A 144,179-nucleotide genomic window follows, 5' to 3' on the forward strand; every position below is an offset into this window, starting at 1 on the left:
ATTGAGGGTGACGAGACGCCCATACACATCCTGTGTGAATGGGACGTCCTGGGTCACACAAAACAAGCAGCATCTAATTTGTCCCAAGAAAAAGTGAAGCCATTTAACATCAAATACTCGTATTTGGGAACCAAATATTTCAATAACCTCTCTACAGATATTAAAAAATAAGATTTTAAAATTCTTAAAAATAAATTAAATGCCTTTTATACACGTTATTTGAAAAAAAAATATAAGAAAAAACTGTTTATCATTAATAAACATTGAGTGTAAGTCCCTCTCCAACCACAATAGCTTTGTCTTTTTTTGGAAAGGCACAGCGAAAATACATAGTAAAGATATGTTAAAAGTAGAAATTTTTAGTTAATTTATTAAATTAGAGTAGTTTTTTAAACTTTATTAAATAAATAGTAAACAAACAAATCCTCATAAATAAAATCTTCAGTACAGAACTCAATTTCAGATGAGTAGATGAGGATTTTTTATTAAATCCTATAAGCGAGAATATGTTTTAAATTGTAGCTTTTATAAAATAGTATATAAATTTTTTTTAGAACAAAATAATATGTTAAAAATTCTAGTAGTCGACGGAGAGAGAGAATTCGGACTTACCAATTTTATGGAACATTTACAACCTCAAAAGTTTTCAGTTTTTCAGGTTTTTCATATTCTACTCTACTAATACTCATATTAATAGGATGTGAGAGGATTTGAATAAAATAAAAGCAGTTTTCTTTCATCATTACCAACGATTTTATATTTTTTGAATGGCTGTACTACTCGTTTATGATTATAAAGTTATTATATCGATTTTAAAGCATTAAAATTATTTATATTAGGTTTTAGATTGTGAAAAATATCGACAAAATGAAATACATCTCTTCATTAAAGTCGCAGGTATTGAATACCCTGTGAATTGCTTTAGATTTCATTGCAAAAAGTTTTAATTGAATTGGGTAACTAAACCCTGAAACCCATTCTGAATGAATTGAAACCCAGTTGTAAAAATTTACGCGTTCTAATTTACAGAATGGCGGATTCTGAAAATTCATGAAGAGGGATTTATTTTAAAAGGCCGAAAGTGCATTCGCGGAATAATAGACCTTTTGGAGATCTGATTCAAAAACAGTGTGGACCTGAAATTATGCTTTTACTAAGCTGTCTGCAGCAGTTTTTTTTGTAGTTTTTTAACGAATCCGGGATTTAGATTTCGTTTTTTATGTAGTTTTTAAATATAATATGATATTTTGTTTACGAAAAGATCTTTAACCTTCCTTTACATATAAATATATGTATATATATATATATATATATATATATATATATATATATATATATATATATATATATATATATATATATATATATATATATATATATATATATATATATATAAATACATAAATATATAAATATATAAATATTTATATATATTGCATCACATGCAATGTTAATTTCACCGTTCATTATATAGAAGCAAGGTGATCGGTCTTCAGGTACAAGTCCAGGGTTGCCAGGGTAATATTACATAAATATTATAGTGAAAAAGCACTCATTCGTATATTTATTTTGTCTCCCTGGGAATCGACCTCCCAGGACTTCCAGCATGATAGCCAAATACACTACATTATATCCACTTATATCTTACATATAAATATAAGACAATATTATAATACATACATTCGATAAAATAAATACTTTTATATAATATATTTTGTATAAGAAGATGCAAAAGTACCGCTTTGATCTGCGAACGACAAACGATGTATTCGCAGGACCTTTTTTGTTCGTAGTCCAATGCTTGACGACCGATATGGCCAATGTTTTGGTTAACCTGTACGCATAAAATACACGTAAAATCGCCACAATAAATAATCACATTAGTGTATTTCGGCGACTCTAATCTTTATTAATTATTCGGCAATTCGCGGGGCAGGAACATAATGTATTCCATTGGAAAATGTCCACTTACAAACTAATTTATCATTCGGAGAGTTAACGATGAATACATAGGAATATTTATGGCCTAATCCGATAATCGTGTATTAATTATTCCCGGCGCAATGTTCAGAGTCAATAGAAAGTAATCTGATATATTTTGTTAATAATTTCGTAATAATACTGCAAATAAAACTGTGCATTCATCGCATTGTATGCGCTCGCGGAAACTAATTGCAAATAAATCGATTTGAACTGAACAATTCAATACAATTATGTATCGAAATTCAAACAAAATTTTGTATGTTATAATATCATATAAAATGAAATGAAATTTCGTCACTCGTATTTTAAGAGATATCACAACGTAACTACGTTGAAAATACTTTTTCACATATATTTTACCTGTACCATATTTTTTTCATCCGCCTCCGTGGTGTAATGGTCAGCACGCTCGGCTACCGTACTGGAAGTTCCGGGTTCGATTCCTAGGGGGGGGTCTAATAAATATAAGTAATTTTTTTACTCTATTATTTATTCAATATTACCCTGGGCTGGTACATGAAGCAGAGGGCTGATCACCGTTACTTATCTATGTTAACGATTAAGATAACACTGCGTCAATACGATGCAGTGCCCTATGCACCATAGGGTATGGATAAAGGTTAGAAGAAGATATTTTTCAACATACAAATGATTCAATAATTTTTAAAAGTAAAATTATTGGCGTGCCATTGTTTATTTCGAAGGTCTTCAAACTCATATAATTCATCGGTAAACAAAACAGCTAAATAGGGGTGTCTCTCCAACGTAATCGAGAATTAAGCGTATTATAAATACAGTAAACACTCCTATAACATACACTCATATAAGGTTTTCCCCTATAACGTTTGCAGCAGTTTTTTCTATAGCGGTGTTCCAAATGTGGGTGGTTCTTCTTCTTCTTATTATTATTATTATAGGCCTTGTGGCCTGTTTTTAAGAGGGATTAGCCTCGTGCGACGTCGCTTCCCAGCTATCGACCCATCTCTTTGGTGGTCTGCCCGGGAGTCGTCTACCATGGTTGTGGTTATGTAGGTGGTTAAAAAGTAAAAATTCAATTAAAAAACATTTGCACCTAGCGTTTCCTACACGGTCTCTCCGATAACGCAGAACCTATCTCTGCGTTATAGGGGTGTTTACTGTACTATAACATACCTTATATGTATTATGGTTTTGTGGACAAAAATGTATGCATATGATATTCAGAGGCCGCAATGAGATTTTCGATAATATATCATGGAATAATAAATAATAGTTGATTGCACAACTATTCCGGAGTCCCGTAAAAAGCAATTGACGGCAAACCTATTGGGTTCACCGCAGACCCGAAATACTAATTTACGATGACACTTCTCCCTCAAATTTCCATAAATTCCTTGCTTACAACCACCGTACCGCTAAAATAATACATTAATGATAATTTATTAATTCGGATTGTTAGAATTGTGTCTACGGATGAACCCAAGCACAATAAGGTATTTGTGTCCATTTAGTAAGTAAAAAGAGTTAAAATAAGCCCAATATACGTTAAATAGCAACTTAATTTTCTCTAAACCCAGGTGACATTTCGTTCACTCCTTTCAAGAACGTCATAAATCAAAAAACTTGATTTTTCAGGAGAACGTTTTTAAAGTTTAAAAATATAATACAATGTATGAAAAATAAATATCAAGCAACTTATTGAACTTTTTACTGTGCAACAGATCTTTTTAGGTAAAACCTGAAGGTCTTTTCTCCATTTGAAAAATATTTAGTATATTTATAAAAATAATTCAACAATACCTTTTCTTCAAAATGCAAAAACAACACTTTCTGCCCTGTAGCGGGTAAATATTAAGTTAAAAATATGCCTCTTTTGCTGGGATATAGTACATTTTCTGGGCATTCCGAAAACATGCACAACTGAAAATTTACGATTTTTGATTTATGACGTTCTTGAAAGGAGTGAGCGATTTGACGTTATAGATTTTTTTTTCAAACACTGTTTTTGTGTTGAAAAAATGAGTTTTTCTTTCAAATAAATACATGGTTGAGAGAAAAAAAGAGTTATTGAAAAGTAAGGAGTTAAAAATAAATACAAATAATATTTTTCAATCTCTTTTCTAAAAAAAGTTTAATTATTATATGTATATATTCTAAAAAGAAAATTAAGCGTGAACACACGTCAAGTCCTTAGCACAACCGAACGCGTTGTAATTGAACGCCCGAGATCTAGGCCTTAAGATCAATAAATAATAGAACTCAAATCAGGGTCATTTACGTGACAAAGATGTTTTTGTTTAGTCTTCTGTATTTGAGAAAATCAAGCAAATATAATAAACACCGGTTCATGAACACGAGGGTAGAATTTCGATATTCGTACGTGGTTCGTTCTACGAAGCTATCTGAATTACAAATTGAACATATCATCACATAACTTTAAAAAAAAAACTGGTTTCTGCTTTATTTTTAAGCATGGACACGTGACATTGTTGTATGATAAAAATGCACATAAAATCAATAAAACATATTCTTTGCCATAAAAAAATGCATCTTGATTTTTTTGGTCTTATTTTTTACATGTGCTAAATAACATTAAGTGAAAAGTAAAAAAATGTTCATAAATAAATAGGGGTTCAAATTTTATCATACTAACCATCACACCGCTTCTCCGCAGGGGTAGGCAGAGAGAATAGAGCACCACACCAATCTATCACCTGGGGCACACAATCTTCACCTCTTCCACATTCATTCATTTTCTCATACATTTCCAATTATTCCGATTCTTGACTAGACCTCTTTCAAGTATTTGAAATACTGGATCATGCCAAGTTTTTCTCGGTCTACCTCGGCTTTTATCATAACCAACCATATTCGTCTCAAAATTTTGTTATACAATCCTTTCTTCACTCATTCGATTCACATGCCCAAACCATCTCAAACCCTTTCTTAATTTTATCGATAATGCTTATCTCAGCCTCGCATTGTTTCCCTATATCACTTTTCGAACATCCATCATTCAACGTTTTGACGCACATTCGTCTGAGAGAATGCATTTTGACTGCATTCAGTCTACTTTCATCCTTCTTTTGCCAACATACATACATTAGTAAATTAAATTTTATCTTATGTTCATAAACAATGATTATTATATCGGTCCAGTCTGAAATTGAACACGAAATTCCATACACGCTAGTGCTTTGCATGCTGTCGTATGCCATTATGTTATTAATATGCAACTTTGTAAAGTTTGTATCACAGTTTGTCTAGCTAACTCCCTCTCTAAACGCCAACTATATCGCTCACTCCTTTCAAGAACGTCATAAAACAAAAATCGTCAATTTTCAGTTGTGCATGTTTTCGGAATGCCCAGAAAATGTACTATATCCCAGCAAAAACGGCATATTTTTAACTTAATATTTACCCGCCACAGTGTAAAAAGTATGGTTTTTGCATTTTTAAGAAAAGGTATTGTTTAATTATTTTTTTAAATACACTAAATATTTTTCAAATGGAGAAAAAACCTTCAGGTTTTACCTTAAAATATCTGTTGTATAGTAAAAAGTTCAATAAATGGCTTGATATTTATTTTTAATATATTGTATTATATTTTTAAAATTTAAAAACGTTCTCCTGAAAAATTAAGTTTTTTTTATTTATGACGTTCTTGAAAGGAGTGAGCGATATGCTCTCCTACAGAGGAAACTCTTTGGAAAAATATTTTAATTTGGTTTATGCAAGATATAAATATTAAAGTTATTCCATCTGATTAAGGCCCAGCATTCGTTAAGTCGCAACTTAATTTTCTCTAAATCCAAGTATCATTTTACGTAATGAATTTTTTTCTTAAAACACCGTTTTTGCATTGAAAAAATAAGTTTTTCTTCGAAACAATTATATGGTTTTGAGAAGAAAACAGGTGTTGAAAGGTAAGGAGTTAAAATGTATAAAAATAATTTTCTATATATCGTAGTCATACAGGAGAAAGTGCATTTTTTACAAAAACGTGATTATTGACTATTTGATATCTTACTAGCTTAATATTACTCTGAAAAAAATCCCAAAACGATACTAAACTTGGAAGTATAATATATTGACTTGTTGAAAATGACTAACTGCATTGATGTTTATTCTCTTGCCAAGCTAAAGTGACTTGAATAACCCTCCTGAATATTTTACGTTTTGTTAGTTGGTCACTTGCTCCTGTACGACTGCGATATATTCTAAAAAATATCCAATACACTTTTTTTTAAATCGGGCGTGAACAGACATGTAGCCCTCCGGTGGTCTCTGGTGGAATGAATTCTGTGTTAGCGAATATCTCCTTAAAGATTGATTTTTAAAATAAAGGTTTAATACTGGATTTAAATTCCCAGGTGTGTACGTTTTTCCATCTTTTAGATTTCAATGTAAATTTATTCACCAAAGCACTAGCTTTTACATGGTATACATATATCAAAAATTCTTCGCCATCGTCTAGTCGTAAACACATTTGGTTACGACTAGACGATGAGGTTTCGGGTTCAATTACAGATTAGGTCAATAAGACAAAATTATATATTTTAATAAACGTAATTTGAAATGGTTATGTACCCTAAGTGTGGCATTGATATACGTGATCTAGTTATTTTCATGTAGTTAAAACAAAAAATAATGCAGTACTGCTAGACGCCAGAAAAAATAAGGCAATTATTGTACAAATCATTTAACTGTTTAAAAATCGATACAAATTTATTGTACCCATTAAAATTTGACAATACGAGAAATTTTTGCAAAAAAACTGCCATCTATCTGAATGGTGTCCAAACACTTCAATAAGGAGGCAGTATACCCAATATTTTCTATAAATAATATGATGAAAATGGTATTTCAAATTGTCTTAATAAAACATAATAAACATAAAATAAGCGTCAAAACAAACCAAAATAATTACATCCTTCAAAAAATGCTTATGGCAGAACGGTAAAAAAAATAACACCTTAACACGACAACGTGACAATGACAAGTTGCAAACAAAGATGTATAGACAAATAAAATACAACTCTTTTCACATAGATAGAAGAAGAAAACATGTACGCTCTCGTTTGAGCTTGTCGCAAGCCAACATCAAATCTAATTGCAATTTTTTTATTAGAATATATAGAGACATCTCTATTAGGAGATCAAGAAAAACTAAAATATTACAATTTACCGATATTATCAAAGTTACAGTCATCTTTCTAAAAGCTTTGACATTTTTGCTGAAAAAAATCACGGCCTGCTGGATACGGCCATATTAGTACCTTCCGGCATTGAAAGGGTTGAAAGAATCGCTAAATTAAAATGTTTTATCAAAATTAGAGTGATATCTATTATTCATTAGCAGAACTATTTTATAGATCAACCTCTTATATCTGGCCCAGAGATGGCAGTAATGAATTTGTAAAACGAAATGGAATGACGCCAACTGACAAAAATTAATTTAATTAATTGATTCGGCAGTCACTTTGTGGTAAAATATATTTATTTTTAATTTAAATTTTACATAGTAAATATCAATATTTCTTAAAATCCGTTGTGAAAATGATGCAGAATGCATCAAACACATGTTACAATGAATTTTAAGAAAAAGTGGTATTCACTAAGTAAAATTTAAATTAAAAATGACAAAATTTAGTAATTACAAATTACTGAAGAGAAAATGCTCCGTTTACATTAAACTATTGCATTTATTTCTTCATGGAACTTGTGTTGGGTATCATTTAAATTGTACTGAATGAAAGTGTGTATGATGATTCTTAAAGTTGAATTTGAAGTTACAAAATTTCTCACTAAAGGTATTGAGCCAAAACAAAAACTAGGGTACATAACAGCAGTAAAGACTTTTGGAACCGGTTTTATCCCTTAAAAATGTCAAGCAATATATTAAAGATGACTCTCAGATATGGTAAACTATGGAAATAACTTTTTGTAAGTCAAATAAGTAGAATTAAGCCCAACCATAATAAAAACCATATAAACCATATTAAATTAATTTGGTAGAATTAAGATGTCTTTAATATCATTTAATATGGGCATCGTAGAACAATCACGGACAGTATTTATAAAACTAGGTTTATTAAAAAAAAATCTTCTAACCCTTACCCGCACTCAATGGTGCATAGGCACTGCATCACATTGACATAGTGTTATCTTGATCATTACTTACATGAAGGCAAGGTGATCACTCTTGTGCTTCAGGGACCAGTCCAGGGTCATATTAAATCAATATTAGTGTACAATCACTCATATTTATTTCACCCCCCCCCCCCTGGGAATCGAACCCAGGACTTCCAGCATGGTAGCTAAACACGATAACCATAATGCCACGGCAGCAGTAAAAAAAAATTAACTACGATATATTGCAGAGTTCAATTTCTTTTATGAACAGTGTGTCCATCCTTCTTGCCATTTAATTGATTCAATTATATATACTAAGTATTGAATCATATTAAAGAATAATGTATAATACAAACTGTATTTTCACCTGTTGATGAGATCTTTAGTTCTCAAAAGTGGTCGTGTTTACATTAATAAACTCAAATGTGTTTAAATTTTTCTTTTTAATATATAAATCATGTTATTCCACTAAATTAATGCCAAATCAATCAATATGTATTGCACCCTTCGCTTAGTCAAGTTGGAATACATATCGCTCACTCCTTTCAAGAACGTCATAAATCAAAATACTTGATTTCTCAGGAGAACAATTTTAAAGTTTAAAAATATAACACAATGTATTAAAAATAAATATCAAGCCACTTATTGAACTTTTTACTGTGCAACAAATCTTTTTAGGTAAAACCTGAATGTTTTTTCTACATTTGAAAAATATTTAATTTATTTATAAAAATAATTAAACATTACATTTTCTTCAAAATGCAAAAACAACATTTTCTGCCCTGTAGCGGGTAAATATTAAGTTAAAAATATGCCTCTTTTGCTGGGATATAGTACATTTTCTGGGCATTCTGAAAACATGCACAACTGAAAATTGACGATTTTTGATTTATGACGTTCTTGAAAGGAGTGAGCGATATATTACAGTGGAATCCGGGAAATTCAAAAAAGACTTTTCAAAAAAGAAAATCGTTTATAGGAAAACATTTAAAAACTCACAAAGACTGAAGAACATTTTTCATTACATAAAATTATTATTTATATATAAACTATCGAAAAGTTAATAAAATACATACACAGTTACGGCTGTCCAAACTCAAAACACAGTAAGGGACTTTTTTTTAAAGACGATTTTTGTGTTTTTAGACTAAGTAGATTCTACTAGGTCCAAAAACGTTATCAAAAAAATGTCCCTTAAGGCGATTGTCCACTACACGGAATTACATGGAATATTACCGTCCGGCACGTCAGTAAGCGTTATAAAAGGACGATTGGCTTGGATTGCCATGTGCTTTTGTCCATATTTTTTCGGATTGGTGCTCTTAATCGGTGCGTGAACACATTGCGCGTAAATTCGATCACGCTAAACTGTCATAGTCGTTTTCATTTTTCAAAACCGGACTGCCGGACGGTGAAATCATGTGTATTGGACAAACGCCCTTTCTGTGTTTAAGTTTGGACAGCCGAGTAGTGTACCTGTATTGCTACTCACATACTGTAATATTAGATTGAAAAGTAAAAAGTAGAAAATAATGTGCATATACCTTAAAAGAAAGAACATCGTATAGTACTTCATTATACATACTGTAAAGTATTATGTACTGTATTACAAATTTCTGGGCTAATCTGAACTTTTCCAAATCCAAACAGGCACTATTAGTTCGGATTTCTGGGGTTCCACTGTATTAATTATTTCTTAGTGGAAAAATCATATCACATAAACATGCAAAAACCATTGAATCTGTTTTTTACAAGAACAATATTTTATTGTTACTTTTCTGATCCTCATTCACACCTAATGGTGCATGGGGCACTATTACCTTGATGATTAAGTTCTTAATGGCAAACATCACTCGGGGTTACATCAGGAAGGGTAGAAAAATAAAAGAGGTAGTTAAAAAAATGATGTATTTATTTTTGACAGGTGTAACTACACAATTTTTCTTACCATATTATATGGCAACATAAGAATATAAAAATAGGCCAACTAAATTATTATATTTGTGTGTTAGTTATGCAGCCATGCTGGAGTTAAAAAAACTCTATACAATTGTTAAGTTTCATTAAATATTTGGGTTATGGTATTGCACGGATTGAGCAACACTGAGAAACAGGTTTACCGCTGTTATCCAACACGTACAAGTACTAGACTAGATGTCGAATGAACTCGTGATACAAGCGATGATTCTGTCTCGAGACGCATAAAGCGGTGAAGATGATACCAAAACTGGCAGCACCGAGTCCGCTCGGTCGCTTCCAGTAATATGGAATGTACAGGCACTAAGCAATTTACATTTTTGACGATAAAAAGGAGTATGAAAAATATAATAACACGCATTTTCTTATCTCTTACACTTGCCTTAAACTCAACTCGCAATTTACGGGTTTAAATTTTCCCTCTTAGCAACCTCGTCTCGATCTGGTAAAAAAATAATCCTAAATACAAAATGGACCGGCAATCAACTATTTACATGAGAGTCACACGAACCCAACATAAACAGCATCAAATCATAAGTAATTTAGTAACACAAATCGTTAATATCAGTAACATTATGTAACAACTAATATATTGTATATAATGACACCAAGATGGGAAAATAAATAGCGGTAATATTGAGAAATTTTAAGTAAATAAATATAAGATAAAACATTATGATATAATCTTCGTGTTATTGTGAATCGACATTTATAACACATACACAAATCTCAGATTTTAATACTAAAATTAGCTAATTATTCTCATCGTAATACCTAAGAAAGATTCAAGAAAAAAACTAAAGATTAGCAGAAATAATATTTATCAGCTATATCATTCGTCCTTCGGTTCAGAAGTGTGATCAGCCATATAGCAGTCGACCACTTTGAGTGGTTTAAGAAAACAATAATATAATTTACATAAAAATATATAACATCCATACGGTGGCAATTTGTCAGGATAGTGTTTCAAAATCTCACTGAGTTTATATATCAAATACACTTGATCGGGATGTATTAGAACCACGTAATCCTAGCAAAAATATTTCCAATAAATATTATCAATAATAAATTGATTCTGCGACAGAATATATATATTTTTGATAACGATTGTCTTTTGTCACATGGGATTCGCACTATCTTCAAAATGGTCGGGTTTTACTTAAGCAAAACACCATCGCGAAGATGTTTAGCCGACCTTTTGGATCAAGTCGTCGCAAATAGCCGTCAAGTCCTCGATGTCCTTGACCTTCTGCGAGTAGGATTCCTGAAGCGACGCCACTTGGATGTCGGCTTTCTTAAGCATAGCTTGCAGCTTGATGATTTCCGACTGGCTCGATCTCTTCACCGAGTCAATCTCCTGGTTGGCTCTGAAACAGAATAATGTCCCCATTTTTCAAAACAGAAAGAATGATTAAAATTAGTCTTAAAGAGATGAAGATGCAGCAGACTCTAAACAGTTCATGTGCTTTACCGAGTAAAACCAAATGTATGATCATTTGTACCGTACCATTTAATATTATTATAATTTTTTTGCTGTTTTGCCGAGTAAAACTAAATGTATGATCATTTGTACTGTACCATTTATTATTATTATAATTTTAAAAATATATATATTATTAGATGCTAATAAAAATTCTCCCTGCCTATTATGTTCAAGGATTTGTAGCATATTCAGTTTATATATCTGAAAAATTATAGTAAATGTGTATAGAATATAATAAATTAATAAGGTCAATCCTTAAAAACAACACAATAGACACAATGGATTCAATATCTTATATCAATTAAGATTTATCACATAGTTCATTTTTTTGTCTTATTCATCCTGTCATATTTTCTAAATAAGACACCACCAAATCTAATAGATCTTTATGCCCTACTGCCTCATAATTTTTTGTCAACTGCATATCTTCTTTCGCACATTCTGTTTCCAATTAGTACTGTACCATTGCTTAGTGGAGGGAACGTTGCGTCAATACAATATATAAAGCACCATTTGCACCATTGGGCGCAGTTAGAAAGAAAAGAAAAACCCTTCACTTACATTTCAAGTTGACTCATGGCGTGCTGACGGAACTGTTCGTATCTTTCCAATTGCTTTTTGGACGCTTCTTCACTCAAACGGACAGTTTCTTTAAGGACCTCTTCATTGGTCTTGTATCCCTGGACCATGGTTTTACAACGCTCATATTTACTGCAAAATACATTAAGAGTTTATAGACAATCGACTCAGATCGGGAAATTTGTGCATACTGGAGAAAATTCTTATTATATATTTATCGGTACATACGCCAGAAAGGCTTTTACATGCACAATATAAGGAAATAATTTAAAATGGATCCATAGAAGGGTAAAAATAGTAAGCATAGCATAATAAAATTAATACAAAAAATGTGTTGAAAAAATTTCACACAAAGCTATCGTAAGAATATTATATTCACATGTCGTTTAAATTTAGATACATTAGGCATTGCTGTTTGAAATGAGTGAAGTTAGTGTTGAATATATCCATATGATTTTTAGTACTGTTTGCAAGAAATTGAATTCCACACATGGGTATCTACCCATCTTTGCATCTGCAAGCCATAGTTTGTTTTAGTTTGACAACAATAAAACAGTGAGTTGTTCTATAAGTTACTCGAATGTTTATAAGTTGCAGCAGTTGAGAACAATTTATCATAGAATTTAATACTGGAGAAATAGAATTCAGAGATTTGCAGTTTTTTGTTCATAAATGAATTTAAAATGTAACAAATCATTAATAAAGAGAGAGCTTAACGTAATTTTACAATACTTACGCATGAATGTCATTGAAGGAGTATTCCATATTGGCGAGATGAGAATTAGCCTCGTCCCTCTCTCTGATGAGAGCCGCCTTCTCTTCCACCCACTGTCTCTTCTCCGACTCCCTCTCTCCGATAAATTGCGACATGGTACGCTCATACTCTTCCATTACCATACTAGAAGAAAAGAAATAAAAATTAATCAACTAAATAACTATGAGCTTACTACGTTTTGTTGTTAAGGTGGAGACTGACCGGAGCATTTCGTGCATTCAGGCAGTCAGTACACCGAGCCGAGCGCTCCATCCATAGTTTCGGATGCTCGGAGATGCTCGCCGCGAGTGATGTTACGACGCTTTGTTACAACGAAATGCTCCGGTCAGTCTTCACCTTTACATTATTTGTATTCTTCTTTTTCTTGGCCATGTGGCCTGTTTTTGAGGGATTAGCCTCCTGCGATGTCGATTCCCAGCTGTCAATCCATCTCTTTGGTGGCATGCCCGGGAGTCGTCTACATTGGGGTTGGACGTGCAACGCCATGTCCACACATTTCCCCCCCGAGTCTAGATAATTCCACTCTCCTCATATGCACGCGCATACCATTGTTTTCTTTGTTGCCTTCCCCTAACGACATCTTCGATATCGCATATTTCTGTTATGTTATGTATCAATGAAATATTTTTTAGTGATTTCCACACCAGTAACAATTTTATTTTTATATTTAAATGGTTGTCTCATCATATATGTTCAATAATGGGCACAATAGTGAATGCTACACAAGTGTAAAACGTGATCACTTAAGCCATCCAAATTCGTGGGATGCTGAGACTTCGATCTTCTCTCATGTACATGATAGATGTTTCATCATCTCAAGTTGAGACACCTATAATATTATTTATAGATTTGACGTTTAATTTATAGAACTCTATTTTAATTTATATATTAAATATTTAAATCATACACCAAGTTTTAGAGTGTACTAAATTGTATTTTATTATTAAAAAACACATAATAATAAAATTCGTGACAATGATTAATTTGAAAATGCCATAAGGAAGCGAATCAATTGTCATTAATTTAATTTTTATGTGTTTTTAATAATAAAATACAATTTAGTAGACTATAAAAATCAGTATTTAATATTAATATTTAATATATATTAACCTATAATATTGATGTATCATCCGTAGGGTGAATAGTCCAGTGTCTGATAGAATCAATAATAAATGGCAAATATTTTCTTAGTAATGGTTCGGCCTCCTTTATAGGGATCATTTCCAGGATTAAGACTTCAAGGATAACATAGGAACAAACTAATGCAGTGACCATCAGGGTAAGACCAGCATCAAGAAGAACAAATGGAGTTTGTATATTCCAATTAAAACTCACTCCATTTGTCTGTGATCTCTGTTCTTCTCATTGACCCTATCGATGAGGGACTGCTCTCTGGCGACTGCGTCGTTGAGCTGCTTCTGCAGGGAGGACGCCCTCTCCTCCGACTGCCGGAGCTCCTCCTCCTGGCGGCTGAGGAGTTCCCGCACGGACTGGAGCTCCGCTACCAGACGGGGGTCCATGTCTGGCTCCTGAAACAGACATGCATTTAGAAATGAAAATAATGATAAGTCCGAACATTACTATCGGGCTACGATTCTGTGACAATGCATGTGAAAATTCTGTTCCGCGTGATTCCAGCTGAATTTACAAAAAAAAACTGTATTGAAATACAGTGAAACCCGAATTTTACATCCCCGAATTTAACATTTTCTCGCAAATTACGTGCAATAATTTCAGTCCCAATATATATTTTCGTACATTTATTATTACATGCATTTACCCTTTTTGTTTACGCTCAAAATATCCTGTCATTCAATTTTTGGCTCGATTTGTGACCCTTATTCACGATCATTGCTTACGTTTTTCGTTCATTTTATTGGTCATAACAATTGAAATAAAAAAATATATTTATTTATACATTCCCTCCATTTAGTATGAAAAAAATCTCATGATAATAATATTTAAAAAAAAAAAAAATTCAATACCTCCTAGGTATTGATTTTCCGAAAAAATAAATAAAATGTATATCCCCACATTTACATTTTTCCTTCATCCAAGTTTTTTTTTCAGGCCCTTAAAAATGTAAAACAGGGGTTTCACTGTATTACTTTCTCATAATTAAAATGGTATTACTTTGTGAGTGTAAAATCATCTTGTGCATAGATATTTGGCTACTGCTAACACAAGCTATTTGCCTTTGCATTTTCTGCCTTCGATTGACTATCGACAGAAATACCGATGCCCTGGTAATGTTGGCAAAATACGATGTAATAATACTTTTGTCAAAATACCACGTAAGTAGGATTTTTTTTGGTTATCAGCAACTGCTGACAGAGATCATACACAGTATTTTAAGAAAAATATTACTTTGAATTGTGGAGCAAAACCAGTGTACTAATACATATGTTGAAATTTAATCTCTTACTTAGTTATAACAATAACATTAACATGATAACATTTATTAATTAAATAACAACAATAAAAAATTAAATATATAAAAGCACATGCAATTATTGGGACTAAAATAAAGGCAGAAACAGAAGCTTTACAATGAAAATACATTTTTACATCAAATAAATAAGGTCTTTCTCCACTCTTGCCATGTGACATTTGAATGAGTGAGGGAGAGATTACCTATTATTCATTTGTGCTATGGATATACTTAACATACAGACATCAATGTTTTAAGTACATCTTTCGAAAAACTCCACATGTTTACTGTTGATAAATGATATATGAAATAGGAAACAATGTAAAAAAAAAAGTGATTTTGATAAAATCATTAAACCTTTTTTGTGTACTGTTATTAATATTTTGATGAGTTGGATTTTAATTTTTTTTTTGATAAAAACGTCAGCAAAATATACTTTAGAAAAAGGAAAAAAAAAAGGCTTGAAATGGCACGTAGCCTTTTTTGAAAATTCAAAACTATTGTAGAATTAGTAACTTGAATTTCATTAAAAAGTTCAAAATTAATAGACTTGTACTGTATTATCAAAACATCCTATATGTACATAATCCTTAAAGAATGATGATTGATGACATGATTTTTGAATATTCATTCCATTGTGTGCAACATGTGATGAATACAGCATGCATACCACGTATAAATGAATAATATAGTAAGCTCAAACCGTATGGATATAAAAAGCAGAAGCAATCAGCGGAAAATACATACATACCACTTAAATATAATACATTTAAACCAATTTAGTAAGCACCTTGAATGTATCCACAAACCAGAAAATGTATTCACATGAGAATTTGATATATTTACATTCATATATACAAAAATGTTGCCAACATAGCTAATGAAATGGTCTGGACATGAGTCATGACAAAAAATAACTAATGAAATTTTTAAACAAATGTATAAAGTAGAGATAATTAACGAAAATATCAATTGAGCGAGATAATAGACTGCAATATAAAAGTTACAATAAAAGATAAGATAATTTATTTATTGATTTGCCATTTACTTTATGTAATATAACATGATGAATAAATTATACGTAAATGATAATAATGTACATGTATTTGATTTATATTTGATATTTATTTGATTTATATTCTCAATGACATCAACCAGTGATTATTATCAAAAGAAATTGGGACCAAAGTGATAACAATAAGCAATAAGAGGATTCCACAGTACAATGTGTCAAAATAAATTTCGTAAACATGCATCACATTGTTTTGAAATTTGAAGTAATTAAATATAAAAATGTCTCTTTTGATTACTTTTAAGAATTACTTTAAAAAAAAAGTTTTCACGATTATATATGTAAACCATAATTAACACACTTCGGAAGGGAAAGGTATTTCTACCCATTCAGTTGATTGATGTTTAAGGACGGGAATTTTTAAAATCTGCGCTCATTTCAAGCCAGAAAAGAAGGAAATGCATATTTAATGTTTTTATGTGAATATTATTTACCAATCTCATTGTTAAGGTGTTAACTATATGTACATAATTATCAAATCCCATTACTAGCGGTCCGCAGGCGTAAAACACCCATCCGAAATGTGTTTTTGAAACTTTAAACTAATTATATAAATATATAAATGAAGAAAAGTTAAATACTGTATAAATAAAGGTAACAAAATTTTAATTACATTACCAACAAGCATAAAATTATACAGGTTTGTCTGCGTCTATGCTTGACTGACTGGCGGTAAAGAAACAATATTCAACAACAAACAAGTAAATGATAAGAAACAACTAATGGACTGCAAACAATTTCATCAAGGCCTTTATTATTTTTAGGCTAGTAGCATTTAATTTGTTAGTGTGAGAATTCTATATAAATTATATGACGATACTATAAAATTTCGATTTATGAGGCTTATAACTAGAAAAGCTAACAATTACAATAATGTTTAATAAAACCCTTATCCGCACCCCAATGGTGCATAGGGCACTGCGTCATATAAATGCAGTGTTATCTTGATCGTTTACACATGAAGGAAAGGTGATCAGCCCTCCGCTTCAGGTACCAGTCCAGGGTAATATTGAATAAATATTACAATGAAAAAATCACTAATATTTATTTGACCCCCCTGGGAATCGAACCCGGGACCTCCAGAACGGTAGCCGAGCGTGCTGACCATTACACTACGGAGGCGGCCAAAATAATGACACAATAATGTTTACTACCCTATAGTGATATTTCTCTCTCACATTAAAAAGTTGGATTATTCTACGTTAGATATATCAAATTTGATCATATTTAGTAATTTATATTGAAAATATATATATTTAATAAAATTAACTATGGTTTGTTAAAATAATTGTGTCATCAATCAATTCATTTGTTACTTAGACTTGTAACATATTTAATATATCTCAACAGATACACGAAAATTCTTACAGAGGAAAGATATCTCTTTGAGTGATCTCTTGATTGATAATATCACCCACCATTCAGCTCATTAATGGGAATTCAATATATGTATCTTTGACCATTTAAACATGAGATCAAACATTTATTTAAATCAACTTTGAACCGATATTACTGCAACTTCCATCAAAATTAAAATAAAACTTGTATGCTTATGTTGAGATATCAATATTATAATAAAAATCTAATATTAGCATCTTATGAAGATTTGGATATATTTAAAATTTCAGACTTAGTTTACAACTAAGGATATTAGTGTATTTTGTTGAGTTGAATAACTATATTGTAATAAAAATCTTGTATTAGCATACTATAACAATTTGGATACTCAAAATTTACAAAGTGTCAGTAGATAAGGATATTAAAGTGTATTTTGCTGAGATATCTATATCGTAATAAAGATCTAGTATAAGCATACTAAAAAGATTTGGATACTCAAAATTTCTAATGTGTAAGTAGGCTAAATCGAGAAACTCGGATATTATAATGTGTTTTTGTTTGCCGATTGATCATTAGAGTGCTTTAGTTGTTGAAAATGGTTTCTTTGGCCATGGCGACTGCGCCGATACGAGCAACACGGAATAAAGTGGATAGCTAGCCAGAGGCACACGGCGGGGTACAAGCTGCAAGCGAGATGGCCTCTCGTGTGTAAGTTACCTTGGGTTGGACAACGACTGGCGGAGGCGGGGGCGTTGCGCCCAAGCTGATGAGGCGGTCAATCGCTGCCAATGCCGACGTTACCGACTGAAATAGAGTTCATAACATACAAGCACCTTCACAGGGTAGTGCATCATGTAACCGGGCCTGTGTATACAAGGGGTATCTGTACAGTAGTAGGCGTGAGGTTGTTCAGTGTGTGTGTGTCGCGGTGTCCTTATCATTCACCGATACAATTTTAATAACTTGTCATTTAAACATTTTATTTCCTACAGTCCCGCAATTATTAAGGCTACCTCCAAATATCTTTAACATATGTTGTATTTTTACATACGTACAAAAAGATAAGATAAATAATTTTTACTCTTAAATTTTACTATATTACTGTCAAGATTTAAAACATATTATATCAATTTTTAAAAACATATTATGGCATAGCAAAACATACTTTTGTAGAATTACAAATGGTGTTGAGATTTTTATTAAAAACTATTATTTTGGCAGGTATTTGATCTTTCATTGACATAAAATGATTGATTTTAATACAATTTTGTGGGTTATCGTAATATTATCTCAAATGAATCTTTAAAAAATGCAATAGCATCAAATCTTACTTGAGTATTGTATTTGCTTTGTGCAGTTTCTTCCCAAATTGGGAATAAAGAAAATTAAAAATTATTATTTTGTAAAAATATAAATAACGATGATGACAGTGATTTAAGGAGCTTTATATTTTTAATTACATAAAAAAAACAACATTGAAAGTATAATATATTTGGAGGTAGGTATAATATTATAAATTGTCACCAGGATATGTGTGTTACTATAAAAATAAACACAAATGTCTTTACTCTTTCATTAAATATGAATCTGAAAATCGCAAAACAAAACAACCATGTTAAGTTAGAAGAAATTAAATTTTTACTACTGTAATTATTCAAAAGGTTAATGAAACCACACATTTGTTTTGTTAATAAAATTATTATCAATGACTGGTCAGTGAATTATTATCGTTTTTTTGTGAAGAGATCAAAAAAGGCAATTGGAATTAAAAGCAAAATAAACTTTAAAAATTAACTACTTTCAACGACTGAAGAAAGATTATTAAATTAAGTATTTCAAGGATTCGATGCATTACCTAACATTGCACTAAATAAGGACAGAGTCTAATGTTAATTATGTAATCAAAAAGGTCTACGGCTATTACTCATTTGTGAATGTCATAATAAAAAATTATATACAAAAGTTGAAGGTCGTTTGTATACCTTTGCTGGCGTTGCGGCGTTCTTGGATGAAAGCGGAGTGGATGGATATTGCTGTCTTGTACTTATAGCGGGGGTCACCACCTGAAACAACCATACGTGTTGTCATTAAATATAACATATTGTCACCGTTTATGCAAGTCACTAGAAAATTTCATTATCTAAATGATTTGTTACTTGCTTACATATCTGTCATACTGATAGAATGTCTAAAATTACCGCCATCATGGAATTCGAGGTGTTGGGAGTCACCAGAGACAACAAGTAGACCAGGATCACCCCCCTTCCATCTGCAGCTGGCCATCCACAATGACGAACAGTTCAATAAGCTGCTCTCTAGCGTGACCACCGCTAAGGGAGGCGTCGTACCCAACATCTTGGCTATGTTCCAGCCCAAGAAGACCGAGAAGGGGCAATAATACGCTAACTCCACTTCCCTAGACTCGTTTTTTTTATCTATCATTATCATTTTCCTAACACAATCCATGTTTTTGTAAGTGCCCTTGAGGTAGTATTTTACGAAAATAGCACCATATAAATTATCCAAAAAATATTACTAATGAAAATGTCATAATCCGGCCATCCTGACACAAATCTTAGAACTAATTTGAAATATACTAAACCTGTCAATTCCAAAATCATTGGTCAAAATATTTAACCATTATTATTTTATTATTGTTATAAATTCAACGATAAACTACAATCCGGAAGGTTCAAAATATAAAAGAATGATGTTATTTATTTCTGTGTTTTAGAGGGTATGTACCTGGGTAGGTTTCTCAGTTGGCTGGCTGATGACATTAACAACGCTGGTGGCGACACTGTGAGGCGGCGTACTGCAGTTGGCAGCGCTGTGCTGCTGTGCTCCCTGCGATTGCAAGGAAAGAGCGCCCAGGCTCTGTTCGATGGATGACATTGTACTGGAAAATTTAACAATAATGAAAAATGCAGATTTCACCAATTTATTTATTTGAAATGTATGGATGTATCTGAGAATTTAGCATCTATGAACATTTTAGTAAAGACAATAGCTAAATTCTTTAAAAGCTTAAGTTTTAGTAAAGATGATAGCTAAATTCTTAGAGAGCTAAAGTTTTCGTAATCACATTTTAAAAATACTGTTTTAACATATTGTTTGCATACTGTTGGTAGAGAGCAGGATACGTTTATGAGCATTCTATTTGCTTCCTTTTGGTAAAGCGCAGGATATGCTTATAATCATTCTATTTGCTCCCTTTTGGTAAAGCGCGGGACACGCCAAAAAACATTGTACATATCGGAATTGGGTTTACAGTTACATGTGATTAGTATACTGAGGGTCAGGCGGCAGACTGTCTCAATATTATTAGGGTCGGGTTGATGAAAAGATCGCCTGACAACAATGTATTTATGTTTAATACCTTAGTAAATTTATATGACAAATTATATACAATCATAATATCACAACATTTTGGGTGTCCAAATTGTTGCTCACAAATCTGGGTTTCTCCCTTTGGTGTTATTTTTACTCTGATCTTGCATAATTTTTTTTTAAAAGCGTCTCTGCTGTGAAAAAGGCCATTTCAAAACAAAATATTGAGAGACTAATCAATTAACTAGATTTAATTTTGAATTACCCTTATTAATCAGTATAAACTCAATCTAATATTTTTTTGTATTTCAGAATCATTACTTTTGTTTCAATTTTGAATGGGTAGCAAATACATAAAAGAATTATTTAAAAAATGCATATCATGTGGATTTGGGTGTTGTCTTGTACAACAAAGATAAGCCTTTTTGTGTATTGGTAACTTAATTTATGTGTAAAATAAAATGCAATAAATGAAGAATAAAACACATATCACTCTTTTGTTTTCACGATAAATATTTTCAATTTGCTTTATCAAGCTTTCAATAACACACAGCGGTCAAATAAAACAGATAAATTGGCTCCTGGCTCATCATGCTCAGACCAATCAATTGTTATAGCATTGGGTTGAAGCTCGACTGCAAAACTGGCGTCGCGGGTTCGATTCCTGCCAATTACAAAATGAATTCAAGAAAGATTTATTTTCAATTGGTCTGGGTGTTTGTGATGTATTTTTCATATTTACCCTTCTATTCTGACTATCCTACATGCAAACAAGCATCTAAAATAGCCGCTTTGCAGGTTTTAAAAAAAAGAGAGAAAAAACAGTAAAAAATTTATTGTTTTTTACTGTTTTTTTCTCTTTTTTTAAAATAATTAAATTTAATTAAAAAATGTAAAAATAGCATACCCCAATATCTTAGCTGGCTCCGCGTTACTGGTACATAGACTGGAATCTGAACTGCAACTTTCTGCTAGGCCACTAGCAGTACTTGCATCTTCTGAAATAGCATTAATAAATATTAAGTACAAAACAAGATCGAGGGTATAAATGATTGGTCGAGAATTACAAACACTCCGTGTATCTTCTTGGGATACGCAATCGTATTAATAGAAATACATCGAGCCTTTTAAATGGACAAAATTTTTACAGAGATAGGATATATTATCGGGCAGCATTTTTTTTAACCCTTGGCAAATGTTTTTAGAACTCAACTTAATTTAACTCTATCTGACAGTACCTTACAACTAATGATGCATACTTAAAAACAATTATATGAAATATCACCAAATAATGGATGGTAAAAAAAAGTTACCAATAGTTTTAGCCGATCGTAAATCAAAGTTGTGTGGGATGGCAGACACCTTAACGATGTCAAAATGCATCCTATTAACTATTTTGCATCAACACTTGTCATCATTTGTGTTTGAAGGGAGAATTTGTAAATAAAAACCACCCAAATGAAGAAGCTTCGTCAGCCATCTTACAAACGAATCGAGTGATAGTAATTCAAAAAATAATGATTTCAAACAATGATCAATAAGGTAGTTTTTAAATAGTGAAAAATTATTAAGAAAAAACTGGTTGAGCATATTATGGTAATTAAGCCAGTGTTTCTAAAATAATTCAATCAGTAATACATATTTTGATAATAATTATTAAAGTGTTGAGATAGCTTGTGCATGTGGAACGAATGTGTGAGGAGAGAGCTGTAAAACAAAATTTATGAGGCAAATTCAATTGGAAACATTAGCAGAGACAAACTTGGCATGATCAAGTTTGTCAAATACTTTAAAGCTGCCATTTGGAATGATTGGTGCAGATACATGAATGTGGAAGAGGTGAAGAATGTTCGCAAAGACAGAGTGGTGTGAGGTTTTATTCTCTCTGCCTACCCCTGAGGTGAAGCGGCGTGATGGTAAGTTAGATTATATATTTAGTTAGTTATAAATGTTGGAAAAAAGATAGACTTCAGTTTTTATTTATCATCCTCGCAATAAGGGGTACATAAGTTTGAGGTCTTTCTTGAAGCGGTATGCAGGAAAAAACTGATTGGGAACCACTGAATTAGTACAGACAAAACCTCATATGACGAAGTGACTGAATGAAAAAAAATACTAAACATTTGAGAAATAGGACAATTGCTCAATATTTATTTCAATAACTGCCACTTTGCATTAATAGATATTAATTAGGTGTGTTGTGTAAATCACATTCATATTCAATTTTAATGGACAAATAAATTCATCACTTAACAGAAATGTGACCTCTTTAAAAAATAGTGTAAATGATATTATACTTATTGTTTTGTCAATTTATTCTATTGTTGAGAGATAGCCTTTGTGATACACTTTATTGGCCAATAAGGCATTTTAAATGATATGAGAGATTGCCATGGACAAACATTTATTTTGTAATATGTTTGTATAAATAGATATAGAGTGCATGATACAAAAATTGGAACGAAAAAAATATTTTAGTTGACCGAGTAAATCATATTATATTTCATAAAAACATTTACTGTAACGTTATTGAAGAAAAGGAAATAAAAAGATTTTCTTTGTTATGTTAAACCTAATTAAAAATTATGATTTAAATTTATTTTTGATGGTCAAATGTCATATATGATTTTTTTGAAAATTTCTATCGAAAATATTATTTGGTTTAGAAATTGTGTAAATTTTAGGAAAGCAATATATTTTTGCACTAATCGCGAAAAACGTCCGCTGTAGGCTAGAGTCTATTGTTCGAAGCGCCCGACTATAATGTGTTAAATGGTAAAAAGTGACAGTAACATCAGTGATGATAGTAATAGTAAAATTGGTGAGAATAACAAGAGTGCTCGTCACATACCTTCCAGTTTGGGCGGTGCGGGTAGCGGGTCCTGCCTGCCCGGCCTGATCCCGGTGGGCAGAGCGCCCCGGGCCCCCACGAGCGGGTCGAACCTCACCAGGAGGCTCTCCTTGCACAGGTCCTGGCCCCCGCCGGCGCCGCCGGTACCGCACGCGAGCAGGTAATCAAACGCAGCCGGGTCCTTGAACACTGCAAACAAAACAAACTCATTAATTGATTCGGCAGTCACTTTGTGGTAAAATCCATCCATTTTTAATTAATGTTTTACTTAGTTAATACGGTGTTTGAAAATGATGCGAAATGCATCGAAAAACGTGTCACAGTTGATTTTAAGAAATAGTGGTATTTACTAAGTAAAACATTAATTAAAAAAATAAACTCAATTTAATAAATGCTCGCAGATTTTGGTCGGCTTCAAAATGCGATAGTATTAGACATGCCTTGCAGGGTATAGGAATTCTATAGCATGGCCTGAATCAAGTGGTGATTCGGGCCATAAATCATTTAATTGTTGGGTAATATATCCGAAATTAAACAAGCTTTATTTGGTTAAATTCTACATTTATTTATGTATATGTTAATACGTGACGCGTTTCGTCTTCTTAGGACATTATCAAACACTGACTAAAAATATTTACAAAATGTCCTTATTTACTAACAATAATTACTATTAAGTTATGTTAGTATGTAAGGACATTTTGTAAATATTTTTAGGCAGTGTTTGATAATGTCCTAAGAAGACAAAACGCGTCACGTATTAACATATACATAAATAAATGTAGAATTAAACCAAATAAACCCTGTTTAATTTTGGATATATTACCCAACAATTCAATATGGAATTCTACCAACTGTCTGCAGTTACAATACATAAATTACAATACATAAATTTGTTGAAGAGTAGTCTTGAAGACTATTTCTTTTATACAAGAAATATTTGTGTTTTTATTATTTACAAAAATACTTTAATTTCATACTATTTCTGTGAGCCTTAACGGCTCATTATTAGAAAAAGGTATGGAATTGTGGTAGAGTGGGTTCGAACTAATAAACTCTGACTCAAAGTCTGCGACACTAACCACAGGACCATAACCCGACAGTATGCGCCCGCAAAAGGAATAACCCGCAAAGCCTCTATTTTAGAGGCTTGTTAGCAGGTAAGATAGTTAGGAAAAGGAAGGTAGATGTGAAAAATAACACCCAGACTGATTGAAAATAGATATTTCTCGAAGTCATTTTGCAATTGGCGAGAATCGAAGCCACAATGGCAGTTTCGCAGTCGAACATCTATCTATGTCATAGTTCCTGTCACCTGTTGGGACAGTCAGAAAGATTGGTGGATATTGGTGGATACACCCTAAGATATGTAAATGCGGCTGATACCTCTCTATAATCTGTTTATGACCCGATTCGATAGATGATATTAGCAAAGCCATAGAAAGTTAGAGTGAAGCATTTTTTTAAAAAGCGCATTTGGAAGAAAATGCAAAAAAATATTAGGCATAAAAAAATATAAATACATACTAGACATAATGTCTCTGGTATTAATTTCAGCAACAACAACATAAAAAAGGGGAAAACAATTTTATTTTAAGTTTCTTTAGCTATTGAGCAAAGTTACAAATAATTTCTGTGGTATTAGTTTCAGCAACAACCAACAAAAAAAGGAAAAACATTTTTTTTTTCTTCAGAAATTGAGAAATCAGATCATTTTTATGGTATTAGTTTCAGTACCAAATAAAATAAAATAAATAGTCGAAACATTTTTGAAAACTTCTTGGGCAATAGAGCAAAGGTACAAATAATTTGTATGATATTGGTATCAGCAACAAATAAAAAATTTAATAGAGAACAATAGATTTTTAACAAAAGTTAAACATTTTGCGGAAAAAATAAAGAGCCTTTTCTTCGTTTCAAAATAAAAAATGACAACGATTTTTGTTGTTGTTTATTTCGAGAAATTTTGCGATAGGTCTTAAAATACAAATAAAATAAAATATATAAGTATGTATTTTTTTTAAATGGGCCGAGATATATTTATATGCACAAAATAGAAACTTTAACCATAAAAACAGTTTAACCACGGTGATTTCACCCCATAAATAATAATCGACATCACGATTTCTCTGTAAAATTATACGCCTGAATGACCGAACACGAAAATTTAATTCACTCAAAAATGGAGCACAGTGATATTAAAATAAGGAAGCGCGTTTTTTTTCAAATAATTTTCGTAATACGCAATTTCTGTACATCTCATTATTTGAATATTGGCAATATGTAAAAAAAATATATTCGTTCTGCGTACTGTTAGATGTACAATTGCCTTAAAAATATTCTTATTTTTATTCGAGCTGTTATAGGATCTTTACAGGCTTCGAAATGTCTTTGAAAAAAATGCTAATTATAAAAAATTAAAATAAAAGTATTAATATAAAATTAAAATTGAAATTGAAATTCCCTAATCTTGACCAATCTTTAGATTCAATGTTATCGAAATATTTATTTAATTTTTAATCTTCTTTCACATAATATATGTAAATTATCTTATTACTAAGAAACAATATCTTCCAACCAAACCAAAAATAGACTGGTGATACTGGTCAAATCTTGAACCTTACATGTACAGCTGTTTGAAAATAGAGAGTGCTTGTACAAAAGTATAAACAAAAACAAACAAAAAAAAAACAGAAAAAAAATATATATATTTATTATTATTTTTATTTCATTAACAGCATCAGACGTATTATTTGTTGTTCCGGCCGGATGCGAATAGTCGGCAACCATTTGTGGTAGAGGTGCAATGCATGTATGACAGCTAGACAATGTTATTTTGGCAGATTTGGGTCAGGGACGCATAAAAACGCTCGTTTTGTACAAAAGTCTACAAAGTCGGTTTGATTAACTGCGAAATCATTCGATTATACAGTGCCGTAGGTACCGACTCCCACAAAATTGTACGTTTCAATGAAACGAGGTGAATCGAGGCGAAGGCACTGCCCATAAAGTTGGATGATAGATAATGGGACGAATTTAGCGGCCGACCTTCCTATATGTTGTACTACGGCTGAAATATTACAGTTAGATTCGTATATTCGTGACAAGACGCGAATCTATTTCAAATATTTTATGTGAAACATCAAAATTTTGTAAATACACGCGATGATAATAAATAATTTGATTTTTGGTGTCCAACTTCTCGAAACATTATCGATTTATCAGCGAAGAAAATAAAATATGTCTGAATTCAATCTTAAAAAAATATTTAGAGTGTAATTTTTTTTATTTCGTAATTTTTATATTTCTTCTTCTAATCCTTATCTACGCCCGGTGATGCACAGGGCACTGCATCGCACTGACGCAGTGTTATACTAATGGTAACGTACATGATTTCTCACGAAAACGGCGCTATATAAATTGTCCAATAAACAAATGAAGGTAAGGTGATCAATCCTGTGCTTCCTGTATTAGTCCAGGGTAATATTAAACAAGTAAAGAAGAAAAATCGCTATTACTTATTTTGATCACATCTGGGAATCAAATGCGAGGTATTTAACACGGTAGTTAAACGCGCTATTCATTAAACTACGGAGGCGAACGTAATTATAGATGAGGTTAACTTATTACAAAAAATATATTAAATACTTATGTTTGTATATAACTATTTATATTTGAAAAATTATGGATGTAAAAACAGTTGAACAGTCAGTATACTTGTGTATTTAATACGCAAATATGGTTGAATATTTGCCATTTTGTAACTAGCTGTTTGTCTGGTAATCTGCTAAAATCATTGTAATTGTAAAGTAATGTAATAAATAAAATTTAAAACTGCTACAATATGAATATCACATTTATACAAAGAGTCGGATATAGTTAACGAAACTAATAATGTTTCCTCTTCGAGAAGAAAAATCTCCAATTCAAGTAAGGATATTGCCCCTAGTTGGAAAGCTGCCAAATTCCCGAGCACTCGACAAACCAAAAGAGGGATGAAAAGCCATAAAAATGGCGAAAAGATACAGCCGCGTATAGAACTAGACATTGCACTATGGGGCGGCCGTGCCAGAATCTTCCTAAAATTTTATTTTGTCAAATATAAGGTAGAATTGAAATAAACATGGATTCATAATGCTAAGCCGAGATATTTTTAAGTAAATAAATTTACAACTTTGTGTTGCTCTATTAATTAATTTAATTATGATACCTTAAAGTTCGATGTTTTTAAATTTGTTTATTAAGTAATTTTAAGTGAAATTTCACCCTCGTAGGTATAATGTATTTTTATTACGAATATTTCTGCTAATTTATGTCGTGTTTGCGCTTAAAATACTATTTATTTAATGCAGGCGAAGGTTTTTTTTTATTGGGATGATGGAACGCCACTCTTCTGTCCTGACATACACTCCTAGCTCCTTTCACGTCCATACATCTAGTCATATGTGCCCTCCGATTACGTAGACTTGTATTTATAGTTATTTTTTTATGTTTGTTTTTAAAGAAATTAATGAAAATACAAAAAAACGTTACTAATTCGTCGCATCTCTAATAAACAAGAAGATAGAATAAATTACATTATTTAGATAATTTTACTTATTCAACGATAATTGTCAGAGGAAAATAGATTGAATTTTGAGAGGTTTTAAAAATATTAGATACGTAGCATAAAGCGTACAAAACTAATTAATTCGTACAAAAATAATAAAAATCGTGCGCTTAAACCGCTAAATAAATGATTTGCTCCCGTTGAATCACTGCCGCTTAAAACATCCTGTGTACCTACATAGTAAAAAAACATAGTTCCACGTGTGTGTTTTACTGTAACGCGAAAAATTAAACGCGGGATTTACTTCACATTAGATGAGTCTAATTCTAGAAGGAGATAAAACATTTACGCCGTATACTTTGACATTGATAAATGACAGAATCACACGTTCGAGGAGTATTTGATTACAACGCCTTGTATGGATTTACATTATTTGAAATTTGAAACCATATGCAGATAATATACTCGATCGCCTCAAAAGGCAAGGATATATAATGTCGAATAAATATCATAATTATGTCGACCGTGAAAAATGTTAAGCATAAAAAGTAATTGCGTTTTTCGTGGTGATGGATGAATCGAATTTAAATAATCGAGTTGTTCGATAATTCCATCAGTTTGGATAATAATCGATCACTGAAAAGTATTCGAATGAATCAGTCGAAACCTAAAATTATTATTCGATTAGTAATCTCGAAATAAAAGTTAACAGTATAATAATAACATTAGTAGTCGACCTATAAAAAGGTTGGCAAGAAATTGTAAAAGAAATTCATGATTTCAAATTTATAAGCGATTTTTTTAACCAACTCTTACTTCTCGACGAAGGCCATTTCTTGAATATTAATTTTATTTTTATTCGAATAATCGAATAACACTACGACTCGAACTTCGAATTATTCGATCCATAAAATTATTATTATAATCCCAGAAGTATTTTTAATTGTTGTATATTAACATATCAAAGGAATTCGAAATATGTAATTGACGAAGACAAAGAGCTGAGAGGATTTGATATAATTTTAAAGCAGAGAGATTACACAACGAAATTTAAAAATCATTTTTTTTAAATTGAAAGCTTGTGTTTGTAATAGAATACTGTTTTTAAGTTTAAGTTTTTATTAAATTGGTAATTATTAAAAATGAGTTTTTTATTGAATACATAATTTCTTGTAGAATGTTTCCTACAAGACATTCAGACCGATCAAATGAGCTAAAGGGGCACATTGGAAGTAGAAAGAGTTGCAAAGAAATAAAGAACTGAATAAGAAGTTCTAGATATGTGTTGCAATTTGCAAACAAAGTTAACCCGTAAGCTGCGGATCGCATCTATTGTCGTTTTTTATAGAAGTACCGTTGACTGCGGATCGCATGCATAGTCGTTTTTCAACTTTACGTACTTATATCAACACCTATGGATAATTTTTTGCACTTAAATTTGGTTCGAGGCATGGATGAATTAGTTCTCTATGATTTATTGTCATAAAATATCAAAATTATTTTTAATTTAGTGTCAACTTTATCGTGAATACTTCCGGTCGGCTCGTGCTCCGCAGATACGACAGCCGCGTCTTCTATACAGCCGTCATACTTTAGGCCGCGAGTCCGTTAATATTTTTGTGTAAATACACCATAAAAACATAATAAGTAAAGTGCATTGTATACTGTGAACATCTATGATGGATATCCGAAAGTTTCACTACAGAAAATAGGCAAAAATATGTTTTTTTTTGTCAAAAATATTGTAATGTAAAATAATCCAGCACGGGGCGGAAAGTTTGACACTCGAAATCGAGCAGCTTAGAGGTTAAAGTATTCGTTAGCACCAAGATATATTCCGTTTTTTCTGAACCTACTCATTTAATTTTTGTACATACAAAACCGGAATTTAAACAGTAAGCGTTAAAAATTAACGCTATAATTTATAATTACGCGAATCAATCAATCTGATGTAAGGTTATTTTACACACTGACTTATTGTGGAAGGTCACAAAAAGTAAACCGCAAAAACTACAAATTCAATAACGCATATTATTATTTGAGGGTGAAAGGAATATTGTTATATCGACGGCCCCTACGTAAAGTACTCTATCTGCAAATCGGTTACTTTACAGGAGAGAGCTTAGAAGATTTTTTCGACATTTTTTTATTTATTAATTAACGGTTTTATCTGAAATTCAAAACTAGTATTATACATTTAAAAACACGATAAAATAATGTATTGTTCTAAAATCGTTTTAAAACTTTATTCTTTGTCAAAATTCGATGTAGATAGCGTCTTATACGCCTGAAAACTAGGCGTAATTTTATTTGTATATATTTTTTTTGTTTGATTGTAGATAACGGTCAGTTGATTACATACACCAAATATCTCAACATTGACAAAAATGTAGTTAGAGCACTTTACTTAGGGCACGTCGATATGTTACTTGTAATGAACCCAATTTCAATGATGAATTGCAAGGTACCTCGAATTATTAAGCTATTGCATAACGCTATTATTTTCATAACAGTAGAAATAACATACCGTCGCTATCCTGACTGGGTGTCGTAACTGACATTTTTGCGGAATTTTAATGTGGAACTTTAAATTAGATTTTCTAAGCGGGCATGTGCTCACCGAGTCTCAAACCTGTATCTTTTACCGTTTGACTGATATCGAGTATTTTTTTTTTTCAAAAATAATAATCACATAAATAACATTTAAATATTAATATTACATGACGATGAATAAAGTCATAATAACCCATTAAAAAAATAAACTATGATAATATCCCGAGAACATAGTTAACATAACGGTAATATCCGCAAACACAAAACAACAAAAAACGCTGTCTTGCAAAATGTATTCAAAAGCGGATACGACAGTTAGCCAGGAGAATGACGATTTAGCGGTCAGAAAACGCATTGAATAAATTTACGTTGATTAATATAAAATAAGTTAAAATAACAAAAGAACATTTTACATTTTTAATTCAAAGGCGTTGATTTAAAAAAAAAAAACTTTGATCATTTCAAAAATGCGCTGCATTGCAAACGAATCTAAAAAATTTCTTACCATAATCACTTGATCAAAGTCGAAGAATCCAATAAATAAATTATTAAAAGGTTTTCTCAATAGACACTGTATACAATCATAATAATATCATCAACACGCGAGAGAAAAATGGGTCATCTCGGTTATAAAAAGTGTTGAGTGATTTACCGTTAAACGGTCTTGATTATGGCATGGAATTCGGTCAAAAAGCGAAGCATTTTCGACAGAATCGACAGATTCCCGTGTTCAAAATCGCGTTTTATAAATTTACCTAATAATCAATAATCATAAAAACAATAAAATTAATATCGATAAAATTAAGCAAGGTGTGTTGAGATGGTTTGGACATGTGAAACGAACGAGTAAGGAAAGAACTGTAAAACAAATATATGATGCGAATGTAGTTAGAAAACAGAGCAGAAGAAGACTGAGGAAAACTTGGCATGATCGGGTATGTCCAATACTTGAAAGCGGTCGGGTCAGGCGACGATATAATCGACAGGTATGTGTGAGGATATGCGAGGCGAAGAATGTTTGCAAAGACAAAGTGATGTGGCGTTCTATTCTGTATGCCTACCCATGCGGGCTAGACTCCCCAGCCCTTATTAAAACATCGTTGTCAAAAATACATATTACTAAAAATATACATAACCAATAAAATAAGCAAGACGATAAAGATGTATCGTTGTCCATTCCAAAAATACGACCGAAATATTAATAAAATAGAAAATTCACGTTTTTGGTTTTTCGTTTTATTCCATTATAACTAATCTATTTTTACATAAGATATCCTTGATCGTTCGTTCCATATAAGTAGGGAAAAGTTAGTTAAGTATCTACATCATTTTTGGTTTTACACAGTTGTTAAATTAAAATAATAATTTTAAGATCGTCCTCAACTTCGACCTTCTTCATACCATAAAATTGTAACGTTTACTAAAAACATAAAATCATCTTTAAATTATGTAAAACATATGATACACATGTCTAGAATAATAAATGATACTAAATACCATAGTTGATATAAAATGTTAATTCAATCAAAGTGGGTAAGTATTTTCTTCAACTGATTCGGCATTCACTTTTGGTAATATTGATCTATAAATGTTTAATTAAATTTTACTTGGTAAACACCACTATTATGTATTTAACCAAGTGAAATTCAAAAGCGTACTTTTCTTTTTAAAACGATTAATCAACTCGAATGAGCTCTCCAAATATAAAGTTTAAAAAAACTTGTTTTAGGGAAAATTGAGGATCACCACTTTATATTACCAAAATCAACATTAAAAAAATCATAATACAATACCCATTTTACCGACAAATAAACTATTTTTAAAAAAATAGTTATTTTTTAATAAAAAAAAATACAGTGACGTTTGTATAAATATAAAGCAAAATCAATATTAAAAAAATCATAATACAATACTAGTACCATTTTACTGACAAATAAACTATTTTTAAGAAAATAGTTATTTTTTAATTTAAAAAAAATACAGTGACGTTTGTATACATATAAAGACTCTTTGCATCCATGACGACAATATTGAAGAAAAAAATACATCAAATGATACCGAATATTTTTTTATAAGACGTTTTACTCGTAAATTGAAGTGACGCATGAAACATTTAAAATGTGTCATCGTAGAGTGTGATAATGTCGACGCATGTCCGCGTATCTGGTAAGTCACCAAGTTATGCGACTAAACTAAGAGAATACGGCTTGACCGTGGCGAGGCCCTTGAACAATAATAAATAATTAATCTGTACAAACAATCATTCCGAGTTGACATACAGAATTTACACAAGGAACCCGTATTCCCTTATTGGATGTCGCCCCTGTCCGCCCAGTTGGCAGTGGGACGTTTTTATTGCATTAATTATTATATTTGTAATTTCAGAATGAAAAAACGCGACACATTTCGGTGCAATTAAAACGATCGGGAAAAGGTGAGTCGTGCTATAATTCAAACACAGTGATTAAGGCGTATGATTTACAATGTGTTACGAGACAAACTATTATTTATTTTCACCCACATTACTGCTAAAATCAGGTAGGAATATTTTTTTTAGGATAAGTTGAATTTCATCATAGGAACGTAGAGAAAAATCATTGTACGAACAGAAGATATAAAAGTACGATGTTTGAAAATGATGCAGAATGCTTCAAAACACGTGTCACAATAGATTTTAAGAATTATCATGTCGAAAATAGCACAATAAGATTAACCACTTTCATAATAATATATCTGGTATTTAGTTTGACTGTAACAATATTATACTTTATCGTTTAAAAAAAATCATAATTGAAAAACTCGTAAATTATTTATTTACATCGCTAAAAATGTAAATAAACTATATTTATACCGATATTTAAAACTAGCTATCGAAAACATTGAAAATGCTAAATAAGCACCTGTCGAGAAGCAAGTCAAGCAATCAAGTATTAAAGCAATCAAGTATTGAAGAAACTTTCAACAGACGGCGCTGCCATTGCGGTAAAAACTGATTAGATTTCAAACAAACGAACATTTGCATTTCTATTAAATATAGATAAACACAATGGAAACAAAACGTTTTGACATCGCGTATTCGAATGCAACGTTGTGAGAAAAATCCACAAAGCAATCGGTGAATTACTTTAGGAGATTGAAGATTTTGAACAAACGAACATTTACGTTTTTCTTTATATGGACTAGATTTCAAAACTAATCGGTACTCTAAAGAAGTTTTCTTTTTACTGGAAACAATGCATCAATGAATTCATGGTCCGTAGTTACAATGTAACATTGTAAAAGAAAAAAGCCACGACGGATGCAAGATGAAAATATACGTACATAATACGTCACAACCAGGCTGCCTACAAAGGAGTGATTCTGCGGCTTATATAGCACTCGAAGGTCGGCTGACCATATGGATAGGGAATCCAATCAGCACTTCATTACTAACTCTACCCATGTGGGGTATTATTATGGTATATGCATATAGCATACAAGCATCACTATAAGTCCCAAGTGCCAACTTAGCGCGATATTTAGCAGATGTGAATTTAGAATGCTCTCTTAAATGGTGCCATTGATGTAGAGGCATTGAATATATTTATTTACCGGACAACATATACAGCGCCGTTTTCGTGGGAAATCACCATAAGGCCCAATATACTATAAATCGCAAGTTAACTTTCTTTAAACTAAGGTAACAATTCAAGAAATTAATTATTTTTAAATACCGTGTCAATATGTAAAAAAAAAAGTTTTTCTTCAAAATAAATATACGGTTTTGAAAAGAAAAAGTTATTGAAAAGTAAGAAGTAAAAATAATTTAATTTTTTAAATTTCAAAAAAAACTCCAATATACATATAAGTATACAAAAAAAATGCGTGCGAAAACACGTCCGGCCCCGAGCGCGGCCGTTCCTGTTTTGAATTTGAACGTTTGAGATCTCAGTAATTTTAACATGTAAAACGACATATCTAAATAATTATTGTTCACCAAAAAATATAGTATGATAATATATTCATATTATACAGACGTACTCATATTTAGACACACAGACTCACATACAGACACACAGATACACACGCTGCAATTTATCAAGCTAGATTACATTCCACGATACTAATATTTACGCAAACACCGGAAAAACATTAACTTTAAAACAGCGTATTTTTCTAGAAGCAGAAATCGTTTTAACCGATAACCAAAATATAAAAACTGCAAGCATATGAGCAAACAAAGCAGGTAGTAAGTAGATAATGTAATATTTTCATGCGTGATCCTCCGTTTTACGTAATATCGCGAACACCTCGTAAATAATAACTATAGTGACATTATCGTTACTAAGCACACACTTTGTAGATAGATAGATTACGTTGATACGTTATAATTAAAATGTAATTAACTATCGCATAAATTAATAATGATCATCTTTCTCTTGCCCGCATTATACGCTAATGTTTTTTTTCTTTTCTTCATAAATAGCGTGTTTTATTATTATTTATTGATTTGGCTCTAATTTTGTGGAATAACATTTTTTTTAAATTCAACATTTGTATAATACCACTTTTGGGCTTATTAATGTAAACACGACTAGTTTCGAGAACTACAGATGTTCCCATAACAGATGAGAATTTTTTTTTAATTCAGGTTAAAAAAAATAATAAATAAATAAAATAAGAAACTCATTAATTGATTCGGCAGTCACTTTGTGGTAAAATATATCCATTTTAATTAATATTTTACTTGGTAAATAAAGGAATGGTGGTATTTAATGAGTAAAAAATTAATTTAAAAAAAGAAACAGCTTCTCGGCTGTCCAAACTTAAAACACAGTAGGAGACATTTTTTTTGACAAACGTTTTTTTCGTATTTTAGGACTAAGTAGAATCTACTTAGTCCAAAAATGCAAAATAACGTTTTTCAAAAAAAATGTCCCTTACTGTGTTTTAAGTAGTTGAAATTAGTCGTGTTTACATTCTTCATCATCTAATTTTTCATTTATGTTCGGTCCCAAGGTAGAGCATATGACCCCCACAAATTGTCTCCAAGCACACTGTGACGCGTCATTTCCTTGACTTTCTTCCAGGTCAGTTGGTGAATGGTCATCAGCGCTCATGCGGGATCATCTCGGGGTTGGACCCAAGAGACACGAGGGGCGTTTGCATAAATAAACTCAAATGTGGTCTTATAAAACTGTTTCATTATTATATTTTGATCGACGTGTTAAACGAAGGAAATCTGATTTGGTCTAAGTTTTATGATAAGCCAAAGGTAAATAAATATACCTAGACTTGCTCAGAAAACTTGATAACGTCACATAAGTAGATAAAGAAGATAAATGAGTTGGAGTAAATCCGATGTCAAAATAAATAATATTCGTGCATTCTAGTATGTTCTTTGGGCTGTTGATACAGAATAAACGGAAAGAAGTGTCACAGAGTATTTATAGTTTTTGGTTTTTATCTCAAGAATTTAAGAGCATTTTAAAGTCATTCTCATCTTTGTTACATTACCAATCTCCCGTTTCCTTTTCTTTGTCCGACCGCTTCAAAAGTTCAAACAGTAAAACAATGAAAAAAAGTCATTCATTTTCCGTTGGATCTTAATTTGGTACAGTTAATTTACCAACTCGCTCCACTCGTGGAAGCCAGAAGAGATTTTGAATGAATTAAAATTAAACAACCGACTATAGCGAATTCTTCAATGAATGAGTCGCGACGTGTCTGACGAACAAACTACACACAATATGCCAATTAGACTCGTCTGCAATGCGAATTAAGATACCGGGTTAGGCTTGCGATGCCTGCAAAGTTTCGCGTATGATGCCGTAGCAAAACGGCTCTCGATGTAGGTCCATTGACTCCGATCGCTAACTGTACATCATAATGACCATATCAAGAAAACAATTACCGAGAGACGTCTGCCCATCGCGAAGGCGACGTGAGGTTTTAAAAGTATCCAGAAGCCGAGAATTCCGTCATGTCCAGCGTTAATTTATTAATCGTTCACAGAATCTCAGCGCGATAGAAGAGTCGTTGAGTAAAAAAACAGCAGAAAATCGTTTCAAGCTGATAAAAATTATTTCAAAACGAAAATCCAATCTGGATTCATACTTATTTTTGTTATATTAGAGACGCTCATTGCGTGAGCCGTTCTGGTGAAACGTCTAATGATACTAGCATACACCAAAAGGTCGGGAATGTCGAAATATGTACCGCGTTTTCACTCGAGTATGCCGCCTACATGGCTGATGGCCGTATATGGTACACCCGTCATGACCAAAACGGAGACTTAGTAACAGGCACATCTTCACGGCTCTCGGGCGAATCCTTTTTTTGTAACAAAGTGAATGATATATCCAGGTCAACGCACTCCAAAAGAGATGGGGATCGTTCATGAATGACCGGATCTTAATGATCCGTTCATATACACTGATGGAGTATCCGGATCCCATTTTTAGTGAATATCGTCCAGTGAACGGATCTTCATATATTAAACGATTCATGGATTGTAATTAAAAAGTAAGTTTTACGATAGCAAAATCTTTTGACTTATTTTGTTCATTAAAATTCTACACCTTCCCCCTTTTTGGGGAAGAACGAAAGGTCTCATGACAGCAACTTCTAAGAACGATTATTTTGTACCCGAAAGATCCATCGTACAATTGAACCGGTATTAGTGAACGGATCATCGGACCTCACCCACGTTACTCCAAAACACTAATCGCTGTACCAAAGCGAACGGAAAGCTTTACAGGAGGAATATGCTATTACGAATGTAAACAAATTGATTTCAATAATAGAAATTCACTGCTCACACCTGCGGGGCTAGGAACACTATTGACATATTTAAATCCACAGTCATTACAGAGCAGGAACTAGATCATTTGAATAAGAGATGAATGCACCCGATAAATTATGCGCATTATAGGAACAGGAATGCTATTTTGATCAACACAAAACACCTGCATAGTATTCACAACACGTGTGATGGCGGTACAAGCAACACACTGTAGCAGTGCATTTGTAGAAGAAAACTGTGACTTAGAAGTACGAATTCATTCAGATAAAGACAAAAAAAATGCCGCATTTTTTTCCGAAAATTTTACAAATGGGGTATGTTAATTGAGAACGCGTTATGAAATCGACTGTGACGAATGAAATAAAATTTATATATTCTTAATAAAACGTTTTATTAATAGGAATATTATGCAAATAATTAATTAAAAATATTTGATGGAAAATATATGACTTAAAACGTAATTTACTTAAAAATTAATAAAAACATGTGTGAATCTTTTTGCATGTAACGTATTGTGATAAATGGAAATAAAAAGTCATTTGATTTTTTTGTTCGTCTTTTATATAAATAAAATTATGAATATTTAACGTATTAACTTTAAGTTTAGACATTAAAAAAATAGTTTTCTTAGTATAAAACCAATCGCCAAAACATTAGACCATAGCTGTGATAGTGGTGTACATAGATGCTTGTATGTTGGTGTAGTGCTTGTCCCGACGAAGAGACTGATACGTTTCAAAACCAGTAGACTAAAATCTAGGTGAGTAGTTATGTACAAACGATCACATTGCGTTATCCCACTATTTACCTAAATATTTTTGTATTTCTTAGATAATATCTGACGACGGTAATGTCATATTGTTAGACTCGAAAGCTTAAATTTAAAATTGCTAATACTACAAATAATTAAAAAGAAAAGGATTGAACTATTCGGTTAAACGAAGCTAGAGTCTACTTTCGAATGAGTCATCACGATATTGATTCTAATGGATACTTCAGAAAGAAAAGAAGAAGAAAAAACACGGCGGAGACAGCAAGTCTAATTATCTAACAGGTATAACCGCTTTCTACGGCCAGAGTCGAGGGTCATCACACGGCCGCGGCTAGGTGACAGTGATTACTGAAGAATTGCAAACTTATTTCTTTATTTATTTTAACTTCATGTACGGAAAAGAAATAAGTACATTAGCGGGCTTATTGCTAAAAAACAGTATCTTCCAACCGACCAAAAACAGACCAGTGATATTGATCAAAACGTTCGAAACCAAATAAAGCTATTTGTAATCAGAGAGTACATAGTACTTGAACATTAAAAAAACTGAATTACAAATTGACATTTAAACAAACATCAATTACAAAAGATGATAATAAGGAGGGCAAAGGAAAAGGGGAGTTTAGGGAAGAAGGTAGATGGAAAAGCTAAGGGAATACAAGGGATGGACAGTTAGGATTCTAATGATAAATAGTAATGTCTCAGACGTTGCTTAAAAGTTATTAGAGAAGGTGCATTTTTTACAAGGAGAGGTAATTCATTCCAGTCTGGCCGCTTGGACAGAGAAGGAATTACTGAAGAATGATGTGTTATGGCGAGGAATGGAAAGTGTTCTTTCTTGGGAAGAACGAAATGATAGACCATGATCCGAAAGGTATATAAAATTTTCAGCAAGATATTTAGGTGCATTGGGGTTGTGAAGAACATTATAAAGTAGCGCGAGAGAAACTTAGGTGACGAGCTTATGGCACTGAATTCAGCACTATCAAATAACTATTTTAAAAATTCTTTTATAAATCGAAGTTGTGGGAAATTCAATGAATATTGTACCCACCTCGACATGTTTTACTCCAATCTTTCTAACTTTACAGCAAAATTATTAGAAATTTTATAAACCTAATAGGGTAATTCTATTCCCAGTCCTCTCCTTTTCTTCTTTTCCTATCACTGTCATCTCCTTTTCACTTATCCCATCCTTATCTCATATCTCTTCTTATATATAGACTTTTCCTATGCATAAATGTGAAAAAACTGTAATTCATGATTTTTTTGTATTCTGATTTATCATATATTGAAACTGTTGTTTTTCCTTCTAATAAAATTTAAAAAAAAAGGTCACTGGAATCTTTAAAACCTGTGTCATACATAATAAAGGCATTACAAATATTTTCAACGTATGTGTAGGCGAAAATTAGATCACCATAGGAGGTCGTACAGTTCACGATGAGGTGTCGAATTAACAAAGCGAGACACGAAAATGTACCGTTAAACGGGGAGTTGTTAGCGAGCATGAAATATGGAAGTATAGTACACAAAAATATGTATGGATCCATTAGGAAATATAAACAAATTAAGGGAAAATTATGACGCATAGGAAAAATAATAACGAGTTGAAACGTTGAAATATGACGGCGATCGTGAAAAGGTTAAGGGCAAACGCAATTATGTAGCCATGATCTGGAATTTTCATTCCACCGACTCGAGTAATTCAAAAATAATCATGGCTGCTTTAGATACCAATCAAAGGTGGTGCCAAAACAAAGATTAGTTTTTTTAGAAACACGTACATTTCATTTGGTTTAAAAGTGATTTAAAAATGCAAATCTATTGAAAAAAATATGTAGAAAAATCGTGAGATAGCTTTCCGATTTGGAATATTTAAACTGGTGAAAAAGAAAAATCTACACTGCAAACAAGAAATCAGTCAAAACTATCTTAAAAATTATAGGAATTTTATCCGACCAATGCATCTAATATTTTATGGGTTGTGACCTTCTATCTGATACTGATCATCTTTGCATTGATGTCAAATAAGATCAACGCAGTGCCCTATGAGCCATGAAGAGCGGGTAAGGAGTATAAATGATAATAAAAATATACGTAAAGTAAAAAAATTTGTGTCAATTTCTACACATGCCAGATTTTGAAAATTGTAAGCTAGATGCAAGAAAGCACATTGGTCCATCTACAAAATAAAATAAGAAATTCATGATCTATATAGTGAAAACTCTCAATGCATACAATGAGCTAGAAATCGCAGATTTTACGTGCTGATCAAATATTGATAGTGACATCAATCATTCCAGCCTCGTATTTATCGAAACAGCGGAAACAGCCAGCAGATCGGAATTGACAAGTGAAAGATATTAAAACGCTCCGTGTACCGACGAAGGCACGATTAACTTTCGCGAATTAAAGTACACGCCGCTTGACGTATCGAGGTATTTACGAGATGAAAGTATTGATTTGCGGCAGCCCACAAACCACCTCGGGGCTTCAGCTCGGACACTATATAGCTGCAGAGAAAACTTGCCATTCGCCACTTGCCTCGAGGATGTCTCCCTTAAAACACAACTTGCGAATGTTTGCGAACTATGAACAAAGCGACTATTTGTAGATCTTCTTCTTCTTCTTATAGGCCTTGCGGCCTGTTTTTAAGAGGGATTAGCCTGTATTTGTAGATTTGATCATAAAATAAATTGAATTAATAATATTAGAAATTGTATATTGTAATATACACCATTCTATCAGAAATTGAATTAATTTGACAGGTAGAAGGTGAAATTAGGCGTATTATTTGCCAAAACGAAATAGATATCATAAATAATTGTATTCCTTCGTGATTTCAAAACTCATAAAATCGGCTACGAATCCTATTCTTTACTAACACGACTCCCGAAAACGCGTGGTTGCAATATTTGTATGGACACGGGAGCCGTGTACGACGCACAGAACATATTAACAAGCGTAGAACAAATAGATTGAATCATGTATGTAACATGTTTATAATGCCCATAGTACAATATAACCCCTCTCGTTTTCTTTCTGCAGCATCCATGAATTCTTTCGTCTTTTCCTCTTGACTTTCGAGGAAGATCCATGGCAATCGCCTGGTTCACAATATAATAAGGTTCTCTGCGTCTAATTAAAATAACGCATTCATACAAAGCTGTTTTTTAATGTTTACCAGGGCAAAGGTTCCGTACGAAAATGAACGTTTTAACTATGTAATAAAGATAACATTAACATCAATTCTACTAGCCAAAAAGCAAATAATTCTTACTTTTCTCGGTGACTTTAACCTCGAGATGATACAGATCGACAACCCGGTTCGAAACGAATGTTTTAAATATGGTATGTAGTGAAGATAACATCAACATTAATTCTACTAGTTAAAAATCAAATGTTCATTACTTTTTTTCGGTGACTTAAACCTCGAGACAATACGGATGAACCCGGTTCGAAATTCACGGAATTTCGAAGAATTTCTAATTCTTCGAAATTCCGAAGAATTAGAAATAAAAGTCTACAAGTTGAGTTAAACTTATCGGCACTAGTTGATTCGCTATCCTTTCACTGCAATTCCGGCTCTTGTTTTAGACAATTCTTGATAAAATTCAGAAGTTGAAGTCGAGCGGAATTCGAGGTATGAGGGCGGACGAAATATTTATTGCGAATCGAATAAAAGTCAGTCGAGTTTTATATTAGTACCTACATTAAATGTCGAGTCGAAATGTTTGTTTGTATATGGTTTATGTTAGTACGTGGGAGATCAAAAATGTAACCTGAAACGTTCCGATAATCACAAATACGTTAACAGATCAAATACATTTTTATACTAGGATAATGGATATCGAAGATCGAGGTGTAGTTTATTATCTATCTAAATAAAAGTGCAAATGGTCGTTTGTTCGAAATCTTAAACCCTAGTTGTATACCGATTGCTTTGAAATTTTGACACAACATTGAATTTGAATACGCGCGTATTCTTATCTACACCTATATATAGTAAATACAAATGTAACAACTAACAGGTAAACAATGCATTATTCGAGGAAAAAAATACCGCAATAGCAGCGCCGTCTTTTGAACAAAACAACAGCACACGCAATGTTGCAACATTGGAACGTACGCAACATTGCCGGTGGCAGACCGCATGCTTCTTTACAGCTCATATCACTTCAATGTTTTCGATAACATTGTTTCATACAGTTCTAATAGTGTTATTGCTTTTCATAATATGTATAAGCATGTAATAACAACATTTTGAGTGTGTCCAAATACTTCACAAATCTGGATTATCTCCAATTATAGGAGTTATTTTTCATATAATTTTTTTGACATCTCATCAAAGACGAAGAAAATATGGAAGTCTGGGCATGTACGGGGCATATTCAAGAACAACGTTTCGAAATTGGTTCATATACATATATAGAACTTCCAAGAATTTGAGAAGTGTGGTTGTCAATAATGGGTAGCCTATGACAGTCGTCAGCCCCGTAAATGCCCAGACTTCCATATTCTTCTTAATCTTTATATGTAAAATAATCTTACATGTGGCTTGAAATAATCGATTTTGAGTCATTTTAACTATGATCAAAATTGTTTTATCGATAACAATGGAGTTTGCCTTTCCAATGTAGCAACACACGCGTCACACTTGATTAGATCAATGTTCCTTAATATGCGATAAATCTGCCGATATCTGATTGGAGCGAACAAACAGCTAAAAATGCAGGCGTGACGTTGAGTAACTAGCAGCTACCTGATGATGTAAGCAAATGGGTCATCGAAACGCTAACGACGTTCGTGACTGACAGAATTATCTTCGAAACGTACCCTACATTCTTGCATTCTGTGAATTCGTTACTTAATATTCAAGTGGTTGCATATAATCGCTATCGAGCTCGCATCTGAAAATTAAACTTGCCCTTCAAAAATATTTTTAACACGTTTTTACACAACATAAATTGAATTACATACATCGCATAATTTTAAAATATCTTCGTTACTTTTTTATGGCCGCTTCCGTAGTGTAAGGATTAGTGCGTTTAGCTACCGTGTTGAAGGCTCCAGGTACGATTCCTAAGGTAGGTCAAATAAATGTGTTTTTTATCACTTAAAAAAAAACTGGGTTTCTCCACTTACTTTTACATGTTGACATCTTAACATATATGTAGAAGAATATGAAAGTCTAGGTATTTACAGGGCTTATGACCTCTCATGGGCTTGAATGTAACACACGTGTAACATTCACCGTTCCACTATTGATTAACAACCACACTACTTGAGTTTTTATTCCCGCTTCATATTTGAATTCAAAGCAGCATCTATAGTTTTTATAAATATTTAAAAATTATTTCCACGGTCTAGTACAAAGCGCAGAATTAATCATCTTGCCTGCATTTAAGTAAGGAGACAACACTGCGTTAATATGATGCACTGCCCTATGCACCATTGGGTGCGGATAGGGGTTAGAAGAAGAATTTATGTTCCGGTGGTTTTTTTTTTTTTTTTAAATATGTACTTGTATTTAATTTTTGAAAATTTACATACAAATATACGTAGTCAGTTCAACTGGTATAATAATAATTATTGCTGATAAATATTTTGAGAATTCTAAATAAAATGCCGAATCAGTTTTATGAACATCGCTTGAAACATAAGCTCACTGGAAAAACCTTCATGTCACAAAGCTACTTTGAGCGCCATTGCATTCTAACAAAATTCTATGTCCTAATGCTAAAATACATTTTCCTTGAATTTTTAGACAATGCGCATATTTACGTTTGAAAATAAAATTTATGCGTCACTGGAATGCTTAAGTAATACTCCGTTACTACAACTGCTTTAATTTGTTCTAACACCTTCCTTTTCCTGCAAAAAACTGAGATTGCGTTAGAAATATTTACTACATTTTTTGCAATTCGTTTCAAGGCAATCTACATACGTATCTTGTTTACATGTGTTATTATGTACACGTGTGCAATATAACGTGAAGACATTTATATACCTTCGACTATTACACATTCATGCATCTCCTCATACATAACCGACGATTATTCCGAGAGAACCTGTTATGCCAAGTTTTCCTCGGTCTTCATTTTCTTCATTTCCAACTACCATAACATATATATTAATATACAGTATACATAATGGGGTATCTGTTACATAAAAGCTTTCTCAATTCAACATAGAAGGCTGTTATGAACTCGTATGTACGGTGTCATGAGATTGATAATATATATTTTGAGAAGTGTGGTTGCCAATCAAGGCTAGAATGGTGAATGTTGCATATGTGTAAAGGGATCACTTAACCAGCCTTTGACAGGTCATAAGCCCTGTAAATAGCCAGACTTCCATATTCTTCTTCATTTGTGTTGAGATGTTATACATAGAATAGTTATAAATAGAAAAAGTATATAATGTAACCCCTACAAAACCACATATTAATGTCAACATAGTTAAATAACAACACAAAGGGTCATATTTTATATGTCTTCGATTCTGAAAAATGACAAAAAATGAATAAAAAAATTAAATTAGGAGTCATATTTTTTTTTATTAAGTGCCTGACTGCTCGTCGAAAGCCTCGCCCACCAAAGTTTGTTTGATCGACTAAAATAAAAATGACAGATGTCGTCGCGTGAAAAGCGTCGCACCGTGACTTCGACGCCGGGCAACGGAATGGAAAAGGCACGCCCCTTTCTAAGCGGGCGCACATTTTGCGCGACGCTCGCACGCCAGGCGTCGGGCAAACGTCAGATGGTCACGTGCTTTCCGGCGGATGACTTCATCAGCCGAGACGAGACGAAATTCGCAAAAATTACTCATTGTCTTTTCCGTAATTTATTGTATTATCCACATACATATAAGCCTATATGTGATAAGCCTGTTAGAAATTGAGGTTTCGCGATAACAGATATCGCATTGTGTTTCTAAGGAACCGAGTCGTACTTTGACTCTTCGTGGAATTATCAGATGAATGCAATCAATGACGATTCTGTAAGACTTGATATGGTTGTAATATTTTTAATGGTTTTGATAATATACAATGGTACAATGAAACCCACATCGATAATGAGTTTTTCATAACAATAATGTTTGAAAATATTGGAGTGATAATAAATAAAATTACATTGCAAACTGGGTGATAATAACATACATATCTGCCTGTTATGATATCGTATGAAAAACTCAAATTAAATTAAATTAAATAATAAAAATTATCACTACACTACGAATTAAATTCCTAGAGGGATAAAAATAAACAATAATGAATTTGAACTTTCATATGTATTTATTTAATAACACAACGAAGTAGTATTAAGACCGCATTACTGATCACCTCGCCTTTATATTTAATTTATAAACGACCATGACAACACTGTATTGATACGGTGCATTGCCCTATGCACCATTGGATGCTAATAACGGTAGGAAGAAGAATTATATTTTGAAAATTGCAAACCTAGTTTTAGACCAACCAAAGGTAAAAATCTACAATCCGTAATTTTAAAAATAATCTACAAATACTGAGAAATATAATTTAACCAATAGAAAATGAACCTCAGAAAATAAGACTGAATAATTTTTTACTGGAGGGAAAAAAATGTTCAGAATGCATGGAAAGATGTTTTTACTTTTGGAATGAAAAGTGTGGTTTGAAGAATTTATTAATATAAATTTGAGTCGGTGATGAGCGGCAAAGAATAATTGAAACTAAATTAATTATCAGCAGACAGCGTGACGGTACTGTCGGAGAATTCCTCGGATAAGAGTTGTTCTATTTCGAGTTAGGATAAGGCATTCCTCAGGGTTATAGAAATTCCACAAACGTGTACTCTTTTACTTTACAAGCCTACACGATTTCCTAGTCTGCGTATACGACACTCGTTCACACACGAGAGGCATGTGCCCTGGTCTAAACACTAAGCAGATTATACGTACACAGCAGAAACAATTATCGCGATACAAAGAGCGGCGGGTGTCGGCAGATAACGAACTAAAAAATACAATAACAAACCTGAAATGTACAGCTATTTCCGCCACAAAAACAGATCCGAGCGAAGCGGGCGAGTAACACTTTTGTTTGACCACGATTAAACCGTTTCGATCGGCGATTTTGTAGCACAGAATCACCATTTGAAATAACTGTTCGCTCAAAGCACTGGTTCGAACCACCTCCCACGAACGACCGTCGGCGACTGACTTGAATCGCTGTCTGACTCACCGTACACGTTGGTAAACTGACGCGATATACTTTCCATACACATCTGGACGGACACGACTGGCCGCATCTGTCTCTTTTTCTCCTGCCTACCTAGTAAATACATTACTAATACATACCTAGATAAAATCAAATTAAAAAATTACTAGATAGCTATTTTGCAGACTATATATATGACCTTTAGCATCATTTAGACAAAAATGAGTTATGAAAGCAGTTTTGTAATATGTAAAAATTATGATAAGCCTGTGAAATCGTAATGTTTACATATGATTAGATTTATAGTAGGTACTTTGAATTTCAAAAACAAAGTTCATTAAGTGACAAGTACGACATTCATTTTCAAGAAATCGACTGTAACTATCGCGTCCAAATTTTTATAATAATGTATAATCATATTATTATGTTATTATTATATAATAATTAAATATAATACATATAAAAACAACATATTTCGAGATTTTATTATTACTTGCGTCAACATTTCTTTTTAAAAAATTGTGAAGAACAAATTTTGAGTACAAATCGTAATATTCCCAGTGTATATAAGTATAAAAGGGCAGTAAATTCATAACTTTATTTCTAACTTTCACATATCGCTCACTCCTTTCAAGAACGTCATAAATCAAAAAACTTGATTTTTCAGGAGAACGTTTTTAAAGTTTAAAAATATAATACAATGTATTAAAAATAAATACAAAGCCACTTATTAAACTTTTTACTGTGCAACAGATCTTTTTAGGCAAAACCTAAAGGTTTTTTCTCCATTTGAAAAATATTTGGTATATTTAAAAAAAATGATTAAACAGTACCTTTTCTTCAAAATGCAAAAACAACACTTTCTGCCCTATAGCGGGTAAATATAATGTTAAAAATATGCCGCTTTCGCTGGTATATATTACATTTTCTGGGCATTCCGAAAACATGCACAACTGAAAATTGTCGATTTTTGACTTATGACGTTCTTGAAAGGAGTGAGCGATATGTAACTAAAAATTCTTATAAATTGTCAAAATTGGTACACGAAATGTTTTTTTCTTCCATGCACAAAAAATACCGTCTTCAATATATATATATATATATATATATATATATTTTTAAATAGTATTTTATGTTTAAAAAATTCAAACGGATATGTCGTGTTTTAATGCTACATTTCACTTATGCGCTATTCCCAAAGTAACACTTATGTCCGTAAAAAATATAAGGAGCTGATGATCGCAGCACGTGATTAGAATTTTCTTTCAATTAAAAAGCTACATTATTCAAAACATTAATTGAATAATACTGTCGAATATAAAATAAAGTATTTTATAAGTATAATCATATATTTTCGCGCCAGCAAAAATCATTCCGCGTAGCAAAGCTTGCATTAAATGCAAGCCAACAAATACAGTGTGAATAAACTCTCGGTCATTTTCCACCCATTCGCATCGATCGTGACGAGTCTAGACATCACGAATCAATGTAAACAATGCTATAAAATGTACAGGCAAGCGAGACGGAAGATGCTACTTCGTCTTAGAACGGTAAACGATATCGCGCTCGCGTAGATAAACGGACAGCATGGATATATGTATTTAAAATTTACAGTAAGCCCCCCTATAAAGTAGAGATAGATACTGCGTTATCGGAGGGAATGTTAAATGGGGTTAATGTTTTCAATTGTATTTTTACATTTGACAGGCGTCGTGGTGTAGTTGGGTGGACGCTCGACTGCGAAATTGGCGTCGCGGATTCGATTCCCGCCAATTGCAAAATAAATTCAAGAAAGATTTATTTTCAATTGGTCTGGGTGTTTGTGATGTATTTTCCACATTTACCTTCTCTATCCTTACTATACTACCTGCAGACAAGTCTCTAAAAATAGAGGCGTTGCGGGTTAATCCATTAAAAAAAAAACATTTTAACCAGCGAAAATGACTGAAATGAGTCATTGTTATATTAAAATACAATTTAAAAACATTTACCCTTTATAACGTTCTCTCCGATAACGCGGTACTTATCTCAACGTTATAGGGGGATTTACAGTTGGATATACAGGCTCATCAAAAAATAATGCCAACATATAAAATAACTGTTATTATAAAATAAAAATAAAACAATTAGAGGTAGGGTAAATCAATGGTTTCGAGTATGTTTCGATGTGTGCACCGTTCGTCGTTCTGCAGACGTATTATCTTTAGTCAATATCTTGCAACGTACGTGCTATTATTTCAGGTGTAACTGTCAAGATAAATTTGCTCCCGCAGGTGAACCAAATCCCGAATATTTTATACGTACACAATATTTTCAATTTATCCCCAGAAATAGAAATCCAAAGGGGTAAGATCAGGACTTTTTGGAGGCCAGGCAATGGGGGCTCCTCTACCAATCCAGGCGTTGGGAAAGCGTGCGTAGTAGAACCTCATCTTGCATAAAAATAATTAGTTTAATAACAAATCTTACGTTCACCAGCTAGCGTTCAGCGACAGAATTACCCGTTTAACACAAAGGGTTTCGGTGCTATATATTTTTTTTAATATTGGCCTTATTTTTCGATGACCTGTATTTATTAAACGTGCGCAAATTTGTATATTTATCCGAGTTGGATATAATCATTAAAAAGACGTATTTAACTACAAATATTCATTAAAAATACGTATTTCCCAAAAATTAAGACGGTATTTTACCTTTCACTATGCACCTAGCCCTCGTTTGTATCGGGAAATAACGCATCGATTTTTAAAAGTAATTAAATAGGAAATAATATAACTTCTGGGTCATTATATTTCTTTAGGATTTCTCAAGAACTAAATTGTTTTCTTAAATAACGACCATTTGGTTTTTTTTTTTTATATAATATTACTTTCATAAAATCCTTTCAGTATTTATTACGGGAGAAACCCGCAGTTAACATAATTTCGGCCGTATGAATGAACGCATTTCTCTTTAATTATAACGGGTTCCCGAAATATTGGCCGTAAATGCATTTCGATATTAACATACCATGTACCCCAAACAATAAATAATTTTTCCGCCCATTATTAGAGCCCATTAGGACTGAATCCTTTTAGATGAATCCATCAAAAATGCAATTAACAAAAGGTATCGACCCGGATGTTCCCTGATAACGATGGTGATAACCGGAAATCACAGATAACGCTGGCTATTAAATAATATTACATGCATTAAAAATATACATATATAATTGGATAAAAATAATAACAAATCTAAAAATCATCATGTCCATTTCCATAAGGGTAAGCAGAGAGGATAAACACATCGTTCAAAAAAAAACCTAGGTTCTTCAAGTTTCATTTTATGTACGCACACCGATTATTCCAACTTTTGTAATTGAACAAAATTTGTATGTCATCATTTTTTATCTGCGCACGTGTCCATAAGGCACTACATCGGTGCTACAATCTCAAAGTATCAGCAATAAATTATAACACGCACGAATTTAACAGAGGTAGTCTTAAGTTTCAAGCTCCATTTCGAAAACTATGCACATTGCAATGTAAAATTACATTTTACATTTCACATCAACATTGCCAGGAATCGTACGATTCTACCATTTTTCTCCATACCACCGCTATCCATATTGTTCTTACGATACAAAAGCCCCAACAAATATGCCCCAATAAAATACAATTCAAAACAATTACCCCCTATAACGATCGCTCCGATAACGCTATCCTTATCCCAACGTTATAGGAGGATTAAATATAAGAATTAATATTAGCGTGATAATTTTGCCTCAACGTGGGGCCCTATTTTAAATAATAGCGTGATAAGTTTCACATTGATCAAAATCGTTTAAAAAGTGGTTTTCATCAACTAAATTCAAAGATTAATAAAACTGTTCATTTCATCATCCGACAATTGAGGAGAGAAGAAAACAAATAATTTTTAATTAAGCATACATAAAACTGGCAAGTGATGGTTCCAACCAATTAGAAGCACCGTTTTTACACCAGATGTTTTATTCTGACATAAACGTTTGTTTTATTGATTGATTTAACTTTTACTCGGTAAATATGTACAGTAAACTGCCCTATGATGTACACTCGTATAAGGTTTTCCCCTATAACGTTAGCAGAAGTTTTTATCCTATAATGGTAGTCCCCTGTATAACGCAGTAGAACCGTATATTCGGTCAAGTCATTCCAGTTAGATAAAATGTAAAAATATAGCTTAACCTGTCCGGGAGTATGTACGTAAATGAACGTCAGTTCGAATTTTCCTTAAAGGAGTATCGACGTTAATGAACGTCGAAGTCCGTCTGTCAGTAAGTTTGATGTAACTTGTATAGCAATGACATCTGTGGATATTTGTGTGAAATTGTCATAATTTATTTATTATTATTAAACTATTTTAACATACTAAAAAGAACCCACTCCCCAGAGAAAGTCTAACATTTATTTTTGTACTCCCGGAAAGGTTAAAAACGTTAACGCTCTATAAACGTTCCCCCCCGATAACGCGAAACCTATCTCAACGTTATAGGGGGGGGGGGTTACTAGTATTTGTCAAAATATATTGTGACACGTGTATCGGTGCATTCATCATCATTATCAAACACACACAGTATATAGAAATAGGTATAACTGACTGCCAAATCAATGAGTTAAAATTTAACTACTTGCTCATATGGGTGAACCATAATTAAAAGAATAATTATTAATTCTCAAAGTAAATTTTACTTGGTAAATATCACCATTTGGTAGTAGTGGTAATTACCAAGTTAAACTTAAATTGAGAATGGATAGATATTACCGCAATGTGACCTCCGAATCAATTATTAATAAAATAAATAAGTCTTAATAGCATGAAAATAAAATTAAAAAATTAAAAATTAAAAATATTAAAAAATATTGCCTCTAAGAGGTAGGTACTCAAAAACCGGTGTTCATTTTTATTTAAAGCATATAGAGTGGTTATTGATGGTTAAATATTTATTTAAATAAACACGATTTATTTTATTTTATGGTTGTTTATCACGATATCATTTTCTTATGTTGGCCTTGGAAAAACTGCGTATTTTTCAATTTTCTTTGATTTTATCGTGAAAACCTAACACGAGTCACGATTTTTATTGGAAGGTACTCAAATCGAGTGAAAAATATTTCAGTATCGAAAAAATGTTTCGTAACAATTAAATGATATAACTAACTAACCATCACGCCGTCTTGCAGGGGTAGTCACAGATAATCGAACGCCACACCGATCTATCTTTGCAAATAATCTTCGCCTCATCCACGGTCATGCATCTCCTTAAACATACCTGCCCTCAAAAAAATATTTTACTGTTCTTTCTTCACTCATTCGATTCACATGCTTAAACCATCTCAACACACATTATTTTATTTTATTTTATCGATAATGCCAAGTCTTAAATAATAAAAATAACAACATATAGACAACCAATTACAATTTCCTAGCCCTGCTGTAATCTCTGACTAATATGTTTACGATTTTTATTTTATTTATTTATTTTTTATTTCTTCGGGAATCGTACAGCTTTACATTTAAAAAAAATATAGTAAAAAAGTAATAAAAAAGTTATAAGTAAAAAAGATTACATAAATAAAAATAAAGCCAATTACACAATTCCACATTTATGTTATAATAAAAATTAAGAGATAAAGAGATTTTCAGTTTAGATCAACTATTTACGGTTAAGTATTTTTTGCAGAAGTTCTTTTACGTTTGCAAATATTTGTATTTTTGAATTTACGTCGCTTCATATAAATCTTATTTAATTTGCAGAACTGTGGTTATGTAAATTGCAGTTAGATTGAACTATGTAAGAAGAGCCAAGTAATTTAGTATCGCGTTAGGGCGTTAGTGCACTACACGGAATCACACGGAATTTTACCGAACGGCAAGTCAGTTAGCATATAAAACGGATGATTGGATTGGACTGGATTGGCTTGTGCTTTTGTCCATCTTTCTTCGGATCGGTGCGTGAACACGTTGCGCGTAAATTCGGTCACGCTAAACTGTCGTAGTCGCTTTCATTTTTCAAAACCGGACTGCCGGACGGTAAACTTCCGTGTAGTGCACAAACGCCCTTAGTCCGCAATGCAGTCGAACGTCGCAACATTTGAGTACAGTAAGGGAAATGAACTCGTATATTTGCATACATATTGGCAAAATTCCTTCCTAATCGATCTCTCTTTTTTGTGGGTACTTTGGACATTGATTAAAATGCACTAAAATATAATTTTAGCCAGAAAAAAACTAACTAAATAACTAACTAACCATCACGCCGCTTCCCCGCAGAGGTAGGCAGAGAGAATCGAACGCCACACCACTCTGTCTTTGCAAACATTCTTCGCCTCTTCTACATTCATGCATCTCCTCATACATACCCGACGATTATTACGAATCCTGACCCGGCCGCTTTCAAGTATTTGACATACCTGATTGTGCCAGGTTACCCTCGGTCTTCCTCTGCTTCTTTTTCCAACTATATTCGCCTCATAAATTTGTTTAACCGTTCTTTCCTCACCCATACGTTCCAAATATGATAACATTATTACTCATGTATTAGCAATTCATGATTTTTTAATTGATATTTGAAACACTTATTCTGTTGGCATCTCAACATAGATGAAGAAGAATATTGAAATCTGGGTATCTACTGGGAACTGTCATCAGCCTATGACAGATCGTAACCTTCTTCATCTATGTTGAGATGTCAAAAAAAATAAAAACAACTCCTTAATGGAGAAAACCCTGAAATGTCAACAAGTGTTTGAACACACTCAAAATGTTGTGAACGTGAGTCTTCGTTCGAATCTCTGAAATTTATTCATTGATTGCTTTGAAATTTTTTCCCAACGTTGTATTCAAATATGTACGTATGTATTTTTATACATCTACATAAATAATAACGTTAGTGATATTTGTCGTTAAAAATCTTAAATTCCTCAACGTTATTCAGCGTTTGATTTAAATTAAATTTTGTCACGATTTTGTGGCATTCCAATACACACGTTTTTACATGCTCTTTTTTCTTTCTTTTACGTTTCACTAGATTGAGTCACAGCAACGCGTGGCCAGGTATAAATAGCATAATTATAAAAATAAAAACAGTATGATGAGGGTGTTGCATTCGTTAACTTTTCAATCCATCCGTTTAAATTGCCATACAAAATAGAGGCAGATTGTATTTTGATATACACAAATTCAGTCAGATACAAATTTGTTAATAAATGCCATTAGTTCCCATAGAAATGAACCACCCCATATGAATCTACTTGATTGGTATTCAACACGCACATTACATTATGTAATGAAAAATATTTTTAGGCACGTACTCCTATAATCTAAAACCGTATTAACTGACCCCCCTCAGTATAATTTCAGAAGGGTCTCCCCTAAATATTTACACAAAAGAAGTGGAAAATATTATCTTAATATTTTTATAGAGGTTTGGTTTTTAAACTGGTAACATTGTTTCTACAGACTGTCAATTTGACAATTGACAGTCAACTTGTAGTCAGTACGTTTTGCCATTTCATCATGAATACACTGAATGACCATTATGCGCGTCGCAGGTTCGGCGAATGGGCCAAAAAAAATATTAGCTTGATCCTCTTTTTCAACGCAAAATTATGTTCACCGACAAGGCACATTGTTGGTTAAATGGCTATGTCAGCAAGCTGAATTTGGAGTGGAGAAAACCCAGAAGTCTTTGTCGAGACGCCTTACATCCATTGAAAGTCACTGTTTGGTGTGCTTTATGGGCAGGTGGAATTATTAGCCCATATTTTTAAAAGATGATGCAAGCCAGAATGTTACGGTCAATAGCGCTACAGAACCATGATTACTGACTTCTTCGTAACATAGTTGAATGGCATTGATGTGACAGAGCTGTGGTTTCAACAAGATGGCGCAACATACCACACGGCGGGTGCCACTATCGATTTATTGCCGGAAATTTGTATTTGTACACCTCTAAAAAAAACATCCTGTACATAGCAGTCTAGATATTCACGAATGATTGTTTACATTTATATAACTACATATATTGTTAACTAATCGATAGAAATAAAAATAAATGTTGGGCTATTTTACATGTAATGATCTATTTTTACAAAATATCGTCTCACTGGCGCTTTATTTTTTTCTTATTACTACTGTTAGCCCGGCCACGCGTTGCTATGGCTCAGTCTAGCTAAATGTAAAATAAAGAAAGGAGAGAGCACACATTTCTAATATGTTTAATTTCACAATACTTGTGGGTATGCAATATTTAAGCAGCTGTCAAAAAGCACTCTGTCCGCCACAATGTTTGCATGAATTGCAGATACGTTCAACAGATGGCATTGCCATTGTCACGGTCAGAAAAATGTTTTTTTCCAAAAAATGTTTTGCCTGTTACAGGAATATATAAACACAGGGGTGTTTAAATGCAACGTTGTTTGAATTTTTCAAAGCGAGCGGTAAATAACTGAGGGATTTAAGATTTTGAACAAACCTAGGCCTAGGTGACGTTATCCAGGACAGAAGGACATATAACCTGGGGACAAGGAGATCTGACCCCAGCAGTCTACAAGGACAATAAGCTGGGATGTAGCCAGGAAGAAGATTTTGAACAAACGAGTTGAAAAATATCTCTGACATTTTTATAGATATCTGAATTATAATCTAAATTTAAGATCTAAATGTAGCTAATAAATTACATTCCACAGAAGAAAACAAAGAATGAAAGGAAATAAATTAAGGTTGAAGGAAGAAGACTTTTGAATTTATAATTTAGTATGGTGTTCATTATAATTATGTAGACAAGCATTGACTTGAACGTTTTTTTAAATAATTTTATAAAACAAAATATTAAATATAAAATCAATAATCATTATATTTGTAAACGATGATAAAAAAAAATACACCAAGGGTTGATAATAACCCTCAGTAAAGATAATGAGAGGGTGATATGATTTTTTTCGTAAGGGTGTGCCACTTACCAATAATATTTAATAAAAATTAGGGGGATGAATTATCCAAATAAAGTAGAATGATATTATTGAATCCACGAAAAAGAAATAAACTAAAATATATTAAAAATAAAAATAGCACTATCAATGAAAATTCCACTATTTTCTTAAAGATTTTTAAATTCCCATCATATTTTTTTTAAATATACAAATATTAGACTAAAAGGACTATTTTTCAAACTAGTCATCTGCAGCCAAAGCGAAAGCAAAAAATCACAAGAAAATCAACAAGTTGAAATATTATTTGTAATGAGAAAATTAATTTGTATTCAAGGTGTTGCAAGATACGAAGCATCTATTGTCTTTCAAGGAAGCAGATGGTATACCAAAATTTTGATTAACACGCAAATTGATTTAAATGTGTATATTTATATATTTGTGTTATGTTCGGACTGTCTTTTTTATAATTAATTGCTGCTTCTCTCTAAATAGGGTGATTCATTATAAAATATATATATATATATATATATATATATATATATATATATATATATATATATATATATATATATATATATATATATATATATATATATATATATATATATATATATATATATATATATATATATATTTATTATCTTTCAGTACGGTAGATTACTTTTTTTTTAGTTCATATTAAACTTTTACGTTAAAAAAAGTATGGCATAAATATTATTTTATTTTATTAAAAAGCACACCGTCAATGTTATTACAATAATAATTATACTGTAAACAAAATAATGACTAGACAGAAGCTTATACTTCAAACAACAGATGGCATTAGTAGACCAAAATTGTAATATTCAAACAGATGCATCGTTTACTTTCATTAAAAAATAATATATGTGTATCGAATGCCACTTGTAAATATATTACATTAATATTTTAGGGAGCCATAAGATATTTTAGTTAATATAAACCAAATATAATTTGAACCAATCAATGTACATAAAATATTTAGAATAATGATGTATACAAATATTCCGCTGAAAAAAATATTATTCAATCTCAAACGTTACTTAAGAAAGTAAATGTAATAATTATAGTTACATATAGGCTTACATTATAACTGTAGAACGGGGCTACTTGAACATTGATGTGTTACTTGAGCCCGGTACAAAAAAAAAATATGGATATGTATTTGGTCTACAATACAGATCGACATGATTCATTATTTTCCTGACAAGTGACACTTATTGTCACGATACATTCATTATTGTAGACCAAATACAGATTTAATTTTTTTTGTACTGGGCTCAAGTAACACATCAAAGTTCAAGTAGCCCCGTTCTACGGTACCTAATTCTACAAAAATTATTATACTGAAGATACTGATTAAATAATTTTTTTAAATAAAATGGAAAAATACTCAAAACTAAATAAATACCTTTAAATTTGTGAAAAAGTTACTGGCATATATATAACTACACTGTTTTTTTTTTCAACTAAATTTTGTTTCATTGAAAGGGTGTACCCATATTATGAAGCAGTCTAAATGGCGGCATCGGCTCAAAATTGTTATTTTGTTGCTTTAGAGCTTGGAATAGGGACGACAAGGGCTGGTCTCCAGAACTCAACCCTCGGCTGATGGAAACGGAAGGGAGGGGGAGGAGGGGGGAGATCCCGACATCTGAAATAGGAGGAAAAGGGCGGGTTATGGGAGGTTGTATCGGGGAAAACAGGAAATGTAAAGGGATGGATAAATGCTGTATACGAGTTTGTTGAAGAGTAACTTGAAATCTCAGAATTCTGTATATGCAATCCTAATTTATAGTCAAAATCGCCTATTAAAGAATATAATTTTCTAATCTTTCCAATTTACTCGATTTAAGTTAGCTATGATCTGTAGAAACGTGGAATTAAATTGAAATGTCATAAAGATTACTTTAACCTCAATAAACAATTTAGCCAAATTTCACTGAGATATTATCGTGGCTCCGAATTATTATAAGCAGATTTTCAGAACAAAAGTATCACAAATTTATTACATATTCTTTATTTGTAATATATTGGAATTATAAAATATATATATTGGATTTATAAAATATCTTATATTTGACCATTTTGGGTAATTTTTTTAGTTACATATAAAAAGTTGTGTATGAAATTCAAGATGACAAAGAGATTTGACCTGGTTCTAATTTGGTTGTATAAAACAACCAAGAAGTGGTGGATTCGCCATTGATATATTGAATAAAATTATAAACTTAAAAGATTTTCTAAAAATTGCCAAGTAATGCACACCATTTAAAGTATTAGTATCTTTTACATCCAAAAACAAAACTAATATTCAATTGTGATGAGATAAATGCATCTACCAAAAATAATAAATTACAAGTAAAAAGAAACTATCACTGTAAGGTTAGTCACAAAAGCAAATATAACACCACCATAAAAAGTAAATAATAGAATACATATAACATTTGATAATGCTATAAGGAGAAAAAGAAAACAAGAATAAAAATAATTAAAAAAAAACATCTTTTCAAAAAACTTACTTTCACCGGGCATTTTAAATTCTTCCTCCAGGTCATCGATCATGTTGGCATACTTGAAGTGATCACCGGTCAAGTAATCGTCCATTTTGTTCATCGGGGAACAACTTCCCTTCTGTCCGTCGTCATGGGACACCGGAGACATCCCCATTAAATCTCCACACCTCGACATCGGGGAGAGATTCTTCACTTTTTGTATTTTCTCATTCGCGTTCCTTTTGGACAGTTGGTTCACTCTTCGGTCTCGACACAGAGGCGATGTGAAGCTGTGTTCAAACTGCTGCTTGGATATTTCACTCCGAATGATATTTGTCGATTTTGGTGTGTTCTCATTATAATCCGGGGAGTTGTCATTCATACGCTCTAAGTTGTCCTTAAAAGTAGAAGAATTTTTAACAAAATCTCCGTTAGCGATAGACATATTGAAAGATGTCAGATTAGCGTTGCATTGATCGTCCGTTAAAGAACTTTTCATTAAGCTCGAAACGGTGTCGGAGCTCTGCTTAGTGACTGTTGATGAGTTATCTGAAAGGTTATTGGACAACTTTTGACCGGAATTTTTCATATTATTATTTGGGGAAGTTTTATTAATTGGCTTGTTCAGACGTTTCAGTAATTTCTCCTTTTCCGCACATAGCAGTTCATCGAGAGCCGCTTCGCTCTCGGATGTTATTGTGTTTGGTGTTAAGGTGACATCAGTATCCCTGTCGGGAGTATTGCGAATTTTGCACCTGGTTTCGAATGGATTAATTTCGGACGGGTTAATAGAAGAGCTAACGCTGATTGTGTCGCTATCCGAATCTAATCCATCATTATTCATAATCTGATTCTCTATTTCCAGCGGAAGATCTAAATCAATGTCCTCGTCTAAAGTTCCACTTTCTATTTCAAATGTACCGTCATGTGCCAAATCTACAGGCAAGGGTACGTTTTGAGTGGCCGGTGTTGGGGCAACCTGATTTTCAATATCGACTGCTGATGGATCGGATTGCGGAATTGAATAACTTGTGTTATCAGTAGCAATATTTTCAGCAAAGTTTGAATGCGATTCAATAGAATCTGGGAAGTCATCTATATTCTCTAATAAAGCACTGGCTTCATCGAGAGCTTCATTCGCTCTTAAATGAAATTCATTCACTGGAGCGGAAGAAATTTCAGAGACATTGACTTGGATGCTTCCAACAAAAATTTCATTATCGGATATAACTACATTTTCCAAAATCGCATTTGGCTCATCCTCTGGCAAATGCTCTTTTGCTACATCTTGGTTCTGGGGTATATCTTGATTACTAGGTAACGGATTAGGGACAGGTACAGGTGTTTCTATATTTTGAACAGTAAATGACAAATCTTTAGGTTGGTTTATTAATTCATCATCACGACCTTCGGTTACGAAGGATTTTACAGTCTCATTTACAATGATTTCACTGCTTGCCGACACTTCACTTACTGGATGGACTTGTTGGAATTGGGAGGAAGGATTAGTTACTTCTTGAGTAGGAAATTCACATGAGATTTCATTCAGAACATTCTCTTCAGCCTGACGGACAATGTTATCAGGTGTTTGTAATTCTACATTTTTCTCTGTTGCATTATCACTAATTTCCGTTAAAGACTTATCGATAACATTTGTTATGCTTGCAGAATTATCGAGTGTGTGAGACACATTTTCACCTAAAATGTGAGCCTCTGTTGCGAAGTCCGTGACGGAAATATGAATGGCATTATCGGGTTTCTGTAACTGTTCATTTTTCTCTGTTACAAACGCTTCCGCCACTGATACAGATTTGTTAATTTCATTTACCGAGTCTCCAGGATGATTTGGTACTTGATTATCTACATGGAATGAAACATCACATTCCATCGGTTCTGATGTGTCAAAAGTATTATTCATGGTCCCGAGAGGAGCATGAGAAACGTCTGAAATTTTTGACTCTTTGTCAGGAGTGTTGGCAATTACAGTTCTCGTTTCAAAAGGATTCAAACATCCGGAGCCGTTGAGCAAAGACATATTTTTAACATTGTTTTCTGTTATTGCAGAATTTATCGCCGACAAATTGAAATCATCACAATCCATGGGTTCTGAATCATCGTGTGTGAATTGATTTTCAATAATATTTACGGTGTCATCAATAATTTTAGGTTCTATTAATCCTTCACTAGAATTATTTGAGATATTTTTATCCTCCACAGATTCCGATGGATAGTTGTCAGTTTTAGTAATGCTCACATCAGAAGCAACATTTAATTCATATGATGAGTTAATAGCATTATTTTTCTCTTCATAAAGAGGCTCTTTTGATTCAAGTTCGAGAGTCTGATTGAATTTTTCGTGTATCAACCCAGTTTTATCATCGCTACAAGATTCATTGATAGCAATTTCGTCTTGAATGATAGCAATTCCTTCCGACTGCGTTATATCAATATTTTCATGTAAATTGATTGACGTAGATAATTGGCTTTCATTTGCTGGTTTTACGCACGATGTGTTCAGGTTTTTAGATCCCTCAAGAAGGCTGTTTATACTTTTCCTAACATCTGAAAGTTCTTTGATATGCTCGAGAATATTCTGGGTAATGTCTCTCTCTGAAAATGTTCTATCAGAGTGTTCTGTCTCATTATCATTAGAAATTGATGACACTGAAATGTTACTTTTATTACCGGGAAATGGCAACTCTTCGGCAAGCTCGCCCTTTGAATGATTGATTGAGATGTCGATTGTTTTTTCCAACTCTTGGTTAGATCTATCGAAATCGATTTTTGATAATTCTTCAACGTTTTGCTCAGATGCCTTAAATTTTTCATCATGCTCTTCGGCGTTCACAACGGCGATTCCTTCATCTTGATTAAAATCATAATTTCCATTCTCTACATCTTGGAGATTTAAATTTTGAGCAGAAATGTTTGAAATCGTGGTATTACTAGCAACAACATTTTCATTCAGGTTAACAGTGCAATTTTCATTCAGGACTTCGCTGATTGCACTCAAAGGATCCTGTCCAATTTCGCAGCTGTCTCTCGACACTATCGATGACAAATTTAGGTCGCCTATAATACTAGAATCTGGAGTTTCGAATGACTCCGTAATGACATTGAATACTTTTTGCTTGCGCGAAGGAAACGACTCTTGCAACATAGACTTTTCTAACTCTTCCGAATTCTCCTTTCGATCTTGTTGCTCGTCAGTTGAAAAATCACCCGATGCATTTTTTCTGTAATGCTGATCTTCGTACGGTGTTAGGAACACTGACTCCTTTGTATCTTTCTTCACTGCTTATTCCAAAGCATGGATTGAAAGAAAAAATAAAATAAAAGGAATTAAAATAAATAAAATAAAAAGAAAATAAATTTAAAAATACCCCTTTGAAGATAAATATTTAAGAAATTCAGAAAATCATAGGCATGACTCAAAATGATTACTGATTTACCAGGCCTTTAATTGAAAAAAAAAGACTTATGTAGAAAAGCATAATGAAAACAAAAATACAATATAAATTTAAGATAAACTACTTTAAACTAATTTTAAGAGATGGACAGTAAAATGCAAACATTCTAACATTAAATGAATGAACAAACATTAGCGTGAACAAAATTTAATTAACGTAACACAAAGTGCAATGATTCATGCTAAGCGTTGTGCAATTAATTTTGCATTAAAACAAGTAAACATTAATTCAACAATGAAAAAAAAATGAAAACGGACACTTAAAACTGAAAAAGGTGGGTTTGAAAAATCAAATGAAATCTTATGACAAAATGAAGTCTCACCAGATTTAGGTGTATTTAAGTTGATATCGTGGAATGCAAGAACGAGACTATCTTCGCGGGGTGCCGAGTCTTCGTTGGCACTGCCATAGTCTAAAGAACTATCGGATGAGTCTGCAAAGTTAATGTCACACAACGGCCATTGGTTATTATGTCCATGGATTTGTTAATACATGAAGATACGGTAATGGATCAAATGTTAGTTTTAAAATAACTTACGATAGCTTCAGCATGACAATCAAAATTATAGTTATTAAATCAACGAAAAAAGCAACAAAAAGTTATCACATAACCACTCGACAAATGTAAATGAAGATGAAAATACGTTTTGAACATGAATTGTAATGTACAAAAGGAACAGTAAAAAATATGTTAATGAAATATTGAGAACTTCTTTACTTCAACTTCAAACCCCTTATCTGCACCACAATGGTGCATAGGGCACTTCATCATATAAATGCAGTGTTATCTTGATCGTTAACTCATGAATGAAAGGTGATCAGCCCTCCGCTTCAGGTACCAGTCCGGGGTAATATTGAATAAATATTAGAGTGAAAAAAATCACTTATATTAATTTGACCCACCCCCCTGGGAATCGAACCCGGGACCTCCAGAACGGTAGCCGAGCGTGCTGACCATTACACTACGGAGGCGGACATAATGAGAACGGGATACCACAATTACATTTTGAATGAAAGATTTATGTATCTCTGAATAAATTCGTTAAATTGAAGATGTCAGAAAACCAATGTACTAGATTGCGGTCAAGAATTCAACCATCAATGAACGGGAAGCAATGGTTTGAAAGCGAAAAATATATTGTTTTTGGATATTTGTGAGATGTTTGAAAAGAAAATGTGTTTTCGAGTGAAAATTTATTTACACTGCATACATATCTTTTTAATAAATTTATATATTGCAAGATAGAAAATGCATTTTGATTATGAGAAAGTAACATAATTCTTATAATCGAAAAAGATTACAAATTTTCAAAAATTCAAAACTTTGGATAGTACAGAAAAATCATATTCTAGGTGTATATGTTTCCAAAATTTGAATAATCATCCATAATTAATTTTGATTAGCGATCATTTAAAATTCAAAAGAAAGTATACGCAGGTATACAAACATTAAAAAATTTCCAACAAACATTTTCCACACCATTTTAGAGATATTTAAAAAATAATCATAATTTTTTTTCTGGGTAATATACAATAAAGTAATTTTCCATAAATTCAAGTAGCCTATCATTTGAAATTAACAGATCCAGATGATTTTAGATATTTGCTTCATTACATCTATATTATAAAGTTCAAACTTATTTAATTTCTGAATAATTTTTTACCAAATAAATACATAACTTAAAGAAGATTCATTTGACTAAAAGATATTTAAAACATAAAATAAACAGATATTTATAACAGGAAATTTTGTAACGACTAAAATCTTAACCACGCTAAAAATTACTGCAACTATAACAAATTTAATTTTAGAGAGAAATATTAGTAGAGGATATTCCCTTTTGAATGTTTATCATGGTGGTAATGAAAAATAAGATGTATTTCGGTTATTATTAAATTTAATTAATGTGGCACAGAATGAATGGAGAAAATAAAATTAAAGCGCATTAATAAAACGAATCACAATCTGGGTTAAATATAAATAACACAAAGCTAATTGATTGATTTTTACTAAATTATGATGGATCACATGAAGAGCAAATTATTTCCAACACGGCGGCTATAAATATTCATTGATTGTAGGCTCACCATCAGATATTTTGCTGTTTTTTGCCTGGGCAGACGTAACCGACAATTTTTTTGTAGAGGCTGCTGCTTCATTAGTTAATACTTGATCGGCTTGTGTAGCTGCCGCAGCATTCTGAAAGAGGAAAATTAATGTCAATTGCGAAATAGAACGAGAAGAACAAAAAACCAATTACTCTCTTATTCTTGGTATTGTGTGGGAAGTTTTAAAAATATATTTGTATTTATTTGTTTGGAATTCCCACCAAATATTTTGAAAAAGAAAAATTAATTTATTGACTTGGCGTTTAATTTGTAGAACTCCATTTTAATTTATGTATTAATTTTAAATCAAACACAGATTTTTTGAGTCTACTAAGTTGTATTTTATTAACAAAAAACACGTAAAAAATTATATTGTGACAATTGTTTCGCCTTGTTAGGGCATTATCAAACGAATGACATTCGTTTGATAATGCCCTAACAAGGCGAAACAATTGTCACAATATAATTTTTTACGTGTTTTTTGTTAATAAAATACAACTTAGTAGACTCAAAAAATCTGTGTTTGATTTAAAATTAATACATAAAAGAAAAATTAATGTCAATTGCGAAATAGAACGAGAAGAACAAAAAACCAATTACTTTCTTATTCTTGGTATTGTGTGGGAAGTTTTAAAAATATATTTGTATTTATTTGTTTGGAATTCCCACCAAATGCTCGCTATGATGATTTAGTGAAATCACAAAAGTTCTTTGTTTTTATTTTGCATAAAATATCCTACAAACTCAATTTGATTTAGTAAAAAATACAATAGAAAATCAGATTTGTAAAAAGTATAGAATTTTCAGTCAGAGTGCAAGAACGTTATTTATTGACATCTCAACATTGATGAAGAAAAATATGGAATTCTGGGGGTTTATAGGGCTTACGACCGACATAGGCTTGGTTAAGTGATCACTTTACACACATGTAACATTCACCAATTCTACCCATGATTGCCAACCACACTACTCAAGTTCTTGAAACATCTAGATATATTTATCAAGCACTTAACACAGTATGCGCGAGTTCACAATAACCATCTATGGTGGGATAAGGAAAGCTTATATTAAGCAAAGACTCTTTTCACTTTATGTGAGATCCGAGTCCTGGATTATATTTATATACATAAGAAACGTTTGAAAACATGATTTTTAATTTATTTTTGCTTATAATTTGACCAATAATATATTTCATTTTAAGTCAGAATGTTGCAGAGTGGAAATATTTTTTTTGGCAAAATATTCGAAAAAAAAATCTTTCAGGAAGAAAGAAACAATTTTTAAAAATATTTTTCAACTAAAAAATTACATTTATTATAAGGTATTCGCCCAGTACAGCTGTGATGAAATATTAAAATAATTAAAAGGGCAAAGACTTATAATGTACTCAATAGATGTGTGCAAACAAACCCTATTTGTCAATATTATCCAAACAAACATGGCAACCTCGAAAGCGTAATCAAAAAATAATCGCAATATTATTACGCCGTTTACCGCCATTTCGAAAATCAGATTATTAAAACTAAATAAAAGGTCTAAAAACTTCATAACAATAAAAAAATAAAACAATTTCGTGCATTCTGACAGACACCTCTAATTATGTATTTCATCAATTTTAAATAAGGAATTCGACTGACAATTTTAAATAAGTAGGTACCTACGTAGACTTTTTTTTGCATAAAAAAATTACGATATTTTTGCCGAAATACAGTCATAAGTAGATACCTACATTACGACACCTACGTAAAAGATTGCAACAAAAAAAATGCTAATTTTTAGTAGTCAAAATTTTTCTATCGTTTATGCATTATAAAAATTGCAATCGTTTTTTTTTTACGTACATCTTTAATAAAATATAAAATAATCGTATTTACAACTTCTTAAGTGTGTCCAAATACTTATTCACAAATTTGTGTTTTCTCTAATAAGGAATAATTTTTTTACATTTTTTTGGTATCTCATATAACATAGATGATGGAGAATATAGAAGTCTGGATATTTACAGGGCTTATGGCCTGTCATAGGCTGGTTAAGTGATCACTTTACAGAAGTGCAACATTTACCACACTACTAAAATTTTTGGAACTCCTACATATATCATTAATCTAATGTCGGTGTACATATGAGTTTACAAGAGCCATCTATGTTGGATTGAGAAAGCTTTTGTTTAGCAGAGACCCTTTTTGGATGTATGCAAGATCCGAACCCGGGATTATTTTTACATGAAATTTACATTTGATCACTTAAGCAGCCTATGACAGGTCATAAGCTCTGTTAATGCCCAGACTTCGAAATTTTTCTTCATCTATGCTGAGATGTCAAAAAATAATCGTATCCTAATATGTAGTATTATTTTTTTTGTGGTGTATTGTACATAGTTGTTTTGTCTTTTTTCCGTTTTAGACATTTGGCATAAACTAATAAAAATACTTAAAAATTAAATTCCAACTTTTTACGTAGGGGATGTCAACATGGAAAATCAATGTAAGGCAAATTAAAAAAAAAACAATAAAACAACGTAATGTTTTTTTTAATAATTAAAATTAAATTAATTAAAAAAACGAAATAAATGACATAAAATCGTGACCGCAAAACATCTGAAAATACTGTCACCTCATTCATTAAATTAGCTTTGAATTATACGTTAATGGGAAAATTTCCAAGAGATACGGTTTTACATGCGGAATAATTTCATTTTATTAGCAAAACAATCAACGTTTATGATTAAATTCAAAGAAAAATCCCACGAGATGTCATTGTTGAGCAAATTCGCAATAAATATTGTTTTATTTAAAAAGCGATGAGCGAAAAAGAAAAAGGAAAACTACAGACGTCGAAATTAATGAGTTCATCAAACTGAGCAACCCTACAGTTTATTAATATGTTTACAGGACAAAAATAAGATTGACGTGACAATACGAAGCAGACTTCCTTAGAAAAATGTACGGCGATGGAAAATATTTTGTCAACTGCACGGATAGATTTATTTCAAATTGGATATCTGTAGACGTGATATTAGTCGGACTGATTGAAGGCGGATTATACGATAGCCTGCAACTTAATTGTCTTTTAGCCCAGATAACGTTTAACGCAATTATTTTTTTGTTGTTGCTTAAAACGCCGGTTTTGTCTTGAAAAAATAAATTTTACTTCGAAATAAATATATGATTGTGAAAAGAAAAGACTTATTGAAAGATAAGGAGATAAATGCCAAAAGTATTTATTCTATAAGTATATATTCTAAAACAAACAAATTCCAATATTCTTTATAAAAAATGCGCGCGGAGACTGTCTGGCCCCTTGCATGACCGGTAGCTTTCTGAATTAGATGTTTGCGAGATCAGCCTTAAATAAGTATTTTTCAAATAAAATTAAGATACAATAAGCAATACTGAGTTTTATTTTTTTATATCCTGAATTTGATTACAAGAAAACACCGTAATTTAAAAAAAAAAAATTTGTATACTTTTTATGTCCGCCTCCGTGGTGTAATGGTCAGCGTGTTTAGCTACCGTGCTGGAGGTCCCGGGTTCGATTCCCAGGGGGGGAGGTGAAAATAAATATATGTAAGTGATTTTACACTCTAATATTTATATAATATCATAGTGTAAAATCTCTGAAGCGCAGGAGTGATCACCTTGCCTTCATGTATATAACGATCAAGATTACACTTCGTCAATAAGATGCAGTGCCCTATGCACCATTGGACGCGGATAAGGGTGAGAAAATGCTTTTTTTACGCGGTATTGCGTGGAACGTATCTACCGTGTAAATGGAGAGTTCAGTGTATAGTAAATACGAGTAAAAAATAATCATAATAATGATATTATGGTTGTATAAACTATTAATACATCTGCAAAAACGTTAAATGTGGGCGTAAGTGAACCAAAACACGGACAAAAAATTAATATATGCAGTGAAATATATAATTATCTATTCCAATATTTTTGGATAACGAGTCGGTATGGCAGACTTTCTGTTGAGGAGTAATATAATATTCCGTTCGACCAAAACAATTACAAAAAAATGTGATCTGGTTTGCGCCAAATTAAGATCGTCTAAAGGTGGGAAGATACCGCTGATCAGATTAATATTTTATGCATTTCAACATGCAAAGATTTCGAGAAACACGATAGACATGAGTTAGAAACGAAAATCGTTTATTAATCAAGTTATGAGTCAAAGTAAAGATGGCATTATTTTAATTTTTACAGCACATATTTATGCAGTTACCTAGTTATTGTATATTATATATTGTATATATTATATATTGTATATATTATATATTGTATATTGTAGTCACGTATTCACGAATTCGTGGCCGAATAACACGATCTGTTTTGATTCTACCAATTTCCATCTTCCATCTATATTATAGTTCTGTCATACATATTTTCAAAAATTAATGATTAAAAAAAAAAAATAATAATAATAATAATAATATTCAATGGAAAATGGAAGTACGTTTAAGAGCTTTATTGGGTAATGCTGAAAATTTCTTTGACCAAACGCGGCACGTGTTTCATTAGTTTCATGGTATATTTGATCTTGTGGTTCTATGCCTGTTTTATATTCGTGTATCGTTTTCCTGGGATATGATTTTCTTTTACTGTTGTTTTTTTTGGTTCAGGTATAATCAAATGTAAATTCACGTCGAGTGTCCTAGGACAACAAATATAATTTTGTTAGGTTTTGTATTGCTTATTTATATCTAAAAACAATGTTCATACTGTCAAAAAAAATTATTCATTTATTTTAAACCTATTTTTATATAACATACTTTCAGCTTTAACGGACACCCCCTCCCCTCAATTAGTCCGTTATATCGAGGTTTTACAGTAATATGATTCCATTTTTTCAGAAATTCATTAAAAAATATATTTTGTTACCTGAGACTGTGACATTTTTTTTATTACTAGCGTCTCGTGGATGACGAGTGTCAATCGTTATGCGATATATGTAAGTATTATAGGTGGTATGAAGGTGATAAGGAGAAATTAGGCAAGCGTTCCCTTGAATTTCCACCGATGCGCAGTTGGCCAAGGTCGGAGAGAACAGAATAGGACATTTGCCACTAGCCGGTAGTTATTAGTTGAATCGGTGCCAAACTCATACGAGCAAAACGTCCAAAGTCAAGCGCGTATATTTCCAGAGATCCCGAGGAGTTGGGCACGAAGGTGACTAAACAAAAACAATGAAGGGTTGGATGGATAATTAAATTTACTACCTAGCGGCGCCACCGCACTCAATCTGAATGGAGGAGAGTGTATCTCGTTAAATTTAGGAGACGCACCATAACATCTGCTAAGAGAGCAAAAGAAAGAAGGAAATAAATACGATTCGTGATAATTGTTCATCGATAAATAAAAATCCGTCTATTGAAGCGAAGTGAACGCCGGGTCGGAATCGGATCTAGCTGACTAACTGAAGTAACTAACTACAAATCCATTTTACAGCCTACACCGGGATATTTCTTTAAAAAAATTGTGGTGATTTTACAAACTTGTTTTTTGTTTTCTGATCCACTAACATCCATGTGAGTGGATCAAAAAAACAGAGTCTTTTTATAAAATAATGTATCAATATGATCCACAAAGCTAATGCTTTTAATATTCAAAACATTACAAACTTGTATTTATTTAGATTGGCAGTGACAGAGATATTGAAAGCTTTAAATGTAAATGCACAGCATACAATCTTGTTTCACATTTTCTATAAATTTCTCAATATAGTTTTTAATTTTTAATTTTATTGGCATAGCACCATACAACTAACAAAAGATTACTTTGAAGAGAAGGTCAGTGAGAAAAGCCTCGATCTGTATCAGATCTGGGAATTTGTCGCGAACGTGCCTATTGCCAGTCAAAGAAAGCGAAACAGAACATAGATTGTTCTTATATGTATGGTGTCTGCAAAAACAAAGTATTGTTTCTTTGTTTGCAACCAGGTTCGCATGTATTCTTGGTTTAATACACCAACGTAAATGTCGCGAGCCAAGTTCAGCACTATTCAATCGGCAGTGGGTGGAACGAATTTAACTTATATTGCCAATCTAAGTTAGGAAAATCACACGTGTATTTTTTCAAATCAATTTATTCAAAAGTTATGTTTATTTTTAGGGAACATAACTTTATATTGTAGTTTCTGTCGGACACGAGTCGAAAGTACATTAAAAAAAGTATATCGACTGACGTTTAATGTACTCGAGAAACGCTCGATTTTTTACTACACGAAAAGCGAAACTAAAAATAATTACCGAAATATCTGGTTTCACCAAAAACGAAGCAGGTTTTCTGTGTCGGTAAACCTTCTCGAAAAGTCAGCATTGACGAAGAACTGCATGTAGGGAAATAACTTCGCGTTATTTACAAATACTAGGGGGCTGCGTGTCGGCTGGTAATCAATGCAGAAAACCGCAAAAAATAATGCAAATAGTTCATTTATATGAGAGATCAATTTCTAGAAGATAGGCGTGTTAACGTGTCGGAGCATTTTGTAAAAATGATAAAACACGAATGTAAATTGATTTATATGTCGGAATTCCTCGAAACTAACGAAGCGGGGCGCGAAAATGTACGGTGAATAATTTCTTCACAGTGTGTAACCCAAATGCAGAGCATAACGGCTATTGAATACAAATATATCGACGTGCTGATAAAATAAACCGAGCAGTATTAAATGTGACGATTGTATACATAACAAAATGTTGTGTGTACCCATTAGGGCGATGGCCAAAAAAATCGCCGCACTTGCCAAGAATTTGGAACGACGTAAGTAGAGATCACAGCTGGGTTATAAGGAACAAAACAAAAACATTTTTCCGATACAAAAGGTCTCAAAATCTTAACATTATAAATACAACAAGGGCACACAAATTACATAAAAATATATACTTCAAAAATAAGAACGATTTCGTAGAGTTATGGTTAAAATCACTCGATTTATTAGTAAGACGTAAATCTTCGGATAACACTCGCGATATATCGTTTAACCTGGGCAGGGTCCTGATCCAGGAGGCTGGCAAACATCTCCCTCGCCGGACTCTTCCTCAGCAGCCGCGAGAGGAAATCCATTTTGCGAGCGGTAACCCAATTACTATTTCAGTGTGAGAGCTAAGTGCGACGCTGGCTACCCCCGAGGTACTGAAATGACAAACGGCACGCCGGGCCAACAGTTGCGGTCGGCCGGTGCGGTGCGACTATCTCTAGCGTGCGGGGGAGACTGCCAAGCGGGTGGACCGGTGGACCGGTGGACGGGTGCCGAGATCAGCTGTTGGCTGGCGGGAATACTCGTGGGAATACAGAATAAACACCACTCGCGACGAAGAAAAGAAAGCGGCGGTAGTAAACACGACAGGTCAATGAACATGAGCGCTTTTATGCCAAAATGAAAACTGTCTATCAATCATTCTGTTTTTTTATATAGTATGATAAACGATCGCATATACTTATCTTTTACACAATTGCATCTAGTTGAAAAAAAAAACAAAACAAAACAAAAACAGAACCAATATATCCACGGACAGGTGCCTGAAGCGCAGGACTGGACCTTGCCTTTACATAATTAACGATCAACTTAACATGGCGTCGATCTGATGCAATGCGCTATACATCAAATGGGTCAGAAAACGAAGAAGAAAAAAACTAATTATCAACTATAATTTGCAAGATCATTTTTGTAAATAGAATTCCAGAAAAAAGCATTACCAAATAAAAAACGAGTATAAAAAAAAACAACAGGGAAAAAATTAACAACCCCGATAACAATATAATAACATTCATTAAAATATCTGAAATAAAATATAGTTATAGGAATCGAATATTAAGTTATATATTTTTACTATGGTTTTTGCGATTTTTCCATATTGAAGGTTGAAATACTTTGTTAATTTGCAATCGAAATTAAGTAACGCCGGACCGAAGTCCTTACCTTTTGTTACTTTCCGAAGAAAGTAACAAAACCCAACCGAATTTCTTATCGTACATTTTTAGTATGGAGCACAGTTTAAGGGGTTCCACTCGCGATGCTTAATTTTAGAACGCAATTAACTCTAAACATTCGTCCCATGTCGCGTTATTACGTGTAGAGATAATCTACTAGGGTGTTGGATTGTATCCCGCAGCTTCCAAGTAATGAGGGATTCTGTCCTGACCAAAATAAAACTAACCATTCCGGGCGGATCTTATGTTTCAAACTAATCGTAGCATTATTAACTGTTGAAAAAGAGCGACTGAAACGTCTCTTATAATTAAACGAAATAAATCACAACACAAAACTAACGGCAATTGAAATAAAATGTGTAGGCATTAATGATAAATATTATAATAATTTCTCAAATTCACAAACATCAACAAATAGAGCCGCCAATAATTCAGCAATGACACCAACATTAAAATAACACCATCGTTTCTGTGACGTCATTCATTGCCAACTTACGAAAATAACGTTTTTTTAGAGGGCGAATTTTCCAAAAGAAAATAATGGATGAAAATATTAATTATATTGGCTGTTATAAACACAAAACGAGTCTAATACAATCCTTTATAAGTTGAGTATGTTAAATTAGATATTCCTCCCGTCTGACAAAGATCCATTAACATGAATCGCATATAATAAAGATTCTTAAAATTGCAGTCACGTTTATCATATTTTTAGGGAATAATATAAATAGAGGATTTCATTCATATATTTTATTAGTGAATCAATGTATTAATAATCCCAACAATTCATGAAAAAAACACATATGTATATGTATGGTTAATTTGGGGTATTACGTTGGTATCAAAGCCATTATGGGACAGCTTTAACAGGATAATTGGATTGAAGACTGTTACGAGACGGCTACTTTATGCTTTCTTAAATTGGGCTAAACGATAATTGATTGAAAGGCATTATTAAATTTAAGTAGCAATTCATTACACATTAATAAAGTCGAAAAACTATTTTGCTTTTTTCATAGAACCAAACATCCAAGACCATCAGCAAAATTTTGGTTTGATTGAAGAAATTGTAAAGATATTTTAAATTAATTATACAACCTGTTGATTGGTGAATGTGTAAATACTAGCAATACCCCTCCCACTAGATATTTTACTATTATTCCTACTTTAACTTTTTTTACTGGCTTCAAGTCACACGTGAAGTTTTAAGTCGTAATTTTCAACTTACGTGGTATAGATTTTATAGGGCTTTACACGGTACATTATGAAAGGCGAAACAATATACGACGGGATTATTTTTCGCTCCATACTACGTAAAGATTTAGTAAGATTGCTAGCAACAGGCTAAAATAAACCAATGATATGAAGGTTATGCCATATATATAAAAAAAAACTTTGAGCATAATACATATTTACGGAAAACTGTGACGCGCAAATCCTTTATGTACTCACGTCATAGGTTATAAAAAAAACTACAATTTCATATAAAGCTCGTTCCTTTCAACAACGTCATGTATCAAAAATCGTAGATTTTCAGCTGTGCATGTTTTGGAATGCCCAAAAAATGTACTATATCCCAGCATAAGCGGCATATTTTTATATTATTTTTTGACATTTCATCAAAGATGAAGAAGAATATGGAAGTCTGGGCATTTACGGGGCTTACGACCGTCATAGGCTGGTTTGAGTGATCACTTTACACACGTGTAACATTCACCAATTCTACCCATTATTGACAACCACACTACTCAAATTCTTGGAAGTTCTATATATATGAACCAATTTAGAAACCTTGTTCATGAATCACTAAAACTTCACTAGAGACATCTATTGGTGAGATGTAAAGAAGCTTTTTATTAAGCAGAAACTCTTATATTAGTATGTGAGATCCGAATCCCGGATTATAATCACACACATGAGAAACGCCAGAAAATACCATTTTCATTTTTATTATTAAGCTTATACAAACTTATATTTTGTGAACAAGTATTTGGACACATTTAAAATGTTGTAAAGGCATATTTTTAACTTAATATTTACCCGCTACACGGCAGAAAGTGTTGTTTTTGCATTTTGAGGAAAACGTATTGTTTTATAATTTTTAAAATATACTAAATATTTTTCAAATGGAGAAAAAACATTCAGGTTTTACCTAAAAAGATCTGTTTGCACAGTAAAAGTTCAATAAGTGGCTTGGTATTTATTTTTAATACATACATTTTATTATATTTTTAAACTTTAAAAACGATCTCCTGAAAAATCAAGTTTTTGATAAACTAATGACGTTGTTGAAAGGAGTGAGCGATATTTTGAAAATGCGCCACCACACTTTATTATTAAATAATAATAAATTAGATCTTGCGTTACGATATTAGAACCGAAAATGTGTTACAGAACTAAATGGCCGAAATGCACTACGAAATGCATTTTTTTTATTTGAGTAATGTAACTTCAGTATAAAATTAAAAATATTTAAATATATTTAAATTATCGTTTAATTGCCTTTCAAAACAGCGCGAATACGAATTTAGAACTTTGAATAACATGTCTAAGGCTCAAGAAAAAAAATTCAGAGATTTTTTCTTCTTCTAAAATATGGAGATTATAATAAAGAAAACTCACGAGACATCGGTAAGCTCCTCCTGGGTCCATGGCCCGCACAAGACTGAATTATAAAAATTGAAATATCGAAGTCTATTAACAATGGAGAGATAATTCATCATAATGTAGTACTATGGGAGACTGAATACGTTCTCAAGCTACCGGTAAAAAAAGACTTTCAGCGTTCATGAAATTTTCTAAATTTAATTTAATTGAGAAAATCAATTTGTTTAATAAATTGTTTTTAAAAAAATGGTTGACACTTCGAAAGATTTTTTTTATTGAGATGGAAATATGGAAATTGGAGGTTTTAATGGGCTTAAACGTGGCTGGTTTAAATCTTTATATAAATGGCATCTAGGTAGAGCTAATCCGGCATTCGTGTACAAATGTTTTGACTCTCAGAACGTTGTGAAAAGCAATTGGGTTCGAATCCATACGAAATTGGAAATTCATTAAAAATATATATATAAGTACTCGTATATTCAAACTAACTAACTAACCAAACCATCAATCACGCCGCTTCACCGCAAGGGTAGGTAGAGAGAATAGAACGCCACACCATCTATCTTTGCAAACATTCTTCGCCTCTTCCACGTTTATGCATCTCCTCATTCATACCCGCCGATACTCCTAACTTGACGTATATTCAATATTTTCTTCAATCTGATGAATAGTGTTATAAGTGGAATTTTAAAATATATTGTGTAAGAATCAAAAAATTAAATCTATTTATTGACTGACTTTTCAGTCTAATACATATTTTTTCGTATCAGGTGATTTGATATTTTTTTCACAATTACACATGTGTGCTGTATTTTTACGAGTGTAAAAGTACGTTAGAGGTTAATTTAAAAAAATATATAACAGTAAAAAAAAAACAAATATTTACATACAAAATAAGAATTTTCTAAGTGTATACGTGATTAATATAACAACAAATGTTATTTTGGATAAATAAATTGAAAATTAAAACGTTATATTTCAAAAATAAATACCATAGCTTGTCAGCAGAAGTGATGTCTTTTAGTTTTTATTCCCTGCATCAGAAAACTGATCAACCAAATGATCAGAGCCAATAATAATTAATAATATCAACCTTGTGGAACGAAAATTAGGTGCAGTTCGTACGAACAATGCCTTCTTAAAACACAATAAAATAAAGAGCCCCGTCCGTTCCTTACAGATCGTACTTTGTCACACTCCGTAAACCTCGCACCTAAGCTAACACAAATTTAAAGCTTTCAAACGCAAGCGAGGAGCGGACGTCACATCACAAAACAGAGCAAAACAAACACCACACTTTGCTTGCTATTCACCGTTGTATCAAATTGTATAGACGGCACTGGTGCACTCAACTTTCCAACGCATTTTGACACTTGTGGCGACTCGCTTTTTTCCTACATACACACCGCCACGATATGAACTTGGGTTTTTTTGTATTTATGGGTGAAATTAGAGGGTTTGTCGTTGCTGTGCGCAGGCGCATAAGACCTACCACAATAGAGAAGTCAACTCACAGGGGCACCGGGCCAAATCGATAATCTCAAGTAACCAAAGAATCGAACCAGACTCTGTTAACGTTATAGATTGGCTACACTACCTACATCTGTTGGAAAAGTTTAAAACGAATCATGGTACGTTTCAGATAAGTCTACGTTGAAACGTCAAAGTGTGTTCAAACACACAATCTTTATTCAAATAAAGAAAAAACGCGCTCTTCAAATAAATACATTTTCCTTTAATACCCAGATTTGTCGAATTCGAATGTCGAACATAATTTTCTCTGAATTCAAGTAACATTTTACGTAAATGATTTTTTCTTAAACACCATTTTCGGATTGAAAAAATAAGTTTTTCTTCGAAATAATTATATGGTTTTGAAAATAAAAGAGTTACCGTAGGGGCTACTTGAATTTTGATGTGTTACTTGAGCCCAGAACACAAAGAAGATTTAAATCTGTATTTGGTCTACAATAATAATTAATGGAAGATTTAAATCTGTATTTGGTCTACAATAATAAGTTTTTCTTCGAAATAATTATATGGTTTTGAAAATAAAAGAGTTACCGTAGGGGCTGCTTGAACTTTGATGTGTTACTTGAGCCCAGAACAAAAAGAAGATTTAAATCTGTATTTGGTCTACAATAATGAACGTATCGACACGATTCATTGTTTCCCTGACATGTGACACTTATTGTTACGATACTTCGATCGATACCACGATCTTATATATTTTTTTGTATTGGACTGAAGTAACACATCAAAGTTCAAGTAGCCCCATTCTACGGTAATGAATTAGGAGTTGAAACAAAAAATCTTCATATCTTCTAAAACAACAAAAAAATATCCAATAAAAATTATTTATAAAAATCAGGATTGGAAAGACGTGTTACCTCTACGGCGGTCGGCCGGTGATTGAGTTCTGTGTTACGTTGTATCCCCTTCATATATAGTCAAATGGTCTTTTTTTTTTTTATTTAACATAAATTCATATTTAATTAATTTCTCTTATATATATATACAAACAAATTTATTTAAAATCATTCATTTTTAGAATTCGTTTTTTTTTTCACTTCTTGAAATGACATCGATTTACAGTTTATGAGACACTTGTAAATTGAGTCTGCTGTAATAGAATGTAGTTAAGCAGTCGACATACAAAAATACTTGACAGACACGACTAAAAAGAACATTCACATTGGCGTCAAGTATCTGCAAGTTACGTATTAGGTTTTGGTTGACTCCTGAAAAATATTCACTGTTTCCACGGGTCATTAACTGAAAATTATATTTAGCCTGAAAACGCAGAAATGTGAGCAAAGGGCTGATAAAACGCGTTCATTTAAATATTAAATAATGAGAATAAAAATGATACTTGACCATCCAAAAAAACAATAGGGACTAAAAAAGATTGTAGACTTAAAAATATGAATTTTTTATGAAGTTACAACTTAGGTTTATTTGGTTGTAAAAATAGCTCAAAATCCCAAAACGACGATTACCTATTATGTTTTTAAATAAAAAGAGAAATATTTGTGTTTTATTTTTTACACAAATATTTCAATTTCATACTATTTATGTGAGCCTAAGCGGCCCGTTATTAGAAATAGGTATCAAATTGTGGTAGAGTGGGTTCGAACCTAGAAACTCTGACTTAAGAGTCCGCGACCCTAACCACGGGACTACACCCGACACTTTCGCTTTCTAACAGTAATATGTATGTATTACATATATTCTAATTCATTTTAATATCATATTGGTTCGCATGTCGAAATAATGGAAGCAATGACAGCAAATCGCAGCATAGCTGACTTTTCCTTAATTGTATCGTGTCCGGTAAGCTATAATGTGCGTACAATACATCGATCACGTCCAAAAATAAATTAACTACTAATTAAACTACAAAAAAGTAGATCTATCCCTTACAGGAAGCAAAAAAAGATTATTTTTAATCCGTAAGTCAAGTAACAGTATTTGAGATGAAACACCTAAAGTTTTTTTTATGAATGAAGGAGGAAATTTTAGCATCCCAGGGCTTATGACCTCGCATTTGGCTGGCTTAAGAGATCACTTTATACGCACGTATAACGGTCGTCCGGAAAGAGAAAGATAACGATGAATCAAGTTGGTCGTGTGTATTAGTAAATGTGACGAAATATGAACCAGATATTAAGAACTTGTCATCGAATGTACAACAGAAAAAATCTCATTCATAAATAACTAAAGTGTATTATTATTGATTAAGACTTTATTTCTGGGAAACTGTATATTGGAATTATTAAGCTTGTTGATAATTTTTTAATTTTATTTTTATTTTATGTCAAAAATAAATACTGCATGGACACGTCATACAACCAAGAGGTAACATTTGAGGATTTTCGACACGCGGACCCAAAAAAGGTTCGCCATCCCTGATATAGGCAATGTATTTGACAGCCGGTACGTCTTTCTATGAAATTGACATCCAATAAAATAACGATACTCTGTCAGGTGAAACGGTGATTTAAAAATTATATCACCCGGTAGAAATAATATAAAGAAATCGATTTTAATATCCACCGAAATGATTCTTGGCTACCCGTAAAACACGAGCGAATTAAATAAGAGAATAATTCGATTTTCACGTGAAAAATAAATGTTTTGACTATTATCACATCATGCGATAGTTAAATGCTTGTATAATATATGTACCTTATTTGTCGTAATATTTCTAAGGTCCTCCAAAGACTTGATGTAATTTTTAGGATATCCCCCGTTCGAAATGCACATTTTCCATACGAGATCTCCGGCGAAAACGAAACCGCCCGGTTCTTTCTTTTCCATTTAAATTTCCCTCCACTTTAACGATAAACAAACCGCATCACCGATAACGAATTAAAAGCATTTGATTCGATAAGACCCACATAAAAATAAGGGGAAATTCAACGAGCGAGATCAGGAAAACAGAAATTGAATCCGACCGAGTGTATCTCGCGATCTCTCTTCCCCGGAGGGTGATTCGAAACTGGTGTGGAATTCACGAGTTCACCAGACAAAGGATCAAGTTGGAGCCAGCTGTCACAGACTGGTGACAAAGACAAAACTGGACTGTGCCGTCCTGCGTCCTCATGTGCAGACGCATCAATGGAGACGCCTCCTCCAGACTTGTAATACCGCGTCGGGAAAAAGGAAAGCCAATTCCGTCACTTGATGCCGGACTGCCGAACATTCTCAAACCTCGGTTCGAAGGCAACAACAAAATTAAGATAAATTTAAAAATTACCGTGAGAGTGCTGTGAAACACCGAAGTACCGTAGAACGGGGCTACTTGAACATTGATGTGTTACTTGAAGCCCAGTACAAAAAAAGAGATTTAAATCTGTATTTGGTCTACAATAATTAACGTATCGTGACAATAAGTGTCACCTGTCAGGGAAACAACGAATCATGTCATGGGCTCAAGTAACACATCAAAGTTCAAGTAGCCCCGTTCTACGGTACGTATGTTTTTTACTGATTTCAGTTCGACATGAAATAGTTTTGCCAGCAAGTTGACTGAAAGCCGTCCGTACTGCAAAACACTCTGAATGATAATTTTCCATTTTTTATACGATTTTACTATAATTTGAGTGAACTTTTACGAAATACTTCCGTGTATAATTTTAGATACGTATCCTAAAACAATGAAATTGATCAAAAATAATTATAATTTAAGCGCAAAACTGTTTTTTTTTATCCGCCTCCGTAGTGTAATGGTCAGCACGCTCGGCTATCATACTGGAGGTCCCGGGTTCGATTCCCAGGGGGGGGGGTCAAATGAATATAAGTGATTTTTTCACTATAATATTTATTCAATATTACCCTGGACTGGTTCCTGAAGGAGAGGGTTGATCACCTTTCATTCATGTGTTAAATATCAAGATAACACTGCGTTTATATGATGCAGTGCCCTATGCACCATCAAGCGGGGATGAGGGTTTGAAGAAGTAATTGAGACCTATATTGTTATGTATACACTCTGTATGACATAAAAATAAAACATTACGATATATTCAACCATGGTACTCGATCTTCTATTGTTATTTTTTTTTGGCTGGAAAATCTGATGCTCCAAGTAAACACGTCTGATAGGTAGGTGCAAAATAATGATTCGGCCAGCACAAAGAGCAAAAAATGTATGGACTCTGGTCACTACATTACGTGGTGCCGTCGCGGTTGGATGCGGTGCAATAACAAATTATTGCCAGCCAATCAGGGGACAGACGAGATTCTAATAAATGACAAAATAAAACATCCTTCAATTCTCAATGTGTTTACATATTTTTAAATGAATGAAATATATATATATATATAAATATATATATATATATATATATATATATATATATATATATATATATATATATATATATATATATATATATATATATATATATATATATATATATATATATATATATATATATATATATATATATATATATATATATATATATATATATATATATATATATATATATATATATATAATACATACGAGAACATATTATAAAGAACTCAGCTGTGACATTTTACAATAGTTTGCTACCAAGATTCTTGCTAACTTAGCTAAACGGCTTGCTATTCTATAGTAAAATGATATCCACTTCTAGTACTTTTCTATACCTATTCACATTTCTTATCCATCTCTCTTTACCCTCACATACAGGTTTCTTGTGATATACGAGTACGTATCTCAGATAAATTTATTGTATTATTTAACAATTTATCAATGCTAGATGAGATTTAAAATGTATATATAATCTTGTAAGTAGGTATGTATATCAAGATTAGGAATTAAAAAGTAAATACCAATGTTAAATTTTGGATTATAAAAACAATAAAATTATATAATTGATTGAGATAAGAAATGGCATACGCATATCTAATAATAGGTATATTTATGGCGTAAAATAAATGTATATATTTATTTTAAATATAACGCATGTGACTATGATGAGGAAGAGAAACGAAAACGAAAGAGATGATATTGCTGATAACATAATAATAAACATAATAAATTGCCCTGAAAAATCCCAAAACGAATTTAAACTTGGAAGTACATAACTTGTTAAAAATTGTTAAAAAGTTGACTTGTTAAAAATGACAAACTGCATTGATGTTTACTTTCTTGCCATACAAAAGTGACTCAAATGGCCTCGCTAAACTTTTTATATTTTGTTAGTCACTTTCTCCTGTACGAGTACGATATATGGAAGTCTGGGTATTTACAGAGTTTATGACCCACAGTAGGATGGTTAAGTGATCACTTTACACACATGCAACATTTACTATTCTACACATGATTGAAAACCACACTACTTTTTTTTAAACTCCTACATATATCAACAATATCATAACACTGTACATAAGAGTTTACTAGAGCCATCTATGGTTGAATTAGGTACGTTTTTATTTAGCAGACTCTTTTATTTAAATGTATCCAAGATCCCAACTGGGTTATTTTACCTACTGGGAAACGCATTTCAATCATTTTTTATGCAGCTTATAATTTAACCAGTTATTTTATTCATATTTAGACACACTCAAAATACTGTAAATACAAAATATCAACACAGTTACACAACGCTACGTCATTAGGACATTTTTACTCAATGTTTGAGAATCTCTGCCTCGCAGAACTTCTATTTGTGGAGATTTTTGTGGAAACGCGGATCCGATCTTCCGAGCAAGGGGTGCTTAACCTCGCGGATCGCGGTCACAATATGGGGCTGTCAGCGCCACGGCCAAATATTACTATCAGCAAAATTAGACACATCATTCTGCATTCTGTGTCCAACGAACCGCTAGCGTATTTGTAACGAGGAAGCACTGGACAAAAAGCAATGAACAACTTCAAAGGGGTACTTTTTTTTAATTCAAAAGGCTACTTTTTGCCAGAAAAACGATACGCTGTTTTTAAGTTGGCCTTCGTACGTAATTCTTAAAATAGCATACAAAAAGAAAAAAAATTATATCAAAAGCGCTGATCGTCAAATTGAGATTATGCACGGTTTTATTGTATAAACATAATCAAATATTTTATATTCATTAAAATACTATGCATATTTTAAAACTAGAAATTATATTAAGGCCCAGCATTCGTTTAGTCGCATTCATTCCACCGGAGACCACCGGAGAGGTCACATGTCTCTTCACGCTCGATTTTTTAAAGGAATATCAGATATTTGATTTTTTTTTAGAATATATTTAGAAAAATCTTTTTACAATTTTTTGACTCCTAACCTTTCAGTAACACTTTTTTTTCAAAACGATATAACTATTTCGAAGAAAAACTTATTTTTTCAATGCAAAAACGGTATTTTGAAAAAATCAATTACGTATAATGTTACCCGGATTTAGAGAAAATTAAGTTGCAACTTAACGAATGCTGTGGTTTAAAATACGGTTAACTAATGACATGGAATCGGTAGGTTTTTGGTACAAAATCCGACTGAGTAAATTTGAAAGAAAACTGCAAATGAGCATTTGATTTGCATGAAAGAGAAAATCCAATCTAAATTACATAAATCATTAGTGATACACTGCTTCTCCAAATTGAACGAAGGGTTAAACAGCTCGCTAATTTAGTTCTATTAACGCAAGGATAGTGATAGCACTTAGTGCCGTAATTACTCATCCTCATTACATTGTCTGTCTCGGATGACTTGCCACTAAAACACAAATGGAAAAAAAGTGAAGAATGGAGACACAAGTTTTATGGTCGTTTTAGAAGTAATCTTCCTAATAGACTACCGGGAATCCCGTTTTAATTCAATTCGGAATTACCGAATCTTTATCGAATCTTTATCATAAGAATTAAAAATTTGCTTAAATTCTTTAAAAAATCCTATATTTTTTAAATGTTTTTTTTGTCCGCCTCCGTAGTATAATGGTCAGCACGCTCGGCTACCGTTCTGGAGGTCCCGGGTTCGATTCCCAGGGGGGGTCAAAAAATATAAATGATTTTTTCACTCTCATATTTATTCAATATAACCCTGGACTGGTACCTGAAGCGGAGGGCTGATCACTTTTCCTTCATGTGTCAACGATCAAGATAACACTGCGTTTATATGAAGCAGTGCCCTATGCACCATTGGGGTGCAGATAAGGATTTTATTATTATTATTTAAATAATGGAAAAGGTTTAATATAATAATTACCATCATCTTCGCAATACAGCAAAACGATATAACGGACCTCTATGTAACGAACTTCGGATATAACGGACAAAAAATCCGGTCAAATGTTGTTTTTTTAAACATTATTTTAATATTTTACACGCTTAAACTTAAGTGTCCCCGCATATAAGCGATTTTTAGCCCATGATAAGCACAAATTATATCTTAAAACTTCAAAAGTGCATACCAAAGTTGATTCCTTTTTCAAAGCTTTTCCTATTATTGAGAGCAAGCGCGTCGATATCAAACAGCAACGTCACTTCACGATGAGTGTCCGAAGACAATAAATATAATTTTGTTTGTGTTTTGTATTGCTTCATTATATTCTAATACAATATTAATATTTGAAGAAAAAAATTTTTTTTTCATATAAATCCAATTATAAACAATCGTTATATCGAGGTTTAACTGTATTTAATTCTGAAAATAAACTACGCCACTAGAACTATCCATGCAAAAAATAACGCCACCGGATAACAACGTATTATTTCAATATATTTATTTGGGTTAAGAAAAAAGGAATACGCCTTTAAAGAAAAGCATATCCGCCAAATTTCTCAGTATTGTGAGCTTTTTTCGTATGTTTGCAGACGTTTAAATTCGCGAAACGTCAATCATCCGTGTTTCACCGACACCGTTTCTAATGTAACGGAGGAGTGCATTAAACACGACCAAAATAATGGATTTCACATTTTCTATGTACTCGTACACACGTCACACGTACGATTCTACATTTGGCGATGCCTTATTAAATATGATCGTGCTTCATGACCTTTTGTCCAAAAAACATCTGCGGACCATGATTTTAAGGCCAAATAAAATTAATTGAAGCCCGATGTTTGCGCGAGACAGACTTATAAAAAATCACATTATAGTATCGCAACAAAGTATTTCCATACATATTTATTCTACCATAATCTTTTAGTTTTTTAAACATATTCCAAAAAAACTTACAAAAATAAAAATAAGTGTGAGTCAAACTTTATTCACGCACAGCTATTAAGAACTTGTATTGTTTCTCTTCAAAGTTATTCATATTCGCAACATGCAGAGCTACGAAAAAATTGAGGGACAAATCAATAGTAGGTATTGAATATATGATATTGAAACTAGATTCATATGTTATAATATGAATTATTTATCAGTACATATTAGTAGGTCTAATTCCATGAATATATCATTCGTAAATAAAGATATTACGGAAAAATCAAATAATATGTTCCGATATCCTTTATCTAAGCTTCAGGGCTCTGGAACGAAAATACCATAAGCCTAGGACGAATTTCGTAAACCTACAGAAATTAAAATGACTTTTTTTTGTATTCACAATTATAAAACAAAAAAAACCCTGGATATTATTATAAATAAGTACCTAACATAAATCAAGATCAAAAAGCTTTCATGGTTTATTATGTACATGTTGTACCTACATAACATTGTATCTTCTTTTTTTCTTTTTTTATTAACCCTTATGCGCACCCAATGATGCATAGGGCACTGCATCGTAGCGACGCAGTATCTTGATTATTAAGTGCATGAAGGCAAGGTGATCAGCCTTGCGCTTCTTGTACCAGTCCAGGGTGATATTAAATAACTATGAGAGCGAAAATCACCCATATTTATTTTGACCCCCTGGGAATCGAACCCGGGACCTCCAGCACGGTATCCAAGCGCGCTGATCATTACACTATGGAGGTGGTATCTTCTTACAATGATTCATTTTAATAAACTATGACGAAAATAAGCGAACAAAAATTATCGTCTGATACAAAGCACACATTTGTACCGATATTTATTTCGCTACAAAAACGTAAGCATCGGAGCTTTCATCGCCGGACATAAATTATCACGCAATAGATTTACAATCTGGGTGCAAGATTATGCAGTTAATATTGGAGATTGTTTAGATTATCGGCAGGATTTCTAGGAACGCCAGATCGTATTAGTTTGATCATGCCCCGCCTGTTTACATCTTTGATCTAAGATTAAAATGAGAACCTCAGATATGCGGCCATCCCGGTGCATTTAAATGCAACATTTCAGAGACAGATAGTGCAATAAATCAGAGGGATGTTACTCGCCTAACTGAACAGGAAGGAATAGGCCCTGAAAGATGGCTATCGAGAATATACGTACTTACATTAAACCGACAGCATTTCTTTTTTAACAACATATTACTATTAGGAATGCACTAGAGACACACACGTATCTGAAAATTATTTCATCTATTTCCTGTATGGAAGGAAAATGGATTAAAATAACAATGAAGGGGGAAAATAAGAATAAGTCTAAAAAAAAAGTAAGATGAGGAGAACGGTTGATTTTCTTAGTGGGATATATAATATTTTTTCAAGCGTAAAAATACAATCACTTGCATTTTATACTGTAACATAATTCCACACTTTACAATTGAAGCAGTATGATAATTTGGTTTTAATAGTACTTTTTTTCGATATCTTAATAAATGGCGTTGAATCACTCACGTGCTAGGTCTACACACCTGCTTATAAGTATATTTATGTATAATAATCCACTTCTTTCCCAATATTGCAATAATTAAATAAGCTTGTGATTGACGGAAAAATAAGGTAGGAATATAGTGATTACAGTTCGTTCATAATTCATAATGCCATAAAATTATATTTTTTAATGGGATTTTTAAGGCTACTACCATGAATATGTCATCAATTTACTACGTCTATCACATATTGGGAGAAATCAGTTATTGGAAGTTCGATATATTTTTTAAAGAAAATAATACATCAGCAAAACATAACGCGTTTCGATGAGTTTCAAGGAATAAACTTTAACTATAAAAAATATACATCGATATCAGAGAATTTGAATTGATATATTTACTAGGGAACGATATATTGCATACATATTATGGACTGCTTCCTACTAAACTATCAAACTACGAAATAATAAGGAAATACGTCCAGTGTTTATTTATAAATCTTCCATATACAGAACACAGAAGCCATTTATTGATAATGCTTGATTAATTAAAATAAATCGTATGCGTAGAATAAGTAATGAATGCAGACAAACATACGCAACGAGTTTCGGCCATCAGGAATAACGCAGTTAGCTTTGAAATGCTTTGGCCACCCAGGAATAAAAGAAAACTATTTATATACATTATAGCCCGACATAAACATTTTTTAGCAATCTTCATAAGAACAAGTTCTATTTTAAACATAATCTGTACTAACCGGGACACAAATAGATAAAGAAGCGTAGAAATACAATTATTTTATATATTTTTATGCGATATTTTTAACGGAGATCTATCACGCTCCAGATCAGATGTTGTCAAACTTTTTTGATCAGGTGCCTGTGAAACTCTAAATATCTATTGCGGCACCGTTTTCCCAATTTTCGGACAAGTTGAATTTCCGCCTAGAGTCTACTTTATCTCCAGGAAATCATCGATCCAGGCCCTATTTTGAAATATAATAAAATAACAACTAAGTACTTATATAGTTTTTTTCCACATACATTTTATTCGACCAGCAACCGAGTTTCATTGTAACAGACATCATCAGGCTGGTCATCACCAGTCTGATGTCGCAAGTTAAATCAAATTTATGTGGAAAAAACTATATACTTAAGTAGTTGTTATTTTATTCTATAAAATACAGTTCCGCTAAGAAATGTTATCCAAGTTAAATACAGTACAGCATAGGCAAATTTTACTGCATTATATAAGCTGATTTGTAATTGTAAAGAGATTTCTACCTATTAATAAAATATACAACTTTAACGATATTAAAATTTCCGTTGATTATAAATTAATTTCACATATACTATGGATTTATTAAAACCCTCAATTTTTTATTAAATAGTAAACAAATGTACAAAAAAACATTAGCACATATCAAATTATTCACACTCACACTAAGATTGTAAAATAATAAAACATGCTATACCTACACACGCAACACATTTAAGTATGATAATATTGGGTATGTACATAATGCATTATGCATTGACAGTTGGACAAATGGCTCTATGGTAAGCTGTCCTGACGTTCAACAAACAAACTAAGGTTCATCGACTGTCAAATCCTGACACGTTTCTTGGTTATTGAACCATTTTGTTAAAACGTAATAAACACCATGACTTGTAAATGTAGTATACATATTTACGTACACACAGTTACATACATGCAAATACTAAGAAAATAGTATTATTTCAAAAGGAATGCATTTTTATAGATATTTTGAAAATACCGAAAAATATCAATAAAATATTTTGAGAATCTCTTTAATAATTTTGCACACGCAAATGCCATATTGATTAGTTAAAAATTGGAAAAAAATCCATAGATTTTTCTAAGGATGAATAATCAACAATCACATTTTTTTCAAGAAGATGACAAATATCTCTAAAGTGACGAATAATTGTTTTGTTAAACGGATTATGGAAGTCTCGGCATTTGCTTACGGCCAGTCATCGGCTGGTTTAAATTATCAGTTTAAAGACTGCGTAACAAAAATATATAAAATCAAAAAAATCTAAGTTATGTAGATGTTTAATCATGGGCAGAAAGATCACTTCTTCATCTCTCACGAAATAGCAATAATATATATTTTTATAAAAATATCTCGAGGATTAAATTCAGTATTTGTTTACTAAGATATGGATATATTCAAAAACAGTTATTTAGAAAAAAATACACAACTAAGAAAACACTAAAATAAAAGTTTTTGTACGTAATAATAACAACCCCAACATTTTCTTTTCGTGTGTAACAAATTTGAGTATTTTTGAAGATAATCTTATTTAAAGACACTTTTTAAATCAAATTAATAAAAGTGAATTTAGTAAAAAAAATGATTTGGGTTATTTATGTTATTCACGACATTTATCAATAGTGTTATTTACAATGTTTTATTTTACAGTAAAAATGATGAAATATTTATGAAAAAAAATGTCCCTCCAATGTACCTTAGTAAAAGTTGATCCCATTTTCTGTTTCAAGTCAACACAATTTTTTTTTAAATCACATGAAATAGTCACTATTGTTGGAGCGATATTTACACTACAGTATGAGATCAGAACTAAAACAAAACATCACTGATATCAACAGCCCGAATACGCACTACCGCCGAAAGTCGTAAAGCAACTAAATCGAAAATAGAAATTACTCGTACATTATTTTAAAAGATACCATTGAATTTAAATAGCAAGCAGGAGATGCTGCATTAGGATACTGCATACACATAAAGTACACATGACAAAATTAAGAAAACAAAACAGTGTGTGATAACGAATCAAACACGACCGAGCAAATAAAAAAATATTCTGAATAAGATAATATTTTATCTATAAAACATATCAATATGTAATTAGTATATTGTTAGACTGACGCGTAAATTTAAAAATATAAATATGATACATATAATCGTGCAAACAATTTATTCAATCGTTATTTCATTGCCATGCAACATGACTGTATATAATACTATGCTTTAAAAAAGGTTGCAATTAAAAACTAATCAAATGCAAAATGTACTTTTATATTATATCAAGGAGCTTTAAAAATGCACTCGAGTACTTGAATTAAAAATGAAATTGAAACAGGAGCAAAGAATATATTTTGTTTATCTTTATGTTATGTTCATATTATGGAAATACCAAATTTCAAAATGCTCGCGACGATTCAAAAACATTCGGTCAAACAAAGCTTAAACTACACGTTCTGCAAATCGAGGAAATGGTCAATCAAATCCATACGCTTCAACACACAAAAGGCGATAACATTCGAGATGTGTCCGCACTAATATCGCAAACTAACCGTCAACAGATCAATTACCGTCCACACGCCGCTCATCAAAGAGATGAACATGGTTTGTACACGAGCAGAAATTCGCGCGCGTAACCAGACGAAAAACAGTCCGATTTTACAATGCGCCTTGCCCCGAAACGCGGTGAAAATGACGATTTTCAGGTGAAACTCGACGACATTGCGCGGTACGCGACAGGCAAGTAAGTACTGGCGACTGAAAACACAAAACGAAGCGAGCGGACCGATGCCGTCCGCTGAAAACGTCAACAAACAATGACCGAACACAACGACGCTCCACCGCTCGGCGCTATGGGCAAAGATAGGATTGTATGAGCTCCTCATTATCATTCGCTAACATAATACCTTTTGACATTCTCCTAACATATGAGATTACAAATACGATGCTTCGAATAATGTTTAAAACGACTCGATCCGATTTTTAACAGATTTTTTTTTACATTATAATACACGAGGACATAATAAAATACATGTGAAGCCGATAAACTCACCTAAGTTTAAAGTAAGGTCCTTGCAATATTTTGCCTATACCCAAATTAACCAGCTGCCTGACATATCTTATAACATAACACCAAGTCAGGGATCCAAAATGAGTGAACTGAAAATATACCTTATGGAAAGATATTTGTGTTAGTGATTAGTTATATTTTCTCATTTTTTTCCAGGCTAATACACACGTGATAGCAAAAAAATAATAATAACGCGTGGATAAAAGTATTTTAAATAATAAATGCAATTCCTAAATATTATTTTTTGATATCTCATCAAAGATGAAGAAGAATATGGAAGTTTGGGCATTTACGGGGCTTACGACCGTCGTAGGCTGGTTTAAGTGATCACTTTACACACGTGTAACATTCACCAATTCTAACCATTATTGACAACCACACTACTCAAATTCTTGGAAGTTTTATATATATGAACCAATTTAGAAACCTTGTTCATGAATCACTAGAACTTCACTAGAGTCATCTATTGGTGAGATGTAAAGAAGCTTTTTATTAAGCAGAAACTCTTATATTAGTATGTGAGATCCGAATCCTGGATTATAATCACACACATGAGAAACGCCAGAAAATACCATTTTCATTTTTATTATTAAGCTTATAATTTGACCAGATAATTTATTTACAACATTTTGAGTGTGTCCAAATACTTGTTTTTTGTGAACAAGTATTTGGACACACATTTAAAATGTTGTAAAGCAATTCCTTTACTTTCAATTTATATTTACTTACTAAAGGGAAATTTTTACATCATAAGACAATGTTTTTTTTAAATTAAATAAATTAGATTCGAGACCTTTAACCCGAAATATTTTTTTTTTGTATGTAAAACATAACTGCGTGTTTTATGTTTCTTTTCATATATTATTAACCAAAAAACTAATCATCAAGTTGTTTCCCGTAGGGGTAGGCAGAGAGAGACAACAATGGATGGTGCCGAGAACTCGCATGTGAAAGAAGGTGTCAAAGCATAAAAACAACATCCGAAATTTGTGAAGTGTGGTTGCCAATCATGGCTAGAATGGTATTATGGTAGCCTACGACAATTCGTAAACCCAGCTTTTCATATTATTTTTAACCTTTTACGAGATATCACCATGCATTTTATAAAATTAGTAAAATACCAAGTACTTATGATGGATAGCTTTTTAAACTTAATTTATTTTTCTTATGACCATCATCAGTCTGACAATGTCGGTAACGACGAAATTCGGTCGCTGTTAAAATACTGTATAACATACTTGCTTTCATTAATTTTGCATTTAATAATACATTTGATCCACAAAAAAATCAATCAAAACCACATTGACAATTTATATTATTGCTCTTAGACTATCGAAGTCTTTCAAGGCTTTCCGGCGTCGATATGGTCTTATATTATTACGATGAGAACGCAAAGCAATCTATTAGAAATTTCCAATGAATTTCAATTACGAAATAATTCAAAATAAATAACGCCAATCGCTGAACGGAAGGGATAATATAATTTTTTACTGCTTTATTGTGCATTGCAAAAAGCGAGTTCCGCCGGATGTACCAACTGACAAAAATATACACTGTACAGTACATTTCAGTCACCTCTTTCCTAATTGACTTGATGTATTTGCCTTCCGTGCAATTAAATGGTTGCAAGAGGGTTTAATACATATGCTTGAGAATTAAGACGTAAATGGTCTGGTGAACGTCTTTGAAGGTCAAGGAACAAATGACGCACTGGGATCCTTTTAACCCAATGGTACTTCTTTGTCACAAAAAATGCAACATTAAGGCCCAGTATTCATTAAGTCGCAACTCAATTTTCTCTAAATTCAGGTAGCATTTTATGTAATTGATTTTTTTCTTAAAACACCGTTTTTGTATTGAAAACACAAGTTTTTTTTTTTAAATAATTATATGGTTTTGAAAAGAAAAGAGATATTGAAAGATAATGAGTTTAAAAATATATACAAGTGTGTATGGTTTTTTTCTACATACTTTTATTCTAAAAAAGAAATAAAATATCCAATATTATCCCAGGTAACATTTAACGTAATTGTATTTTTCTTTTCTTAATACACCGTTTTCGTAATGACAAAATTGTACCGAAATAAATATACAAAACCATTTTTTTCTAAATAAAAAAATTAAATTCCAAGAAAAATATATTCTAAAAAAAATTAAGCACAGGATGATTTTTTTGCAAACAATCTAATTTAGCGGACGTTGTAAAGGCGAAAACAATAGGTTTTAACAAAAATCCATTGTTCACTGAAAATTACTTAAATTTATTATTTGTGAATTTTACTGACGAAGCGGGATAATAGAAATGCGCTAGTGTATATGGTTTTTAAGAAATTTGGGTCTCAAAACGAACTTTAAAAGTTGCACTGTGGATATTTGGCTCTGTTCAGAAATGAGTTTGTCGACCACTGGTCTAACTGATACGATACAATAAGTTTTGGACGCTATTCGAAGCGATGATGTATCACTCTCGTCCGCCCGTTTGTTAGCTGGTTGCTTAGAAATAAGATATTAGATCGTTATTGCCGGGTTATTAAAAAAACAAAAGCGTTTGAAGTGTAAAACAATCATCGAGATGAATAGAAATTAATCGAATAATTGCGAACGTGTTTGCGAAAACTGTTTGATTATACCTCGAATCGCGAGACTGGATTAATCAATCGTGGTTTGAAAGTAAGAAGCTTATTATCGTACGCGATTTCAATTTGCATTATTTTTAAGATTTTAAAATAAATAAATAAAGCCATTATTTTCGTTTCATTAAAATGCTAAATGCAAGAAAATAGTATTCAAATCCTTTGATTTTTTTAAAGACGTACGACTTCACGTATGAAAATATTTGAATACCCATGGTTGGCTACGGTTCACTCTGGTTTTATAGAAAAGAAAGAAGAGAGAAAGCAAGGCACGCTTGCGGGTACACAATATTTTAACAGCTGACTGAGCAATATCTAGTAACGTTCGTAGTGCTGTTACGTTCAACAGATGGCGCTGCCATTGCAAACAGTTTTTTTTTTCTTTTTTATTAATTAAAAAAATCTTCTGTCGCAATTATATAAAGACTCGAAGTTTCAAGGAAATCGGCAAATAACTTTTAAAGGAGATTAAAGATTTTTAACCAACAAACATTTACATTTATAAAAAACAATGAAATATGAAAAGCTGAAAACCTACGAACGTATTACAGATATTGAAACAGGGTTTTCGCGAAGATGAAGGTTTAGCGTGATACTTGACAACATGTATTTAAAAATATACAATTTAAATAACCGTGACACCCAGTAATTTCGACCTATGATGACCGGAAGATTTATCTCAACAATTGTAATGATGTCATCGTGATAATCAACTCGAATTTTGGTTACGCGAATGGTGCGACGTAAAAACAGAGCCAATTTAATAATTTTACAAAATACAAACATTATTTTTACAATTGGTATAAAATTATAGACGCAACGTCTATATAATTTATTGATTTGGCATTAATTCTGTTGAGTAACATGATCATTTTAATATAAAAATAAAACACTCGTGTAAGACCAGATATTTTTTTTAGTTTATTAATGTAAACGCGACTAGTTTCGAGAACTACAGATGTTCTCACCAACAGGCGAAGATATAAAACAAGAAAAAAAGATTTATTGCAATAAAGAAAAAAAAAAGCTTGTTAGTTTTTTTTTTGTTAGCATTTTTACCCGTCGATAATAACATATCGCTCACTCCTTTCAAGAACGTCATAAATCAAAAAACTTGATTTTTCAGGAGAACGCTTTTAGAGTTTTAAAATATAATACAATGTATTGAAAATAAATATCAAGCCACTTATTGAACTTTTTACATGCAACAGATCTTTTTAGGTAAAACCTGAAGGTTTTTCTCCATTTGAAAAATATTAAGTATATTTTAAAAAAATAATTAAACAATACCTTTTTTTCAAAATGCAAAAACAACCTATACATTTGAAATATATTTAGCATATTTAAAAAAATAATTAAACAATTCCTTCTGCTTCAAAATGCAAAAACACTTTCTGCCCTGTAGCTGGTAAATATTAAGCTGGTAAATATGCGGCTTTTGCTGGGATATAGTACATTTTCTGAGCATTCCGAAAACATGCACAACTGAAAATTGACGATTTTTGATTTATGACGTTCTTGAAAAGAGTGAGCGATATGTAGTTCTCGAAACTAGTGTTAAAATTAATAAACTCAAAAGTGGTAATATACAAGTGTTATATTTTTATTTTCAAATAGATATTAGGTTGGATTCGGGTAGGGAATAAAACTGTCGAGTTTTGATTTTTGATTTGTAGCGAAAAAAAAACTAGAGTTATGAGTTATGTTAACATAATTGTATTTCGGTTTTTCCTTTCAAATTTGCACTCAACCTTGCATAATATTTCACGAATGGCCAATTAAGTGCAGTAATGCATTCCAATCACAATCTACATGTTCCTATTCAGATTTATTTATCAAACGATTACACAAAACTCATTAACTTAAATTAAAAAATATTTACAGTATATTTTTATCGATAAGACCTTTTTAAAACTGTATTTTAACCTGATTTATAAATATTTTTAAAGGGCGATTTCCATTAATTTAGCCTATTTAAATAATAACTTTCTACCTTAAGGGATAAGCATACCTTAGTGGTAGCTTGTCTTACATAACGCTCACTCCTTTCAAGAACGTCATAAATCAAAAATCGTCAATTTTCAGTTGTGCATGTTTCAGGAATGCCCAGAAAATGTATTATATCCCGGCAAAATCGGTATATTTTAAACTTAATATTTACCCGCTACAGGACAGAAAGTGTTGTTTTTGAATTTTGAAGAAAATGTATTGTTTTATTATTTTTTTTAATAAACTAAATATTTTTCAAATGGAGAAAAAACCTTAAGGTTTTATCTAAAAAGATCTGTTGCATAGTAAAAAGTTCAATAAGTGGCTTGATATTTATTTTTAATACATTGTAATATATTTTTAGACTTTAAAAACGTTCTTCTGAAAAAACAAGTTTTTTTTAATTATGACGTTCTTGAAAGGAGTGAGCGATAAGCTATAAGAGAACAGGAATGCAACCCCGAATGCCCAACCGTTGTTTCTAAATAAACTATTCTCTTTTTTATATTAAATATAAGACCGACTATTTCTAATCCATTTCCTTTACCATATAGTAATGTCATTTTTGTCAGCGTTGTGCTCCTTCGTTACCTTCATATGTATCTCTTCACATTTCACTTCTAGACCTAAGAATCTAGAGAGTCCTTGCCTTCATATAGCTAACGATCAATATAACACCGCGTCGATCCAATACGATGCTCTATGCACAATTATAAGTTAAAGATAAAATAGGGATCAAAATAAAGATATATTTTTTTAAAATCATGCAAGGGTTGATTTCATGTTGGGAAACCAATACATTTTTTTTAAACGCTGTTTAATCAATAATTTGTTTATATTAAAAATGAATACATTATTGTCGGAGTAAGTAGGTATGCTAAGCAGGTATGGACGGAACGATGCATTGTCACGACGGAAATGATTACGACATTAGGAATGCCAAAAGCCATATTCATATTAATCAATATTCATAATTAATTGTGAAAAGGATAATCGGAAATCGTGTATAATTGAATTTATCGAGTTTTTCTAACTAATGACAGGTTTCTTCAGATTTTCAAAAATGTTAGACAATGTATTTATAGGCAGAGAAATCCATGTATGGAAGACTTGTCCCCTAAAATATTTTAAATTAAATTTTAACAATATTTTGAGTAAATGCACATCAAAAGACCCTTTCAAAATCAAGGTTTTAATAAATATCTCTTCAATTCAGACCCTTATCCGCACCCCGATGGTGCATAGGACACTGCATGACCATGAATTGGTGAATGTTACACGTGTGTAAAGTGATCACCTTAACCAGCCTATGACGGTCGTCAGCCCCGTAAATGCCCAGACTTCCATATTCTTCTTCATCTTTGATGAGATAAAAATAATATAATATTAATATTGCTGAAAAAATAGCGATAGCAATAAATCCCTTCGTGCAAAACAAATGCAGGTTTAATTAATAAAACATGTAGTTTGGTCTTCAGTAGATGTCAGTTGCAGTATCTGCCATGCTGACGTAAACACACAAGAGCATTAGGACCTATAAATAATACCACTACTGTACATAGCTGTCACGCTGCCCGCGCGCAGGCGCACACTAAAAGGAATGAAAACAAAGAAAAGTCTAGAAAAAAATACTTGGACAGATTAAACGAAATTAAAACAGAACCGTCTTCCCTTTTAGAATTTAAAACGTGGATGAAAGGATTTTAAATGAGAAATGTAATCTCTTTACTTAAAATTTATGTTTACTTACTAAACGAAGAATTTTACTTACAACATTTTGAGTGTGTCCAAATACTTGTTCACAAAACAACTTACTTACTTGTGAACAAGTATTTGGACACACTCAAAATGTTGTAAATAAATTATCTGGTCAAATTATAAGCTTAAAAAAATAATAAAAATGAAAATGGTATTTTCTGGCGTTTCTCATGTGTGCGATTACAATCCAGGATTCGGACCTCACATACTAATATAAGAGTTTCTGCTTAGTAAAAAAGCTTCTTTACATCTCACCAATAGATGTCTCTAGTGAAGTTCTAGTGATTCAAGAACAAGGTTTCTAAATTGGTTCATATATATAGAACTTCCAAGAATTTGAGTAGTGTGGTTGTCAATAATGGGTAGAATTGGTGAATGTTACACGTGTGTAAAGTGGCCACTTAAACCAGCCGATGACGGTCGTCAGCCCCGTAAATGCCCAGACTTTCATATTCTTCTTCATCTTTGATGAGATGTCGAAAAACAATATGAAGAATTTTACATTAGAAAATGAATTTATTTATTTAAAAATTAATTAAATTCAAAAACCGTCAATTGGGTATTGGTAAGTATGTAAAATACAATTACTAAACTGCTTGTTTATTTTTTTTCATATATTGTCTGCTAACTAACTAACCATTACGCCGCTTCCGCGAAAGAGTAAGCAGAGAGAATAGTACATCATACCACTCTGTCTTAACAATCTTCTCCTCATCCACATTCATGCATCTACTGATACATACCCGCCGATTATTTCGACCTCTGGCCTGAATAATACTATATAATTCCAAGTTTTCCTCGGTCTGCCTCTACTTTTATCTGCTTCTTTTTATGTATATAATAAATTTTAAATTAAAGAGTACATGACAAGATATTAAGCAACATACATGTAATAACATATTATAAGAAAGTGGACAGTCCGTAGCAATACAGAAAAGTTATTCGAATGCATACAATAAATAAATAAAAATGCATAAATTTACAGAGATTTCCTATCAACCGGTGGAAATCGAACCCACGACAGCTGCTGAATCGTGTGACTAATCGGGCCACGAAACATTATATTGTATATTATTTTTTGACATCTCATCAAAGATGAAGAAGAATATGGAAGTCTGGGCATTTACGGGGCTGACGACCGTCATAGGCTGGTTTAAGTGATCACTTTACACACGTGTAACATTCACCAATTCTACCCATTATTGACAACCACACTAATCAAATTCTTGGAAGTTCTATGTATATGAACCAATTTAGAAATCTTGTTCTTGAATCACTAGAACTTCACTAGAGACATGTAAAGAAGCTTTTTACTAAGCAGAAACTCTTATATTAGTATGTGAGATCCGAATCCTGGATTATAATCACACACATGAGAAACGCCAGAAAATACCATTTTCATTTTTATTATTAGGCTTATAATTTGACCAGATAATTTTTTTAATACGAAAATAACTCCTGTAATTGGAGATAATCCAGATTTTGTGAACAAGTATTTGGACACACTCAAAATGTTGTAAATTATATTGTATAATATATAACATACACATATTCTTTTTTTTCACAATGAAAAAAAGTACAAAAACGCATTGTTTTGTTATGAATGTTACACTATAAAGTGATCATTGAAACCAGTCTATGATATATCGTATCCCTGTAAATACTCAGACTTCAATATTCTTCTTTGAGTTTGTGGAAATGGAGATCAGCATTAAAATTGAGAGGGAATGATAACAAACAAAAGTTAGGAAAATGTGATTCCGTTTTCCCGGCGTCTGTATTAATGTCATTTCAGAGTCATGCGTCGTCCTTGCGAGTACAGGTTTTACAGGAAAAGCGTCCTAAAGTAATTTGAGACTCGTTCTACAGGATGCGAGACAATGAGACGGTGAGAACTAAGGAAACGTCATCATTCCATTGTCAGAATGATAAAATAAATTAAATTGAATAAAGAAATAGGCAGTCCGCCTCCGTAGTGTAATGTTCAGCACGCTCGGCTGCCGTACTGGAGGTCTCGGGTTCGATTCACAGGGGGGGTCAAATAAATATAAGTAATTATTTTCACTGTAATATTTATTCAATATAACCCTGGAAGCGGAGGGCTGATTACCTTTCCTTCAAGATAACACTGCGTTTATATGATACAGTGCCCAATGCACCACTGGGTGCGGATAAGGGTTTTTTAATAGAGTTTATACTCAACCCTTTCGGGAATGCGTAACCAGTGCTGTTGGTGAAGTAGTGGGGTGATGTGGCTGAATTTATAAATTCCAAAAAATATTTTTAAAAATTAGTTTTTGTATGTTTAACATGTTTATCAAAAGTATGAATATTTCATTTGACAAATATCCGCTCGCTATGAGTAGGAAAATTACACGACCTTAACCTAAAAAAGTAAATGAACAGTAATTCTTAGAATTAATGTAATAAAGACGTTTTAATGGATGAAGTCATGTCTTCATGGGATGTGCCAGATTTTTTCTTCTTTTTTTTCTCGGTTGTCTAGGAGCAATTATAGTTGCATTCCTGTTTGTTTTTAAAAGCACGTAAATATGCGCCAGTTGCCAACAACGTAATATCTAATGTAGGTACTGGCTCGAACACTCCTGAGGGACGAATAGGTCTAAATATTGTAATGGGATGAAAGGGATCTAAATTTTGTAATTTATGTTTTTTTCTTCATTTATGCTTATGTAGAAGCACTATCAGCCCCCCTCTAATTTCAAACGGCTGTATACCTAAGACTCTTTGGGTTCCACAAATTTGAGTAGTGTGGTTGTCAATCATGGGTAGAATGGTGAATGTTACACGCGTATATTTATTGATTCGACATTAACTTAGTGGATATATTTATTTTTTATTTACATTATATATATATATATATATATATATATATATATATATATATATATATATATATATATATATATATATATATATATATATATATATATATATATATATATATATATATATATATATATATGTGTGTGTGTGTGTGTGTGTAGAAATACAAAAAATTATATTAAAAGCATTGAAGACTTTGTGGTATGGTAATAAAACGCTCTCCTTATCATCCATTGTTTACTTTGTGTAATACCACTTTTATAAAAGTGGTATTACACAAAGTAAACAATGGACGATTAGGAGAGTGAGAATAAGAAAGCCTGTAAATAACCAGACTTCCATATTCTTCTTGATCCCTGGTGAAAATATGAATTATAACTATTACATTTTTTTTATGACCATTACAATTCTCATTAATTTTTTTTCCGACTCGGTTACTCTCAGGATGATTTTTTTGGTTGAATACAGAATTTCTCTTCAATCTTACAGTTTGCGGATATTTAAATAGTATTTCATGGAAATGTACTCGTGTTGAATGACCATTTCACTTCATGTCGAATGACCATTTTAATTACGGAAGTCGAGCAAACGTTTCTGCAAATAAAACAAAAAGTAACGAACAGGAAGCCGGTAGTTACTTCTCTTGTGCAAAACTATTACTTGCATCATAAAAAATACATGCACACGTAGATATCAACACCAGTCCAAATATATTTAAAAAAAAAAAAAACAAAAAATTAAGTTTATGTGAATTGTGTTCGCCTCCGTAGTGTAATGGTCAGCACGCTCGGCAACCGTTGTGGAGGTCCCGGGTTAATATAAGTGATTTTTTCACTGCACTATTTATTCAATATTATCCTGTGAATACATTCATACATATCTATCATATGCAACACCTAAAGTTGGATTTTTTAAATTTATTAATATAATACATTCTTCCTAAGAAAGAACACTTTCCATTCCTCGCCATAATACATCGTTCTTCAGTAATTCCTATTCTGTCTAAGCGGCCAGACTATGGAATGAATTATCTCTCCTTATAAAAAATGCACCTTCTCTAATAAATTTTAAGAAACGTCTGAGACATTACTATCATTAGAATCCTAACTGTCCATCAAACCTCCTCCCTAAGTTTTTCCCTCTAACTCCTTCCCTAAACTCCCTTTTTCCTTTCCCTTCCTTATTATCACCAATTTATATATTTTTTATTTTCAAGTACTATCTACCCTCTGATTGCAAACAGCTATAATTATATGGTATCAAACGTTTTGACCAATATCACTAGTCTGTTTTTGGTCGGTTGGAAGATATTGCTTTTTAGCAATAAGCACGCCAATGTACTTATTTATTTTTCTGCACATGACGTTAAAATAAATATATTATCAAAATAACTTGGCACGATCAGGTATGCCAAATACTTGAAAGCGGTCAGGTTAGGAGTCGAAACAATCGGCGGGTATGTGTGAGGAGATGCATGAACGTGGAACAGGCGAAGAATGTTTGCAAATAGTGGTGTGGCGTTCTTTCTCTCTGCCTACCCCTGCGGGGAAGCGGCGTGATGGTTAGTTAGTTAGTTAGTTTATTATCAAAATAAAATATTTAAATTCATTTTGTAGCATTTGCGCCGTGGCGGAATTGGGTTGACGCTCGACTGCGAAACAGGCGTCGTGGGTTCGATTACCGCCAATTGCCAAATTAATTCGAAAAATATTTATTTTCAGTAGGTCTCAGTGTGCGTGTTGTATTTTTCATATCAACCATCCCTATGCATGCTTTACTACATGCAGACAAGACTCTAAGATAGAGGATTTTGAGTTTTTTTTTAATATAAAAAAAATAAAAAATAAAATAAAATTACTTGTGAAAATTTCTGAATTAATTCTATAAATCTCAGCATAACGATAAAAGCGCCATCTGTGAAACACACTTTGTACTGTGATTTATTAGAGATAGCTCAGATAAAATGATAATATGTACCACCCATATGATGAATTATAAAGTAATCCATTGGGAGTGGGAGCTCCCATAAACCGCCATCAGAAAAAAATAATCTAATTGCATGTATCTAGTATTTACACAATCATAAGTGTTTTATAAATTATACATATATAAAACACTTATGTGTTGCGGTTACTTGTGATTAGTATATTGTAGGTCGGGCGGCAGGTTGTCAGACTAAGTATAATTAGGGTCAGGGTTGATGATAAAACTGCCCAAAAACAATGTGTTAATATCAATTATACTTCTATCGTGTTAAAGTTGTTTTATAAATTTAAATAGGCAATTTTTTTCTTTAAAATTAGACTTAAATTGCATATTTATACTGATTCACCTAAAAAAATTAAAGAAAAATTATATTTATGATTGATATCAAGAATAATTATTTACAACATTTTGAGTGTGTCCAAATACTTGTTCACAAAATCTGGATTATCTCCAATTACAGGAGTTATTTTCATATTATTTTTTGATATCTCATCAAAGATGGTCAAATTATAAGCTTAATAATAAAAATGAAAATGGTGTTTTCTGGCGTTTCTCATGTGTGTGATTATAATCCAGGATTCGGATCTCACATACTAATATAAGAGTTTCTGCTTGATAAAAAGCTTCTTTACATCTCACCAATAGATGTCTCTAGTGAAGTTCTAGTGATTCATGAACAAGGTTTCTAAATTGGTTCATATATATAGAACTTCCAAGAATTTGAGTAGTGTGGTTGTCAATAATGGGTAGAATTGGTGAATGTTACACGTGTGTAAAGTGATCACTTAAACCAGCCTATGACGGTCGTAAGCCCCGTAAATGCCCAGACTTCCATATTCTTCTTCATCTTTGATGAGATGTCAAAAAAAAAATTATAATAATAATAATATACATTTACATACAAAGAATGAAGTGCAGTAAGGCCATGTAAAAGAGATTCGGGAGAGATATGACGAGGGTTCTACGAACCGAATATGAAGGTAGCGATGATATTAATATTGAATTTTAAGTTTATTTATTCTACACTAATTTTAGAATTGTTAGTATTCTGTTTATTACAAGAAACCAAGTAAATCAAAGGATTTTAATAATACCAGGCATGTAGTTCATAAAAATATCTTATGTTCTCAATACACATATGTATGTAATTCCGAATACTAAAATAAATACATATTAAATTCTTTACAACAAACTTTGTAATGGACATCATTATATAGAATTTCGAGAGTGTTTGAATGCATTAAAAATTTCTACAATTTAGTATTCTATTAATGTATATATTTTAAAGCATAAATTTAATTTTAATAGAAGTTAGAAACTACCTACTACATTAAGTGATTATGGTGAATAAAAAATGTGAAGAGATATTCAGATATTTTATACAATCACTCACCTTAGCAATCAAAATAGAGCACCAGTGGAAGAAATATAATTACACTGAGTAAACATGACAAAAATCATTAAAAACAACACTGAATGACAGAACTCAATTCTGGATTTGCTACACAAGATCACAATATATGTCGATTGTAGAGATTCGAAAAACTCAAACACCACAATAAAATAGTATAAAAGTGATAGCAGGCATTTAATAAAAATCAATAAAATTAAGGCACATGAATTATGAAGCTTCAGAAACAAGAATTAGGAAATTTCACCACCACAAAAATAACAGGCCGACACCGGCAATCACAACGAGCGGCGTATACTGCCATCTAGTGACGAATATACAAAAAATTGAATTTCAAAAACGGTGACAGTTAAATCGTTTACTGGTAACGATAAAATCAAGGACATTCGTAAATAACAAAAAATAAAGCAAACCCATGAATTACATTAACTGAAATGAAAACTACAACAAAAAGAATAACAATATTACATACCAAATTTTGCGGTATCTCTTTCAAAACTTCCCGTTTCAAAGGAGATTTGAAGACAGATTTAGGAGAATATTCACCAACCGATCCAACTTGGTTTTCCATTTCAGATCATATATTTTCAAGTACTCAAAGAACAATATGGATTTCCTTGAGATAATAAATTGTGTTGAAATCTTCAGTTGTTTTCGAAATACAAACTCACAATACAAACAATAACAAGGCCCAAGGAACGCGATCAACCAATACTGAAAACGACTGCACTGAAGTTATATCAAGATTTTCAAAAATGTCCTATCATTGCTGCCAATGTAATGTTGATAAATTAGCGTGTTCGTAAATGAACTATATTGTTTGACGATGTTGTCGGGTGCCATTCATTTCCGTGGATAATGAATCTGACCAAGCTAGCAGCTTGGCTATAAAATTTTCCTCACAAAATTCTGAAAGTTTCATAAAAAGAAGACTTCTTTAACTGGTGTCAAGAGGAGAGTTGTATTTCCGTCGATTGGAGACGGGCAGTTAAAATGCCAATTTACAAGGGAAAGGGATCTAGGGTGGAATGTGGGAACTACGGAGCAATCAGTATTTTGAGTGCTGTTGGAAAATGTGTGTATGAATCCTCATAGAAAGAGTAAGAACCATTAGTAAGGATAAATTGTAGGATGAAGTGTGAAATATTGGTAAATGGGAAAGTTTAGGAACAAGTAGATGATTTCGTATATATGGGTAGTATGTTTTTTAGGAATGGAAAGATTAATAAAGACATAGAAAGGAGAGTGCATGCTAGGAACAGAGTGAATGATGCACTAAAATCAGTTTTAGCAAATAAAAATCTATCAGTGAAAGCTTAACTGGCAGTACACAGCGGAGTCCTGGTTCCAACCCTTATGTATGGAAGCTAAGCATGGAGTTGGCAAAAGAAGACGAATGTGTGGCAAAACGATGTTTGATAGATGTTCGAATGATGAAATAAGGAAAGAATGCAAGGCTGAGATAAGCATTATCGATAAAATTAAGAAAGGTGTGTTGAGATGGTTTTGGCATGGGGAAAGTATGAGTGAGGAAAGAAAGTTTAAACAAATTTACAAATTTATGAGGCGAGTATAAATGGAAAAAGAAGCAGAGGAAGACTGAGGAAAACTTGGCACAGTCAAGTATGTCAAATACTTGAAAGCGGCCGGGTCAGGAGTCGTAATAATCGTCGGGTATGTATGAGGAGATTCATGAATTTGGAAAAGGCGAAGAATGTTTGCACAGACAAGACAGTGTGGCGTTCGATTCTCCCTGCCTACCCCTGCAGGAAGCGGTGTGATGGTTAGTTAGTTAGTTAAATACTTTTTTCCAAATCTCCAAATTCCAGAATCAGAAAACGTTTTCGGAAAACTAACGTGTGTAACTAGAACGTATCTGTTTATTATTGTGGTACCCATGAAAGCAAAATTTTTTGTCCAAATCAAACTTCAGACAAGTTCATTTAATATAATCTTGCGTCTGCTAATGTCACTTTCCGTAAGCGGTCGTCGGCGTGTTAGGTGTAACTAGTTTTCGTTCGTCCTGCGTTCCGTATTTAGTTATTATTATTTTCGTTCTTTTTTTACGTGTGGCTGGTGTTAAATTCATAGTAAATTTTGATATCTTTATTTATCTATCACAATTCAGCATACTGTCAATACTTTCAGAAAGTGCTACGTGAGCGTAATTTCATTAAGGGTATTTTCTGAAGAGATTTTCCTCGAGAGAAATAATATTTTAAAAAAAATCGCTATGGCTAATGTTGAAGTTGTGATCGTGTCAGCCACGCGGAGTCCAATTGGTATGTATTGAATATATAATATTTTCGAATTTTGAAGTTTTTTAAAATATTAAATATTACATTATATATTTAAAATATTTGTATTTATAATTATAGTTACGCATATTTTTTTAAATAATATGAATTATTATTGTTATTATTATCTTTCTATGCCATGTAAACCGTTTTCATGCGTATATTTTTTAATTGACCCACATTTTTCGTGATCCTAAAAAGAAATTTAGAAAGTTTACGTGTGGTATTTGAGAAAACTCGTTATGCGTGTCAATTTGAATTTAAAGTATTTACTTAAATTTGTATTAAATTTAAATAGGGGATTACATACAGTAAATATTTCGGTAAAAATTATTATTAGTATTGTCTTATAAGATACCAATAGTAAAAAAAATCTCGCCCTCGACTGGCATTTGAAGCGCAAAACTTATCACAAAGATATACTAATAAAATAAAAAAAATAGAAACAAAACTAAACAAATGCATCCCATATTTTTTTCTTAATATTTGTAATTGTTATATTTAAATTTCATAGATTTGAACATTGCGGTATACTTATATAATTTATAGTTACATCAAATGATTCCGCAGTCACTTTGAATATCTTTTCATTTATTTTTTTAAAGTTAGTTTGGTAATTAAATGTATGGAAAAGTAATTAGTGGTATTTACCAAGTTTTCATCTTAAAATTTTATTTTAAAATTATTTTTTAGTAATTTATGTATATTAATAATAAAGACAGTAAATAGATCTTTATTATTTTATATTAAAAATGCTAATAATTTTAAAACATTTATTAATTCTAGCATTTAGAATATTGTTTCATTAATTGATTCGTCAGTCACTTTGTGGTAAAATCTATCCATTTTTAATTTAAGTTTTACTTGGTGGTATTTACTAAGTAAAAATTTATTATAGTTTTAATTAAAAGAGAAATATTTTTGTTTTTATTATTTACACAAATATTTCAATTTCATACTATTTGTGTGATCCTAAGCGGCTCATTATTAGAAATAGGTATCAAATTGTGGTAGAGTGGGTTCGAACCGAGATACTCTGACTCAAGAGCCCGCGACACTAACCACGGGACCACAACCGGACACACTAGTATAATTAATCATTCCGAGGGCTTTATTTACCCACCGGAATGTATTTTATTCAATAAACACGGATTTTAATTCATGGGAAACAAGTAATAAAATAATGGTCTGGTATTATATTGAAGACAAAATATTAATGGACTTTGATATATAATATCATTATTAATGAATGTGTGAAAATGTTTTTGAAAACTTTAATTTTTATTAAGATGTGAATTTAATAACTGCTTGAGAGATGGCATAAGGAAACAAAACATTTTTACTATCTATAAATTATTATTGAAAGATGTTTATGTAAATATTTAGAAAAAAAACTGTTGTTGAGTTGTTTTTTGTAAAACATTACAATTCGCCTTACCTGATTAACATATGATTATAAAGCCCTTTGGAGGTTTTTTACCACTTTAAAGTAACATGATTTAAATATAAAGATTGAACACTTTTATACAACCTTTTTTTTTTAAAAAAAGAGAAATATTTGTTTAAACATTAAACAAAAAAAGAGAAACATTTGTTTAAACATCAAACAAAAAAAGAGAAATATTTGTTTAAACATTAAACAAAAAAAGAGAAATATTTGTTTAAACATAAACATAAACACTGTGATATTTATTCAATACTACCATGTACTGGTACCTGAAGCGGAGGCCTGATCACCTTTCCTTCATGTGTAAACGATCAAGATAACACTGCGTTTATATGACACAGTGCCCTATGCATCATTGGGGTGCGGATAAGGGTTTAAAAAAAAAAAATAAACATAAAACAAAAAAAGAGAAATATTAGTTTAAAAGATTAAACACTTTTATACAACCTTTTTTTTTTTAAAAAAAGAGAAATATTTTTGTTAGTATTATTTACAAAAATACTTCAATTCTATACTTTTTCATTCTCATTATTAGAAAAGGATATCAAATTGTGGTATAGTGGGTTCGAACCGAGAAACTGACTCAAGAGTCCGCGACACTAACCACGGGACCACAACCCGACACATTTTATTACCAGCCGATTAATTTATTGATGTAAACACGACTAGTTTCGAAAACTATAGATGTTTTCATCTAATGGTGAAAATACAAACTGTATTTTGTAGTTTTTCAAAGTTTTATATTTTTGAGAACATCTTGTTGTCAACATTGTTCTCAAAACTAGTCGCATTTATATAAATAAACTCTAAAAGTAGTCTTATACAAGTGTATTTTTATTTTTAAATCATCATGTTACTCCGCAAAGTTTATGCAAAATCAATAAATAATTAAAATAACATATTTAAAAAAAAAAAAAAAAAAAAATATATATATATATATATATATATATATATATATATATATATATATATATATATATATATATATATATATATATATATATATATATATATATATGTAGCTATATTAAAAATATAGTAATGCTATACGATTATTGTTTTTTTTTTATCCAGGTAATTTTTTTGAGGAAAATAAGGCAAACCTTAGTATTAGTATTGTCTGTACTACATTAGTGTATCCGTTATGCAAATATGATAGATAAATGTGTTATTTGGCGGTACTTAGGATTCCAAACATCATTTCTTGGACTTGTTTAAAACGTGGATTATTAAACCAACCCCTACCTCAACGCTTACCCTACACCACCGAGGCTAATAAATTTTCAAGGCATTTTCAATTCAGTTTCAATTTATTTATTTTCAATTAACATATACATTACAAACTAGACAATTTAAATCGTATACATTAAAACACATACAAAAATCGAAAATATGCAAGAACTATTGCCAAAGGTATAGAAGAATCCCGCTTCGGAAAACTCCTTCAGACACATGGAACAGATCAATATACAATGAGATATTGTTCAACATAGCGGTAGCTCTTCCTACAGGCACAACCATCGGCAGGTTGGTTCTGTGTATAGGAATGTGAAACAATCTATGCCGACGCTGTCTTAGGTAACTATCGGGAACATACAGACCAATGTTCCGGATAGTTTCAGGATTATCGATCATACCACGCAACAATCGATAAAAATGCGTAATCAAATACACATTCCTTCTTGTGCATAACTTTATTTGCAAGAAATCAAAGACTTAAGACCACAATAGGTTCTGATAAACAGGCTCTACAGTAAAAATGGATAACTGTGTGCATTGTACTGCTAAGTAGGCAACCAATCTCGTATTGTGGTTTAAAAAATCGAACATTATTACCAAATGTATTCTGATATATTTTATTACAATAATATAATATTTCTCTAGGTTCTTTTTGCGGAGTGTTTTCTTCAATGGCCTCGTCAGATCTCGGTGCCATTGTCATCAAGGAAGCTTTGCTTAGAGCTAATATTAAAGGAGAGGAGGTTTCAGAGGTCATCGTTGGGCATGTAAGCACAAAAGAATATATTTTATCCACTATTACTATATGTGTACTACAATAGGAAAAGACATTTGCATTTTACAGTCAAATTTCAAATCTGTGCAGAGAATCTTCTGAACAAATTGCGTCATTTTAGATGTGAATTTATTATAATTTCCTTAAAAAAATATTGAAATTTCCTTTGAATGTGTTAAATCAGAAATTTATAAAGAAGTAATTACGCAGTCAGTTGTATTGTGAAATTTGAATTAATTAAAAAATTATATTTATGCTCCATTGAAAGAAATGCGTTGGTAAATATCAATGTATATAAATATATGGTCCGCCTCCGTGGTGTAATGGTTAGCGTGTTTAGCTATTGTGCTAGACTTCCCGGGTTCGATTCCCAGGGGGAGGGGGAAATAAATATTAGTGATTTTACACTCTAATATTTATTTAATATTATCCTGGACTGGTCCCTGAAGCGCAGGGGTGATCACCTTGCCTTCATGTAAGCGACAATCAAGATAACACTGTGTCAATACGAAGCAGTGCCCTATGCACCATTGGCTGCGGATAAGGGTTAGAAGAAGAAGAAGAAGACATATCAAATCAGCTGTAAATCTGGTCTTAAATTGGCTCCCAAGTTTTGATTTTACACATTAGAAAAAATACCAAAAACTTTTTAAAATCAGTTTTTTTTAATAAAAATATATGAATGAAAAGCCGACTTTTACTTCTGTGGTCCAAACTGTCAAATCAAAACTAGACTTCCAATCTGTAAGTGGACTTTGACTCGTTTCGTATTTACCACACATATTAAGTAAACAAATTAACATAGTTTTTTTTTGCAATGTTCAAAGTAGCAACATATGTTAATTATCCTGTTACGATCTTAAAAGTTTATAATAAAAATCTGTATAAAATTTTTCTTCTCCTTTTTATTTGATCATATTTCCTACTTCTCAATGTCGTAAGGTCTTGTATGTATCCTTAACCACTTTGTGCTTCAAGATGAGCGTTTATTATGGAATGTCGTGCCTTAGAACAAACGTCATTTGTAATAAATGCATGAATTTGGGTTACGGGATGTAGTAGGTACTGTGCCATTAAAATATGTGTATCTACATTTTTTTTAAATATAAAAACCTAGACTAGACTTAAGCGATTAACTTATCATGTTAGGATAGATCTCATATCTTTAATTTCTATCTTCTCAATACCTGTCAGGAGTTACGGATTGTGGAGTTACATTAGTGAATCGTTTCACACAATTCCACATTAACAATGATAAATAACACTATACAAATTTACCCAAAATAATGTCTGCATTAATTTCTTAATATTCCCGGAGTCCCGGGAGCACAGACCAGATTTTTTTTTATTTATTTAAGTCCTACCAAAATTTAATTTTAAATTGAGCCTGCGATATGTGCAATGTAATGCTTAATGAAATAGACATCATTAATGTTTCTTTTACAACATTTTGAGTGTGTCCAAATCCAGTGTCCAGTGTGTGTATTTGGACACACTCAAAATGTTGTAAATAAATTATCTGGTCAAATTATAAGCTTAAAAAAAAAATAATAAAAATGAAAATGGTATTTTCTGGCGTTTCTCATGTGTGTGATTATAATCCAGGATTCGGACCTCACATACTAATATAAGAGTTTCTGCTTATTAAAAAAGCTTCTTTACATCTCACCAATAGATGTCTCTAGTGAAGTTCTAGTGATTCAAGAATAAGGTTTCTAAATTGGTTCATATATATAGAACTTCCAAGAATTTGAGTAGTGTGGTTGTCAATAATGGGTAGAATTGGTGAATGTTACACGTGTGTAAAGTGGCCACTTAAACCAGCCGATGACGGTCGTCAGCCCCGTAAATGCCCAGACTTCCATATTCTTCTTCATCTTTGATAAGATGTCAAAAAATAATGTTTCAAGCTTGCCTCTTTTACAAGGCATCAGGTTCGCGCCGCCCAAGACGACCACTGCTGACAATTCGTCGGCAGTTCTCGTCAGAACTTCGGGACGCGGATCTGACTTGGGAGGATGCAAGGGAGCTGGCAGCCGACAGAAAAGCCTGGAGACAGTTTGTGGACTCCATATGCTCCACCTAGGGAGCGGATATGGTTATATATATATATATATATATCTATATATATATACATATATATATATATATATATATATATATATATATATATTATATATACAGTATCTACTCAATGAATTAGGGCCACCCATTATTTTTTTGAATACTCTGAAATCTTTTGGATTATTACATTTATTTTACATAAATACTTTAAGTTTTTTATTGACATCTAATATCATGTATATTACCTTCAATAATATGTAAAATATACCTGGATTATTTAAGCGTTTACAAAATTTTAAACCCTTTTTCTGAGAAAGGTCCCTAATTAGCACAGGTAGACAGATAGTTGAAAGTTCAAAAAAAAGCCCTATCTCATTTATTAGTGAAGTTTCTTGAGTTCTGATTGTTGTTTTGTTCAGAGAGGTTATATAGTTATCGTGTCTTGTGAAAAAAACTTAATTTTTAATTTTAGTTCATAAAGTATAATTTTTTTTTGTAAACACAAGTGTTTTTTTGGAAAAGGACAAAATGGGAAAAAGTAAAGACATTTCTGAGGAAAAAAAGTCTAGTGTTATAGTGCTACTGAAATTAGGAATACTATCTAATAGAGAAATTTCAAAAAAAGAAAACGTTTCTCGTCAAACAGTGGACAAAATTTCAAAATCAATAAAAAATCAGTCACCCGCCACCAGCAATCAGCGAAAGAACTGTCGTAAGATTAGAAAAACAACACCGAGGACTGATCAAAAAATCGTTCAAAGTGCCTTAGAAAACCGAAGTGCATCAGCAAAAACATTAAAAATAAAATTGGAAGAAGAGGGTATAAATATATCGGTATCAACACTGAGGCGACGTCTTTACGAAGTAAATCTGAAATGCAGGCGCCCTGTAAAAGTACCAAAATTGACACCACGAATGAAAGCGGATCGATTAAAATGGGCCAGGCTACATCGAAATTACTCGGTAGATGATTGGAAAAAGGTATTTATTTAAATTGAATTTTCAACATATCATTTTAGTCAATAAACTTATATATTTGAATTAAACTTAAATTTTCATTATTTTTCAGGTCATCTTTAGTGATGAGTGCCGGTTAGAAGCCGTGACAGAGAGCCGTCGATTCGTCAGGAGAACACCAATGGAACGTTACAATGAGGCCTGTGTGGTTAAAGTTATCAAACACCCCCCTGCAACAATGATATGGTCATGTATTATTAACAATTTACCTGGGCCGTTGTTTTTCGTGGAAGGAACAATGAACCAAAATTCCTATAAGCAGGTCCTCGAACGAATTTTATTGCCCTTCTACCATACACTCGACCCAACAGAAGGTCCATACACCTTCATGCAGGATGGGGCACCTTGCCACCGGGCTAAATCAATAATAAAAATTTTGTCTAACAAAAATCTGCCTTTGCTCCCCTGGCCTGGAAATTCTCCGGACCTTAATCCTATAGAAAACGTATGGAGCATGTTAAAAAATAAGGTATACTCATTCCCAAATCCGACAGTAGACTGTCTAAAAAAAAAATTCAAAAAATTAGGTCAGAAGACGAAGAAATAAAAAACACGATAAAACAGTGCATTTTAAGTATGCCAAAAAGAATTGAGGCAGTTATTTCTGCCAAAGGTGGAAATAATAAATACTAACTATATTTATATGAAAATATATGCATAATTTAAGCGTAATAAAGTGTTCTTGTGTAAATAAAATTCAATGTTGTTTTATTCAAGGTTTTCTCTGAGTTATTCCTGTTTGAATTGAGAAATTGCGCGAAATTCTGCGTGGCCCTAATTCATTGAGTAGATACTGTATATATATAATTGTAGTCAAAAATCACAAATTTAGTCCTTTAAATATTGATTGTATTTAATTTCAGTGTTTAACTGCTGGTCAAGGCCAAAATACTGGGAGACAGGCATCTATCAAAGCCGGTATTCCAGTCTCTGTTCCAGCTTTTACAGTCAATATGCTATGCGGATCTGGTCTTAAGTAAGTCTTAAATATGTATTTTTGCCATAGAAATACATTTCAAATACAGTCGCATTGTATCTATGACGTGAATTAGAATGATTTCATTCAAGGTAATTCTTTAATAGTGTTGTATGTAGTAAGTACTACACGCCGTATTTTATTACTCAATAAAAACAGCATATGCCCATGAATAGTTTCTATCAATAAAAATAACAACCTTAACAAAAATATATTATATTTATCTGTCATCACAAACAAAAGTTTGTTTTATTTTCTTAATAAAGATATATTTCATTTTTAATTAATGTTTTACTCAGTAAATACCACTATTTCTTAAAATCTACTGTGACACGTGTTTCGATGCATTCCACATCATTTTCAAACACCGTAATGATGCGGAATGCATCGAAATACGTGTCACAGTAGATTTGAAGAAATAGTGGTACTTACTAAGTAAAACATTAATTAAAAATGGATAGATTTTACCACAAAGTGACTTCCGAATCAATTATTGAAATTAGATATATTTCAATATAGATTGAAAAGTCATTGAGAAGGATATGTGGATACGACAGGACATACTACCTTACGTCATGACTGACAACCAAATTATAAATTTTTCAAAGGTTCTATGTATTTCAAATTAAAGAGGTTTAAATATTTATCAGAACAATAAAGCAAAGATCATACGTGTTGAATATTTTAAAACAAAAAAAAAACAAAATGTTTCTAAGTATTATTATAAAAATGGCAAAAATATGGATCAAAATGCTTGAATGATTATCAAATTTCGCGTGAAACATTATTTTAGGGGGATTTAAAAACCCCTCTCTTAAATTCTTAACTTATTTTCAGAGCAGTGTATCTCGGATACCAATCTGTATTATGTGGATCGAATATTGTGGTTTGTGGCGGACAAGAGAGTATGAGTTTAACACCTCACATTGTCTACATGAGATCTGGAACCAAAATGGGTAACTGCGAGCTATCTGACACGATGTTGTGCGATGGACTCATCGACTCCTTGAACAAAATACATATGGGCGTCTCAGGTATGCTATGAATTTCTAAAATATAATATGCTTTTTTGTGGTTGTAATTGCAATATGGAATAATTGGATAGGCATACAAAATATAAACTCAATAAAAGTAAACTCAATAAAAATAAACTCAATAAAATATAAACTCAATAAATCACTTTAACCAGCCTATGACGGTCGTAAGCCCCGTAAATGCCCAGACTTCCATATTCTTCTTCATCTTTGATGAGATGTCAAAAAATGATATGAAAATAACTCCTGTAATTGGAGATAATCCAGATTTTGTGAACAAGTATTTGGACACACTCAAAATGTTGTCAATAAAAGTAGTACAAAGAAAAATTATTATAGTAATATTAAAACAAAAATCAACATTCTCAACACAAACCCTTTTTTGCAAAATTCCTAGTACATAGAATCGTCAATTATACAACTTTTTAAAGAAAACAATCACTCAAAATTAGAAACAATCAAAAATAATTTTAAAATACCTAAATGCAACACAAAAAGTAACCAACAAAATTAAAAAAATTAACAGCCTCCCATTAGAAATTAAAAATATAGAAAACACAAACACTCTAAAAAGAAACTTAACAAACACTATAAACATATACAGACCATACAATAGAAAACTAAACAAGATAACTCCCTCGTACCGCATAAAAATATATGTTCCCCAGTAATATATATTTTTTTAAATGTTTAAAAATGTAAAGGAATAACCCGAAAAGCCTCTATTTTATAGACTTTCTGCAGGTTGGAAAGTAAGGAAAGGGAAAGTAGATGATAAATCACAAACACCCCAATTTCAAATAAATATTTTTAGAATTATTGCAATTCGCAGGAATCGAACCCACATCACCGGTTTTGCATTCGAGCATCTTCCCAACTACACCATGGTGCTTGAAATTTTGAATTTATGATTTTGGTGCCTGTACATTAGTGCTTCATCTAGTTTGTACAATATGACTGTTTGTTTTTTTTTATAACTTTTTTATTTATATCCACGGTTTTATTATTTGTGGCATCTTATGTAATCCTAGCAAATAACTTGAAGAGGAATAAGTATGAAATTAAAATTATTTTTATTTTCAGCTGAAAATATACAAAGAAAGTATAACATATCCAGACTCGAACAGGACCAATTCGCAACTCAATCTCAATATAAAACGGAACAAGCTCAGAAAGATGGAGTTTTTGTCAAAGAAATAGTCCCTGTAACTGTTTCGTCAAGAAAAGGACCCGTGACTGTATCTGTTGATGAATTTCCCAAACATGGAACGACTGTAGAAGTTTTGAGCAAACTAAAACCATGCTTTGAAAAGGTAATGTTATACATAGTAAACAGATCTCGTAGTATATTCATTTTCAGAAAGTTTGTAATAGTCTTGCATATTTTACATATATCGGGTATTTCTTTGGGCACTCTCTCTTTGTGTTTTTTCTCTCTCATCCACCTTTTTTACTCTCTCTATCAATGTTTATGTTCGTAAGTAGATACCGCAGAGGCGCTTTTAACGACTATTTGATCTAGTTTGATCATTATTTCTCCAACTCCAAACAGTATAAATTAGGTTTATATGTAGGAAGGTTTTTTAAAGGTTTGGTTTTTAACCCTCCCTTCCCGGTATTGTGTACCTAGTACACATTGCTTCTAATAACCATAATATCTCTATAAATATAGTAAATACTAGGCTTAGATTTTTAGGTATTCCTCCGTAACATATTTACACATTGATTTAAAAAATAATATTAATAATAATTAGAATTTATCAGGTACATCGGAGGTATTTTGTGAATATCGGAAACAAATTGGCGGATTAACAGCGCATGAAGAGTGTTCCGGAACCGCAACTCTATATTCGCATCTCACTCTTGCATACTTGCACTGTGCAAGCGTGAGGAGCTCAAAGCTCAATGTTCTCTGGCTAGCTAGCGGGTTAGCTGCAATAGCTCTTGAGCTTTCGACAAGAGTGGACCTATGCTTGTTCCGTGAGCGTTTCTAGATGGTTTTTTTGATGTTTTCAGCAAATAAATCTAAATCATTATAATTTTGACTTCATTTATAATTAATTAAAGGGATTAGCTATGAATGTCTGTATCTTTCCGATTTAAAATCGCTAATTTATTATTGTGTCGTGACTACCCAACACCGGGACGCGTGTTTTATTTTAGCACTGGAAGGGAAAGGTTAAACTGGCGACATCGTTTGTACAGACTGTCAATTTGACAATTGACAACTGATTTGTAGTCAGTACATTTTGCCATTTCACCATGAATAGACTGAATGACCATTATGCGCATTGTAGGTTCGGTGAATGGGCCGAAAATAATATTCAGCTTGATCCTCTTTTTCAATGCAAAATTTTGTTCACCGATGAGGCACATTTTTGGTTAAATGGCTATATAAATAAGCAGAATTGCCGAATCGAGAGTGGAGAAAACCCAAAAGCCTTTGTCGAGACGACATTACATCCGTTAAAAGTCACTGTTTGGTGTGCTTTATGGGCAGATGGAATCATTGGCCCATTTTTTTTAAGAGACGATGCCGGCCATAACGTTACGGTCAATGGAGAGCGCTACAGAACCTCGATTACTTACTTCTTCGTACCTCAGTTGAATGGCAATGATGTGACAGAGCCGTGATTTCAACAAGATGGCGCATCATGCCACACGGCGGGTGCCACCATATTTTTTTTTGCGGGAATTTGAATTTGTATACCTCAAAAAACAACAAAAACAAAAACAACCTATACAATTTTCCATATTACTGTACTCATATGTGATGTTTATATTCTATACTGGTTTCACAAATAAGTCAAAATAAGTATTGAACTAAATTTTACTTCCTTACTGCCTTTGTTTATAACATTCATTCTTTGTTTATAACATTTGTCCGCCTCCATAGTGTAATAGTCAGCATGCTCGGCTACCATTCTGGAGGTACCGGGTTCGATTCCCAGGGGGGGTCAAATAAATATAAGTGATTTTTTCACTCTAATATTTATTCATATCACCCTAGACTAGTACCTGAAGCGGAGGGATGATCACCTTTCCTTCATGTGTTAACAACGATCAAGATTACTCTGCGTTTATATGCAGTGCCCTATGCACCATTGGGGTGCGGATAAGGGTTTGAAGAAGATTACAACATTCGACAATATGAATGTCAACATAACCTACCCATAAGAGGCAGATTGAAGTTTTTAAAATTTTATATCATTTGTTTAATTCTCACAGGATGGTACTGTTACTGCTGGAAATTCTTCCGGGGTGAATGACGGGGCGGCTTTTGTTGTTCTGACGAACGCCAAAACAGCGGAGGCTAAAGGTTTGAAGGTTTTGGCTTCTGTGAAGGCGGTGGCTCAAGTCGGCCTCGATCCTCTCATCATGGGGATGGGCCCTGTTACTGCCGTCAAAGACGTGGTAGGTATTGAAGAAATAATCACCTCATCTAAAACTCGAGAAAACTCATTGTTATCACACTTCGGACGGGAAAGGTATTTCTACCAGTTTGGTCGATTGATGCTTAGCCCGTTAACCGGGTGCGAAGCATAAATACGTCAAACGTAATCAATATCGAGTACGGGTAGGACATATGAATACGTCCTTGAAATATATGTTTATTATATTATATATATGGACGTATATTTTTTGAACAACAAAGGTATTAGTCATCCATACATGTCTCGACATGAATTTAAGACACGGCGTGAATCAGTATTCGCGCCCGTTACAAGTTGCGTAATTGGACAGTGGACCGCCCGGTTAACAGGTTAACCTTTCCCTCCCGGTGATATGTATTTACTACAACTCGACTCTTAAAACGGAAATATCAATATAAAATGTAATAGATACGGGCTCTGAATTTTTGTAATCCTCCGTAATATAATCATGTATTACATCAAAGTACTATAATACATATAAAGATATTCATTTGCAGCGACAGAAATAAATAATTTGTGAAGATTTGGGATAAAATCACCAATATACATTAATGAATTTCACAAATTTGAGTAGTGTAGTTGTCAATGATAGGTAGAATGGTGAATGTTACATAATTATAGAGTGCTCACTTGAACCAGCATATGACAGGTAAAGCAGCCCTGAAGTATTATTTTTCATCTATGTTAAGATGTCAAAATTTTATCTCCTAACCCTTATCCGCACCCAATGGTGCATAAGGCACTGCATCGTATATAAGCGGTGTTATCTTGATCGTTACACGTAGGAAAGATGATCAGACCAGCGCTCCAGGTACCATTACAAGATAATGTGAAATAAATGAAATTCAATAAACATTTCTGTGTGCGCATGGCGTACTTTGTGTACCTATACACAGAGTACGTAGAGCGCAGACACCAGCTTTTGCGGTACTTGCGATGAATTTTTTCCCCCTTTTTTAGATATTTACCAGAGCTAACATTACAAAATTGTAACATTTTAACTTCAAGTATGACCAATAAAAGCTACATTTAGGAATATTCACATTTTTCCCGTTTTTTAAAACACATATTCATATGGTGTACAAAATACATATCACCAGAAGTTATCACCGCAGAAGTTTTTAGCACCGTAAGGGAAGGGTTAAGGAAAGGTTATTCTTACCTTCTGCACCTTATTTCAAAGTCAGAAAAGTAGGAATTATCCAATGTTTTAATATGAATATTATATACCAATCTCTTTGTTCAGATCTTAGCCATATGTACATAATTATCAAATCCCATCGCCAGCGGTCCAATGTGACATTGTTAACACTATTAACATATGCAAATCAATATGCCGAGAACTTTGTATTTGGAAAACTATTTGTTTTTCACTTTGATCTCTGTAAAAAAAAATAGCTAATTTTTTTTTTATATTTAAATAAAAATTATAATAATAATTCATGGAAAAACAAAGCGATATTCTTTGTATTATTATTTTTTGACATCTCATCAAAGATGTAGAAGAATATGAAAGTCTGGGCATTTACGGGGCTGACGACCGTCATAGTCTGGTTTAAGTGATCACTTTACACACGCGTAACATTCACCATTTCTTTGTATTAAATACAAACAAATTTTCCTACTTGTTTGCATTGAAAGTAAAAATTATTTCTCAAGTGGAGAAACCCAGATTTGTAAATGAGGATTTGGACACACCTAATATACTGTGAAAAATAAGATGTCTCACAGTAGTAGGCCTTAATTTGTGTTGTCTGTTTTTCTTTGCAGCTTTCAAAGGCTGGTTGGAAATTGGAGGATGTAGATTTATTTGAACTCAATGAAGCATTTGCGGTCCAGGCCCTTGCTGTTATCAGGGAACTGGGCGTTGATCCCGATAAAGTCAACATTAGCGGAGGTGCTGTGGCCATGGGCCATCCTATTGGTGCATCAGGTACGAAGATATCTTTATAGTCCCCTTGTACTATTTTTTTTTACGTATACAACTCTAATTACTATAATAATAAGGGTTGGGGTTGATGAAAAAACTGCCGGACAACAATGTTGATAATAAGCTAAAATAGAAGAAATTTGGGTAAACTTCTACGAGCGTCAAGTGGCAACTGGCGAGCTCAGTTGGGTTGTTTATCTGATGTAACGCAAACAAGTGGAAACATGCGAGCATTGCTCGGCTTGGCACAATATGACACATCGCTCACTCCTTTCAAGAACGTCATAAATCAAAAATCGTCAATTTTCAGTTGTGCATGTTTTCGGAATGCCCAGAAAATGTACTATGACCCAGTAAAAGAGGCATATATTTAACTTAATATTTACCCGCTATAGGGCTGTCCGCCTCCGTAGTGTAATGGTCAGCACGCTCGACTACCGTTCTGGAGGTCCCGGGTTCGATTCCCAAGTGGGGTAAAATAAATAAAATAAGTAATTTTTTTCACTGTAATATTTACTCAATATTACCCTGGACTGGTACCTGAAGCGGAGGGCTGATCACCTTTCCTTCATATGTAAAAGATCAAGATAACACTGCGTTTATATAACGCAGTGCCCTATGCACCATTGGGGTGCGGATAAGGGTTACTATTTATTTTTTGTATACACGCTTTTATTGTTTTGCTGGTAATATATGTTAAAAACAATGTTTTGAATGTCAATTAGGTTTGTGAATTTATAAATTAATGTATTTATGTATGTGCATATATATTTAACAAAAAAATTATATTTAAAAAATGACATTCACTGAGGATTTTTTTTAACCATCATCACTATTCAAATTTATGAAAATTAATGATAAATTTACAACATTGTATTTATGCATATATATTTACAAAAATGTACACTATCATTGCCACTTTTTTTGGTAAAATATTTTGACAGATCATATATCCGAAGTTCAACATTTCATCCTTTTATATTGCTCGTTTGCGAGAACAACATTACGATTCAAATATGGGATGTTAATGTGAGGTTTTTATACAGCGTTATGGTGGAAACACAGCTATATATTTAACTATTATTGCCAAAACTTCATTCATCAATATTGTTCTATAAATAGTTTTACGTTTACTTTTCATTTACTAAGTTTGTTACGGATCAAATTGTAAATATCGCAGCATCGGTTCAAATGTTCATGAAAGTTATCAGCATAACTATACACTTAAGTTTTTGTCAGTATTTCACGCCAGTTTTAATGATATACTCATATAAGCGTGTGATGTGCATGCACGTTTAGTTGGCTCAACCTGGTATATTTAATGCACTCGTAAACGTCTCCTGATAAGGATTCATCGCCGGCTCATGTGTTTTAAAGATACAAAGAAAAATACTTGATATGATGTTTTAAGTAGAAAGTATAATTAGATTTTTAACAAAGTTGTACATTTTAAAAAATTCACAAATATCCAGGTTCTCTCTATGAGGTTTGATATTTTTTTTATTTAGTGAATGTGTTAAATCGTTTTTTATTAGTATGTTTACAAAATGAGTTACTACGTTATTCTTGTGTGTCAATAGTGAATAACAGGAAAAGAATTGAGTATGTATTTAGTGTTTAGGTGCTAATATACTGAGGAAATACAATTTACGCAATGTTTATGAGTTGTATTGATAATATGAACTTGAGTTTCGTTTGAGGTTGTCGTTATAACGATATTACTTCAAGTATTTCATGCCGTTTAATGGAATTTCCTAGAATTTTGATTGATCCTAATCATAGTAGAAGGAAATGTATCCATAATTTAGTCAAAAAGACCTTGGGGACCGATCAGGATCGTGCAAACACATCTTCTGGTATACGACATACTAATCATTGTGCTATCTTCTTTATACAAGTACCCGATGGGCATCTATCTCATTTTTTCATATTATGTTTTATGTTGTTCATCCCTCTAGCACCAACCTTTTCTCTCCTACGACACAATAAAATTCTTCCTAGAATTCCGCGACACACCGAAAATTAACATATGGACCATTAAAAAAAATTATACTTAATAATTAAAATGTATATTCTACATTTTCAAAAAAAGATAATATTGTGAAAAATAACTTGTTATCGCGTATTATATAAATTGTGTATTATGTGTTTTATATGAAACACATAGTGAAAAAATGTCAAATGTCAAATACATTGAATTTGATCGCGGCACACCTGTTTCCAGCTCACGGCACACCGGTTGTGGAGCACTGCTCTAGCAGACCCTTATTGAAAATTCACTTCACATTTCGAGACGTGATGTGAATTTTCATGCACAGTAAGGGTGTATATCAATATTTTTTTCTCAATTTGTACACTGGAGGGATGAACAACATAACACATTGTACGAAAAAAAGAGATAGATGCCCATCAAGTACTTGTATTAAGAAGACAGTACCATGATTAGTACGTTGTATACCTAAAAATAAAATGCATGACAAAGCATTGTCCTGATTGGCCTCCTCTAGGGGTCTTTATACGATGCAGTGCCCTATGCACCATTGGATATAGATAAGGAATAGAAGAAGAATGAATTTAGTACATAGTGTTAACTTTAACAGTATTCGTAGAAGACTCATAGAAGGTTAGTTTGGAGCAAAATAAATTATTTACAGTAAAATGAATAATGTTACTTTTAAATCAATGTTTTTTTTTGGTTTACTGTTTCGACAGGCCACTCCACAGAAAACCCCATGTGAGCCAAAATGAGGTTGCGAACCCGAGGTTTTGTGTATGATTCCATAATTTATGCATAATTCTACACAGTTGTGTAGTTACAATCAACTCTGTGATTATACTATAGTAGTATCAATCTGAAGCAAAATAACTTTGTTCATTCCGTCATAAATAAATACTATTTTTTATTTTAAATTAATGTTTTACTTAGTAAATACCACTATTTCTTAAAATCTACTGTAACACGTGTTTCGATGCATCCCGCATCATTTTCAAACACTTGGGAATTTAACAGATCAGTAACATTAAGTTAATATATACGAGTATTACTAAGTACTTGTACTGTTCAAATTACAAAATTCCACATTTGTAAAAATACCTGGAAGAGGGATGGGAGGGAGGAAAAGGGGAAAGCTCGAAGAGGGATACGTCACGATATATAAAAAAAAACAACTACATATATAGTTTTTTCACATATATTTTTTGGAACAGTGACCTAGTTTCGTCGTAACAGACATTATCAGATTGGTGTATTACATATATTTATTCAATATATTGAATATTTTTTCTATATTACCCTAGACTGGTACCTGAAGCGGAAAGGGCTAATCACCTTTCCTTCATGTTTTACGATCAAGATAACACTGCGTTTATATGATGCAGTGCCCTATGCACCATTGGGGTGCGGATAAGGGTTTGAAGAAGAAGAAGTATTACATAGCAAAATAACAACTGTGTAGTTTTTTCACATATATTTTTTTAGACCAGTGACTGGGTTTAGTCAAAACAGACATCATCAGACTGGTGTATTACATAAAATAAATAAAAACTTTATAGTTTTTTTTGTAGAAATAGTGGTATTTACAAGGTAAAACATTGATTAAAAATGGATAGATTTTACCACAAAGTGACTGCAGAAATCAACTAATGAAATTATTTTTTATGTTGCAGGATGTCGTGTTTTAGTGACATTGATTCACGCTCTCGAAAGGACCAATGGACGCAAAGGAATCGCCGCACTGTGCATAGGAGGGGGGATGGGTATCGCAATAGCAATTGAAAGACATTGATTTTCATCATTCATTTAGCACACAAAGTATTGTCCATTTAGCTGTAATAAAGGGTGAAAAGTAAAGGTGGTTTTAACAAAGTACGAGCTAAAATTGTAAAAGAAAAACACTTTTTTTAACAACTTGAGTTTATTTTATTATAACGACTAGTTTTGGAAGCTAAGATGGAAATCTTCAGGTCTTAATATAAACTATCATATACAGTTTATATTTAGACCTGAAGATGCAAGCATAGCTTCCTAAACTAGTCATTATAATAAAATAAACTCAAGTGGTAAAAAACAAGTGTTTTTCTTTTACAATTTTATCATGTATTACCACAAAGCGAATGCCGAAACATAAAATAAAAGAGTATGAGATGATGTTAAAATTCTGTACAGCCAGTTAAAATGTAAGCATGATGTTTTTGCTTACTGTCAAATTTTTAAGAATCAGATTATGATAGAAAACAAACTGTGAAATAGAGTATAAATGACGATATATAAAAAATAATATAATTATTGTTGAATACATATGGGTCAAATCCACATATAAAATTAAAAAAATTATACCGATTTTATTCATTTTGCTTAGACAACATGGCATATTACAGTTGAATGGACATTTTTTAGTACTTTATTCTATTTTATCATTTGTTTTTACATCATGGTGACCAAAGTTACTTAAAACTAAATTTAAAAAAATTAAAATATTAAATATATATATATATAAATAGAGATCGGCATCTCTATGGCAAATAAATGTTTCATGGTTGATAAGTGAATTTAAAATAAATATTTAAAAAATGACAATATAACCTCAGAAATACCGTGATGGTAAACAGTGGGTTTTATTTATATGAAATATTACTATATAAAACTTGCTTCGTGCATAATTTTGAAATCATGTATACAAAGATATATATTTATTTATAACGTATGTATTCAAATTACCTTATAGTATTCAGGTGAAAAGTATTGTATTGCGTTTTTGTTATTTTTATTAAAAAAAAAGTTAATATTTTATGGTGTAGACTCTCTATTTACTCGTTTTGATTGTGAAGAAAAACATAATTTTTTTTTTAGAAATGCATATTTTCAAAAATATCTTTTACTTGTATGTGGATTTACATAAGAGACACTTCAATACAAATATAACACTCATTGTGAATGTGCCCAGAGATGCACATATTCACCGCATTATCTCAAAGACTGTGGGCCAGTCCCTATTATATGACTTGCTCATATAATATAATAGAAGACGCAGCTGACAGCTGGTTTAAGAAAACAAAACAATTTTCTTTTCTTTTTTTTTGCGGCAGACGCAAACAAACTACAGAATCTTTCATTATAATTTTTTTATTTATTTATGAGGTCGAGGGTTCTTGCATGCCTTATATCACTGCGACCATATTAGGTATATTATGACCTCCCTCTGTGTCATAGCTCACTCTTGAGACCTACATGAGTCATGTAGCTCACGACCTGACCTATGTAATATTAAAACAATGTGTGTCTTTGGGACTTTTTAAACTTTTTGCTTCAATCACCTCTTAGTTAAACTGATCCCCGTAAATCAAGAGTCTACTGTACGTAATATGTGTGTTTTGTGTTTATATCAACACTATGCTGTCTGATAGCACTACGTTGGTGTCCCGCTAAAAATATCAAGCAAATGCCGGTGACACTCCAATATCCTCGAAAATTGACAAACAGAATTGAGAATTCGTAGAAAATGACAATGAGATATAACTTGACAATTTATGATATTCTGAAATCCTGAAAAAAACACTGGCATTAAGCGAAATGGTCTGAACGAGTCCTACTGGCACAAAATAAAAGAATCACAGTCAGACGTGCGGACGGCATAGTTTTAATATACATATGTACACATTATTTGACCAATTTGTGTGGCTTAATAAAGATGTCTCATCGTGGAGTCATTGTATTGCATGTGGATCTAAATTAATTACGTAAATTCATATATATTTTCGATTGATGATTGTGTAAATTATTGCTTAAATAAATAAATAAATTTTGTCCACTTATATATTAAAAACCCAGATAGTAACTTATACTTTTTATTATTTCCTATTCAAATAATTAATGAAACTTGAGTTTTTATGTTACTCTGAATATGAAAAATGTGTGAAAATTTTGGAAGTTTGGTGCTACGTAAAATTTTATTTAAAAATATTTTATTATGCATGGTGAAAAATGGCATTACTTGTTTAAAGTTTGCAAAACTGTGCTACTAATTATTACTGTTCATAAACCTGTGATGTTACGTTTTCCCCATTTGCATTACATATGTAGTGCCTGAATATGTTCATGTGCAAAAGGGTCAAGAGGTCATATGTAGGACATAATAACTAATCCTACCATGAATCAATTTCCTTTTTAAATATGTGAAACTATTTTATACTAGCTTGAGTTGTGTGGCTCATATGGTATTTTAATTTGTTTAGAATTATTTCCAAATAATTGTTAATAATTTCATACATCCATATCCACTCCCTACGTAGAGTATATGAAGTCCACAAATTACTTCCAGGCTCTTTTGTCAGCTACCAGCTCCTTTGCATCTTACCAAATCACGTCCGCATTCCAAAGTCCAAATGAGAACTGCCAACTAATTGTCAGCAGTGAACATTCTGGGCGACGGGAACCTGATGCCTTGTAAAAGAGACAAGCTTGATTAAGGTTCTCGGGAGGCATGCGAAGCATGTGGCCTAGGCAACGAAATCGCCCTATTGTTTATAATAATATGAGTTTTATACCATTTTTGGTGAAATGTGTTTTGCGGTTATGTATTTGGTAGGTGGTGTTTAGATTTATATTATTAGAATAATCTGCATTTTTTTTTACATTTTTATATTTACTACTTAGCATTTTTTGCCAGTAAGTTGACTAAAATGCTGAAATTTTTTATCAGAAAGTTGTATTCTAAAAATATACATGTTGCCAACTCTGTACCCGAAAGACAGCCGAAGTAATCACTACTTCTCATTTTTCAAGTAGAATGATTTCCAGTAAGAAGCGCTATCGCATCACTCTCCTTAGTCTTTGAATAATAATTATACATTAAGTTTTAAATAATAATAATAATAATAAAACCCTTACCGCACCCCAATGGTGCATAGGGCACTGCTTCATATAAACGCAGTGTTATCTCGATCGTTTACACATGAAGGAAAGGTGATCAGCCCTCCACTTCAGGTACCAGTCCAGTGTAATGTTGAATAAATATTTGAGTGAAAAAATCACTTATATTTATTAAACCCCCCTGGGAATCGAACCCGGGACCTCCAGAACGGTAGCCGTGCATGCTGACCATTACACTACGGAGGCGGACATTAAGTTTTACTTGCTAAAAACCTTCTTATCCGCATCACTGAATGCATCGATAACATGTTACAATACATTTAAAGATATGTAGTATTTAGCAAGTAAAACTTAAATTAAAAAAGATTGATTGATTTTCATTTCAACTAAAACAAGAAACTTAATGTTGCTATTGAATAACATAAGAAATATAAAGGCTGTTAATATTGAATGCTTTCATAAGGTTAAGATGAAAAAAGGACTGTTTATGATTTTCATTCAAATCAAAACAACAAACACCATGATATCCTCTATTTTTATTGAGTGCTTATATAATGTTTAGATGAAAAAAGGATGTTATTTATTTTGTCTTTTTTTTTGCTCAGGGTGCACGGGGCTTTAATAAACATAAATTTTTACTTTTTACAAAAATCGTCCGTAGCAAGTTTCTCCGTAAAAGGGTAATTAATGGCAGTGGGGTCGAATCAAGCTAGAAATTAAGCGTGCCCGTGGATATTTTTATATTTATTTTTGTGGTTTTCATCCCTTGACTGCGGATAATGAGGGATGCATTTGTAAGATATTGCCAGTATTGTAAAAGATTGACATTAATTACGATATTACTCTATGTTTTATCAATGTTGCTTTTTAGTAAAAAAAAGTTTAATCAAAATTATTAGAATTATATTATAATTAGAAACTATTTGTACATTGACAGGCTTATTGCTACAGCGCAATGACTTCCAACTAACCAAATTTTGGTGATGTTAATGAATTTTTTATTTATTTTAAATACCATGACTTTGTTGTTATAATATTTTTTATTGTTTTCTCATTTTATATAAATTTATGGTCAGTATTTACTTGATGAATATTTTATTGCGGCTATTAAGGATTGACACTAAATACTTGTTTAACTTGCTAGTATTTGTTATTTGCAAGTTTATTCCTTTAAATAAAACAAACCTATACCTTGGGCTTAACTCTTTCAGACCCACTGCATATTTGTACATTCATTACAATTATTAATTTTAATGTTCGTTAATAGTCATGTTTAAAATCAGAAATTGATTTAATCGTTAAGATTAATAAACATGTTTTTTTTGTTAAAGCATAGTTTTTACCATTTGTTGAATATTTATAAAAATAATATAAGGCATACAATAAATAGCACAAGGCGATGACTGCAGAACTAGAGACTGTCATTCTAAATTGTGTTATTTTTTTTATATACATAAATAAGTTCACTAACAAAAATTTTCCAACTAGTTATTCATTATAATTAATAATATAATAATAAAACCCTTACCGCACCCCAATGGTGCATAGGGCACTGCTTCATATAAACGCAGTGTTATCTCGATCGTTTACACATGAAGGAAAGGTGATCAGCCCTCCACTTCAGGTACCAGTCCAGTGTAATATTGAATAAATATTAGAGTGAAAAAATCACTTATATTTATTAAACCCCCCTGGGAATCGAACCCGGGACCTCCAGAACGGTAGCCGAGCATGCTGACCATTACACTACGGAGGCGGACAATATAATTAGCTTACTACATTTATATAAATTTTTATGCAAATATGATCATGTTTACATAACTTAAATATGATATACATAGTGTAATTGTGTCTTTTTAAAATTTTTAAACAAAAAAATATTAGTAGTTATAAAATATATTTTAAAATTCCATATTTCTGGATGAGGTCTGCACCTTAATTTATTTATTTGTTTTATCTAAGGGAATTATGTTCTTCATGAGGAGGTAATGGTAGTAAAAAAAATATATTTTTATTGATGTGTTGGATATTTTGTAAAATTCTGGAGCAATGATTTACTTTAAGAATATAAAAACTTTAAAAAAGAAAAAATAATTACTGGAATAATGAAGTAAACAAATTGTTTTTATCTTCTTTTTTAAATAAATTATTATTATGAGAATATTATATATATTATATTATATACATATAACTTGGTTCGTTGATTGTTTATAAAATAAGTTAACAATAAATAAATATAACCCTTTCCATCATGTCATTGTTTTTTATTTCTGGTGATTCTTATTTGAGATGTTTTTATTATCAAGAAAATGTTTTTCTTTTTCAATCAATGAAATGCAAATCTGCATATAGAAAAAATAAATTAATGATAGTGGGAACTACAACTGATTTTTATGATGGCAACACAATACTGTATTATGTTATTGTATCCTTGGCATCAGAATTATAAAATCGTCTGAGCATACATAGAAATTTTGGGGGAATGGTTTGTTTTGAGACTGTTAATTTGAATGTTTAATGACTTGTAAACATTTCAGTATTGCCATAATACTTGCACCGCCACTCTGAATTACTTTTTTTAAATGATTTTGTTTAGTTTTTTGACATGTAAATGTAATCATTTGCCGTGGCGTGTTGCAACACTAGATCCGTTTTTATCTCTTGATGCATATAGAAATATTTAATGAGACTGATAAAAAAGTACAGTGTATATTTTCAGCCTTACACAAATATAAATTAGTGACAATAGTGAAAGAGATAAATATAAAATGCCGCTTTTACCGAACCTAACTTTATGAAGTGTTATTGAAAAGAGAGAAGTATATATATAAAATTGGAATGAAAGCGAAAGAGATAGGGCGCTTGTCCACTACCCGGAATTTTACCGTCCGGCAGTCCGGTTTTGAAAAATGAAAGTGACTACGACGGTTTAGCGTGATCGAATTTACGCGCAACGTTTTCACGCACTGATCAAGTGCACCAATCCGAAGAAACATGGACAAAAGCACAAGCCAATCATCATTTTAAAATGCTAACTGACGTGCCAGACGGTAATATTCCGTGTCGTGGACAAACGCCCATACACTCGTAAACTAATGCAGAATCGTTTTTGACTTATAAATATGTTGACATTGGCGTTGGGTATTGACGAAATATTGCATTTATGGCTGTTGAGTTTTTCTTCATGTCTGTAGATTAAATATTGCCCACATTTATAATTAATAAACCGCTTTGTTCATAATAACATTAATGGCAATACCACACATTAATTATAATAATAAATAATAAAACCCTTATCCGCACCCCAATGGTGCATAGGGCACTGCGTCATATAAACGCAGTGTTATCTTGATCGTTTACACATGAAGGAAAGGTGATCAGTCCTCCGCTTCAGGTACCAGACCAGGGTAATATTGAATAAATATGACAGTGAAAAAATCACTTATATTTATTTTACCCCCCTTGGGAATCGAACCCGGGACCTCCAGAACGGTAGCCGAGCGTGCTGACCATTACACTACGGAGGCGGACATTAATTATGCATGTAAATTTTGGTCATTTTTTGTATGTAATGGAACATCTATTTTTTAAATATTTGGACACCAATGATATAAATATCCTAAAGATATAAGAACAATTGGGAAAAACAAAATAAAAACAACTTTAATTAAAATAAACTTTATTAAAGAATAAAAATAAAATCTTAATGGAATTAATCCACACCAAATTGATATATTCCTTTAAATATTTCCACCACCAGATACAAATAACTGGAGTAGAAATGTTCACTGAGCCTTCATATAAAGTAACGGTGAACTGAATGTTGCGTTTATCAAATGTGGTGCTGTATACATAAAGTGACCATACATCTCGTTTTGAACGGGACCGTCCCGTTTTCAGATAGCCTGAACAACATAATTTTTTCATATTTATTCCTCTTATTTTCTTTATCAACATTCCTTTTCTTTTTATTAATACAAAAAACTATGAAAAAAAAGTGTTTTCTTGAATAAACATACTATTACGCAAAAATTCATGGTCACATTATATATTGGCTGTAGATAGAGGCAGAAAGAAAATTAATGCAAAAAAGGTCCAAAATAAAGAGTCCAAAAAAAAAAAGGTCCAAATTAAAAGAAAAAAAAAGGTCCAAATAAAAGGTCCAAAATAAACTCATTTAGTTTTTTTTACCCCTACATAGAATCTTTATATATTACATATTTCCTTTCCCCTTTTAAAGAGATATGAAAAAAAATCAGTTGATAATAATATTTAAAAAATTCTTACAATCAAGGAGATAATTTTAAGAAATAAAAATGTTTCCTATCAACATATTTAGAGGATCGAACTAAGAATCAATTAATGATCTTATTATTTTGATTATCACTTTACCAGTCATAAGTTTGTTTACATAAGGATATTTTTTACTAAAGCTTTGAAAAATAATTTAGATAATGAGGGAGTGAGTATATTTTTATTCTGAGGTGCAAAAGCGCCGTTGTCCACCAGTACCAATAAATTGCACTTTCACAGACTTATCTGGAGAATTTCTGGGAGATGATACAGTTGAATTTGATACAATTCTGATAGGCAATCTAAAAATGTACAAAACTTTATGGCATCCTTGATTTTCTTATTACGACGGAAATCGTGCAACAGATAAGCTTGGAGAAGTGTATTGATGTTGAATTATATATTTCTTCTTCATAATAATACATAGAATTTATAACAATGGCAGTTTTGTATTATTTAAATGTTTATCTAGAAAATATCACTAAAATCTCAGATCCATCATTAAAACGTAAATAATAGGAATTGTATATTTATTTGTACTCAGAATTATCTACGAAACTACATTCTGTTATCTCGAAGCATCAAGATGTTCAGTATTAAATCTCGAGAAATAAAACAAATATTCACACATTTAACCTGATAACGTTTTTTCCTACACCTAAATATTAATATTAATTTGTTTTAACGAAACAGAAAAACATTTTTCAGATCTTTGCTTAGATTTTTTTTTAAATTATGTTTTAATTTTAAGTACAATGCTGCATTTTTTTTTTCATTAATACTGAATGAAATTTAGACATATTTATTATTTAGATAAAGAAGCAAATCATTTGTATGCTATAGTAAGCATTAATTCATCATTGATTGCTTATGGCAGTGTTCTGCAATGTGTGTGCCGCGGCACACTGGTGTACCATGAAGAAAACACACCTAGAAATAGCTAAAAGCTATACGAGCAAGGCGCTTTGTTGCACGAAGAGCGTGCGAATTGGGATTTTTGACTCTGACTATTAAATAACAAAAAAAGAAAACGCCTGAGGATGATCAACATAGAGGTGAGAGCAGCCTTATCAACGATTGCTTAAATTTTTATCACCTGTGCTCAGTTAAGTAGGCTCACAATTTGCATTAAACATATGTTATATATGTTTTCAGATTATATGAATTTTAATAATAAGTCAATTTTAAATAATATTTGTTTTTTTCTTTGGTGTACCTACCTCTAAAAATTCTTGATTTGGCAGATGTACCTTGAACAGAAAAAGTTTGCGGAACACTGGCTTATGGCTATGTGCCAAAGAATTTGTACATGTTCTCATGTAGTAAAATGTGAAGAAATCTGAGACCCGAAGTGCATTAGTGCATCTTGCATTGCTATAGACCGAGTTATAAAATTATTTCTTAGTAAAGGAATACACTAGCAGCTTGAAGCGGTTGGGGTCAACAGCTCTAAGCTGCCAGACTCGGGTATTCTGCAGTTTTAACAGAAAAAAAACTCATTTCAGCTCACCCACAGGTCGACTGCAGCTTTCCATAATGACTCCTTGAAACTCAAAGCTGCTAGTGGACTCCCAGACTTAATATTGAAAATAAATGAATGCATTAAATATACTTCATAAGATTATTAAAAATAAAAATTAAGTAAAATTATAAAGGTACATATGGCACTTAATTCCTTACGAAAGATAAGATAAATATGTATACATTTATTATAGGTACTAATATATTTTCTAAAAACGAGATAATATTATAATCAAACATTTTTGAAACTTCAGACCTATTGACCCAAGATTTTTTTCATTGCAATAGCATCTATTACAAAATTATAAAGAGGTAAGCATTTAACTTTAGCTACACTAAATTATAAATTAGCAACTGGTTTTCTGTGGTGTCAAATGTCAAAACTTAAATACACTTCAAATTTATTTTATTTTTTTATGGTTGTTAAACAGATTTACCATAACAGTGTTAATATTGCGGAATGTGCCAAGCGTTACATTTCAATATTACTTATGTACACATAATAATATATATATCATCTAGTAATATTATATGTATAAACTGGGCAGATAATATACTACAAAACTCATTACGGAATCTGGCCAAGGGAGTTGTTTTTTTCATAAAATGATTAAGAACATTTAGATATTTACTAGATCTTCTAAAAAGTTGTAAATAAATTTCTAAAAATATAAAATGATTCCAATGTAAATACTACGAGTCACTACGCCAGTTGATTAGTCCGTGTTTCGCTTAACGAGTAAGATTCTGGAACGAATTAAGCTCATTATGAGAGGTTCCACTGTATAAGATCAAGTTTCTTTGTTTAACCGACCGTATGAATTTCACTTCTCAAGAGTTAGTTGGAAGATGTTACCTGGGTAGAAGTTCCGGAATGTGCGTAACTTGACCGGGATAGGAGTTCAAAAGTAATTTCAAACATGTGCAGAATAAAAAATCTGAAGCTTTGAAAGACCTACACAGTACAGCTAAAGTAGATTGGTTGGACATAGTCGGAGTTGGAATGTGGTGTTGGCAAGTCATTCGTACGCTTCTTCATCATTATCGTCTTCATCCTCTTTCCCTAATGATGCAACGGTTTCCATGTGTCTTTTCATTGCTCCGACCACCTTCAAAGATTTTCCCTTTGGAGGAAATCTTGAATTTTGTACTGGGTGTTCGCATTGTCTCTTTATTACTTCTAGTATCGACATCTGAAAAAATCAAACTGTTTTTATAATTCTATAACTACCAAATGTAAACTTTTGTTTTGTTTTTGTTTTTAAAAAAAGAGAAATATTTTTGTTTTTATTTTTTACACAAATATTTCTATTTCATACTATTACTGTGAGCCTAGGCGGCTCATTATTAGAAATAGGTATCAAATTATGGTAGAGTAGGTTCGAACCGAGAAACTCTGACTTAAGAGTCCGCGACACTAACCATGGGACCACAACCCAAACATTAAATGTTTTGAATTATTGTAATAATAAGGTTATGTGTTTATGTAGAGCTAATCATTTTTAAACCTTATTTTTTTTAAATGTTTGTGGTATAATTTTTATTTTCGGAATACTTAGAAATAGCTTAGAAGGTTAATTAAATTCTGTAGAAGATGACAAAAAACCTTGTTTTTGTTGTTATATTGTCCATAAATAAAATATTTTAAGCATTTTAAGCAAGAAAAATCAACATCAACATCAAACCAAAAATTTGTGTAAAGCTGGAAATATTTTTTTAGGAAGAAGAAAAATGTTAAGAGGTTCTTTTCAATGCAGTATTTTAGCTCATTCGTTAGCTAAGGTGAGTACCGTAAACCGGACTGTAAGAACTTATATTTATTACATGCAGAAATTATAAAAAAGAAAACTTGACAAATATACCATGTTTGATTGATATCGAGATATAACCAGTCAGTAAGATATTGAGATAGAACTAGTGGGCTGCAGTAAGCGGTTCTCCGGGGTAAAATCCCGTTGTGGAAAATTCGCTTTCTGAAAAAGTTGTATATTCGTGATCCAACGGGTGAGAAGCGATGACTTTCAGCGATGGAATGCAAATCTTGGAATGGCGGTGAATAATGTCACTCCACAGCGACGGCATCGTTTGGCCGTAATAGTCCTTGGTGCTGAAATAAGACCCCCACATTTTGGAGTTCAAGATGCGGTGGTCCGGATGTATCTCGTCGTTTCCTTTCAATCCCTCGGCAAACATCTCTTCCACCAAGGCCACCGTGTCGCAGTGCATGAACTTGGACGGGGTGTAGACGTCTTGAACCAAGTTGTCTCCAACGTAAACAACTTTCGGTTCAGCCTTTTCACTGAGATGTCCGAGTAAACCGACTAGCTCTTTCCAGCTACCTTGGCTGTAGACATGCGGACCAGAATCGTGGACTATGTTGATTTCTGATGTTTCCTTTGCGCCCTCGATTGCGAAGAATGGCCTGTTCTGAGTGAAAAAACCAGGTTTTCTGGCATAAAATACGATAACGTCAAAATAATCTTTCCAATCTTCTCCGATGCAGTTTGTGGCAGTAAATGTGGCAAAGTCAATGTGGGAACCGGTTATTAAAAACGTAGTTTTATTTTTCTTGGCAGCTTTTAGCCAAGACAATACCGAGTCCCCGCATTTATTGATGTATTTCTCGGGATTGGATTTGATGTTCTGGAAAAATCCTCCTTTATTTAAAATGAAGTTGTCTCGATAGAACATCTCCGTCAGTCCGTCCAGGATATCTGGCCAGATATTATACTCTTTTAACTTTCCATTCTTGTCGAGAGAATCGACGCAATTGGCGAAACAAAGCGCCGCCGGCATATCAAAAAAATCTAAACAGGTCCTCAATTCTTTTTCCGATGGGCCATTCCATGCAAAAAGTAAGTCTTGAACATATTGAGTAGTCATATTCCACTCTCTGAAGAATCCGTAGTAGTCCTTTATTTCCTTATCTGTCAAGAGAGTGGTTCCATGAGCAGCTTTCTCGATGTATCCATCTGACGCGACACGTAATACATTTCCTCTCACGAAATCTAAGATTAAACCTTTCTGTAAAAAATCTTTATTTTCTTCGAGAGGGCGAAGCACAAATTTAGGGTCGTATCCCTTGTGGTCTACTAGGAATTTGCTGAGCACTTCATATTCCATGGTCATCATGTTGCAGATTTTGTAGCTGCATACTGTGTTATCCAAGTCGAAACCGATGCAGTCGTAATTATTAAAGTTAAATATATCGCACCCTGTTTGAATTGTGCTGGCGGAAAATCTGGAATTCATCTTTTGCTGATAACTTATCTTTCGTAATGGAGGACAAATTCTTGTTGACACTCTGTTAACTTCGAGTAAAGATCGCGCGAACCTTGTAACTATAATTTTGCTGTAGGCTTGCATGATTTTAAACTTAAAGGGCAGTCATTTCTGAATTCCGAGGGATTTAACTCAAATTTAAAGTCACTAGTAAATAGGAAACTCGATTATTCAACAAGCGGACGTTAACGCGACAAACGTCAAATCGCAAACAAAACTGAAAACAGCTGATAGACAAAAATATGGCGGTATTTCAAATAACTTACGGACTCCGGGATGTGAACGTAGCGAATCTTCCGTGCCTGTAGAAAAAGTGAATCAAAAAAGTATTCATTTCCCCTTGAATCAACAAACATCGCGTCATCGACTGTAATGTTCATAAACCTAGAAAATTAAACTATTAGCGATGTATTTGTATGTCTGAGAGGTTAACTTTTAGCAACGAAATATAATGTATAAATGTACCCGTCAACATGCGAGATATATCCAGTAATAGAGGCATCATTCCTTAGATCTATTGTTGTTGTTTTTCCTGTAATAGCTTTCACAAGACCCGTTAAAGTGTTGTAAAACAAAAACCTTTCTTTGGCGGAAGGCCTCCCCGAAGCCATTTTATTAGGTTTTTTGTTGTTTTTAAATTGTAAAAGCTCTTAATTTGGCCACCCTGGAAAATAATCTTTTAGCGTTGTGCCATTTTACAAATACGTAACGTACAAACGTTTTATAATATCGATTTACATTGACATCGATATTTTTTTTTTGAAGAATAAATTTACCTACATATTTATAAATAAAATACTTATTCTCGATTATCCTGCGGAAATGAGAATCAGGAAATTGAAGAAAAAAAAAATATGTACACAGCTTTATATTACAGCATGTACTATATATATTGAAAAAAATTACGTTTTCTGCATTACTAAATAAGTTGATTTTAATAAATAAATAATTGTTAACCTTTAATTTAATTTCACGTAACCACTGACATGGGGGCCTCAGAGACCTGTGGCCATATTATGAGGACATATTGCTCACTCCTTTCAAGAACGTCATAAATCAAAAATCGTCGTTTTCAACTGTGCATGTTTTTGGAATGCCCAGAAAATGTACTATATCCCAACAAAAGCGGCATATTTTAAACTTAATATTTACCCGCTACAGGGCAGAAAGTGTTGTTTTTGCATTTTGAAGAAAAGGTATTGTTTAATTATTTTTTTAAATATCCAAAATATTTTATAAATGGAGAAAAAACCTTTGAGGTTTTACCTAAAAAGATCTGTTACGCAGTAAAAAGTGGCTTGATATTTATTTTTAATACATTGTATTATATTTTAAAAACATTCTACTGAAAAATCAAGTTTTTGATTTCTGACGTTGAAAGGAGTGAGCGATATGTGGCACCTTTTTCTTGTTTTAGATTTTTCTTCGTCAACTTCTTGACGGTCAGGTACAGGCATATCCTTTCCCAGCACACGTGCCACACTCAAACGTAGGTCACGTGGCAACCTTTCTTTCAACACTTACCTTTTCATTTGGGGTAGCACTAAACTGTCTTATTATATTATATTGAGGAACTCGAGCGGCTTTAGATAGTGGTTGACCCACCCATTTGTAGTGATTTTTCCCATAAAAGGATCGAATTGATGACAGAGGAACATCATCATCGGACGACGTCTGTTCTTCTGGAACATTGTCAACATTGTCAACCTGCTTCAGGTTTCGACTCACTCTATGTATCTGAGTCATGCTTGTGAAACTCCAGTGTAAAGGTGTCATCAATATCTTCGGCCTCTGAACCACTAGTCTTCACGATCTATCCACGACATCACGGCTGTCTCAGAATCGTTGTTTCCTGGCACTACGGTTCTTCTATTTTTCCCTACATGTTGGTTTTTATTATGACCGAGACCATTTTTCCCCGGACATCGTACTGGGTTCCATATTGTAAAAATTTTAAAACTGAAACAAAAAAAAGAAGAAAACTAATTCAAAACTTTTTACAAAAAATTACGTAAATACTAAGGTGGGGTCAGAGAGGCCCACAAAAATTTCAAAATGAATTTACTTACCGAAATTGCGTACGCAAAGATGAGCACAGCCGTTAACAGCCTACGTGCAACTAAACTCGAAGGTACTAGAAGGTACGAGTGTGTAGGGAAGGGAATAATTCAACAATTATACTTTCTCAAGGCCTGAGCGGCCCCCACCTCAGCAGTTAAAGGTTAATCAAACAAGTAGGTGAATTATACTTCACTTGTATGGTTCAAAACTATTAACATCCTCTTGATAAAAAATGGTTCAAAATAAAACCAATCATAACTTATGTGTTCTACAAAAATTTATTAGCATTCATATGTCCATAAAAGAATACACAAAAAGATTTTAACAAACAGTAATTTTAACATACAAATTGATCTTATAAGGAGCTCATTTTTTTTTAGGTTTGGTTAAACATTAATTGTAATTCAATGAACAAGTAGGTGAATTATACTTCACTTGTATGGTTCAAAACTAAACTTCCTCTTGATAAAAAAGGTTCAAAATAAAACCAATCATAACTTATGTGTTCTACAAAAATTTATTATCATTCATATGTTCATAAAAGAATACACAAAAAGATTTTAACAAACAGTAATTTTAACATACAAATTGATCTTATAAGGAGCTCATGTTTTTTTAGGTTTGGTTAAACATTAATTGTGATTCAATGAATACTTTATATGTTCTGTAAAGCTATGTATCCACCACATATATGAGCAAGTAGCGCTTTGTGATTGCAACTTGTGGATATATTCACATGCTCCGAACATGCAATGGTTCAACCTACTTCAACAGCAAACATAGTAATGTTAGCAGAGGTTAAATGCACGTTTTTGAAGTTGTTGGAAGCAGACAATAAAGATGTTCCAAATATGTGGAGTGACGCATGTTTGCGTTGAAATGGATACCTAGTTTAAAATTACACTTTCTAAATGTATGAATTATTGAACCACAAATGACAAAATATTATACAATGTATGTGTATAAAAAAACATACAAGAGAAAAATCTTATTTAGTGACATACATTCAAGATTTAAAATTGTAAATAAATTAACGACAATTTAAAATTTACTAAATTTTACACACTTATTTATAATTTTGGTGACTGTGTTTTTTTTTGTTGTGGACAAATATGCAACTAAATAAGAAATTATCATAAATAAAGATTATCATTTACCAAAGGTCCATACAAATCTTAAAATAAATTATTTAGCATAAATGTAAATGGACTAGAATATTCTCGTTATTATTTATAGAAGTAATAACTTTATTTGAATACACATTCAATATTTAAATAGAAATAGTTTTTACACTGTAAAAAAAGGTGAGATATTTATATGTTTGTATATTTTAATGGTATTAAAAATTAACAATATATTAAGTGTATGAGAGACAATGTGATGCAATTAAATGAAAATGGTTTAATTAAATTGGGTAGGTACATATATAAACAAAAGGTAGATTTTTGAGCAATTTTGGGTGAAATTAGCTAGGATCGATGTCAAAACTTATTATTATCTGTGACGAAAACTTGTGCGAGCAATACTCAACTGATATGCACTTTTTACTGTATGCTTGTAAGTATTTGCTGTATTTTGACTAGATGAAAAGCATTAGTTAGCAATGTAATAATATTGAAAGAAATTGAAAAAAAACAACAACAACAATCAAACGCGAGTTCATGTAGTGGTTAGTGTGTTTGGATACCATGCTGAAGGTCTGGGTTCGATTCCCAGAAGATCATAACAAATATAAGTGATTTTTAACTGTAATATTTATTTAATATCACCCGAAATGCAAAACCTAAATGCATCACTTGATATACGCCTCTATAGTGTAGTGGTCAGCACATTTAGATACCATGCTGGAGGTCTTTGGATCGATTCCCAGGGATGTTGAATTAAATGTAAGTGTTTTTTCACTGCAACAATTATTTAATATTACCCTAGACGAGTACCTGAAGAGCAAGGCTGATCTTGCCTTCATATAATAAATAATCGAAGCAACATTGCAAAATTTTGATTTAGTGTCCCACACATCATTGGGTGCTAATAAAGGTTAGAGTAGAAGAAGTGCAAGACTAATAACTTTGCTTTCACATAATTAAGAATCAAGAACTATGTCTATTTGCAGTGCCCAATGCACCATTGGGTACAGATAAGGGTAAGAAGTAGAAGAAGCCATTTTTATGTTTTAGCTAACAAATTTTAGTTGAATATCTATAGGTTGAGATGGCCAATTGAAAAGATTACAATTTTTCCATTTTTGGATAGTTTATTACATCGTTCACCGAAACTGAAAAACTCTTTGGCAATTGTATGATGATATAAACGTGCATGTTGTTTATAGTATATGAATGTTGCCTGTATGCAAGAGGTAGTGTATTTATAAAAATAAATTGTATTTGAAGCTTATGGTCATCAACACTATTTTTATTTATTTCAAATATTCCTATAACAACAAGACACAGCATAGTACGGGTGGTCTATTAATTTGTACAAGAAATTCCTTACAACTTAGAAAACTGCTTATAAATTGAGTAAATTTAGGTGAAATATCAATACACTTATATTATACAAATATATGCTATTTTAATTTTTTAAATAATGAGTACGACTGTTTCATATCAATTTATGAGTGTAAAATAATAATGATTTATTTTGGTATTTATGCAAAAATCTATTCTTACTTTTTTAATATATGTACATACATAGTTAATTCACATTTATCATAATTTTGGAATGTTGTCATGACACATATTTTAAAATTAAACACACATAGATGCAAACCATACAAACATATCTTAATATAAACCATATTTTTTCAAATTTAGACACTGGAAATTATTATCCACATGGGATTCATATAACACATACATATAAGCAGTGTACAACGCTAACAATCTAGTACAAGGGCTCGTAAGCAACCCTGAGTGCCCTAATCATTAGTGCTATTATCCTCTTTAACAGTAGGTACCTACTATTCTTCCTCCACTTCCATTCATATAATGTAACGTCTTCTTTTTCCATTTAGAAATCTGGACCCTTTCAAACATATTTCATTCCTGTATCAATGAATCTGGAGCCTTTAAATAATCATTATAATTTAAAAATAACAATCAATGTGGTGTCCTATGCACCACTTGGATACCGAAAGGAGTCAGGAGAAGAGAGCATTACATATTACAATATTTTAATGTACCGTTTCTGAATCATTGCTTCCATACTCAGAAACTGACAAAAACTTATTAAAATGGATGACATTGATAATTTGAAATTACAATCTATACATAAAGCTATGCATTTATGTTAAATATTTAAATTACATATTTACAAAAGCTTAGTTTATAAAATAATGCGTACACAACATATTTCATTTATAATTTTTATGACAATCATTATATCCATAGCATTAGTATCATATTCACAGTATATTAATATGTTATGTGTATAACGTAAAGACTAGTCTTGGTATGAAAATATTTTCAATGAAAATATTTTGTTTTTCTTTTATATGTGACATAATGTAACGAAGTAAAAAAGTTATAATTCTGTGTAATTTATATGTATTATGCAAAGTAATAAGTCAAATTGTTGTCCACTAGTTATTGTTGCGGACTCTGAGTAAGAGTTTCCAGACACGAGGTCACTCTACCACAACTTGAATTCCATTTTTATTAATGGGCCACATAGGCCTACAAAAATATTCACTTTGTACTTAAAAAAGAGAACTTCTTTTCCTCTTTGTGACATATTTTTCATTAATCACCATGCCATAAATTCGTGAGAGAGGATAATATTTCTCCAATTTCAAAATGACTATAAAAGTCATCACTTTGAAAATACTCATATCCAATTTCATACAAATCATTCACACTACAGATGAAGCATCATCAGATTTCTTAACCAGACAATTCAAGGCATTTTTGATGCTTTCGTTGTTTGAATTCTCATCATCTGTAATAAATCCTGATCTTTGTGTAGTGGATTTGTTTTGGATGAATCCTTTTTTTGAAATCATCGGCGATTGCAGACTTTCCATGCTGCTGACGGTTGGTAGACTTTTTGGCCAGGGAGGTGAATTGACGGTCGTAGCAGGCGGAGTTATGTCAATCATAGTCATAGCCGTGACTCCATCGTGTAGGCTCGCAAGTCGTAGAGAATCCTGGTTTGGACATCTCTGAAAAAAGTATGTTTAACACATTAATAGTGGGCAATTTTTGAACATTTATAATGCCTTAATGAGGATAAAAAACCACTATTACTATGCATAAAAAGGCATTATAAAATCAAATGTGTCATCTTGCATGCCCAAAGTTCGAATATAGTTTTTGGTGATCCAGATGAACTGTGTTTATATTGAACATCATAGGTAGCAAACACGCAATAAAATTGATAATATATGTAAATTTTAAAATCTGATAATAATATCAAGACATTTTTATATATTTAAAATGAAAATTTTAGTTTTTGATGGCCCTACTTTTAGGCATATGATCAACTATGAAAAAATTCATATAGAGCCTGGAAGATAATTTTAGTTAGTTGCGAATAAATATATGGGTATTTTGATTTGGGTATTTATATTTTACCCAACGATTAATTGAAATACATTGCCGCAGTTGATGTGTTAACTTGCGGCAAATCCGATATTGGGGCCTTGTTTATTCCATCATCCCTACTCTGAAAAAATAGAAAATACTAAGGGTTCAGAAGAATAAAGTATTACAGAAGCCACTGCATCTGCGGTTGTACAAAGTTAGAGAGCTAAGATATGGTAGAAGGAATTGTTAGACATATATATACATATAGTTTCTGAAGGAAGGCTTTACAAGTGGTACTTCACACTTTCTGGTGTTGCCTGATGTAAAATAAGTAGACACTACAAAAAGAATTCATAGATTTTTCATTATATTACTATGGTAATTGGTGCTTTTCCTGTTAAGGCTTCTACCTTCTTCTTCAAACCTCAACACGCACCCAATCGTGCAAAGGGTACTGCATCATATTGAAGCAGTGGTACCTAGGTCGTTAATTACTTGAAGGTAAGGTGATCAGGTACCACTCCAGAGTGTTATTAACCTTTTGAACGCGTTAACTTTGTTCCTAAGAGACGCTCATGCGCGGCTGTATTTCGCCGTTTTTTAAATGATTACTTTTATCATGTTTTTAGTTACGAAACGATTTATTTTCCTAAACAAAAACGTTCAATGGGATTCATTGTGCCTTTTTGGTACTCTATAATACACGTGTGTCACATTATTCTTGAAATATATTGTAATATAAACAAATTAGATCGTAACATAAATAAATCAAAGCACGCATCGTGTGTCACTCTTACCCACTGGCGATGCGTAGCGTCGAGAGTGAGACAGATATAGGGCATGATTATGGCGCGGACTAATTACCGACCGCAAGAAAAATCAGGGATCTGTTCTTTTATTTATCCTTGTGATGTTACAAATTATTAGTCAGATATTTCAACAGATGTCATAAGGCCGAGGATTGACGTATTATTTTATCCAAAGTTCCACACCATGAAAAAATCCCTCCAAGTTGAACTGAGGTTCGAAACTTGGAGCAAAGTGAAAACACAAACGCTTATGTCAGCCGCGTATGGGGCATGTCTTGTTAAAACACATACGGTTGTGCGAGCCGCGTGGATCCGGTTAAATGAATATTAGAGTGAAAAATCACTTATTTATTTTGAGTCCCTGGAAATCAAACTCGAGATCTTCAGCATGGTACAAACCCTAAACAACTATACTACGAAGGTATTTTTAGGCCTAGCACGACAGTGTTACATTTGAAATAAGTGAGTTTTCAAACATAATTATTTACGAATGTCAATAAAGAGAAATGATGCAAGCCAAACTTGTTAACAGCTTAGACAGCTAAATAAATTAAAGCATTCACTATACCGTTACCTTTCCAAATATTCTTGAGAGGAAGATAGACTTTATACACTTGGGGAAAGGTTTGCTGTTGCCTCGAAGTAGCACATAGATGTACGGGTCCAAAGTATAGTTCAAGAGCATTAGAATATCAGCCAGTTGGAAAACAATCTTGTGAAGAAAGGGTCTATCTTGAGGTGGGTTCATTTGTGCCAACATTATAGAGATCTGAAAATAAACAATAAAAGTATATATAAATTAGGGATGTACTCGCAAATATACAGTTCAGTACGTGACCGGCTGTATGAGGAACCACACGTATGTCCGCGCACATTTTTTTTTTGGAATATAATTTGGAATTTATTGTTTTTTTAGAATACATATTGATAATATATATTTAATATTTTTTTTTAGCTTCTCACCTTTCAATTATTCTTTTCTTTTCAAAACCATATATTTGTTTCAAAGAAAATCACTTCTTTACAATACAAAAATACTTGAAATACCTGGGCTTAAAAAAAATGAAGGTGCGGGCTAGTGATTATCCCGCCTTATGGTTCCTTTGACTAAACGTGGTATATGTTTCATTAGATTTGTTATTTTATATCTAATTACGTTACAACTCTATTTATGCTTAACAAAAAAATTTAAATAGTAAGTAAAACTGGCAAAAATGCATAATTACACTGTATTTATACAATTGAGACTATTTGATCAAACTTAAAAAGAGCGATTAACAGAGATTTTCAAATTTATAAGCGAAAAAGGATATCAGATTACTATAAGAATATTTACCATCTGAGGCATCCAGCAAATGATGAAACACACAGACAAAGTTGCCATTAGCTTGCTGAATGCTATTTCATCAGCCGTTGCGGTATTGAAGACTATCGGTTCGTTGAGATTGGCAGCCAAGGTTTTTCCTTTACTCGATGTCCTGGATATTCTCCTGACGAGGAGTCGCTGATCTCCGCCTCCTCGGTAACTGCTCTGGCACAGCACCCGGATGACAGCCAAGTTACACCACACCAAACAAATGCACAGAAGTGTCCCTGAAAATCACGCAAAGTAAGGAATGCAATCATATTAAATGGGGTCTCATAATTCTATTTTATACAGCTATTATATATTGATTTATATAAGACAATCTGTAAACATATATAGTAAGCAATTAAGAGCCATGGAATAGCATACCAATGACGATAGTATGAAAGCAAGCATTGAGATTAAGAAATACATATAATCAATAATTTATCAGAAATTGTTAAAGAAAGGTTTTTATTTGAATTGAGTTTGATGTAATGTAAACAAATAAAGTAAACGATCAAAAAGTCATGGTAAAGCAGCAGATGATGATAGAATGAAAGCAAACATTGAGATTTATAAAAATCACAGTAAATCAATTGTAATCATTATGTGACATTTCAAACATTTTCGGCCATTTTCAATTGTGGTGTGATACGATAAGATAAAAATCCCTGATAATTTGCTGTACTGCAGTTAAGATTTCACTGAATGTAAGTCTCGAGTTAAGAGCAAAGCATACTTTCATTTCATACACAAAAGTTTATCTATACGAGCAACAAATAAAATTTGCACGTAATTTGAAAAATATTTCATTATTCCGGTTTCTCATAAAAATACAGTTTTTTTTTTATTTAAAATTTTCAATGGTTAGAAAAAACTCGTTAATACCAAATTGAAGAGTAGAATAATGTTTTAAATTCGATATGAAAATACGAGAAAAAGCAATGAAAAAATTGTTTTTGTTTATATCCGATATCATTTACTGATTTTGTTATTTTGGACACATCGCCGCACACCAGTCTGTATGTAAGAAACGAGTGATTAAAAAACACATTTATAATACGAAACATGTTACAGAATAGCACTTCCCACGAGAGAACAAAAGTTCCTTTATTTGTTGTTCATAATTGGTTAACGTAGAATATGTTCTACTCGATATTGTCAGAGCTGAGATCACTAACATTGTAAGTCGACATTGACATTGTGGTGTATCCGAAGCGTGGTTTTGTACAA

General features: G+C 32.2%; 5 protein-coding genes across 11 annotated transcripts in view; 1 reads left to right on the top strand and 4 right to left on the bottom strand.

Moving 5' to 3' along the window:
* Nucleotides 1–9,991: 9,991 nt before the first annotated feature.
* On the bottom strand, nucleotides 9,992–71,035 carry LOC148311954 (uncharacterized). Its single transcript, XM_088278255.1, has 15 exons — nucleotides 70,833–71,035; nucleotides 63,820–63,931; nucleotides 62,054–62,164; nucleotides 58,289–61,555; nucleotides 57,265–57,420; nucleotides 23,934–24,122; nucleotides 21,990–22,080; nucleotides 20,498–20,651; nucleotides 19,735–19,815; nucleotides 18,470–18,556; nucleotides 14,247–14,440; nucleotides 12,873–13,034; nucleotides 12,119–12,268; nucleotides 11,270–11,441; nucleotides 9,992–10,516 (listed from the first exon to the last, which is right to left on the bottom strand). Exons 1-15 carry the CDS (start codon nucleotides 70,911–70,913, stop codon nucleotides 10,484–10,486), a joined length of 5,040 nt encoding a protein of 1,679 aa, XP_088134381.1. The 5' UTR covers nucleotides 70,914–71,035; the 3' UTR covers nucleotides 9,992–10,483.
* Nucleotides 71,036–103,984: 32,949 nt separating this feature from the next.
* On the top strand, nucleotides 103,985–122,632 carry Acat2 (Acetyl-CoA acetyltransferase 2). The gene is made up of 8 exons (XM_088278257.1): nucleotides 103,985–104,310; nucleotides 107,657–107,778; nucleotides 111,731–111,843; nucleotides 112,681–112,877; nucleotides 113,961–114,190; nucleotides 116,106–116,291; nucleotides 118,082–118,244; nucleotides 121,908–122,632. The coding sequence occupies exons 1-8, from the start codon at nucleotides 104,262–104,264 to the stop codon at nucleotides 122,024–122,026; spliced, it is 1,179 nt and encodes a 392-aa protein (XP_088134383.1). The 5' UTR covers nucleotides 103,985–104,261; the 3' UTR covers nucleotides 122,027–122,632.
* Nucleotides 122,633–131,942: 9,310 nt separating this feature from the next.
* Lsm10 (U7 small nuclear RNA associated Lsm10) lies at nucleotides 131,943–134,933 on the bottom strand. The gene is made up of 3 exons (XM_088278259.1): nucleotides 134,671–134,933; nucleotides 134,472–134,589; nucleotides 131,943–132,116 (listed from the first exon to the last, which is right to left on the bottom strand). The coding sequence occupies exons 1-3, from the start codon at nucleotides 134,814–134,816 to the stop codon at nucleotides 131,943–131,945; spliced, it is 438 nt and encodes a 145-aa protein (XP_088134385.1). The 5' UTR covers nucleotides 134,817–134,933.
* Nucleotides 131,978–134,430, bottom strand: Nt5a (5' nucleotidase A). Its single transcript, XM_088278258.1, has 2 exons — nucleotides 132,786–134,430; nucleotides 131,978–132,116 (listed from the first exon to the last, which is right to left on the bottom strand). The coding sequence occupies exon 1, from the start codon at nucleotides 134,287–134,289 to the stop codon at nucleotides 132,838–132,840; it is 1,452 nt and encodes a 483-aa protein (XP_088134384.1). The 5' UTR covers nucleotides 134,290–134,430; the 3' UTR covers nucleotides 131,978–132,116; nucleotides 132,786–132,837.
* A 3,567-nt stretch (nucleotides 134,934–138,500) lies between the features above and the next one.
* Nucleotides 138,501–144,179, bottom strand: part of LOC148311958 (prostaglandin E2 receptor EP2 subtype) — an 87,783-nt gene continuing 82,104 nt past the window's right edge. For 4 of the 7 annotated variants that reach the window (XM_088278262.1, XM_088278263.1, XM_088278260.1 and 1 more), the window contains exons 4-6: nucleotides 142,935–143,191; nucleotides 142,173–142,367; nucleotides 138,501–140,425 (exon numbers count right to left, since the gene is read on the bottom strand). In XM_088278262.1, coding sequence (XP_088134388.1) covers nucleotides 140,117–140,425; nucleotides 142,173–142,367; nucleotides 142,935–143,191 — 761 coding nt within the window. In that variant the 3' untranslated portion in view covers nucleotides 138,501–140,116. The remainder of the gene's footprint in view (nucleotides 140,426–142,172; nucleotides 142,368–142,934; nucleotides 143,192–144,179) is intronic. The other 3 variants (XM_088278267.1, XM_088278264.1, XM_088278266.1) reach the window with 1 other exon arrangement.

This window comes from Brachycentrus maculatus, unplaced genomic scaffold (genome assembly GCF_059751285.1).
Source record: "Brachycentrus maculatus isolate JH-2025_06_01 unplaced genomic scaffold, ASM5975128v1 h1tg000055l, whole genome shotgun sequence".
NCBI classification, from domain to species: domain Eukaryota; kingdom Metazoa; phylum Arthropoda; class Insecta; order Trichoptera; family Brachycentridae; genus Brachycentrus; species Brachycentrus maculatus.

Bases quoted from the DNA above. Each gene is read 5' to 3' on its own strand.
- LOC148311954 (XM_088278255.1), bottom strand. From the start codon at position 70,913: ATGGATTTCCTCTCGCGGCTGCTGAGGAAGAGTCCGGCGAGGGAGATG. The intron at 24,123-57,264 runs GTACACCCTTTC...TTTTGTTTGCAG, and splicing joins TAGACTGCTTCATAATATGG to TGTTCAAGGACCCGGCTGCG. The intron at 11,442-12,118 runs GTAAGTGAAGGG...ATTCTGTTTCAG, and splicing joins GCCATGAGTCAACTTGAAAT to AGCCAACCAGGAGATTGACT.
- Acat2 (XM_088278257.1), top strand. From the start codon at position 104,262: ATGGCTAATGTTGAAGTTGTGATCGTGTCAGCCACGCGGAGTCCAATT. The intron at 107,779-111,730 runs GTAAGCACAAAA...ATTTAATTTCAG, and splicing joins CAGAGGTCATCGTTGGGCAT to TGTTTAACTGCTGGTCAAGG. The intron at 112,878-113,960 runs GTATGCTATGAA...TTTTATTTTCAG, and splicing joins AATACATATGGGCGTCTCAG to CTGAAAATATACAAAGAAAG.
- Nt5a (XM_088278258.1), bottom strand. From the start codon at position 134,289: ATGCAAGCCTACAGCAAAATTATAGTTACAAGGTTCGCGCGATCTTTA.
- Lsm10 (XM_088278259.1), bottom strand. From the start codon at position 134,816: ATGGCTTCGGGGAGGCCTTCCGCCAAAGAAAGGTTTTTGTTTTACAAC. The intron at 134,590-134,670 runs GTACATTTATAC...TTAATTTTCTAG, and splicing joins TATATCTCGCATGTTGACGG to GTTTATGAACATTACAGTCG. The intron at 132,117-134,471 runs GTAAGTTATTTG...TGATTTTTTCAG, and splicing joins ACGTTCACATCCCGGAGTCC to ATGTCGATACTAGAAGTAAT.